The sequence below is a fragment of the Anas platyrhynchos genome, chromosome 1, assembly GCF_047663525.1.
Source record: "Anas platyrhynchos isolate ZD024472 breed Pekin duck chromosome 1, IASCAAS_PekinDuck_T2T, whole genome shotgun sequence".
Classification (NCBI taxonomy): Eukaryota; Metazoa; Chordata; class Aves; order Anseriformes; family Anatidae; genus Anas; species Anas platyrhynchos.
Window position 1 is genome coordinate 152,277,872 of NC_092587.1, and position 121,966 is coordinate 152,399,837.

General features: G+C 42.5%; 3 protein-coding genes and 1 long non-coding RNA gene across 4 annotated transcripts; 3 read left to right on the forward strand and 1 right to left on the reverse strand.

Annotated features, from left to right (window-relative positions):
• Positions 1 to 392: 392 nt before the first annotated feature.
• Positions 393 to 86,926, reverse strand: UBAC2 (UBA domain containing 2). The gene is made up of 9 exons (XM_027443585.3): positions 86,757 to 86,926; positions 81,760 to 81,887; positions 78,026 to 78,145; positions 77,497 to 77,603; positions 31,842 to 31,965; positions 29,974 to 30,021; positions 18,147 to 18,392; positions 4,181 to 4,303; positions 393 to 1,117 (listed from the first exon to the last, which is right to left on the reverse strand). Exons 1-9 carry the CDS (start codon positions 86,785 to 86,787, stop codon positions 1,010 to 1,012), a joined length of 1,035 nt encoding a protein of 344 aa, XP_027299386.1. The 5' UTR covers positions 86,788 to 86,926; the 3' UTR covers positions 393 to 1,009.
• Positions 7,977 to 9,879, forward strand: LOC106017311 (uncharacterized). Its single transcript, XR_001190701.5, has 2 exons — positions 7,977 to 8,143; positions 8,285 to 9,879. It is a non-coding gene; the product is annotated as an uncharacterized lncRNA (long non-coding RNA).
• LOC101805205 (G-protein coupled receptor 183) lies at positions 41,202 to 53,031 on the forward strand. The gene is made up of 2 exons (XM_005020236.6): positions 41,202 to 41,385; positions 50,152 to 53,031. Coding segments are annotated over exons 1-2 (1,107 nt in total). The 5' UTR covers positions 41,202 to 41,383; the 3' UTR covers positions 51,257 to 53,031.
• Positions 71,866 to 76,212, forward strand: GPR18 (G protein-coupled receptor 18). Its single transcript, XM_038173445.2, has 2 exons — positions 71,866 to 72,053; positions 74,896 to 76,212. The coding sequence occupies exon 2, from the start codon at positions 74,940 to 74,942 to the stop codon at positions 75,903 to 75,905; it is 966 nt and encodes a 321-aa protein (XP_038029373.1). The 5' UTR covers positions 71,866 to 72,053; positions 74,896 to 74,939; the 3' UTR covers positions 75,906 to 76,212.
• Positions 86,927 to 121,966: the final 35,040 nt, after the last annotated feature.

Below are 121,966 nucleotides of genomic sequence, written 5' to 3' on the forward strand. Positions count from 1 at the left end.
TTCGTCTCTGTGACCAACAGTAGCTGCTCGAGAGAGCAAGGATTCACCCACATCTCCAAAAGTAGAAAACTAGAACTATATAGAAAAGATAGTTTTTTATATTTTCCCTTTGAGACAGCAGGTAGCCAGCTCAAAACATGAAACCAGCACAGAGGAGACTGAGCACACATCCATCGTTACAGAAGTTGGTCTGAATTAGATGTAGAAGCCATTCAAATCATTCCAGTTCTGACCTCGTTGTACTACTCGATCCACTTTTATTGCTTCCAGTGAGTGTCCTCATGCCCTGTGTCTGAACAGCAACTTTCTTGGTTTGTAAAATTTCAATTTACAGTGGTCGCTGACCACAGCTTGCAATACGCACACGAACGTCCTCATATCCTACCTGCGCATCATGTGCTGAATGACAACTTTTATTTAAAAAGGAATTCAGGAAATAAAATATTACAGGCGTTAATAAACCTTCCTGAAGAATGACAAATAGTCCCAAAACCCCTTCCTGAACTGAAAACAAAGTGATCTTCAAACATCTTATTATTGTAGTCAAAAAACAGGTACTGTAAAATAACATGTAAGCTAGAGAAATTAGGCTGGTAAATGAAGAAAATACAATTTTTCTTGACAGGTAGTAAATCTAGTTGTGGTGGTTGCTGGAGCCTCTTTCCCTAGTCATTAAGTCTGACAACATGTCTAACAATGATTTACAAGAGAAAAAAAAAACACCTACTCCATTTAAAAAATAAATTTAGGTGATATCCAGTAATAAGGAGAAACTAAAGTTATTTTGAAAAGGATAACCAGGACAGAAACCACCAATTGATTTGAAGGCTTGGGAACATTTCACATCATTCATGAACATTGCTTTCAACCACCGGTCACGCAGAGCCAGCCTCTTCTTCCTGACGCTGCTTGCAGGGACGACCTTCGTCAGTCTGTCCAGCAGGTGGCTTTGATCCTCTTTCAGACGCGTACAAACCCCACGAGGAGAGTTCCTTCGCACAGAAACCCATCAGTGCTGCAGTAGAAAATTAGTGGCTACATTTAAGTCATTGTTTGAAGCCCTCAAAGCTTCCAGAGCATCTCCCCTGGAAAAGCCCATTTCCATAAGTCGTGCGACCTGTAAGAGAAATAACATCAAACCACTGAAAAAACAGAGTTTTGTTCATACTGCGTGTGCATTAGCTTTGTGACAGGGTCAGGGATCACCTTTTCCCACTAATCAGTCTGTTCCCACAGAATAAGCAAGCACAGGTACACGACACCACAAAGACACATCTGGGACAGCACGCTTGAAGATACTGTCAGAGAAAGAGATGGCTGCTTTGTGATAGCTTATTAAAAAAACAACCTTTTGCTGAAAATGTATTTTCCTAGCTGGTCTAGTTTTGAGAGAAGGGTGAAATGGAAAGGAAGCTTTGTTGCCTGGCTGGCATTGCTTGTATTTTGGTACCATCTCAGGGCTCACTGCTCTGGAGAAGCACAGGCCCTCGAGAACCCAACGCTGACCAAAATGTGGGATTTTGCAGCACCTGGGAAAACCTGTCTGTACATACTTTGCTGTACTTTCCTTGAAAAAAACCCCCACTTCTCCAAAGGTCATAAAAAACAATGCATAAAAACCAACAGCACATTCACTCTAGGTGGTTTGTACAATGAACCTGAAAGCTGCCCCTACAGCAGAGGCAATGCAATACTTAAATTGGTTTGGTAAAATTCATGGAAGGATTCTAAATATTTTAAAAACGGCACACATCAATGACATCTGATGGAAGAATTACCTGGACATGGGCATATTAAGAGAGTGATTTGGGTAATCAGGAACCAGTTGATCAACCTTTTCTGCAGTATCACGAACAGACACCTAACATTTTTGGTTTGTGCTAAGGGATACTCAAATTATTAAATGGGAAAAAAAACATGCATGTAATCAAATTTAATCTAGGATTAAGTTCCAATTTAAACTGCATTAAAAACCTACAATTCTCCACTAGGTATAACCAAAAGTCACTATGTAACTAATTCCTTTTTATACTTAATCACCCATAGAGGGGAAAAAGAGGCTGGGGTGCAGCGTGCAGAGCTAACCACGGCCGCTGGCAGCACGAAGCAGCCTCCCTCCTGCCCTGTTATCACGCTGGCCTGCGAGCAGACACCGCAGCTCCCGAAAGTGGAAGCTGCGGGCTGTGAGCTGCTCCTCCACGGGCAGGCTTGCACGGAGGGAGCGGGAGCACGGCCGAGGCCCTTCGTGTCTTGGGAGGAGCCTTCCTGGGGCACACCAGCACTTCATGCAACAGAGGAAAGGTGCAACTGAAGGCAACCTTCCCGTCCTCCAAGACACCCCCAGAACATTCAGTATTTTTCATCTTTTCTGCCTTGGTGGCTTGTCGAGTTGCTAGGAAATGTTTGAAAACTGTTACCTTGGCTGTCAAAATATCAAACATGGTGCCTGTTTGGTGCGTTTCACCCCTTCTCCCCTTCACTCCCCAGCGTCAGTTTCTCACCTTCTTGCAGAGAGAGACACAAGCTGTTACTTTCGACTTCTCTGCGATACCAAACTGGATTTCAGAGCCGCTACCTTGCTAACGCTTCCTATCTCACATGTTTCACCTAAGGCCATGGGCTTTATGAGAACGAGGCCAAGCGATGGAAATAAAAGCTAACCACAGAAATACACTTCAGAAAGAAAAAAAAAAAAAAAAAGCTAGTGGCCACGAATTCTAACTTTAACTTTCAATAAGTGGCGGATGGAGTCGCAACGTTCCCATTTACAGAAATATCCAGCGAGCACGACGAGGGATAAATTTTAACAACAAAAAGCTGTTTTTGTCTGAGCGTATTTTAATCACAGGAACTGAATCCAGCTCCAGGAAGCTGAGCTGCACACTGGTAACGGTAATTTAAGGTACTAAAAAACCCACAAGACAGGCAGAGATTTTTTGTACCAAAAGTGTTGCCTACGCTTGCAAATTTGAACCTGGGGAACAGACACCAACCTTGCACTCCTGCCACTCACTCTGAGACAATTAATTTACGGAGCAATCCTGAGAAACCAAAGGTGCCTGGACTTCTTTTTGCCTTGCAGGGCACAGCGCTTCGGATGACAGCAGCCAGGTGATCTCTCTGACTTCAATGTGTTAGAAAATGCAAGCGTATATTGAAGTGCTTTCATGAATCTGATCCTGGGTCAGTTTTGGGGTCAGAAGCCCCAAAACTTTTTTTTTGTTGTGTTGGCTGGTTCTTTTTTTTTTTTTTTTCCTCCTTTTCTGATGTAGTCATCGATGAAGTTAACTTTGAACATAACCCAGCACTGAACCAAAACTGGAACTGGATCATAGTAATGACTTCTCTTTGGAGCAACCTCATTCTAAAATAACTAGAAACAACAGCATGGCACTAGCAAGTGTTGATTTACCTCCTTAAAATGGGAAAAAGGGAAAGAAAAATTCACTCTTGAAACCTAGTCTTGTTCAGGAACAGCGGAGATGTTAGACTATGAAAAGGCCAATGCTGTTAACCGCAGATGGGCTAAAAACTGGAGAAGTTGATCACACACAGTAAATCCTGAACAGAAAAACAAGCCTAATGTTCAGTTCTTCAGCTTCCTAGTAAATCATCCTCTCTTCTGAGAAAACAAAACTGAGCCAATCCAAACCACACACCAAACCAAACCAAACCTATTGACAAAAGCCTAAATTTCCACTAGGCAGAACACACACACAACTCCTCTCTCAACCAGATCGTGTACGGAAACATCAAAGTTTTACACCAAGCGTGTGCTGCAGTCCACAGGTGGCATAACCTTTTTTATTTCCAAACAGCTCCATGACTGAATTGGAAAATTAAGCTGGAGACCTCAGTGAAGGAAAAAGCTGTATGCCTACAGGGAAAATGGTGAAATCTATTTGTCATTCTTCCTTTTTTTTGGAACACATATTTTATCAGATTTGGGTAGTCCCCACTAGTGAAACTGTCTAATCTTTAAATACAAAAGACAGAAAGATGCTCATAAAAGCAGAAATTCCCAAGTTGATTTGAAACTCTAGTTTGTACCGTGACTGTTACCTTATATTCTGGTTTGTGCTGCTGTGGAGAATGATTCAGAAATTGTGTCAACAGACAATACATAATCAGAGATGATCCCTGACCGTTTCTTAATAAAATAATATATATAAAAAATTACCTGCTCTTCAGAAACCTCGGTAGGTGGAGGTGTGTCTTGATCAGACGGACGATGATCTTGATAATTCGCATTCTGTCTGTGACGTAGAGGAGGAAACAGTCTATTCCAGTTAATCATCCCACCCTGAAACCAGACACTGCCGTCAGTCTCTTTGCAAAGAACTAGGCACTTTTAAAGAAGAAGATCACACGCCTCATGTAATTCAAAAGGCAAACATTTGCATAAAATGCTTATTTCAAACAACAAGGGCTGCTGTAGTCTGTCGTGAAGCCAACATTGGGCTGGTTACTGCTTTACTAGCTGCTGGAAGTAGTCACCGTAAACTCAGGAAGAGTGCTAATAAAAGGAGGAAAGGATTGTCTGATTTCTTGCTCATAATTCATGTTTCCCATCCATCATGAACAATTTGGTGTACTACAGCAATGGGTTTCTGAGGCCGCAGACCCTGCTCTCTCTGCCAAGAGGGATTTGCCTGGCAAGAGATGCATCAGAGGGTCCTGCGAGTGCCTCGCATGGGGAAAGGAGTGAAAGAAGGAAGCAGGGGGAAAGCAAAAATGCGTTTCATTGCTTCCACAAAACCACGTCAGGAAACTCAGAACACATGCTGCTGATCACACGCCCAGCTCGCAGGCTACCTGTGACAGACTTTGCATGCCAGGGATGATTTCTGTGACATCAATACTACTGCTAGAGACTCTCGGTCTTCCCTAACTTCAGTGTATCAAACCCCACTGCAAAATCTGGCCGTACTGCAGCGCTCAAACATTTTGTAACCACACGGTACTCCCACAGATGCACAGCAGTAGTGTAAGTACGGCGTAAATCACAGAACCGAAACTTTCTTTTATCGGCCAAGCTTAAAGCCCTGTAACAGCAAGACGTTTAGAACACGAAGCACAAGCGTTAGCAGTGCCCAGGAGTATTCCACCTTCCATTCATGACCTTAAACAAACACCTCTGAAGGGATTTCCTATCACAGCAGGACCTGCGAGTGGGGAAGAGCAGCCAACCCCATCCCTCGCTGTTCTCTGCGATGCAGCTGGTGTTGTGCTCTCCCTCCTCGCCGGCTCCCTCTGTTACTATGGAGAAGATCCCCCTCCCTTTCTGTATATATAGGACACGGGCTTCCTTCCTCTAGTTGCTCTATTTTAGTTCTGTACTGTCGTTTCTCAGAAGACCTTCCTCTTAAGAGAGTTTTTTTTCTTTTCTCCTCTCAGTTAGGGCTCTTCCTGCCTTTATGTACTCCTAGAGCATTAAATGCTCTCTGCTCCACCAGATCATCATTGGCAGCAGCAAAACCTGATCCCAGACAAAAAAAAAAAAAAAAAAAAATCATTTATTTAGGGTTCCCGCCCTTTCCTTTGCTTTCTTCCGTTCTCTCCCAAGGAGACCCAGCCAGCCCAGACACCACAGGGGGCAGTGCAATAGCACGCTTGACGAAGCATCTGGGGACTCATTAGATCTGACCCACTCGCTTGCAAAATGTTCCAGTCCCTCACGTTATAGCACTTTTTTCCCTGTGAAGATGCGAGATAGCTAGGAGTCATAACCAGTCTTCAATCCAGTTTCCACTCCTAGTGATTTGGAGATTAAAAAAATTGTTACCCACCTACATTTCTACTTTGTACACCGTGTACCACATCTGCTTAACCATCACGAGCTTTTACCTTGAAGGATTTCACGCCTTGCGTTAGCCAAGCAGCCACAGTAAAAAGGAGAATTATTTTGTAGTTTAAGCCCGGAGAGGGATCTCAGACTTACTACTGAGACTGATGCACTGCTTCTCCGTGGTATTGGAAAATCACATGTCCTGTACTTCCCCATCTATAATTTCCCCTAGCTCAGAGTTATGTTGTGTTTTAATTCATTAATTCTGAATTTCTGGAAGCCCACTAAGCTCTACAGTTAAGCAAGAACAATGAACTTAGGCTGCTTTGCCTGTGTTTCTTCTTTTTTGAAAGACCAGAGGGGGAGAAAATAATGTTTCCAGGGGTGATTCAAGCAAAACTGCTGAATTGAAAAAAGCCAGCAGGACCATGGCATTTTTAATTTTTTTTTGTAGCACCAGAATTCACAGAGAATAATGCATATGAAATGTAAAATCTACAGTAAATGTATTAATTTATCAGTATGTTGGTGTATCTGAAGACTGAAATAAATGTACCTTTCCAGCTGTGCTCTCAGCTGCCTGTTCCAGTTGGGTTTTGCACCCGCCCTGCCCCGTGCTGCTGACACGTAACAAAGAGGCCTGGCTGTCTCCTTCTCCTAAACTTACATTTTAAATCAGCGTGCACGACATGCACTGCCTGCAGTACAAAGCCCAGACTCCCTAATAAGGTAAAAGCTTAGTTTTGTAGGTTTATAATGGAAAACTTGATAAGCTGCAGATATGGGCTGACGCACTAAGAATGGTTCCGCGCAAAGCCTGCGATCCCTTTCCCAGAGATCGCAGACAGACAGACAGACCAACACGGCTGTGGAAACATCCTTTCCAGCTGTCCTCGGAATATTTCAATTACCTTTGGAAATGGTGACGAATGTAACCCACCAGCTCTTGCCTATACTAACGACTTGAGAATACCCAAAATGCAAGTAGTGAAGGCTGAAAGTCTTAATGTTTTGTGACCACCGATGTTCAGGATTAATTCCAGCTTACTCTGGATGGTCTACTTCTCAACTGAGTATTCACAAAGGGCATCTAAGCCATGCGCATTAAGATTCTTGATCCTTAACTGCAGGGAAATTGTTTCCCTTCATAGGCTTGCTTCTGATTAAATGACAGGCTTGTACAATGTAAAAGAGCAGAGATCCGGGGAACTGCAGCAGGAGTTGGTACCATGGCCAAGAGTAAAGAGAAGAAGACCTTAGGAAGCACTGCTAGTGTCTCAGATCCACAGAAAGTAGAGACCAAGGCTGTGGATTTCCAGTGTGGATGGTGACTTTCAGGTAAGCTTAACTATCACAACAGAAAGACAGTAAGAACTGTGATTTTTAATTTGACCCAAAGTGAGCATCCAAAAATGCCTTAAATTAACTAAAGCTCTCAAATTCCAGTTAAAAATATGCAGATTTCCAGACCAGTACTCTACCTTGCCTTACAGAAGTTACTCTTCAGCCCTCCCCTTCACAATTTTGTGATGAGTTCTGCACTCTGTGACCACACTAAGCCACTTATTCTGAGAACCGTCAGGAAGATTTCACACGGCGATAACCAATGTGATAAATTCATTTGAGCAATGCTTCTAAATCACCTGAGAGTCCCTGCTGGAGATCAGCAAACTTGAAAAAAGCAGGAAAGGGGCTAATAATTAAGCAGTGAGGGTGATCGAGGGCCCAGGATGTCAGCTCCTTTCCTGAGCAGCACCTTCATGACAAATGTCTGTCAGTCTGATCCATTTAAGGAAAGGCAGGCAGTTCTGTGATTCTGGTTTGTCTGTTTACTATGAGAATAATTAGGTTTAATACTAAATAGTTGAGTGTTTAGTATTCAGCCCAGGTGACAACACACTAGCAGAGAGGCCACGCCAGACGAGCAGCGCAGGCCCAGTGACAGCAGCCATGGTCAGCCAGGAGTCTGGCCTGCCATGAGGCAGGTCTAAGATCAATCCTATAAGTCCCACCAGTGGGGTCAGGACCCGTCGGGGGTAGATGTGGCTTGGCACAGGCGTATCCACGCAGCAGCTCAGCAAAGGCCAAGGGGAAGGCCCTGCCTTCAGAGGCAACTCCCAGCCGAGGTGGGCGAGGCCCCAACAAGGCTTCTCACGGACGTTTCCAACCACAGCTCTTTCTCACAAGTCTGCCCCAGGGTTAGGAGCTGTCCCGTGTCAGAGCTGGCCCTCAGCCCGGGCAGATGCAACCCCCTGGAGAGCCTGTTGGCGTGCTCGGGGTCACGATGTGACGATACGCCACCTCCTTCCCCCATCCAGGCTGACAGGAACCGCTCGTCACACTACCCACACGTAGGTAAGGTTTCTTCTTGTGGTCTGCTTTCCTAGTCCAAATCTTCTACATCTGATTTTGTCAGACTCACTATAGCAAAATTTATTTATTTATTTATTTATTTATTGCGTATTTAATTTTTCCTTTGTCTCATCTGTTCTGCAGGATGAGAGGCTCGAGGAGGCCTCTTCTCTTCTCCCAGCGTTGAAGCAGCACCAAGCTTACCGCCATCACGAGGCTCCCATCAGCTTGCACACACGCTGCAGGCCCTGCAGTGGGATGCTGTGAAGAATTTCTAGTCTTGTTGTCAATCATCAAGCTCAGTTTCACAACATTAATCAGAAACTGCGTTTCAGATGTCCTGACGTCTGCTCCTCTACTAGAGAGAGACAACCACTGAAAAAATCACTCCACAAACCATCATTCATACAAGTATGTTGTACGAGGTGGTGACTGGGCCCTCATTTCTGCCTGCAACAAAATCTTCCTTGCATCATCAGGAAAAACTCTTGACAAAAAGATGCTCCAACAATTAGCTGAAGAGAAGGAAGTTGGACACATTTAAGGAAAATCCTACAAGCTTTTCTCGCACCCTTCCTCCTAAGGTTTTATTTTTTAACTAAAGAAAATTGCAGCTTCTTTTGATGTTAGCAGTACAAAGAATGAGTGAATTGGTTGATGGCAAATTCGTTGTTACTGTCTGACTGGAGACAAACGCACCGAGGAGCCCATTTTATCAATTTCTGATAAATCCCTACTAGAAGGAGATGAGGAAAACACTGGGAATGTTGGGACTTCTGCTACAGGAAAGCGACAAATCAGTCATGAGCTTCAGATGACCAAAGGATGAGATTTAGGAAAGGATTCAATTAAGGGAATGCAAAAACGGCAGCTCTCCCCCCCAGAAAATGTTATAAGGAAATACCATATCGATGAATTACTCTTGGATAGCCGCCACTGCTTTACGTATTGACGTTATGCCTTGTTAGGTCACATCCTTGATTTTTTTTTTAGTGGTGCCTGGGACAATGCTGTTTACAAGAAAGGAGGATACTCCTTTCCTTGTAAAGGAAAATATATTCATACCACCCTACGAACTAGCAAATGTCTTTGATTGTACAGCTTGCTGAAAGCCGAGTTGCACCATTTTTTTCACGTGATCTCCTTTCTCTCTTAGGAGAGGCAGCTCTCCCCGTTTCCCATATACGTACCTGCCATGGTATACTCTGTAAAATACTTCCTAGCCAAACTTGACAAATAAAAATGTATTGTGGACAACTAACAAGCATCCACTGAAGTAGCTACCATGTGCATCTACTTCAATTAGATTTATTTTACCAGAATTGAAAGAAAATGCTTTATAAAAGTCCTCTTGAAAGTGATGCATGTGGTTAAGATATTTTGATAATGTTATCTCATGTATATGGTTAATGCCAACTCGCCATCTGTTTGCACAAACAGGAAACACCTCCTGATATCTGTCCTGTTCACCTTTTCTTAACACAACAACCACAGCGAAAGAAAAAAAAAAAAAAAAGGAAATTGCTTTGCATTTCATCTTTTAAAGTAACATTTTTAGAGTTTGCTGCTCTGCATAGGCGCCATTACTTAGCATTTGGTATAAATGTTGTCTTCTTACATACAAAATTTCATTAAAAATATACGTATAATGTACTGAAAACAAAAAAACCTCTCATTTGCTTTTCAGATGACTCCGAAGTATGCGTACCGATAAAATAAAGAAAAAGTGTGGTTGTGAATGACACGCTGAGATCTGCTGCCTCAGTATCTGGACGTTGTGTAAGACAGATTGGTGACAAAAGTGACATTTCCAGTGGGCTTTGCCTAGCCCATCTCTTTTTCTGAGGTCAACACTCTTCTGGGGGATTATTTCATCTGCAACTTCTTTTTTTTTGAAGCTTTAATAACTTCCTTTTTAGAAAGGGGGTAGAAATGTAACCGTGTGAGTGTTGTGAGCATCACCCATAACGATGGGATGAATTTTTCACCAAGGAAAGTAGTCTAGCAGTTTCTAAACATATTTCACTTTTCTCTGGGAATCTATGCTACAGACAAGTCTCTTTAGCCAAGAGGCTCTGTCTCCAGCTCTTATTTGCTGCATCCTGAACTTTGATGTCTGCATTCTCCCACAGGAGCTCATGTGTCACAGAAGTTCACAAATCCACATGTGGGCTTTTCTGAAGCCTGATCAGCTATTTCCTTTGAAATCTAGGAGGAACACCTTAATCTGGCCCCTGAAGCTGCCTGAGAAACAATGGCAGGGACTTCAGCACAGGCACCACGTGCTGTAGCTGTAGTAGCAGAAGCCAGAAACGCCAAGTAGCAGCCACATCTGCAGCTTGGGCAGCAAGGTGGGAAGGGCTGCTGCTGCATTCAGGGGAGGTGTAAGAGAGTTTTTAATGCTTCCTAGTGTGCTCATGCACGCACAGGCACTTGGTCTTGCAGACTGCTTGCCCTACACGACAGGAAGGGGTACCGTTATATGACTCACACACAACTGGCTGGCAGCAAGTGAAAAGTTGCGGAGGTGCTCCCAAAACCCGCTGGGTAGCGCAAAACACTGAAAGGGGCAAGACTGCTCTGTGGTCAGCCCATAACAGGGAGGTTAAATACCTGCTCGGCACCAAGCTGTGCATCACCGCAGCATTCACTTTTCAGTACTGCTGTGGTGCGGCAGGTCAGCTGCAAAGTGTTGGATCACTGCGGCAAGAAGAAAGAAAGAAACTTCATATCCACCAGAAACTGAAAGCTGGCGTTTCTGAGACCTGATGGTACTCATTCATCCAGCATCAGGGAAGTGTTGAGCTGGATTCTCAGACTTTGTCTGCACTAAGAAATGGGAATTTAGATCTTTTCTAGGCAGGAGAGACGAGGCTTCAGCCACCGTTTCAAAGCACTTCCATTTGCAGACTCTCTGGCTTCACTCTTGCTTGCTTGTGTCAGCTGCTCTTCATACAAACTGGTCACGGCTACACCAGCTGTCAGTCATCATCACCACCCGAATTTTACAGGGATGGAAGGAATTGGAGCTGCTCTTACGTTGAGCATTCAATACCTGCTGAGTGAGGTCACCAAGGTGTATGGGTTCAGTGTGCCACACAAATGCTGAAGGTGGGTCCACCAGCACGAACACCACGTCTGGACTTAGGGAAACAAGCTGTTACTCCATTTCAGACACTTCACACAAAGCAGAGGCAGTTCTAATCCTTCCTACAAGGCCCTCTGGATGCTCACTGGTGACATGTGAAGCATGATGATTAGATAGAAAATCTCTCATACACTTCCTTTTCACAAGCCTTTTCAAACATGAATAAGTAGAGGTCAAAACAAAAGTGAGAAATCAAAGTTTCAAAATTGTTTTGATTTGAGAAGCTGAGCTAACAAACGCTGGGCACAAAGAAAACTCAAAACCAAATTCTCCAATATACTTAGCAGAAGCAAATACTTGAGTGCATAATGGGCCAGTCTGTGATTGTGCAGGGGAAAAAAAAATAAATTATCATCCCTTTTTGGGGATCGAAGATTGAGGTTCTGTCTTAGGCTACAAATAGGATGGGCTTCCATTTGTTGACAACACAAAATCAACGTTCAAGGTGGCACATTGGCAGTACTGCTTGGCAAAACCTACACGTTTACTGTGCCTCTGAGGCTTCAGCAAACAGTCGGAAACACGGGCCTGCAGTTTCTACATGCTGCTATCAGAGTTCCCATCAGAAAACCTGAACACTGACAAGGGTCACGTACTAGCTGAAAGACATGCCTCTTCTCTATTACATGAGATGAAAACTGACACTAGGAAGAAGAAATGGTTTCCAAACAAGACTCTCAGTGCAGATGAAGGATAACAGAAAAAGCTTTAGAATCTCAGCCCCCAAACTGGACGCCTTGTGACCCATGTTTGAAAATACAGATGAAAGTAACAACTAAAAAGAAACTTGCCTTCTGTGAACAGGCATAGATCAGACAGCAGAGAATTATATGCTCTTGAAATGCTTGGGGAGATTCGGATGCCAGGAGCTTTTTTAAAGGGACTACCTCAAATAAATTGTCAAGAGTACGAGTATAGAACAACAAATGGGAGAAGAAACATAATCTATTTCTCAGAAATTATTTGCTTTGAAGTAAGACACTGTTTTTCCTTAGGAAGTTGTCCAGCCATTGCTTCTGTAGGGAAATCGATTACAAATATTGTATCAAATTTAGCCAGTATCTAAAGGCTACAGCTCAAATGATGAGTCAGACAGAAAGAGAATTGTATAATTCCAGACCAAGAAAAAATGATAGTTCAGTGTGTGAGCAGGTGGGCTACTGAGGACTAGGAGTTTCAGACAGTGACATAGCCTTGTGACTGTGACAGCTGGCTGTTACTGACATATATTCAGATTATTCTAGAAGAACTATAGTTGCTGATTTCCATGAAGAAGATAGAAAAAGAAAGTGGGTCTGTAGAGGAAGTAGTCATAAACTCGTTACCTGGATAAGCACCTGTGAAATTCAACATTTTTAATGATTTCACATCCAGAATCCATGAACAAGTTACCCATAAATAAAAAAAGGCTATTTAGAAATACCCAAATAGTAGTGGGTTATAACTGCTGCAACAGTGTTACTCAATAATGAGTTAAATGCTCAGTTAAATTTAGCCACGCTGATTATTGCTGCAGCATACACGCTTCATTCATGGGCTGGAATAAACCCATAAATCACCAACTAGTTAAGAAAATTCCTTAAAACATGATGTCAATTCTGTAGGCACATATCTCTGGGATCTGAACTCAAGTAACATTTTTATCCTATGAGTACCCTACCTATAGTTGTCTTTGAAGTTTATGACAACACTGTAAAAGACAGTTTCTGTTGAATTATGTCACAAAATCCCAGAGGAGTTACAGGTAACACAGAGTAGTTGGAACAAAAACCTAATTAGAGAAAGACTTTGCATACCACTGGGCTGAAAATCTCACCCATTTATTCAGGTAAACTGGTGTGGTAGATTCCTTCCTGAGAGTGATACTTACATCTGTGGTCAGTATGAGCAAGCTCTTTCCATCCAAAGTTTCGGCTGTGAGAGTGAGAATTTACAGGGACTTACCTGGCAGTGTGCAAAAGGTCACAGAATGTCTCATGAGGTTTCTTGAAACATTTTGGTACTCAGACTTCTGAAGTTATTCGAGAAGACTTGGCCATAATGATATTTCTCAGCACCAGTGTGAAAACTAAAGGATATGGCCAGATCTGGTTCTTAGACTTCTCTGAGAAGGCAGAAATGGACTGTCTGTGAGCATATTTACTGAGGGATTGGTTTCTAGCATTCTGAACAAGGACAACATCCTGAGGACTAATTCTCGTCCTACGACAATTTGCTCCATTTTCTCCATTAAATTCTGTTTTCCAAGGATGGAAGCTGACCACTTAAAATAACCAGGAGGTAAATCAGCAGTACAGCCTCACAGTCCTTAGTTCACAGACTAAGAAAGTGGCACGTTTCTCAGGATACGTAACAATAAAGACACTCAATGCATCTCCCCACAGATCATCCCTCCCGTGTCCCAGGAGGAAGACATCTAGAGAAGGAACAATTAGGGGAAGCCACATTGTTAGAGAAGAAGTCTGGTCTTTGCAAGCAGAAGAAGCTCACATAGAGATGCCTTGTGATATGCATCAAAGGGCTCTCTGGTCTCACTGGAAAGTAACAGCAGTTGGAACTGAGAAACAAAAAGGAGGAAAAAGAACAAAAATAAAGCTTAAAAGTGAAGGAAGGGGCAGAAAAGATTTTCATATATGGCTGTAGGCTTATCACACAGCCTGGAGCACCCTGGGGAAGCTCTTTTTTTGAGCCAAGAAAGTTAAGAGAAACCAAGAAGCAGGCAACGCAGCGTGTTTAACATGCTCAGCATGAACGAAGGAACAAACGTCCTATGGATACAGAGAGCATTTTTTCAAGGTGAAGGGGCTGGGGTTCATTCCTCCCACCCTCCCCACACGCAGAATGGGCGCAGGGGTGAGCACTCAAAGAAGTGGCACGTAATTGCCAGCAGAAGGTGCTGAGCACTTTGTATCCCATACATATCCACCTGCCTTTAGCCCCAGCAGTGCTGCCAGTAGCACCTAGGCACGGGCTCCTCCCTCATCTATTTGCAGCCTGGTTATCTGCCAGCCTCCCCCCGAGGTTCTCAGTGGGAAGTGAAAGTCAAGTTGACTCCCTGCAAGCACAGATGCAGCAATTTCTTCCCCTTTCCCACCAGGCCTTTCATCTGGCTTACAGAAAGATAAACTTCAGAAAAATGCTGGGAAATGAAACGGATGAAGAAATAGAAAAGTCGGGAGACTTACAGGATTGTCTGACGCTTGCTTGTGTCTTGTGAAGCAGTTCGGACATACGAAACTATGGAAAACACCTAATACCTGCTGTTTATTACATTATAGTTCAAATCCTTATTACAGTATTGGAAGGATAAAATAGTGCCAAAGACTTTGACTACATCCTGGCCTGAGCGAGGGAAAGGTGAGTGGCTTCTACCCCTTCAAGATACACCTGATGCATCTTCTACCCCTTCAAGATGCAAATGATGAGCGATGGGTACGACATGATGGGTGAAAATTTCATCCACAGCAAAGAAGAGTGTTGCAAAGGGGCAAACACGAAGTATGGGAAATGATGGGGACAAACGGGAAGAGACGAAAACGCGGGAGGAACATGACATAGAGGGAAATGAAAACGTGAAAATGATAGGAAGGAAGGATATCAGGTTCACAGGAAAAAAAGGAAAACGAGGATAAATTATTTAAACAAGAAAACAGAACTGACAAAAGAGTGGGAAAGCAAAGAATTAAGAAACTAAAGTTTAAGAAGTAGTTACAAAATAGCAAGCTGGTATTTTTAAGGGTATCAATACACATGGCACGCGTTTTATTTCACTGCCTCAAAAAGTGGATGGAGGCAACATTCAGTAATTCTCCGTTTGTGACAAACTCATCATCTCTCAGGATTATCCATGGAAAGAAAAAAAAAGAACAGAAAGTTTTCAACCTGCTCAAGCCCATCTGGGTGAGGACTGTATCCATAGCAACTAGAAAGCAAGAGAAAAATCAGTCATCGTGTAACCACACTCCCCTGAGAAACTAGCAACGTAAGATAAATTTTCAGTTTCTAACAACAGACACAGCACCGCTGCACACTTCTGGGCTAAACTAAATGAGGGACATCAAGCAATGAAGCCCGTGGTTTATGGTCAGGTCCTGTCACTCAACCTGCTCCTCGAAGTGAAGAGGGCTGGCAGCCCAGCAGTCACACACACATCTCTGCTTCAGACTCCTCCAGACCACAACTTTTCTGCAAGAGAAAGACTAGGGAAGGTAAAGCTCAAAGAATTTGAGCTCTAAGAATTTTTTTATTTTTTTTTTTCCCCTGGTAGAAAACATCCAAAGTAAATTCTGGCTTGGATAAAAGAGCCCAGAGAACAGTAGAAGAAAAAGAATTATTTACATTTTAATATCTTAGAGCTATAGGAAAAACAATTTGTGAGAAAGTTTTTTTTTTTCCCCATTGTTTTCTTTGCCTTTTTTATTTTTAAGCTTTTCCTCTTTTTGTCTTGACTTGTCAGGCTCACGTTCTTCAGAACTTCTTCTAAAGACCTGCAGAGTAAGCTTCGGACAAAAAGTGTCTATTTAAGGGCCCTCTTTAAGACCAGAAGAGAGTTTGCCACGCTCTGCAGGTCAACACAGCACTGCTAAAACCGCACATCATGTTCTTGTGTTCTTCCACGTGCTATTGATATGCAGGGAAGCTGATTTCTCTCTTCTCAAACACATAAACAGAAAGAGTAAAGGAAAGGGAGGAATGTGCAGTGGAAAGTTTAAGTCCTTTTCTTTTGCCAAACAACATGGAAAGCAGGAGAGAAAATGTTAATTTATCTCACCTATGCGATACTACCCATGGACAGCATATTGAAATGCCAAAATACGCACAACACTGTCCTAAAATATAATCCAAAGCTGCATTTGATAACCTGACCAATATACTTTACAGCTTGCATTATTTAACTCCCGAAGAAACTGATCTGCATTCTTTGCCAGCCTCACTCCCATGGGTAAAATTATCCTTTAAATCTCATCTGTACTGGGATCTGCTCAACTCCACTGCCTTCAAATTACACCTTCCCAAGCCTCTAAAGACAAAAGAAGTGCGCAAGTACAACTATCTGGAAAATTATTCTCAAGTTTTCAACTGTTTTCGTTTTTTTGAATATTATTTTGAGGCTGAAGTTAACCCGTTTTTCATTTTTTACCACTACAGTTCAACAGTTGAGAATGACACTTTTAATGATTTAGTTGATATCCAGTAAATTCTATGAGTCATAAGCCTGGTAAAAGCTTTCCTAATACATTTTTTTTTCTGATGAACCTTTTTGAAGTGTTCACGCATTGAATCCATTGCTTTCTGCTCACCAGTTTCACCGTCTAGCACTACTGGAAAACTGAAAGCTATGCTAAAGTTAAAGGCCAGTCATGAAAGTAACTTGAAAGAGTTTCAGCAGATTGTTAAGCTGAAGCAAGTCACTGCTGTTCAAACATTTTTCATTTATTCTACTTAAACCCCTCCACCTTTTGAAAAAACTCTGAAGTCAAGTCTGAGAAGACATTTTGCTACCTTTGCTGTTCATAACCCAAGGAAACGTGAAGGAAATGTTATCGACTCAAAAAACATTTACCATTTTGATCTTATCTACTAGTTTTCGCAATTAAATTGTATTACAAAGGCTGTCTTTAACAACTGGTAATTTCTTCCTCTTCTTATTTGAAGAAGCTTAGCTGCCATCGTCACAACAGCTTGTGGCCCAACAGACACTTTCAGTGCGTTTCCTAATACAAGAGTGATATTCAAGAATTGAATAATTTCTAGCTCGGTTCTTCTGTTAAAACTGATTCATGTTCTAGTGTGAACAGAGAGAAGTAGATGAGAATCTTTCCACCTCAGAAACAATTTGACCACATTTAGGCGTTAAGAAATTAAAGAAAACAGAATTCCCGGGACTGGAAACAAAGATTCATACTCCAGTTGTTGGCCAAAGATAAAGCTTTATGCCGACACGTCTCTAATTCTGTCAATGTATTAATGGTAACATGGCTGTACCTACTGGCACTACGTTACCACAAACATAATGAGGACTTTTGTATGAGTATAGAGCTGCATTTTGGGCAGAAGAAATTAAATTAAGACCTCAAAGTGTTAGGCTGTAACAAAATTAGGAGCAACGTATGCTCACAATAGAGCAATGCAAGGTGCACGTTGTCTGCTAGGCTTGATAAGAGTAGTAATGTAAACTTCTAAGGTATAGGAAAAAGTGAACTGAGACACTCTCAGCTCTGTCTTGCTGCCCTACAACACAAAGTATGTGAACATCTGTGTTTTTTGCCTTGACTAAAACAGAAAATAAAAAGGCTCCGCTATTCCATTAAGTAAGGAAATAAAACGAGAGCATTAACTGCTGCAAAGAGAAAGTCCCTGTGGTTGACCTCTGTAAGACAGCTAGAGAATTGAATTTCTGAACTTTCTTACAGACGCAGGCTTTATCCCAAGTACACTTGCAATTAAAGAAGCTATGTAGACAATTTTCAATCCCTCTGAACAGGATGCTAACAATACAAACACTCAGAACAGTCAGAAGTGTTATGATTTCCTAGCTTTCAACAATGGCTCTTCCTAAAGACCACAGAAGAGCAAGCACTTTACCATTCAGCATCATTGTTCATTTCAGCATTGCAGAATGCCAGAAGTACTGATATCCTGACAGGACTCCCTGACGTTTGCTTCCATCTTGTGAAGCAGTTTTAACATACAAAACTATGTAAGCACCCAAATGACCATCAGCAGTAGGACAGAGTATGAAAGACCAATTGAGAAGAATATATCGAAAAGGAATCAACAAAATGTAAGACCTGAAAATGAACGTTTCCCGTTATGTAAACTTAAAATAACCCTTACAGAGTGTGTGTGTAACAATACCTGCTGCTGCCTTTGCCGCCTCATTTGGGCAACCTGAGACATCATGATCTGCCGATCCAGTAGCTCCATCCTCTGCTGCCTCTGGATGTCGACTGTGGCTCCCATTCCCACTCGAATCTCACTCGTTGGTTCCGCAGATGAGAAGATTGGTTCAAGAGTCCAGGAAAATAGCTTTGCTACCCAGCTGGGTACACAAAGAATTCGATGAACCTTTAATATACTGCTATTGTAGCAAATCCCAGAAATCTAGAAGCAAAAATTGAAAGTTAAAAAACAAAGCCTTTAAACACAGCAAGTTTTCTTTGAATTTAGCTGCAGAGATAGCAGATGGTCCTTCTATTTTTTAAAGAACATTTTATTGTATTCACCCAGAGATCTCAGTCTAGAGTCAAGAACAGGGGATTTCTTTCCCTCCAACTTCCTCACCACTACAGACTATATTACCTTCTAAAATCTGTGCACTGCATTGCCTGTGACTCAGAAAGTTGGTTGGGGTTTTTTGTTTGTTTCAGAATTGGAACCATAACTAACCGACCATTTCAAAAAATTTCAAATAAAATTTTGATTTCTAGTAAAGGCAGTGGTCAGGATGTGCTGCATGCTGACTTGAGTAGATTAAGATTGCCCTCAAGGAGGCTGAAGCATTGCAAATGTTCCTTAGCAAAAATCACCCTTCCTTATGGCTTTTGTTCCCACCCCCAAGTTTCACCTTCTAACAGAGACAAAAGCAAAACAGCTGATTTAAAGCTAAATCCAAGAGTATACACAGACACGTGCCAACCTAACTTCTAGGAGAAAAAAAAAAAAAGAACAGTTAATTAAAAAATGACATTGAAGAAAGATAGTCTTTGTGGTGCTCTCTTCCTGCCTGTACGAAAAAAAAAAAAAAAACACATTCCCTGTGTTCATACTTATGTGTGCCTTGGGACTTGATTTCATTCCATATTCAGAAGGAGCAACCGAAATCCATGTGCCCCAGGCTGATCTACAGGCATCACCTGAGCAGCATTTTTAACCCCATCATGAAGCTCCTGAGCTGGAAGTGGTGCAGCAGCAAGGCCAAACTTCTTGTGCAAACTGTCACTCTGCTTTATGCCACGTTTCAGTATTTGTGACTATTTATCAGCTGCTACGCCACAAGAATTATGCTATGACAGCAGAGTGAAATGAACAGGAAGAGATACAAACCCGAAAAAATGCGTAAATGAGACAGACCCAATTAATGCAATTACTTTAAAAGCAATGTAGAACCTCTAAATCTGGGTTATTCTTTTTTTTTTTTGAGGATATGTACTTTTATCTCACTGATATTTGTATAAGCATACAGAAGCATTTCATTGCTGCGTATACAAATGGTGATGGTTTAGGAAAAGGTAATATTCTTTGAGATGGGAATATTTTTCAGATTACTTACAAGGTTATTGCTAATTATCCACTGAGATGATAACTTTTAGAGCAATACATTAGAGCTCTGCTTTGGGAAACGCTCGCTTTCTTTTTATTCTATCATCTTTTATGACTGGTCTTGGGGTTGGATATAGCACCAAAACCAAGCTACAGTTCTAAAATGGGAAAGAACAAGCTTAGGCTATCCTTAACCCCTTATCTTCTTGTGTGGAAGGAGGTAAATGGGATGGGATAAGAGGAAGGACACCGCCTCCGGCATCTCAGTGAAGGTTGCCTTTAACAAAAATGTTCTGTATTTGAAGAAATGTCCTGACAGGACTTCAGGAATGACAGGGCACTGGAACAAAAGCTTCTTGATGACCTCAATATTTCTTTCCTCAGCTCTAGTGAAAACGTTCCAGAGGACTGTAAGCCCATGACCAAATCTTGTGCATGTCAACTGGAAACTGAGACAGACGTATACTCACCAAAGAGTAAGTAAATGGAGCAGTATTTGTATCATTTCTGTCATTTAGCTACTCTTGGCATGTCGTACTTCATGTACCTACCCAGCAAGCAGGTCCCTCAGAAGCTAACCACATGGTCCCAAGAGAGGTAGCACATAGCGGCTCCTCACTTGAGAAAACCCAGATTGTATGGCTACCAGGAAAGTTGCTTTTTGGGGAGTAAGAATTACTGAACCTGGCTGCAAATACTGTGTATAATTTCATCTCAGAGAAAGAGAGCTGCCACGCAAAATACTTTGTCCAACGTCACACCAGCATTCCCCCACCTCTGCCAGATGTCCCTCCCAGCTACTGATCTCTGCCCACTCTTATCACCTCCAGCCCTTAGCTAAGGCCTGATGTTTTCAGGGCACAGTAAATCTTCAAAGAGTTCAGCAAGTCAAGAACAAAACAAAGCAAGTGGTGATAGGAAAATCTGTATCTCCCTGAAGGTATGACAAATCTTGACACGTGTCTGAACACGTTAACCACAAAGAGAATTATTCTCGTATCAAACTCAAAACAGCAAATAGGATAGCAGCAGCAGTGCCAGTATTTCGGGACTTGTTTGTCTCAGAAAGGGAAATGTACTGCAAACAGCAGCCAGCAGTGGTACCAGTAAAAGCCTTCTTGTATTTCTCTAAGCAGAGTCATCCGAGAGCATTTAATCAGAAGAAAAGGCTTTAAAGGGCTGAAGTTTTGGGGCACCTCTAAAATGGAGAAAGGCCAAACGGCAGCATTAAGCCTGCAAGCCACGCACGCATCCTTTCCCAGCTTTACTGAGCTCACGGGAGCAGTGTGGCTGATCTCCAGCCCATGCACCTGCTGCAGAGGGCTGTCCTCTCGCCCTTTGCTGCTCCCCAGCAGCACGCTAACCTCTTGGCCCCTCCTTGAACTTTGAAACTCGTTGTGTAACCCAAACGTGAACTTAGAAAGTCAACAAGTCCGACAATATAGTGTTCAGGGTAAAATCTGAGATAAAAAGCACCTGGTGGAGGAACGAGGCTAATCTGCTTATCTGCGTATCTGCTACAAATAGCTGCCAAGAAACGTACTGCGGGCCAATACTTCTGCAGAGCAATCACGTGAGCCTGCAGTTCTTCGTAAGTATAAACAGAAGGACGGGCTCAGCTGTGAGAAGCACTACGTGAATGCTGTCAAAATCTACCACATTACCTTCGGACTTGCTGTGATTTCAATGTCACTCCCTTCCTCTCTCCCTGGACTCACTATTCCAGTTGTAAAGGTATCAGGCAGCAGTATGAGAAACTTCAAACTCTGTGCTCGGTGTTAACAGATTTTCAAGAAGCTTCATCTAGTGAGGAAGAGCTGTCTATTTGCATATTTCCAATAAACCTAAAGAGGAGACTCTTATAGTTAAAATGGTCTTATGATTCAGTCTGGTTTAGTGTCATATACCCATCTTAATGTCAAATATTTCCAAAGAACTTCCTCTTTAGCTGGTTCACATGCAGAACTTGTTATGTGTCACTTAAAAAAAAAAGAAGTTTTGACGAAGTACACTTTTTACGCCATTTTTTTGGTCACGGATGCAGTGAGCTTCTAGTGTTTAAGGCCTAGATAAGCCAACTTTGTTTATTCAGTGAAGATAAGAAGACCTTATTATATGCTAACTTGAACGCTGTAAATAAGGTGAAAGGGCTACTTCCCACAAATAGGTGAGATTCGGAGTGTTTTAGGCTCTAAAAACTCACCAAGGAAAGATACTGCAGTTAACTTCACATTGTTAAAATGGATAATTTTTGGCTGGCAACATGAATCGCATCTAAATTGTTTTCTGGTAGTCCTACCATCATAACCTACAATCTCATCCACCATATATCAAGCAAAATCTAAGCAGAGGAAATGGACAAACTGGAATATATCTGGTGCGCTGCAGAAAAAAAAAAAGAGTGCTTACATTTTTTGTTTCTTAACATCATGGCTTACTACTGGTCCTTCACACAAAATTTCCTAACCTCTTCCCACCCCTGTCAGAAAAGCCAACTTCCCCTCCCCTTCCCTCATGTCACTCCAAAGTTGTACACTTTGAAGAAAAAGGAAGTAGCCGTGGTTTCTCCTTTTTGTTAGGTAGACCAGATACAGAAGCTCTCCAATACATGCTCCACTACTCACTGAGATATTTTACATCTTTTATTTGATTAACACTAAAAAAGAAAATCAAAGAAACAGCAGGCAGACCGATGTCAAAAGTTATGTTGAAAATTATTTTGCCTAATGGCGAGAGCTTGACAGAACCTAATGTCAGCAAATGCTAAATTACTTTGGTCTGAGAAATTTAAATAAATTCATTATATGTATTCAAGATTTTTTTTTTCCAGGTAACAACAAAAAAAGGCAAATAACAGTATTCTCATGGTGAAGTGACATTTTCACACCTATTTTATCTGCTTTATCCTTAGGATGTTCCTAATTCTATCCAGCTAGAATAAAACAAGGAGTTAAAGTTTGTGCGGAGATTCTGTATTTACCTTGGTCAGAGAAACACATCATTTATCAAACCAAGACAGAGCGTGTGAAAACTGCCCAGCAATAAAACCACTGCATGTGTATTTTCAGCTTGCAGTTATAACCTGCAATATAACTGTAATGTGGTGGATTATTTTGTTTGAGCTTTCTTTGGGGAAGTAGTCATTAAGAGTATAAACAACTCTTTGTGATAGCTTGACAGAAAAAAAGCTCTAATACTATACTCTTTTTCATAGAATCACATTTCCTTCCCAGTTGACTCGGGGCTTATATATTTCCTAAAGACCTCGATTTTTTTTTTCTTCATTGTCCATCAACACTATCTTCACTGACCAAGTGATGAGATCTCAATCGTCGTGATGAGACCTCAGTCATTCTTTGTGTGTGTGCAGGCGTAGATGTACTGGCATTTCAGCACAGTATATCTATCCTGAGCTTGCATTTGTGACCTATAGGTAGGCTCCATTGGGTCACTGGTAGAGTTCTACAGGCAATAGTCATCACCGTGTTAACCAAACCTCTTTACCTACAAGATCACAATTGGATTTATCTGCCTCAGTGTAGACATCTACAGTTTAAAAGCCTACATATGAGCTAGTAGTTTAGAGTTGGTTTCATAGTCAACAAAGAGCACTAGGCATTGCTGAGATGTGACTCATTCTACGGCAGAAGTCTTCAAGCTACACACAGCTGAATTACTCTCACGGATTCCCTCTCTGATCAATGAACCAGTAGATGCTTCTAGGACACATCTCATCGTAAGCTAACTGCAGCACTGTAGTCATAACGACGTAAATGGACAGGCTAAGAAAGGTTGGTAGAGGTTGCCTCTTACTGAACCAGCTGGCAAAACTGACAAAGCAGGCAAGATTTTGGACACACTAACTTTTCTTCAGATCTGAGAGAGAAATTGAAAACTTCGAAGTGAAATACAAACCAAAAACTAAAACACATGTTTCTACAGGATCTCAGAAGTCACAAGTATGAAAGGCACAGCATCTTATGAGAGATATCATTACCTTCTCCTCTCCTTTGTTGCTATTTTCTCCTTTCTTCCAGAACTGGAAATATCTGCATCCCCCTCTTCCACAAACAAATATGACCGCACTTCCACAATAAGATCCCCTGTATGCCAGATTAATCAATTATTTTTCTTCTCAGATGCTTAAACCGACACAGGAGTAAATGTTTTCAGCCAGGTCTTTAAATGCAGCTGTCCAGACACGAGCAAGGTGTCTAAGCTCCCATGACAAAGGAGCTAAGTCAATACAGTGAACAGATTGTGGAGACATGCATCTCAAGGCCAGCCACCTACAGTCACCCAGCTGAACATTGACTGACCACTGCTCACATGCAGACATCTCATGTTAGTTTTGTGTGGGATTCAGCACATCTCCGAGCTTAGATATGGATATTTGTACCTGTCTTAAATTTACATGATATAAATATTCAAAACAGTAATGGATCATTTAGCTATTTCTTAACATTGCTTCACATTTCATACTTCTAATATGCTTTGCCCTCACCATAGCCTTTCATAATTCAAAACTTAGAAGAATGAATTAAAGCCGTGATTTCATTTATGATAAATATTTAACTTTTATCTACCCTGAACTCAAATTCAAATATTGTTTGAATATAAATCAATAGCATAAAAACAATTACACACAGAATTTTCTAGGTTGGAAGAGACCTCAAGATCATCGAGTCCAACCTCTGACCTAACGCTAACAGTCCCCACTAAACCATATCCCTAAGCTCTACATCTAAACATCTTTTAAAGACTTCCAGGGATGGTGACTCCACCACTTCCCTGGGCAGCCTGTTCCAATGTCTAACAACCCTTTCGGTAAAGAAGTTCTTCCTAACATCCAACCTAAAACTCCCCTGGCACAACTTAAGCCCATTCCCCTTCGTCCTGTCACCAGGCACGTGGGAGAACAGGCCAACCCCCACCTCTCTACAGCCTCCTTTAAGGTATCTGTAGAGAGCAATAAGGTCGCCCCTGAGCCTCCTCTTCTCTAGGCTGAACAAGCCCAGCTCCCTCAGCCGCTCCTCGTAGGACTTGTTCTCCAGGCCCCTCACCAGCTTCGTCGCCCTTCTTTGGACCCGCTCAAGCACCTCGATGTCCTTCTTGTAGCGAGGGGCCCAAAACTGAACACAGTACTCGAGGTGCGGCCTCACCAGAGCCGAGTATAGGGGGACGATCACCTCCCTAGCCCTGCTGGTCACGCTGTTTCTGATACAAGCCAGGATGCTGTTGGCCTTCTTGGCCACCTGAGCACACTGCTGGCTCATATTCAGCCGACTATTAGTGCATGGCTTTCATATTTTTACAATTATCCAAGCTCAATACTATTAGATTGACTCTTTTTTGTTACCAAAGCACTACTGCAAGCCATGTTATTAGATAACATGCTCTCTGGCCTCTCGTCCTGCAGTCTGTACATATTCCCAGGGCTGCCCCATTCCAGGTGTGGCATCTGGCACTTGCTCTTGTTAACTCCATTCAGTTGGTGGTGCCCAGCTCTCCAATTTCTCAAGACCTCTCTGCAAGGCCTCTCTACCCTTGGGGGACTCAACAGCTCCTCTTAATTTAGTGTTGTCTGCAAACTTAGTTTATAGATTCCTGCATCCTGATCATTTATGAAAGCATTAAAGAGAACTGGCCCTAAAATGGAGCCCTACAGAATACCACTAGTAAGTGGCTGCCACCCCGATGTAACCCCATTTAGTATAATCCTTTGTGTCTGTTTGTTCAGGCTCAAATTTTTCACCCGTCATGTTATGTATTTGCCTAGCTCTATGCTGGACATCATCCAGAAGGATACTGTGAGAAACAGTGTCAAAAGCTTTGCTGAAATCCAAAAACACTGTATAAACTGCCTTCCTTGGTCAACTAGATGAGTAACCCTGTCATAAAAGGAAATCAAGTTCCTTAAAAAGGACTTGGAACAGGATGCCCAGGGAAGTAGCTGAGTCAATATCCTTGGAGGTATTCAAAAGACGTGTAGATGTGGTGCTTGGAGACATGGTCTAGACATAGACTTGGCACTGCTAGGTTGAAGGTTGGCCTTGAGGACTTTTTCAACCTAAATGATTCTATGACTTTCCCCTCATGAACCCATGTTGGCTATGACCAACAACTGTGTTGTCTTTCGAGTGTTTTTCACAAACTCCCACAATAATCTTCTCCATGACTTTACCAGGCACTGCAGTGAGACTGACAGGCCTGGAATTACCAGGATCTTCTTTCTTACCATTCTTGAAAACTGGTACAAATTTTTGCCAGCTTCCAGTCGAGTGGGACCTCTCCAGATTCCCAAGAGTGTTGAGGCAGATTTATCTTAATCACCATTTATAATTAGGTAGTTACAAGGAATTCAAGGAAGACCATACTCTGACGTACTTTCACACCGATTACAGATCTATGTGAGACTATATGTGAAATACTTGACTGGAGGGTGTAGAAGGTTATATGGCAAGATACGAATTTTGGAGGTAACTGCTCACTACATCATCAGACTGTTCAAAGATGCTGTTCAAGAAATTTGGTTTATATTTAACACTAGTTTTAAGTATGTAGAAAGGATGGTATTTTAAGTGCGAATACTACACTGAGGGGCAATAGAAAACTTTCTGAAATCCCTTCTAAACATTTTTTAAAACAATAAACAGTTCAGTGAGGCTTGTTCAAAACTACTTAAAAATGTGGAAGAGGAGGAGGAGGAAGAAGAAAATCAATGATTCTTAGGTCTGGTCAGATATTAATTGCATAATATTACTTTTAAGGCAAAGACTAAAAAAATCAAAGTCCAGCTTAAAAGTTTGCCCAGTCCAATCACGTCTTATCCTACAAAGGCCAATCTATCATTGACAGGAATTCACTATAGAAAAACGCCCAAGCTGAACGACTAACAAACAGAAAGGATGAATAAAGTTTGTAACAACCAGAATTGAGAACGATCCCAAGTGCACTCCTGAGCATTTAACAACGGATATCTGTAGTCTGTGTAAAACCAGGTTAGCAAATTCTAAACTTACACCTAAAACATCCAATAATCAGAACTAAAGTTAAAACTAAACATTCAACAATATCTGAAATATTAATTCTCTACAGTTTTCCGATATCTAAAGTATGAAAAAGCTTTTCATACAGCCTGAGAAAAGTAAATGAGAGTGTGGTACAGAAACAATTCAGAAGGCTGTTCTATCTGGCTTAGTAAAATCTGCAAAGATTTTTTTTTTTAGAAACTTCAGAATTTGTGAGGTTAACACTACTTGAATTTCTGAAGCTCTGAGCTGAACTCTACATAAATTCAAAGCAGCTCCCAAAAGACCAAGGGGGTATTCCACATTTTGAACTTTATGCAGTGCACATTACCTTACAAACAAATAAACAAATGACTGTAGGTAAGAAGAAAGAGGCAATAACAGTACAATTACAGAACTGGCCTGGAAGCTCTTTTTCCCTATGAAATACAGCCCTACCAACACAGTTAGCTGAAACCTTGGCATGTGATCTGTACGGTGACAATGTTATGTGAATGGCTGTAGGGAACTACGTGCCCCAGTGGTCGTATCTCATAAGATGGTAGCAGCCTGAATTTCCTTCTTGAAGCAGAAATACTGTAGGCTATAATTGAGTGAACCTTGACATGCCCCTCAAAGTTCACTCCTGCAAGAGTATTTCAATGAGAAGTCTAAGATAAGAACCCAAGAGCTTTTTTTTTAAAGGATAAAAGAGGGAGTCAAAGTTGGTGACCTACAGAGATAGATCTTATGGCAGACAGACACACCACAGCTTTTGTATTCTGGTAAGAGAACACATGATGTTTAAAATTCCCTGTCTCCAGACACATTACATCAGTGCCTACCCATACAGTCATACATATGTGCAAACACAAACGCATACAGAAACGTTTTTGTACGTGATGAATCCCTCAAAACCACCAAAAACATGAACTCATGGAGTTCCTTTATACCCTGAGATTTACGCAGAAGTCTAAAAGCATTAACAAGGATGAATACAGAAATTCCTCTCAAGTGCCTCGTCCTGTAACTGAAAAGCCAGGTCTCATTTAGTCTAAGAGTGTTCATTGTGTGTTAACACACGCCATGTGATGATTTCAATAGACCTACAATGGGGACATCCTGAAGAGAAAGTGGGAAACTGAAAACAATACAGAAATTGTGCCGTCCATTTTAATACTCCAGATAAGCAGAAGTGCAGCAAAAGCTGAATTGCAGAACAGCATTGCGTACAGTCATATGAGTGGCTAAGTGATCTCTAAATCTAAAAATACAGTGAAGCCTACAATAGGCATTGAACTAGTGATACGCATCACACCTAGCCAACGTGGTACTCATATATTTGCTAAACGTGTGCTACAAATGCATGAAAATTTGATTCAACAAAGATATAGGACGTTAGACAATGAAAACAGCAGTAACAATTAACAAAGTATGTAGTTTGTCGGAATGACTTAACATTGACTTGGCAACCCATGCAGTTCTGTAATTGTACACATACATACGTTATCAAGTATCTACACCTGGAGTGTTAAGAGGTGGCCCTATAATTTTTCATAATTTTCTTCAGACTATTTAATGTACTGTGAAACTTTACTCCTTTTTCCGTTTTCTCAGAAGACACCAAACTGTCATTTCTAACAGAGGAGAAAATGAGACTGCCTATTCACAGAAGCATGATAGATACGCTGTGCAAAAATGGCTGAAATTCATGTTGGACTTGATGATCTTGAATGTCTTTTCCAACCAAAACGATTCTATGAATCTATGAACTATTTTGCAAATTGTAGCATGCATTACAAGAATGGCAGAATGCAGATATCTGTTCATTGCAGGAAAAAAAAAAAAAAAGAGAGAGACGGAAAAAAGCCTGAGGATGACTTAATTCATCCTGACTGAAGCAATGCGAAACATTAAATATCTTTTTTAAGCTTTCCTGTGACATACGGAAAGCTCAGTTTATTCCCATGGACTTATACCTATGCAAAACAGACTGTTAACCTGCAATTAAAAAACAATCATTTATGAAGAAGAAGGAAGCTGCATTATACACCTGAATAAAACTGTACATTAAAAGGGAATTAAAATAAGAACTGACATGAAAAATAATACTAGAACATTTTTTTCAAAGACTGCATAACCAAGTAAACATACAGTTCCTACCACCAGGAAAAGGGGGGGGTTAAAATGCCTTTCCTTTCCTTTTCCTTTCATTTCCTTTCCTTTCCTTCCCTCCCCGATGAACACCTGTTCAAAAGGAAGGGCTATTAAAAGAGCCAGAAGAGTAACAGGAAGGCTAGAGCGTTTGGAGGAAGTCACAGATCCTTAGTTAGGTTCAGAGGCTTGGGATGGTCTCCAGGAAAGAAATCCTGGTTTGTTAAATAGTCTGTTTTCATCTATATTTATGGTAAGACCAAACTGCTGAGCAGACTTCACTGTTTACTGCTCTGTCACTTGTGTTATTTTTCCTGCCAGCTCACGGTATATTTGGAACATCCAGTGGAAATGGTAAGAGACCAACACACTGAATTATAGCAGCAATATGTAATGTATCCACAGGCATTTCACTCCAAGTTTGCCTAAATTCAGATTAGCAGGTTCTAATAGCAAGGACAGAATTTAAGTTTTTCATGAGATAGTCTCAATATAACAATGAGCTAATTTGGAAGAGGCAGCACTTTCACTGTTTGAAAAGCAGACAGTATTTTGAGCCAATAAATCACAGTTAGAGCTCTTAATTTCTAAGTCTGCAAAAACTTTTAAAGCAGTTTATCAGTATCTAACAATCTGGGAGAGGTAGTACAATCCTTTTTAGCACTACATACCCTAGCACTGAGAACAGCGTCAGCAAGAAAGAAAACAGACCACACTGACGTTATCTAAATGATACGAAGAAAGTGATTTCACAACTTTGCTGTCCCTATCACAGTGTGAAACAGCTATCCTACACGTGTCCTAGGAGAACAGCAAAACATGAAATCCTCAGCAAAAAGTTAGAAGCTGCGTTCTGGAATAAACGCTTGAGGCTTGCTAAAAAAGGATGAACAACTGGGTAAATAGAGTATATAATAAAAGCAAACGGTATTGCGGTTGGTATTTTTACAATTTCCACAATAGCTTCATTTATAGCTGTAGCGTCAAAGCTATGTCCATGGCAGTAAATTTAATTTTAGGGGTCATATAACTTTGGGAACCAGTAAATATTACCCAGCTCATTTTTCTGTACGTCAGTGTACCACCAGCCAGTTAGGGCTTTACACCTTTGGAAGTTAAAAGACAAAAACTTTCTACTTGCTGTTACAATGAAAAACATTACTCAGTAATTTCAGCTCTTCGAGTCCAGAGATGCTGCACTGATTGTATACGTAACAAAGTGTTTTAAGCAACACAAATTTTAAAACAGGAAGACTTACCAATCCACTTAAGGCTAAAATCCAGATGTAGGAACCAGAGGTTAAGAGCTGGAAGGTAAGAGCAGCAATTTAAAATTTACATGGCTGTTGTCTGAGCTCATATGTAGCAACATTGCATAGGCTATATACTTATCGTGACAACAGAAAAAATCACAAATTTATTTCTGTGAAAATTCGGTTTAAATGAACAAATATACATTCCAGAAGTATAAGAAGTGGGAAAAAAAACACGGGGATCCAACAATTTTGCTTCTTCTACAGAACAATACATTTTATTTTCATATAGCATACTAAGTATAACAGGATGTCAGTTATAGGCTCCACAGAAAAACAAGTCTGAAAGACAGACAGAAGCAAAGGAAATGACTCAGCAGCAGCAGGAGAAGAGTTCCAAGTGGGGCAGTGCAAGTGAAGCTCTTAGACATGTAGCCACAGAGAGACTAAGCACGAGCATTGAAATGAAAGAAATGAAGTTCTCAGCGAGTGGCATATTTGCAGACATGAAATCAAAGAAACCAGTTGGAGTGATTTTGTTTTAAGAAATCTAGATACACCAACAGGGTTTCCCATCTCTTCTAGTATGTGACTCATCACCTGGAGAAGGTTATTATTAGCTGGGAAAATGGGCTAAAAATTAGGCTGATATGGGTTACTAAAATAGCTCCGTGAGATGCAGCCTGAATGATGAAAACACCTTCACTCTAGGCTCTGATTATGGAAAGACTGACTTGAGATAAGGGTAGAGTTTACAAATGAGGGAAAGGCAAATGAATTACCCTCAGCCTCTGTGTGACGGCAGCGCCTGTTCTGCACGCAGGAGGGAAAGACCCCGTGAGATGCAGTGATTATTAACAGCAGCGATCTGTATCTGATCTTGCACGTATGAAAGCAAGAGGCAAGGGACACGAAGGAAAAGAGCTCAGACAGTAATCACCGGTTTCACTAGGACTAGAACAATAATTGGTATTGATGATTTAGGGAGAGAGGAAATAGGGTTGCTGAAGGATCAGGAAAAAAGGGTGCTGGAGCAGAAATCGAAGGAATCCAAATGCTGAACAGCAACACGAATGAATGAAATGTTCAAGAGGAGCAGGAGCCACTGTTCTGAAACTGACCACTCATTCTAAAATACTCTGTACCACATCGCATAATGAGGGTGCTTTCCACTGCTAGTTTTAGAGCTATATTTGAGTCTCTGGAATATATAAAAATGAGTACAATTTCTCATAAGCTCACACGTCTCCTGTCATTTCTAGGCTGTCGTGTTTTTTCTTAAAAAAAGAAAACTGTTTCTGTACCAGTTACCTCTGTTTTTCCATTCACAGTTAACATAATACTACTTGAGAGTGCTGTGCTCTACATTACATTATTTTAAGTAACCTGTCACATTGATAGAAATTAACAGATTTATATAAAAGTGCAATTCAGCCAAATCCTTGGTTATTTACTGACAGTCTTACCACAGAAAAATACTGCATTCTATAGCTTTGTCAGAGCTCTAACAGACAAGTGGAAAAGAAACAAAAACAAGAATACAAGCAAATTAGAAAGGTAAAAGCTACATATGTATTTGCAACAGGTCCTGGCTCATTTTTTTAAGCACCCCCCAAATTTACAGTGTTTTTATTTTATATTGTCCTACGCATGACATTCAAGAAAGAAGACAATGGAAGAAAAGATAACATGCTCAACTCTTCATCATGTAGAAAGGCATACTAGAAACACATTTTTCAATATTTTAGTTCATGGGGAAGTCACTAGCTAAACATATGTGGAATCAGACATGCAGAAGCAACAAAATCATGCAAAAATACTAACTGCTACAGTATTAAGTCACTAAAAGATGAACAAGCAAGTACATACCATACCTGTAAACCCAGTATATAGACCAATGTCTTGTTTGTGATAGAAAAGTGTCCTAGTACTTGTGTCACCTGCACTCTTGGAATGGAGCAATAAAACGGGACAAACAGAGCAAACACGGGACCCAAGCTGCAAAAAGAAAGATACAGATGGTTAATAAGAATGATACTAGTAATATCAGTATATAACAATAAAAGGTTATTAATCCTGTCTATGTAGTCAAAACATAATATTGCCTTGCAAAAAAAAAAGGTCTTCCTAGCAAATCAAATTTGATGACTTCTGGCATTCAGGATAATAGATTTAATAGATTCACTAGCAAATATTCAACTACACCTGGTGAATATCCTTGCTAAGAAGAAACAGGTGACAGAAAGTATCTTATTTCCAAGTGTTTAGGATCGGAGGCAGCAGAGAAGGCAACGTATTTACTCTAACAGCCAATGGTTTCTATAAAATACAGCCCACAAAAAGAACTCTTCCGCACCAGAACAAAACACCTTTTATCCAGACAGAAAGATTATCCATCTCCCCAAAGGTCATGGAAATAACTTCACTTACGAAGCTACGCTCCTATTATTCACCCAGGTTTAAGGTGTGACAGGATGAGACTGTAGTATTTAACCTTTTTTCACCAGGAGAGACCCCAGTAGAACCAACTTCCAAAGGCATGGCTTGGGAGTGATTCTCGAAGAAAACACTTTCTAGGGTGGAGATGGGGGGAAAAAGGCCACTTCAGACAGACAGGATAGGAAGATGCTTTCAGATTCCAGTGAGGGGACTGGTACATCTGTACATAAGCCATTATCACCACAGAGCTTAGCCCTCTGCTGTACTCCGACCCCTCTCCAGCCCAAAGCGCTGTTGGCACAGATTTCCCAGTGAACTGCCCTGCTAACTACTCAGCCACTCCTGAAGAAAAAAATCACATCAAGTCGAGTTCCTCCAACTCCCTTGCCACTTGAGCAACCCTGGCAATGTGAAAATGATAATTTCTGCACCTGGTGCATCTTGCCAGTGCGTGGCAGGGGCCACGGCCGCAGGTAGCACCCAGCCACCAAGCTTCGGCCCACGGCTGGGGTGAGGATGTCTGCGAAGCGCGCACCCGCCCCAGCTGGCTCCTCACTTCTTCTTCTGACAGACGTGGGATGTTCCAAAGGATAATTTTACACCACTTACCAGCTTATCGAAAGTTTCAAGACTTACGGTTTCCGCAGGCCTTTATGGGAAAGGGATCTTATCATTCGCAATGCGATTTCTGCACACGGCATAAACCAGGACCTAACTAACTCGAAGCGCTCACTCAGAAATACCTTTCCCTTCTAGAGCAGCTACTGATAGAGGTAATGCTACGTGAAACAGTGGTCTGAATATTAAAATTTTCATTTCCTGAATAACTGCCAAATACAACACCCACAGCTATGAAGACAACCTGATGATTAAGTACACAGTTCACATATTTCTACTCTTAATGGACAGTGGCTTATGACGCTTCATTATCATGTTGACTGTTACATTTGACGTTCAGCATGCTGAAAACCTCCCTCTCTGAGGGCTTAAATATTGCTTAGTTGAAGGACATGAAAACCTTTTTAGTATCCTCTGCTTCAGACAGGGTCAGGTGCATGTAAATGCACAGAGAACAACTCAGGAACTAGTGCAAAATGTTCAATTTCACACACGATCTCCCCTACATAAACAGAGAACACCTGTATAACACAGCACGTTCTTAAAATAAACTCAAATTATTGAAGTTGTAGGAGTAGATAAGCACAGCTACGCGACTGCCACACACAAAAATAATTCTTCATCAGACTTGCTTCCACTGTAAACAATATTCACTGATGCAAACCAGGTTTTATAAGCGAAGAGAGAAGGAAAACAAAGAAAAGAGACTGATCTTTTTCCCCTCTTGGAAAAGTTATTATAAATGATTTCTGTCTACAGAATGTGATTCTTTCTATCCATACCAAGTGACCTGAGGGAGTACCACAACTGCGGCAAGCTTTTCAGGTTTTATTCCTCCTGTGATAAGTAGTGACTCAGACACAGAGATTTTGCATGCAAGAGTGCACTCAATCATAGGTTGGGAAATTACAAAAAGGAACTTCCCATGACTTTAAGCGTGTTTTACAAAGAGATTACAGCATGTTAAAAGGTGCCCTCTGTGTTAATATTCACCATTAACATCAAGAGAAAACACAGAAGGCACCATCCCAGATCGGGGTAGGGATCCGCGTAATTTTATGTCCAGTGTCTGGCACTGCTCAGAACCTGACAACCTAGAGGAGCTTGAGGAAATGTAGCAATAGATTTTGTTCCTAAAACTTTCAGTTAGTGGACACCACAGACAGACTTATGTCTCCAAAGACATAAAATGTTATCTTTATGGAAAAAGCTCACATCTACTATAAATAGGTATTGGACAAATACCCATTCAGGTATCACACAGGGTACAGAGAGAGATGTCCAATGTTGCAGTTAGGTTGTTCTCGTTATCACTGAAATGGCACGGTGGTCACAGCGGGTTCCTGATAACTGGAAAAATGCAAATGCCACCACCCTCTTCAAGGAGGGCAAGAAGATAATTCAGGTAGCCTCCCCTCAGTCTCTCGTAAAGCTAAAGAACAAATCTCTTAGAAGCCAATTCCAGGCCTATAAAGGGCAAGGTGACTGCTAAGCCAGTATTGGTTTACCAAGGACAATCCATCTCTGGTCAATCTGATTGCTTTCTGTTGTGAGGTTGACAGGTTGGAGAAACAGGCTGACAAGAACCTTATGGAGTTCAAGAGAAACAACTGTGAAGTCTTCCACCAGGGTTGGAATAACCCTCTGCAACAGTATAACCTGGCTAGAAAACAGATTTGCAGAAAAGAAGCTGGAGAATACTTCTTAGTCAGCAGTTCCCCCTTTGCAGGGATGGCCTTTGGTTGTATTAGCAAGCATGTAGTCACCAGACCAAGATAAGTTCAGTACTTTTGAGCCTGAACCTGAACCACTGTGTCCACTGTTGGGCTCTGTGTCCACTTTTCGGGCACTACAAGAAAGGCATTGATATACTGGAACAATCCAGCTGAGGAAAACAATCGTCCAGTACTGCACCACGTTGCCCAGAGCTATCATCTCCATCCACAGAGATAGTCAAGACTCAACTGGACACAGCTCTTTGTAACCTGTTCTAGTTAGACATGTTTTGACCATGGGTTTGAACTAAATGGCTCCCAGAGGTCCAGCCAAGCCTAAACAACTCCATTATCCTGAAAATAACCAAAGTGTTGTTCCTGAAACACTTAAGCACTAGACAGATTTCTGTTTGTGCATTTGACTGGACAGATATAAACATCTGTTCATGATATATTTGGTTTACATGGCAAGATTTTGGAACATAGGGGCTGCAGGGATGGCTTTTGTGAAAAGAGATCAAGAGTTGCCCCCATGTAAGAAAGAGCCAGTTCCAGTCAGCTCCAAAACAGACCTTTTTCTGGAAAGCTGAGCCAATGACCTACAATGGTTGCACCTCTGTGATAATACATTTTTAAAAGGCTAAAAACCACCTTGCAGTAGCTGTGAGTCAGACGGGAGAAAATATGAGAGAAGCAGCCCTGCAGCCCCCAGGTGAGCGCAGCAGGAGGGCAGGAGGTGCTCCAGGCATGCAGCAGCAGTTCCCCTGCGGCCTGTGGAGAGGCCCCTGGTGGAGCAGGCTGTCCCCCTGCAGCCCATGGGTCCCACATGGAGCAGATCTCCACGCTGCAGCCCCCCCATGGGTGGAGGAGCCCCCGGTGGAGCAGGTGGATGTGGCCTGGAGGAGGCTGCGGCCCATGGAGAGCCCCCGCAGGAGCAGGCCCCGGGCCGGAGCTGCAGCCCGTGGAGAGGAGCCCACGCAGGAGCAGGGGGCTGGGGGGAGCTGCCGCCCACCCATGGGGGACCTGTGCTGGAGCAGTTTGCTCCTGGGGGATGGATGGACCCCATGGGATGGAGCCGTGTGGGAGCAGTGCTTGGAGAGCTGCTGCCTGTGGGCAGCCCCAGGGCTGAGAGGGACCATGAAGAAGTGGCGGAGACGAAGCGTCAGGGACTGACCGCAGACCCCATTCCTTGTTCCCCTGTGCTGCTCGGGGGAAGGAGGTGGAAGAGTCAGGAGTGATGTTGAGAGTGGGAAGAAAGGGATTGAGGGGAAGGTACTTTTAGTTTTGCTTTTATTTCTCAGTATCCTAGAATCATTTTATTCTGTAATAATTTAATCTTTCCCAAGATGAGTCCGTTTCACCTGTGATGGTAAATGGTGAGCAATCTCCCTGTCCTCATCTCAATCTGCAACATTTTCCATTTTATTTTCCCCACTGTCCTGCTGAAGAACTGGGGAGAGAGAGAAAGAGCAGCGTGGTGGGCACCTGGTGACCAGCCAAGGTTGACTCACCGCACACGTGCTGTAAATTGAAGGACTAGTTTTATTGAGGGACTACTTCAATCCTCTTTGTTTCATCACTTTCTTTTCCTCCTCTCCTTACTTTTCTCTTCATGCCTCAGCCCTCTGTTCCTTATGCTGACAGGACCATCAGGAATAAGGTGGTGCATACCCTGCCAAGTGCCGTGACTGGCTCCTGCCAGGCACTTGAGATGCTCACGTGCAAAGAAGGGACACAGACACATATGCTGACTAAACTCAGTTTATGCCTGCCTCATGTTTAGGAAGTGAATTTTAGTCATGGTGGTGAGAAAACAACATTTTCAAACAAAACAAAAAACTCTGAAACCCGAAAGATTAAATTCTGGAGTCTGAACACTTTATATGGCCACCACGTCCACCTCAAAGGCCTGCTGTAACAGCAGGCCCTAGGACGACTATGGTCTCGTTTTGAACAGCACGCTAGATTTCAACAGTTTGGTAGAGAAACAATCTCTAACAAACTTTGTGTTCTGAAACTTAGGAAGAGACGGGCAGTTAACTAAACGTTACTTCTGCAAAAATATCTGCTGCTGTCAATGGAAGTTCTGTGGGATTAAAATTTGCAGAAATACCCGGTTATTTTATTCAGAATGACTCACTACATTTGCTAACTGCGGTGCTGTTATTTTTCTTTACTTCACATCATTTAAGCTCCTTGTAAAAACATCAGCCCGACAAATTCACCACCATGTATTTTTGTGGGGCTGCAAATATCAGTTATAAAAGTGTGCTTTATCAGTAACTCAAGTTATCATGTTTATTCAGCACTCTGCATTTCTACAGGCTGTCCAGATACTGCCAAATGATGCGTAAGGTGGCAGCCTTTATTCTGAAAATGTTAAGCAGCCTCAAAAAACATTCCTTAAAAGCAGGTGACTCCCTGAAATATGACAGCCCTTGACAGCTGTGATCCTCTAACTGATGGAAGCCAGGACTACAAGCAACCATCTGTTGTACCCAACCTTTCTGCTAGACGTGAGTAGGACGCCCCAGTGCCTGAAGCTTCTTCACACCAGCAGAAACAGTAGGGTATGTTACCCAGTACTCCTGTATGTAAAAAAGATGAATATAAAAAAAAAAGAAAAAAAAGAAAAAAAAGAAAACAACTAACAAGACAACCAAGTCACAACCCTTGGCGAATGTACATCTTGAGGAGAAAAGAAAGTTTCCTCCTTTCCACGGACATGTTAACAGATAAACTACAACTTTGGGTTCACTAAAACATGTGACCAACCAACAGATCAGTTTACAGTCCCTTTGTGAAGATAAAAGTCAGACATCTTCTGCTCCTACAAAAAAGCTTTAATTTTTAATGCCAAGACTATCTAACGATTTATTCCATAAACTGCTCAGTTCTATTTTAGACCAGCGTCACTTTCTTTTCCCTCCCTTCCCATCAGCAAGATAACCCAGAACCTTCCTTTTCTGCAGGCTAGAAGCTTTCTTCCAATTTTGCTTGCAATTTGTTTACCGCTAACAAGATGCTAACATTGTTCTTTAGCTCCTTCTACAAAGATCAGTTCATCATCATCGCCTCTCAACCTTTGCTTTGCAAAGCTGAAGATAACATCTGCTACTCTTTCACAGAAATGTTCTCTGTTGTCCTGTTCAGCTATCTGCTGGCTGACCTAGGGTACGTGATCACTTCCATACCAGCAGCCTGCTACAATACGCAACATAAAGCTTCTTCAGTGAGGTATTCTCAATAGACAGCCTTCGTGAAAGCCATTTTTGCAGACTACCAAAGACTTATACAGCTTATAGCACCACAAGAATAAATAAAAAAAAAAGTCACGATCCTTGTCTATTCTTTAATACGTGGGTAGCACGCTGCCATTCCTGTGAAGGCCCAAACCAAGCATTTTGAGGGTGATACTGATGAAACAGATAGGTATAGCCATGGCTCACCAAACCCTGCACCCTAATCAAGAAAAACATCACAGCAACAACCACTGTCTTTAATAACGTCAAAGATGTGTTACCCAGCTCGGTACCTGTGCTTACCCGCTGACAGCAGCAGCTTTGCATCAGCTATTTGCAGCAAGCGGTCCAAGTGACTGATGGTGACAGCTTACCAGGTAGCTCTGTTTTTGTGACTGAAAGCATTACCCAAAGTCGGAGTGCAGCAAGGAAGAGGAGCTTGCACCTTTCTAAAAGGCAGGGTCTCCCTGAGAATCTCACCTTGGACTAAGTCTGGGACAGAGCTTGAAGGGAGGCAGAAGGCACGTGGAGGCATGAGAATACACTGAAGGGGTTCGGATGGGTATTTTGCTGAGGAAGAATGGTTGGACAGCTATATTGAAAATTTTAAGTGTCACAAGTTCATCTGGCTTGGGTGCCCAGCAACATCTCATTTCTCCAGTTTAACCTAACACAATTTATTTGGCCTCTGGAGAGCAGACAGTAAGACCGTGACTCACTGAGGAGTCATCACTTGCTGTTCCTCAAATTCAAGTCACTTGAAAAATAACATTTGTCCACAAAAGGGCTGGGTTCAGCCAGACATTAGTTCAAGACACCTGAGCTCTCTCCCAGACTTAAAAAAAAAAAAAAAAAAAAAAGAGTTAGTTTTGGAAGGAAGGGCAGTTTTGCAGATAAGAAACTGAACTGGGACTCGGGCTGTCTGGATTCATTTTCTGGTCGATCCATAAAAACACTGCATAAATTTCAGAAGTCACTTCTTACCTGGCGTAGTAGCTCTCTACATCTAGAATTGTAAGGCTAAATTCGGTCCCTTTTATGAGCTGCTCAAATAGAGTAGGGACTAAGCAAGCAGACAGAAAAATAAGTTATCATTGGCATCATAACACGGTGGTCAAAATATTAACTGCACTGCTTTGATGTAACCATCTCTGAAAGTCACAAATTAGTTTACTAATTTACATGTTACGCTCCTGGCATGCTAAAAGCAAACCAGCAGAATTCTGCATCCCAAAGGTAAACACAAACAAATCACCCTTTTTGACACATGCCACATTTTTGGGTTTAACTCTTCAAGTTCTGGGATGGGCAGATGCTGGAGAAACAGCAGCAGTGTGAGACAACAACCAAACATCTAGAAAGAGAAACGGTGGAGAAGAATGCAATCTGTATCATTCAGATCAAGCAGTTAACATCCTGTGAGGCTGGGCTGGATGGGTGGCTGACGTACAAGTGTAGCTCCAAGGGTACAACCTAGTAGTGTATATTAGTCAAAGAAAAGTAGTATTTTATCAGATCGGAGCAGGAAAAGCATTTTGGTATTATTTTCATAACGCTACAGCTATTCTGAAATGATCATTTCCTTTAATATGAAGTTGTGATATTAATGTCAGCCCCTGAGCCCAGACTACAACTGCCTTTGTATCTAGAAATTTCTCATTTCGACCACATATTTTTGCTGCTGGACACGGAACCACATTGCAGTATGACTCTGTGTACAGATGAAGCAAGTTCCCTCTGTAATTTCCCTTTGAAAAGTAAAGTCTCATTGCTTCATTTAAAGAGATTTTATTCTCTGATGAAGCTAAATAGTTTTAAAATAATTTGAAAACAATTGAGAAAAGCTTTACAATAAGCCAAGTATGTTTTCTCACAGACTTTCTGAGCGTGGTGTTGGAGGATAAATGCCCACAACAACTGCGGAGCAGGAAATTTTACACCAGGCACTTCAGCTCCCTGGCACCTGAGGAGAACCATGCTGTGCCCACAGAAAATCACGGTGTGGTGCCCCCTACGAGCTCCAAGCAAGCAAGGGAGTAACCGGCAAGGCTCCGTTTCATTCCTCTACAGCAAGGACGTTTCCTGTGAGATGAGATATGTTCAGTGAAGCTGAACTGTCACAAACCCTGCATTTACTTCAGGCTTCCTGACGAGGCAGACGAGGTCCTGCGTGGCAGTGTCACCAGCTCGCCCTGTGAGCAGCGCCCGAGCTGTCCCAAAAAGCATCCCACCTCCGCATACGTTGGACCCGCCAAGACTGGCACGGTCACGCCTACTTGCTCATTTTTGAGAATCAGGCCACTAAAATGAGGCCACTTGCAAGATAAACTGCCTTTCGCAGGCATGAACGATCAGTATGAATTTGTGGGGAAAATCCCACGTACCGCTCAGCCACCGCCTCTGACAGCAAATGGCAGGGCTTTCCAGCTATCTCTGATCTCCATAACCTTTGCAGCAAACACGGTTTCACTGTCAGATCACGGCTCCTTACCCAGAAACAAGGTTCCTGCAGGTGCCTACAGCTTACCCCACGATCTGACATCCCATCCCTTTCCCATTCCCACCTATACCTACCGATATCATTTTAGCAGAATCCAACGTTTGTTTTAAGAGCTGTGTATTCATTTTAACGTGCATGCCTCGTGTGTGTATTACTACCACTAGCACCCTTGCTCAAAATGCAATATGCTTACCAAGTCACACATCCCCACTGCTCTCTAGCACCAGCCGGGCTCCTCAACTCCCTCACAAACTTTCACAGGGCGTTTCTGCAAAGCCTCATCATTACGGTCCTACAACACTGCTGGGAAGGCACAGGGGCTGTGGAGATGGCTGTTTTTACACAGCGTATCAGCGTGCCCCACGCCTGAGGTTTTCTCGTGCTGTCTCAGATCTGATCAGTAAGAAGTGATTTTAAAGCCTGTACCCATCATACGACTCTTTGCTCCGAACTAAGCTTTAGTGTTGTGGGTTATTGATTTTCCTTTTATTATTTTTTTTTAAATGCAGATGTAATATAAACAACGTTCTTCACTCAGGGTTTTTTGGTTCGTCAACAATTCGTCAAGAAAACCTCTGGGTAAAGTCCCTCTACGAAAGTCAAAGTCAGTAAGGCGTTGCTTGTGGCGGGGGGGAGGCGTTTTCTAATTACTCTCTTTGAACAGACTAATTGCAAAAGAATTAAAAATAGATGCTTTCACATCCCATAAAACTGTAGGCAGCAAATCAGGACCAGCATACAAACAAGGTTTTTTTTTAAGCACATGAAAAAAAAAGATCTACCCCTCCCACTAAAGAGACTCACGTAATCAGTCTTGAAAACAATGTGCAAGGGTAAACTTTCACAGTCAAGCCATCCTGCTAATGCCCTTAGCTGCTCAGAGGATCTAAGAAGCCACGGATATGTAAGTACAGACAAGAAATAACTTTTTTCTTTTTCACTGAACAGCAAACAACTCCAGAAAGATGATTTCTTTATTGCCTTATGATGAATATGTTCATGTAGTAGGAGAGACAAGGCTTGTAGAATAAATTCTGTAACATTTTACACTGCCATATTAATATGCTACTTGTTATTTCTTATGTAAATGCCAGATGATCCACAACATCAGCAAGTTATTTCAAATGTTTCTTATAAAACTGATTTCTTATAATAACATTTCTAATAATTTTGACAATCAGAAAATGTTTGATACTGCATTATTTTAGCTTTTTTCAGTCATTCACAAAGTAATTTAAATGATACTAATGCAAAATAACTACTGTTCAAGTATTAAGTGAGACACTGCAGTCCTTTAGTCATTCACTGAACCTTGCAAAATACTTTAATACTAGGAGAAAGCCTTAAAACAAATCTGTCCTATGGCAGTGAATGCACAGCCTGCTCATTCATACGCGCTACTTGTCTTTATTCTCTGCTCAAGAGCTCTCAGTCACTCTTCTCCTGTCTGAATAGTGCAGCAGAATATTTTAGAAATCCTAAATTTTACGAGCTAATTCCTCTCTCACCTTCTGACACATTTCTTTCCAAGTTTTTAGAAGGCATTCTTTTCCTGAACTGCAATCACCAACTAGATTTCTCCCTATTACTGATCTTCATGCCACAAAGACAAAGGAATATTACAAGTGATCCAATTTTTATACACCTTCCTATTAAACAGGATATATTTTTATGTAATATTGGCAAAACAAGATGGACTGCTCAACAGGCAGCGACTCAACTATCATTTATAATAAAACACAGAGGTGGCATGCATGCCCCTAAGCACAGCATGTCAGAGGTCTGCCTAGCATTTCCATGGCTCCTCCTGAACAGAGACAAGGGGACTGAAGACTTAGCAGGCAATTAGTCTTTAACAGCTCAAATCTCATCTCTTTCTCTTCAGAGATTGAGGAGTATGTACACACGCAACAAATAATAAATTTAAACTAAAGTCATGAAGTTTTAATCCCTAAAATTAATTAAGACCATACCTGCACAGGTTCCATATCATCTGGACAGAAAAAAAAAAGTGTGCACTTTTTCTAGTTATTGAGATACAAATTCCTTATTTGTGTTTTTGTTTTTGTTTTTTTTTCATCTTTCTTTCCTTCTACTTGCAGGAATGTAGTTGTGGCTCAGGTTTTTCTCTTGCTTATTTGCTATTTTTTAGGCTCTCTCTTTTTTACATCAAATAGACTTAAGCAAGTAAACTGAAGGGAGGTTAATTTTCTCAGCATGAGCTCTTCACATTAACACGCATCTTTGGAAAATATGATTTAGGTTGGATAATTCTCACACTTTCATAGCAGGGATCACATTGGGAAAGACAGATCCAACAGATAAGAGCTAGAGACATACACATCTTCCACTTTTCCTTTAACTAATCATGCAGCATTTCAACCCAACTTTATTTCCACTTCACTTACTTTACCGTAACTTTTATTATTTTGGGACACAACAAGTAATTATCATGCAACTTTGTGAAAGAGTAGTAGATAAAAACCGGACCATAAAGACCCCATACAGTCTGCATCTGCAAATTCTGTTAGAGACGTTTAAAGAATATTTTAATTCTTCATAGCCATCATTAAGAGAATTTAATTGGTGCAATGCACACTTTGGATTCTCAAATTTGGGTTTATACTATGAAAGAATAAAAGCACTAGACTGGAAACTATCTCACCAAAATTAGCCATAGGTGGTGACCTATGTGGATTCAATCATCAGGCTTACTCGTTGCAATTTTGGACACAAAACCGAACAGCTCTGAAAACTGTAAATTAACGTAATGCACTACAAGAACGTGAGGGTTACAGCATTAGAAAGAAACAGGAAGCTTCAGGACACGCCTGTCTCTTGCCTCAGCTTTTATTAACCACGTGTAGTTCCCAAGCTGGTAATGCATGTCTAGGTATGTGCAGCTTTCTTAGTTATATCAACTTTCCCATTTTAACAAAGCTTTCTACAATGCAACTTAGCAGGCACGCTTTTTAACGAACGTAACTTAGCTGAAGCAAACCCTTTTCTCAAGGGTTTGCTTCACAAAACTGACACTACAGTGAAGACCACGTGTATGTTAAGTTAGAGTTTCAGCCAGTAAATATTACTGGTCAAAAGTAATACATTAGGTTACAATATGCAGTTAAAGCATTTTATATATTCTCTCTCTTGCTAAAAACAAAAACAAACAAAAACCAGATGGTGTTCCTATACCAAAAGTAGGAGATGATAACAGGAGGAAAACTCACTTAGTTTAGAGAGAGACAGCTTTGTAGCACTGCTTGCACATCATTTCACAGAATGGCTGAGGTTGGCAGGGACCTCTGCAGAACCCCCCTGCCAAGCAGGATCACCTAGAGCACATTGCACAGGATGGCATCCAGGAGGGTTCTGAGTATCTCCAGGGAAGGAGACCCCACAACCTCTCTGGGCAGCCTGTGCCAGTGCTCTGTCAGCCTCACCGTGCAGTAGTGCCCTCTCATAATGAGAATGAACCTCCTGTGCTTCAGTCTGTGCCCGCTGCCTCTCGTCCTCTCGCTGGGCGCAGCTGAAAAGAGACCGGCTCCATCTTCTTAACACCCTCCCCTTAGATATTCATATACAAGTCCATAATTTCAATTTACAATTTAAAGCACGTAATCTAAGTTTTTAATGCTACAGTTGCCGGCTCATAGCTTAGGTTTATGCCCTTTAATAGTTGAATACATGCAACACTGGTACCCTACGTGTAAAGGCCATCGTACAGACACAGCTCAGAAAACCCGGGCTTTGGATGACGTACATCCAGACTCGAGCCATTTCCATTCATCAAACAGCCTTCACTGTGGGAAGTCTACCCTGAGCTGGGCTCTTGTGTACTGTGCTACAGATGTAAAACAAATAACTAATGCCAGTCAAACGTTTTCACAGAAAACCGATCGCCTAAAAGAACTTAATTTCCTTCTCCGGTTGACAAAGGCACCTGCACAGATTTAACACACTCTAGATTTTATAAGCAGCTTGACCTGGTACTGTGATTTTTTTCTGAGTAGATATTATGGCTGTAAAACATCAAGCAACCACAGAGAACGGATTAAAAGCCAGCTAGCTAACAAATCTCATCAAGTAATTGGCCATAGAAAAAAACATTGCGTGGTGGGTCTATGTCAACATATTTCATCGATGACCAGAAAGCAAATACAAGGCTAAAAAACTTGGAAGTGGCAAGTGACAGAACAGTAAGGCACAAGGCACACCGGTTGTAAGCCTGGGCATAGTATTAATGTGAAACTCTCCCAGGTAGAGGCAGAGGACCACGGCCATACCCACAGACTGGAGTTACCCTAGGACAGACATAATGAATTGGGGAAGGACTCCCCAGTTCTAATCCACAGGGCAGAAAAAGCAGGGGCACAGTGCTGAGGACACCTGGAACCCCATCTCCTGTAGCAGATTGAACTGGAGTTGGAGCAGTAGTCACAGATTATTTTGCCTTACTGTGAGACATCTGAGAGGCTCACCTTGAATTGCCAAAACACCGAGGCTGTATAAACACCTCCGTGGGCGGACAGGGGCTATTTGCTCAAGCAGGCTTTATTCTAAGAGGAAAGGCTCAACAAAAACAGCATCTGCAAATTGATTTGGGAGTAAAATAAGAGACACCCGCATTTTTGACAGGGAGGTTGACTAAACAATGCTCCAATACAAAGGGCTAATTCTCCCTCTCTAGATCCCCAAGTCAAGACCAAATACCCTTGTGGAAAATATGCTGTGAATCAGGACAGCAGAATCCATACACAAACAGCTAAAACACTAACATGACCTGGATTACATGGGAGGTCACATTAAATGAGTAAGTGGTCTCTCTGCACTAGAGCTTTATCAGTGCCATCGAGGACTGCATGTCTGCAGACTCAGAAAAAAGTAAAAACCTACATAACCTTCTTTACAATATCATAAAAAGACAGGAATGTTAAAAACTTTATGCCTTAAATTTTCTTACGTACCTCTGCCAAAAACTGTGGCAATATTTTCTAAAATTATTAAATTGGTAAAGTAAATTACCAATTTTTTTTTCCCTCCAAATATATACTTCAAAAATAATATCATAAATAAACCCCGTAAGCCACTGGAGAGGGGTGTTTAATCTGTCAACAGAGAAGAGCAAATGCTCTGGCAGTGACTCCAAAGGTGAGCTTCAGTGGTGTGTCTCCATTCGTGATAGTGCACAGCCATGTCCTCGTAAGGTTGTAGGGCACACAGCTCACTAAAATCAGTAAGAAGTCACTGCCCTGCTCAGCTGGTCCGAGGTTTGCAGCAGTAGGGAGGTAATGTTCTCCACTTTTGCTCTAGGAATGCAAAAAATGCAGTAAGTACCCAAGTTAGGGCTGTTGTTTTTTTCAGATACAATTTGTGGAGTGTGGCGTGTGCAAGGAATACAACTCAAAAACTATCTTGTTTTACTTAATAGTCTAGACACCTTTCAGGAAGAAATTACTATTTTAAAAGCAGCCTGGTTCAAGATTGACAAGAAAAGCTGAAATGCCTGCTGAGGTGAAATGGAGTTCATCCAACGAGAGCTCGGGTGTACCAAGAAGTTACCATAGGTCAGCTGATGTACATTAAATTGTGATATGGCAGCGACTTTATCATCTGTTTGAGCCCCAAGACAGATAGAGTATCTCAACTGTTCTTAAAAATATGAACTATACTCAGGAAATGTAGCAGCTAGACATCACAGTGACTGCTTGAAAATGCCCCCACGTTAACTATATACAAACTGAACACCAGTACTCATCTCCAGTATTGCAAAACGTGCGCCCTACTTCAGCAGGCAAAATATTTTGGGGATAGTAGAGGATCAGAGGGAATCCCTGCCCAGGGCTGACTCCCACAGCAAGCCGAGGAGCCTGCTGACATCCTCTGCCAAGGAGCAATGACGTGCATGCTGACCTGGAAGTGCACCAGCCGTGGTTCTCTGGCTTTCTTCTCATCTGTTTGTGGCCAGTCTGTCTCACCGTGCGACTAGGGAACTTCCTTAGGAACCAGGAACGTACCTGAGCTTGCCTTGTGTTGAGTGGGGAAGGATGGGAAAAGGGGAAGAGCTGCTCGAGTGAGCCACCCCCTACGTATGGCTGTGCTAGCACCATGGATAGGCACCAGCTCTCTCCTGGCTGGACTCCTTTTCAGTATAATATTTCAATATTATTTATGAACAACAACTATCACATTACAGCAAACAGGAAATAAAACTATGCCATGAATATGCTATAGGTAGTCACTGCTGTAGAGTTGTTTATCATAAATCTTAGATAATTTTTCTTTGCTATGTTTAAGAAATGATTTTACCTAGATTTCAAGGAAGACATGGGTAGAAGACAGATGTCATGCTGGGAGTCTGAACGAGTAATCAGAAACACACAAATAAGAGAGACAGAACAAACCACACGACATTCTCTGCAAAAAGCAGCCTGTTACACTTAAGTAAAATGAACCATGCTACATGCTTCTACATGGAAGACACACTCTGAGACATCCCAGACATTCCTAAATCTGTACAACAGTTACAGAGCTGATTTCTACCAATTCAATTCCTGTATTCAAGCCACAGTGCTCCCAGATCAGATTTAACTCCCAACCCCAAATGCAGCGTTCACATCTCTTGACACATGCTACGTGCTTCCCTGGTATCTTAAGAATCAGAACACTGCACATTTATCAGTCGGAAATCACTCACCTGTTTTTTCCAACAGCCTCTACAAGACTTGATAAAGCTAGTGTATAGACTTGGTATAGTATTTGGATGCTGAATTTCTTCCTTAATCACATGTAATATAACTTACTCGTGTATCTTAACACATGGAGTCTACAGTTACGTAAAAATCAGGAATTTGAGATCCATCATCCATTATCTGCAGCTTTAGTGTTTACAGGGAACCTTACACATCCCTGCTAACCTAGGCAGAAGTCTGATCAAACTGGGTTATAATACATGCTGCAGATAAATTAACTGTGAACAACCTGAAATAAATCTCATCAAAACATGAAAGAAGATACTAACCTTCCAGTGCCTCCACAAGTAAATAAAAAGGCAATTAATACTTTATAAAAGGTATAGCTTAAAACATGTTAAAAGGAGAAGTGTTTTCTCGAAAGACTTCTTTAAGGTACAGCAGGTTGTAGTTGTTTGCAAATATTGTGCATTGAAAGGCAGATCCTCAGAAATAACCTAGATGCTTTAATTAAAGATATCAGATGGATGTAAAAATCAGTTTACAACAGCTTTTATCTCCAGATATTCTGCATTACAGCAGAAGCAATCTTGTTTTGACTGCTACTTTAATCCATATAAGTGCAGACACACAGGCTGACAGTTTGTATGAGTCATCCAGATGGCAAAGATGTCTGATAACAAAACTGGTGCTAATATTTAATATCTGCAGAAATACCGACACGTTACAGTCATACAGACACAAGCGGTCTGAAGATTTTCAAAAGGACCAATTAGAGTCATTGCTGAGAGCATCCAAGACTGTACATAAGATTATTTTATATATATATATATATATATATATATAACTGCACAAATAGAACATTGTATAATTCTGAAGTGATGGTGCTTGCAGCAGTGATGTTGAAAGACTTTCGCAAGAATATTCTCCTGGTGATCACCTTCTTACATCAGCGTGTGAACACACACACAGTGTGCCTGGTTGGCTATTGGAAGCTTTCCTACAGGTCTTCTGGAGGGCGCAGGGAATAAAATCACCTCACTTCTTTTCACATGCAGTCTCTCCAGCAAGGACTGATAGATACAACCACACTTCACAGTCAAAAGAGTGGGAAGCGTGTGGTGTTTTTACTCAGCCAGGCAGCTGAGCTCTACCACAACTGCTCTCCCACTCCCCCTCCTCAAAGGGAAAGGAGGAGAAAAGATGATGAAAAGCGCTCAAGGGGTGAGATAAGAACAGGGAGATCACTCAGCAATTATCGTCATGGACAAAACACACTCAGCATAGGGAGATTAATGTAATTTTTGACCTATTACTAACAAGCTAGAGCGAGGAGAAACAAAAAAGCAAAACTACAAACACCTTCCTCCCTAACCACCCTCTCCTGCCTCCTCCCCCCAGACAGTGCAGGGGAGTGGGGACTGTGGTCAGTCCCTGACGCTTCATCTCTGCTGCTCCTTCATGGTCCCTCTCTGCCCCTGGGCTGCCCACAGGCAGCAGCTCTTCAAGAACTGCTCCAGATATGGGCCTGCACCATGGGGTCCATCCATCCCCCAGGAGCAAACTGCTCCAGCACGGGTCCCCCATGGGCGGCAGCTCCCCGCAGACCCCCTGCTCCTGCGTGGGCTCCTCTCCACGGGGGGGCTGCAGCTCCGGCCCGGGGCCTGCGCCTGCGGGGGCTCTCCATGGGCCGCAGCCTCCTCCAGGCCACATCCACCTGCTCCTAGCCATCAGTGTTTCCCTTTGGAGCCGGCTGGAGCTGGCTCTGACCTGCCATGGGGCAGCTGCTGGGCTCTGCTCACAGAGGCCACCCTGCAGCCCCTCTGCTACCAACACCTTGCCACATAAACCCAACGCAACATGCCTTTTATATATGAACTCACAGTGATCAGATACCCAAGCAATGGTTTCAGTGAGGAACAGCTAAGAAGGAAAACCATAAACATGACAGATACTTTAAGGATGGTACTAATCAACAATAAAGTTCTCCCTGTGATTTGTGAGCTAAATTCTTCAGACTTTAGGTAATGCTTTGCAGAACAGCTGCTGAAGGAGTAACATTAGATGCCCCATCCTTTCTGCCATTTATGCTTACACTGTGCAACTGTGAGGTATAACAACACAACCGAAAATATTCTGCACCGGAGGCAACACAAACAGGACAGAATCCTTTCTGTTTCTAAATTCTGCTAACTCATTTTTTTTATTGGAAGTCCCCCAAGTCACTGCCACTTTGCATTTCTTCCGTGCCATTTTCGACCGTTCAGGTTAAACAATTTCCAAAATCCACTAAATCATGACACGTGAAATACTTTACCTGCGATTTATCTCTTTTGCAGCATGATTAGTAAGTGACTGAAGTAGTAGCCTTATCCACTGATGTATATAAACAATATTTGAATTAGACTGCAAAAGCAAATTCTTTGAACTAGCATTAAACAGGCTAAATTATTATGCCAGTATGATAAGCAGGAATGCTGAAAAAAAATATTTTCTCCATACAAGTTAAACCATCACAAAGTGAATTCTTAGAAATAAAAACTACCTAAAAATTAACAGCGACACATTTCAAAAATTTTGTCTCCTTGACTGACCCTTGGGGACTTCATATGCTCTTTTATCACGTGGTGTCTTCAGGCTCCCTTTTCCTCTCAGATTGCTGTGAACAGCCACCCACCTCCTGCCCATCTGCCTGTAAGCTTCGCTTTCTAAGTATATGGCATCCCTGGTTCATTACTTTGCCCGTTGTCTCATTTTTTTTCAGGAGAGAAGGCATGGGGATGGAAATAGAAAAGCCAGACAGAGCCATCTGTTTGTTTGTTTGTTTTTGGAAAGAGGCTTGAAAGTCTTTCACCACAATGAAGTTTCATTTCAGTTTTTTAGTATCTTGCTTTTTGCAATGCGGGTTGACCGTTGTTTTGCAGAAGGAGTTTATCTACACATATTACAAAATGTCCCCTTGTGTTTTTTCACGTTAGGTCTACTGAGCTTCCTGCAAAAACAGCGGTTGCAGAAATGGACACTTCCACCACTTCTCAGACCCACAATTCTACCTGTGACTTATACGAACACAAAGATACAGCCAGGATACTCCTGTCCGTCTTCTACAGCCTCATCTTGATTTTCGGAGTGCTTGGAAACACAATCGCCCTCACGGTCATTTTCAAAAACAGAAAGAAGATCAATTCTACTACTCTCTACTCAACAAACCTCGTCTTGTCAGACCTGCTGTTTTGTATCGCCTTGCCCACGAGGATAGCCTACTACGCCCTGGGTTTCCACTGGCCTTTTGGAGAAGCTTTATGTCGAATAACTGCTCTCTTGTTTTACATCAACACTTACGCAGGTGTAAACTTCATGACGTTTCTGAGCATCGACAGGTTTTTTGCTGTCGTCCACCCCTTCCGATACAAGATCAGAAGGATTAAATATGCCAAGGGTATTTGTGTGTTTATCTGGTTTCTTGTATTCAGCCAGACTTTCCCGTTACTTATACAATCCATGACACATACAGAAAATGGAAAGACTACATGCATGGAATACCCAAACTTTGAAAAAATAACCCATCTACCATTTATACTTCTCGCTGCCTGTTTAGTAGGGTACCTTATTCCCCTTGGAATTATACTCTTTTGTTACTCTCAAATTAGCTGCAAGCTTTTTCAAACAGCCAAGGAAAATCCACTGACTGAAAAATCAGGGATAAACAAAAAAGCCATCAACACCATCGTATTCGTAATTATAGTGTTCGTCATCTGCTTTACCCCTTACCACGTTGCAATCATACAGCACATGATTAAGAAGCTTCAGCACGATCCCGACTGCAGTGAAAAGCAAATTTTCCAGAAGTCGCTCCATTATACTGTGTTTCTGATGAATTTTAACTGCTGCCTAGACCCGTTCATCTATTTCTTTGCCTGCAAAGGATACAAAAGAACTGTACTGAAAATACTGAGGCGACAAGTGAGCGTATCGATTTCGAGCGCCGTCAGGTCCCACCACGAAGAAAGCTCACGAGATGTGGGAGAAACACAAATGATGGTACTTGCAAAATCCGCCAATGGGAAGTTACCTGAAAAATAAAGTCTGGAGTGCACTGTGGTGAAGCAGGCTTACAATCCCTGGGTTCACATCAAAATCTCTGTGTTCCCTGTACAGCAGCTTAAGGAATACTCCGTTTCTCAGACCGTCAGGAAATCAAGGAATGGTGTTAGACTGAGAAAGAATGACCATAGGACAGCAGGAAAACTCGAAGCTACGATTTCCTAGCTCCTGATCTCATTACTTTTTCCAGGAAACGCACACCATTGTGAATGTCCAAATTCCACACTGCACATACGTACTCCTGGATGTTATTAAATCGAGCAAAGACTTGAGTCAGCTTAACTGTATGTCTGAGAAAGGATCAAGCCAAAAATAGATCAAACCGTTTAGAGTGACTACAACTAGCACGTCTGAAAATTGCAAGGCTCCTAGCTGAGCTCCAATTACAGCAATGGTTTTGTTATCTCCGCCACACAAGCAAAGGAATCAAACTTCCAGATAAAACAGACAACTTCTGTACAGTCTGACTATCTCTAGTGCTTAGTTAATAGTCCTTTGGAGGTAAAACTGTTATTTTGTAGTACCTGGAGCATGTATGTCTTAATGGAAAATCCACAGAGATACTATTGTCAAATATAATAGATGAAAAATTAATGAACTCTTTGGTTCTTCCCAATATTAAATATCTCCCATATGTTAAATCCCTCATCTTTTCAAGGTGTATTATCTCTCAAACCCTTTTCCTGAAGGAAAGCTTTTCTTTCCGGTGTGTATTACAGAGTTTCAAAGTTGTATATTAATTATTTATAAGCACACAGAAAATAAGTTGATGTTAGAGACTAAAATATGAAAACTACAGTGGTTTGGTTAAAAGAACGTTGCTACATGGTTCTTCAAAACTTCTGCTGAAGCCAGATATGGACACAAGACAACCTGTTAACCTGAGCTCAATAAATGGTAACAGCAGGAAGGGCTGGGAAAGGACGAGCTTTCCCACTAAGCCCTCACAGAGCACGTCCGGAATCCATTTGGGCACACTGAAATGGTGCCAGAGGAAAGACCAAATGAGTTAAACACGTCCTCCTGGAGTTGGCTGAATACCAAGATACATCCAGGATGCAGGTTTTGGGTTCCTGCTGTCGTGCCCTTCCGTAACGGGACAGTTTCCTTCCCTGCTTTATTCCTGGCCCACACGTCTTTTCTTTTGTCTGCTGCCTTATTAATACACCAACACAACCTGGTAATTGCGCCATGTGATGAAAAAGGAAAGCTAAAAAATGCCCAATAATTACCGGTAAAAGCTATGCCAGATGTCAGAATAAATGATATTTATTGCAGCTGTATCTCTCCAGCATTGAGATTGGACTGGAAAGTCATCAGAGCATGTTACGATTGTCATCCCTGAAATTCCTTCCTTAGGTGCTGACCTCCACCTACCTGCAAACATGGAAGGGTCAAATCTGAACAGCAGCATGGAAACGTTATTAGTAATTACTTTATAATGGGAGAGAAAGTGCAAAAGACCCTGTATTTCAGGCCACTTACACTGTCAAAATTGAGTTTCTAGTTACAAAAGACACTATGCAGCCACAGGAAAGTGGAGCAAGAAAATTTGTTTTCAGCAGAAGTTCTGCTTAATTCTGTATGCTCTAGCAGCTCTGTTCTTGTCGGCTTTTTTAATGAACTATTGGAAAATATTATTTAAGAATTTGTTGCTATAGGAGCAAATAAATGATAACCTGATAAAACCACAGGAAGACCGCTCATGGTTGCCTAGAAGTTGTAGAAATAAAATATGTGTACTATTAACATCACACCATTACAAACTCTTTTCAGTCTATTAATGTTTTGTCTTTTGTTGTTTGTTTTTTTTTGTTGTTGTTTTTTTTTTTTTTTTTTTACTTTTGGTCTGCATTTCACCTGTGATTATAAAACTTTAAAGGCAAGAAGTTATTTTTTTAATATTTGTACGTAAAATGTAACTCAAATATGTATCACAGCACCCCATAATGCAAGTATTTATTCACTTTTACATGGAAATGAAGGTCTCTGCTGAAAATCTTGAGCTACCCTGTCCCTGTTTTCTCATGTTAGTCATTGTGTTATTTTCAAGTCTAGACTTGGGGAATGTTGATGTGAATTTGAAAACAAACAGCTAACTTCAAATCAAAATACTGCTTTTGCTGAAGTGCTTTGGTCCGGTTAGCTACCAGTTTGAAAAAAAAAAAAAAGCTTTTTTCTCCTTATTTTACTATTTCTCAGATACTGAATAAAACAATAAAATAAAGATCTTTAAAAGCCATGATAAGCTCAGCTTCCTGAGCAGTCGTGAAGACAAAGACAGTGACGATTTATGGCTGGGGCAGCTGATGCCACTGCTTCCCCTCGCTGCTTGCCAGCACTCGCAGCTCGTGCAAGCTCCTATCAGCGAGGAGACTCTTTCAAGAGTGCTTATCTGAAACTGCCAAAAGTGGTGGTGGTTTCAGCTGGCCTGGGACACGACTTTAAAATAGCTTAGAGAGCATCTGTCTTAGCTCTTCTCCCAGTTGTGCTGTGGGGCTGGTAGCCATCACCAGGGAGGTGGTAACAAGCTGCTGCATGGGAGCAAGGGAGGCCGGTAATACTGGAAACCTAGAGCTCTTCCCAAATCAGTTTTCTTCAATATGCTCTGTTGTCTTCATGATGACCCATCGTTGTTAAAAACTTGTGATGACCTTTTCCATGTGACAGGCTGGGCTGTACAGATCTGGATCTCGCTCACCCTTTTCAGAGATAAAGCAGGCAGCTGACAAGTAGGTTGGTGTGGCTTACTCGTTATGAGGACCTGAATGGAGTTCTACAGACAAAGAGGGGCTGGTCTCTATTTGGAGGGTGACGTCCAGTCAGGATATTAAAAACTGCTCATGGCAAAATGATAGTATACCTTTCATCTCAAGACTGAGGAGTCCATGGCTAGGGCTGCTGCTGAGAAGACTTCGATGAGACCATGTGAAAGGCCACATTTCCTTAATTCCAGTAGATAAGCAAGGGTAAATAGAGGAGCTCATGATGGGGAAAACAACTTGAAAGAAATCACCATTTCACAAGCCTCTTCACTAAGTTAGACCAGGCGGACTCCTCTTTGCTGTTTCTTACTGGAAAGACATGATTACCTGGGACATCTAAAATTCAGGCAGCAAATGGAAAACATTTTAGATCCAGGTGAAGATCAGCAGTCCTAACAGAAAGCAGGGGAGCATTCTGGGTTTCCAAACAGAGAGATTCATTAAGTTGTGAAACCAAACCCACCAAAGCCAAGCCAAGCCTTTATTTTTGGAGTATTCAAAGCTCCTGGAAAGCTGACAGAAGAGACATAGATATCTTCAAATGGGTACTGCTTCCTGGTAGGACTGGGACGATCTCACATTATACAGTTTGTTGATACACAACACGGTAATAGTATGGTCTGTAAATATCTAGGACCATATTGAAAAAGTAGGGGAAAAAAGGGGCAGGGTGTTTTCCTTTCCACCGTGTCCACTGCTCAGGGGCTGGCTGGATATCAGTCTGCTCGGAAGAGGTGGTGAGCAACTGCTTGTGCATTGCACGTTGTTTTTTTTTCTCACATGTTAAACTGTCTTCATCTCCACCCATGAGTTTTCTTGCTTTTACTCTTCCTATTCTCTCCTCCATCCAACCGGGGAGGAAGGAGTGAGCAAGCAGAAGCGTGGGTGTTGAGCTGCTGGCTACTATCAGTCCATCGCATAGGTCTACCTGGAAGCTTTGCTCCAAGACATTAATCTATAAACCATACTCTGTGTCCAGAGGCTAGTTCACGTGCTCACTAACCAAGCAGGGACACAGCTGAAGTTATCCTCTACATTCACACTCCTTTCAATCACCCTTTGTACCAACTCATTGATTTGGTCATGAATCTGGGGAAAAACTGCCTCAAGCAAAAAGAGTCATGAATTGAGACAGAGTTTAACAGATGAAGGGGAGGGAGGGGGGGAAGTGAAAAAGTGATTCAAAACTGGTAGCTCACCATCACCTGCCCAGAATTAACATCTGGTTTGTGAATAAAATGGAGCTAAACCTGCAAACCCCTCACCCTGAGTCTGGCCGAAGAGGTGCACGCTGCCATCTGCACAGTGCAAAGCAGGAGCCTCTTCACGGGTAGGCGATGACCGACTTCCACGTATGCAAAAAGCTTAATGGGAGCACGGCTGTGGTGCTGAGAGAAAAGGCCTCTGGCTGCTGGAGAGCCTGTGTGAGTTTCAGGCACTGAGTGGGGACCATTTATGTACATACTCACCTTAAAGCCTGACGAAATCAGGACTCTCTCAGGTGGGAAGGCCTGCACACTTAGCTCCATGCCTACTGTCATGAAGGGCTTTTTTTGTTGTTGTTTGGAGTGGGAAGGACTTACAGGAGCGTAGCTGGGCCTGCATGAAACTGCAGAGGGTCCAAGTGTTTCTCCTACTGTAAGAGTAGTCTAGGACACAGGTAATAGAAACTGGCCCTGAATTGTTTAAAAGGGTTGAAAATTTCATCTGTAGGGCTGCCAGTGACACCCTGTCATAAGGGGAGATCCCTGGGAGGTGGGCCTGAGGTATCTCCACTGCTGAAACCTCTCTCATGTTTTATTTGGTAGGGAATGTGACAGAGCACATAGAAATAAAAACGATGAATGACGGTGGGGGTCGAAGGGCACACCTTAACTGCCTCTGCCTAAGCCTGACAAAGCTGTACAGACATCGACTCTTGCACACTGAAGAAGCACACATGGCCAAGTGAAGGTCCATCACATGAAAAACCATGCAACAGACATGCATGTTCAGCACAAGAACATTAACTTTGTTAAATTACCTTTCCTTTAGCTAAGAAGGCAAAGCTAAGGACTACTTCTGCAAATGCTCAGACAGGTTCTCCCAGCCACCCTGGGCTAGAGGATATAGAAGCCTAAGTGGAAGTCTGGAGATAACGAACACAACCTCCTGTGGCTTTCAGCCCCAGCAGAAGAGAACAGGTATTGCCCGAGGTGCAACTGCTTCTCTCTCCAACCTCCATGCCTGTGGTACAGAGCAGAACCCAAGACAAAGCTCAACAGTTTGCGTCTTAGCAGTGTATTTCTGTGCTGTTTTGATACACAGGAGGTGAATGGATGCCAAATCACCTGATTCTTGGTATCCTCTTGGTGATACAGTAGCCTGAAGGCTGAGGCTATGCTACAAAGTGAACAGAAGTCAAGACGCAACCGCTCTCTGAAGAAAAAACGAGGAATTGCTGTTTGTGTAGTAAATGCTCACAGTTCCTCTTTCTCCTCCCCGCACCCAAACCCTTCCCCCCCAGCCCAAATACTGTCTTGGCTTCCTGCAAGGTCTGACTTTGGCCTTCCTGAAGTAGATGCCTGATCTTTGCATACAACAATCCACAGTCCATCAGTGCGTCTGGTCCCCTTTTCAACTCAGACAAAATGTTAATTAACACCTGTAGCCCCTTGCAGCAAGAGGCTCCACAATTTAACTCCACCTGGTGTCTCGAGCCATTTCCTTTCGTTTGTGACACCTGCCAGTTTCATTTGAAGTCCCCTGCTTGCTGTGCTGGAAATGATTGAACATGTTGCCTCCTGATTTACCCTGTCCACATCGCACACCATTTCACAGACATGCATCAAATCCCCTTCCTTCATGTCATCTAAGCTCTTCTCCTGTGAGCAGGCAGCTCAAAGCTGTTGGTTGTGACATCCGAATTACAAAGAGAAGGAAAAAAAGGCAAGCACACAGAAAGAAGGTAAACTCAGCTGTGTCAGGGCTGGGTGGCAGAAGGGAGCAGGGTCTCTATGTAGGCACAGGGAGATCAGCAGTGTGCTGACCCACTTTACCTAACGCAGCAGCACGCAGGTGAGTTTCAGTACCGGGATCCTGTCTCATGACTGCCAAGTTAGGATCACGTTGCTTAAAGGCATTAAATGAAGAAAAATAAGTGGAAAAATAAAGAAAAATCACCTGGCTTGACACAGTCCTGACTAAATTTCTACTCCCAAGGTTGGACAAGACGATCTCCTGAGAGCCCTTCCAATCTGCATCCTTCTGTGGCTGTAACAGATTTGGTCAAAACTTTGATTAAGTCAGAGAAGATTTGATTAAGTCATAGAAAAAAGCAGCATGAAGCTCACTGGCCTTGTGGTAAAACTAGCAAACAATGTAACTTAAAAATTTGTCTACTATTGTACTCTAAGCTTTTATGCTGTTTCTGGCATTCTTTTGTAATACAAAAAGGTCAAGATGCCATTGGCCTAGATTTCTTTCCCAAAAGCTACATTCATTTTTTTTTCTCAGTGCAAAAATAAGAGTTTCTCCTCTTCCTCTTTTCTTTTCCTCAGTTGTGACAGATGTTGTGGAAAGGGCTAAATTAAAAAAGCAAGCTTTGCACCTGTTCTGAAGGCAGCAACATTTGTGGTTATCCCATCCTCTCCAGAAAAACATACAGACCCTTATAGCATGCACAGGGAGAATTATGTTCCTCCCTCTAATAAAGCTAGACGTAGCAGTTTCATCCTTCCTGTGGCATGTAACTTTCGAGGGAAGTTGTGGTTAGTAAGCAGAAGGCACTCTAATGCAGCCTACTTTAAATATAGAGATGCTGAAAATTGATTATTCTCAACGTGCCAGCCTACAAATCAGCCAGATAATGCTTTAGCAGCAGCTGCTGCTACTAAGCAGTTAAGAACCCAGTGAAACCTCCACACTGCGATTTCTAACTATGGGAAGCTAGAATAATTCTGCCTAGATGTGACAATAACAGATCGCCGTGTCCAGTTGGACAGGAAGAGATGAGGCAGACTGGCCAGCTGCACGCACGAGGCATTTTTAACAGAAAGAGATGGAAATGAAAACTCCTGACAATTTTTCTGACTGCAGAGGCAACTGTAGGACACGTTTTTTTGTTAGTGCTGTTGTTTTGTCTCAAAAAAAAAAAAAAAAGAAAAAAAAAAGTACAGTGGAAGCTATTTGAAATAACCAAAATGCTCATCAAATCTTACGCCTTCACTCAGCTGAGCATAATCCAATTATTTTAAGTGTGTCCGGGCTACCTAATAAGAGAAATACATAGCAGTGTTAGTTATGCTAAAAGAGGGATAGAGGGCAAAGTTTCAGGTTCATAATAATCTAGATAAACTACAGGGTGTTGCCATTATCTGTTTTTTTCTGCTGTATTAAGACACTATCACTCTAACTCCACGAGAGCGTTAAGTTGTAAATCCACTTAAAGCCTGAAGTGATACATTTGTTTTAGCAATATTTTCTGGTAAAACAAAGAGAAAGCCTACTTTCTGCCTTTCCATCTATAATCATTTTTATAAGCCTTTGGGTTTTGTTCTTATAAATCTATGTTTTTTTTTAAAGTGCTTCTCTGTTGTTATGTTTGCACACCAAGGAGATGGTGCTTCGGGCCATGGTTAAGTGGTGGACGTGGTAGTTAGGTGGTGGATGGTGGACTTGAAGATCTTAAGGATCTTTTCCAACCTAAATGACTGTGTTTCTGTATCTCTGATACCTGACATCTCATGATCTCTCCTCGTGGCTTTGTTCTAGAGAAAAAACAACGTGAATTATCAGACAGGATATCTAGCAAGAGATCCATAAGAACACAATACATTGTATGTCAGTAACAAACACACGGCCTAGAAGAAAGCATCTCAGTTCTGTGGAGAAAAACAACAACAAGCCATCTGAGTGTGCTGGTATAATTGATGATGTTAGCATTAATTGCATTAAATGAAGGATCTTTCATCTCTAACTCCTCCTCAACCCACAAGCTAGAGAGGAAGCTTCGATACTGCCGCTGGCAAGCTGAACTTGTGACCACAAACGCCAGGAATGGCTGCAAAGTGAGCAGCTTTCAATTCTGGGCACAGCCAGGCCACCTCTTCACCCTCCTGCCTTGCTTTTCTGCTGCAGTGTTGCGGCCATGCAGCTGGTACCCTCATCACGGCCTTGGCCGTGAGCAGTCTCTGCTACAAGAACACCACAAGAGCTGCCCATATGCAAACCTTCGCTGCTAGACAGACCAAGACACAGACAACCACAGACGGAAAGCCTGAGGTCAGGGAAATGTCTCCTGGTGTCCAGACTGATTTTACTGCCTCAATAAAAGGCCTCTGTGCACTGTCTCCTGTCTTCTGCTGCATGCCTAAGCTGATTTTGGAAAAACTGATTCCCCTGGCTACATCCTAGTGAAGTGGTTGCTGCTGAGGAGGAGGCACTTACCGTGCAGCTCTGCATCTCCACTCGAACAGCCTAGCACCACCACCACCATCGTATATTCCTTTGCAATGCTGCTGCTTGCAAATTGCTACTGAAATTAAATGACTAATGATTACAACATTTTTGGAACAAGTATCAATAAAGAGTTAGCACCATCGTGTATTTTGCACTGGCGCAGGCTGCCCAGAGAAGCTGTGGGTGCCCCATCCCTGGAGGTGCTCAAGGCCAGGCTGGATGGGGCTTTGGGCAGCCTGGGCTGGGGGGAGGTGTCCCTGCACATGGCAAGGGGTGGGACTGGGTCATCTGTAAGGTCCCTTCCAACCCAAATTGTTTTGTGATCCTGTGATTTTAAATATAGATGAAGCCTCTTCACCACGTAGCCTACGTTATATATACAAGGGGAATTTATATTTAAAATTTTAATCAGTCTTCCAAGACAGAGCAACTCTTACTAGCTACTTTATATCCTCTGTCAAAATAGGTATGATTAGCAGGGCAAAATGATGGACTTGAGCCCTAAAGTTACTTCTCAGAAATCTGATTGTAATGCTCTTTCACAAGGTGTCACTTTCTAGTGACAAACAAAAAACAGGAAACAAGCGTGCCTCAATGGCCACAGACACGCTCGGTAGAAGAAGTTTTTGCCACTGTCTCTTCACAGTTTTGTCCAACTTCGTCAGTATCTCAAAAAAAAAAAAGAAAAAGGTCTACGTAAATAAGAACTATGATTTATGCTCCATCCAACCCAACTGCTCAGAACAGGACCACCCCACGCAGAGGACGATGACAGCAAGGAGGGGGTGGGGAGAAATACCGGGATGTATCAGCAAGATGCACCCAAAAAGTACAAGTTCAGGTCTTAAGTGACCTTTGCTTAGAACAGCAGCGCTTCTCTGATCTGTAAGGTACCAGAAAATGAGCCTTAAATCAAATTGCAAAAGTAACTTTTATAAATAATTAGTGTTTTATAAAGAATTAGTGAACCACACAACCACTCACCTCTGTCTGCCTCACACAGATAACCACGACTTAATCTAGGAGTACCCAATTAATAGTGTAATCAATCAATGTATGTGTACTGAATGCATATTTAGTCAATGTATGTGTAGTCGATGAATATTTAATCCTAAATATAGTGTATAATCGTAAGCGTACTGTCCCATCACATGAAACACCATACCCCATTTGTTCTAGGGCCGTAGCTTTATCAATGAGGTAAGAATAACAGAGCACTTTGTCCAAGGGAGTGTGACAAGGCAAGCCCTCACTCAAGGCTTCACTGCTGTCGCTGACGGATGAATCTGTGCCGTGAGAAAGACCCCGTGGAAATGTTTTGAGCTGAGAGCTGGTGAAACTCACCACAGACAGGATCTGCGCCACGTGCTGTGCCCTCACAGGTCAGCCTCAGGCTCTATCAGCTCGAGGTTCCCAGCATCAGAAGAGACGTCAGCTCGCTATCAGCTTTTCTGGGCTAGTAGTAAATAGTTATCTGCCTTCTTAGTGTCTGTGCCTTTCTTATAGGCCTCTCCTTGGTGCACAACCACCCTGTACTGCGTTTATTGCTTTTCTAACTGCAACACCAGGAGGACAAGAGGCGAGTTGCAAAGTGGAACTTGGTAGAATCAAAGTGGACAGGGGAGGTTCAGGTTGGCAATGAGGAGACATTTCTGCTCAGAAAAAGCAGTCAGGCACTGGGACGGGTTGCCCAGGGAGGTGGTGGAGTCACCGTCCCTGGGGGTGTTCAAGGAGAGGTTGGACGTGGTGCCTGGGGACATGGTCAGTGGGTGACACTGGTGGTAGGGGATGGTTGGACCAGGTGATCTTGGAGGGCTTTCCCAACCCTAATGGTTCTGTGATTCTGATTCTACAATAAGGCTTTGCAGAGGGGAACACAGAAAAAAACACAAGCAAATTAGTGGTCATGGAGAACGTATCAGTGAGCTATCCAAAAATTTGTAACAAAGATTCAAGCAGTGCTACCTCTGAGAGAAACTGAGAGAAAGCAGTGCTTGTAAGAAAACACAAAAAAAATAAAAACAGGCAGGAGTGAGGGTTATCAACCGAGTGCTCAAAATCCTATCAAAAAGCACAAGTTTTGCACTCTTGCTATCTACCCCCCTTCTAGAGAAGCTGGCTACGTGGAGAAACAATTTCTGACTGAATTTTTAAATTAATGTAGTGTTTAAAAAGTATACAGTTGCAGACTGAAATAGTGTGTTTTTAATTCACTAAGTTTTATATAGTAGATGATAATCATCAATTTATCTTTCCTCTTCTCTCAGTCTCACTTTAAAAAGTTGGAGGTGTTGGTACGAAGCAACCCTCTGCAGCTGCAGCCTTTCCCAAGAGGCAAAATAAAACTAAACCAAACTGTTTTACCATTCCTGTTTCCTCACACATCAGAAGAATGAAGGGAATTGCTGCACCAAACCACATTCCTCCCTGATCTGCTCCCCCGATGGTGGCAGACAGGTGCTAAACCGCTGGGAGATGCGAGCAGCCTCCCAACAACCTGCCTGGCGCACAGGTCCCTTCGTCACAGACGCTGGCTCTTCTCTGAAGCCACCCAGTTCAGAAAGCTGTGTATTTCCTCACATTCCCAGCTGCAGCTCGGAGATAGGTCCAACATCTCAGCTGGCACAGCTTTGTGTAGGGCAGAGATTTGGGCTGATAAGGGCTTTTTGGTCTCTTCTCACAGTTCTTGAACACAGGGCCTGTTGGATAGGTTGTAGTGTTCTGCCACCCTCCTCCGGCTGAGGTTACAGCCTCTACAGCACCCATGCTTTAACCACAAGCATCCTAGCAGTCACCCCTGAACCCTGGGGTACAGTCATGGAGGGAGAAATCCCTCTACTGCCTTCCAACCGCAGGTTCCCATTGCTATCCATGCCCTGGTGCTGCCATTCAGCCACCCAGAAGTGGGAAGGCTCAAAAAATTCAGCCTGTGCAAAAGGATCCCTACAAAAATTGAGAAATATACATTTTTCTGTGCATTTCTTTTAACATTATCTCCCTATAACCGCTGCCTGTAGGAAGTCAGATGACTTGTGCTGCAAGTGGTAGATAGGAGAGCACAGGCTGAGGCTACGGGCTTGCTCCCTGAGCGGCGGCGTACACGTGAAGCAGCTCCCCCGTGCATGAAAACTGCACCTTCAGCAGGTGCAGCAAAGCCACAAGTGTTTTCTTGCCCATTCCTTCAGAAGGCTCCGGTAGAGGGGTGGAGAATACAGACAGGGAAATGGTATTTTGAACACACACCACTTTTTCCATTAGGCAAACACAAGTCACAGCGCTCGGTTCAAAGTCTGGGTGGCTCAAGCTCCCTTACACTGATAACCTATCGCTTTGCATTTATAACATATATATTTTAAACCATTACTCTGTCCCTTCTGCCCCATGCATTAAGGTCTTCACAGTTCTCCCAACACTCTAAATACACTAGGTCTCATTTTCTGATCCTGTCCCCTGACCTCAATTTCTTTTCACTATTACTACTTATTATTTACTGAGCAGAAATTACTTTGGTGGAGGTGATTGGTACAGATTGCAGACCCAAAATCACTGCTGTGCTGTGCGGGTGTGGGAGCCCTGGCACAGGCTGCCCTGAGAGGCTGTGGGGTCTCCTCCTTGGAGAGCTTCAGAAGCCACCTGGACATGGTCCTGGGCAGCCTGCTCTGGGTGGCCCTGCTGGAGCAGGGGTTGGATGGGATGGCCCCCAGAGGTGCCTTCCAGTCTCAGCCTGAGTGGACAACTTTTCATTTATGATGGACAGCTACTTCAAGAGGCCCTCGAGCAGCATATAACCTTAAAAGTGCAACCTTATACTGGGAACAGTCCGACTGGTAATGGGGATTGGCTTTTATCTCTGCATCTAATGTATACATTTTTGACATACATTAATAGGATAGGACATCTTTCACACCTTGTGTTGATCCCTGGCTTTAGCTCATCTTTGCTTTTTTGCCCCAACAACAACTCTGTAAATATTCTAAGGCCCACGGCAGGAAACCATTTAGCTTGTTCATGACAAAACAGAAACGAAATAGAAAAGCTGCAGCAAAGAAGTGATTTCTTTGCAAAAATACTTCCCCATTAAGACCACCAAGCAACCTTTTTTCCCTTTTTTTTTTTCCAACTACAGGCCAAGGTGACTGCAGCAAAGTGATGACTAAACAGAACGGGTACATTCAGTAAGCATAAAATAAAAGCTAAGAGGAAACTTTAAAACAAAGCCATACCAAAACTGTTATTTATACATAGTCTGCAAAGTCCTTCAACTCTGAAAAAAAAAAGCACATTCTAATTTCTTAATACTGTAGTGAAGCAATCACAGTAGTTTTCTTAATGTAGCTATATGCACTGTCTTGTCTCTATTTGTTTGTAAAGACTCGACCACGTACCTGTGCCTTCTCAGAAAACCACTGAACTCACTGAATCAACTTTTGTCCACTTCCTTGGCAAACCATTGAGATTTTCTTTCAAGTATTTGTGACTGCAAGGCCTCCTTTGTGAAGTTACTCAATCTCCTTCGCTGTCCTAAGACAAGGATCTTATACTCAATTTTACAAGAACACCCAACAGACACGGTATCTCCTCATACGAATAACAACTCCAGCTGAGTATTTATCCTTCCTTCTTCCTTTTTTCCCCCTACCCCAATCAAAAACCAATTATCCTACAGATCTGAGGAGAGGGAAGAAGATTCATGGACCACCATTAGCACGATGGCAGTTCATTCCTTGATGGTGAGGGATATTCTGCCTGCTTTATTACAGGATACCACATCCCTAAAAAAACAGCTTCAGAAATCAATCCATGCTCGCAGCAGAACTTCTATGAATATCATACAACCGATATTTTTAGGATGTATTGACTGCTTCAAGACTGTTTTCCTTCAGATCAAGTAACCTGGGGCACTACCATTAGTGAGTCGTGTCACAAACAATAGCCCAAATCATCATTTGTTCAGAACTGTTTGGCACAGACGTCTACAATTAGCTGCAGGATTTCCTTCTGAATCCCAGGGGGTCTGCCACTTTCCTGTCTTCCTTTGCTGGGGTTGAACATGAGGAACAAACAAGGTGCTGCAACTTCCTGAAAGAGGAAGGGGTAAAAAAAAAAAAAAAAAAAATAGACCCACCCCCCAAAAAACAAACCAACCAATAAAAATAAGAAAAGAAAATATCCATTCCAGAAAGGACAGAAAGAAGAGATGATTTTCTTAGAGCTGACCATCCCCAGGCAGACTATAAATAACCTTCAAGGGTCAACTATCCGGCTAGAAAGGAGGCTTTCTACTCCCACCAGCAAGAAAGAAGGAATCATTCATTTTCATGAAATAATTTAAACTTTCAGAACACAAACACCCACTCCTCCAGAACAACAGAAGCGCTGCAGTAAGAAAGTTGTTGCTGTTGCATCCAATTTTGGTAGAGACACAGCAGACAAACAAAATAAATCAAATCCAGGGGGTTGATGGCTTTAAAAGAATGAGATTGTTTCATTTTTTAATATTTATCCTTATGTTAGATCGTATCTCGAGAATAATGTCAGATATGGTTCAATTTCTTCTTCCTCCACTAGGTGTCTTCTGATTCTCCACTTCTCCAGGGTAACTTCAGACAACGCCCAGTAAGGACATACTCACCAATTCATTCTCAGAATTGCATTTTATTGTCCAAAAAAATAAAGGCAAGGAGACCTGTTGCAGGATGTGAAACGTAACTCTTCAAACATCATCCGAATTTGCAGTTCCAGAGCTACAGGAATGATCTAAGCTGACATACCACAAAGTAATTCCCTTCCACGGGAGGGTCAAAATGGTTTTCAATCTTTATAACTGGTGTTCCTGTACAATTGGCAGAGTACTGGGGGTGGATAAAAGAATTACTTATACCTGTTTTTTGGCTGTTCTACAGATCTGCTGCTACACGAGCTGAAGATCCATAGATGGCAGCATTGATGCAGTAATTAAACTTCACCACACCATCGGCCAAAATGCATTTCACATAGCTGTTTCTCACTGGAGGCTAAACCCCATTTCCAAACGCCAGAGATCTCAGCACCTGGCAGTGTAAGAATCAGGCCATGAGCCGCCTGGCAGGAAAGAAAAGCCAGGTTTGAGATCACTACCAGAAGGTAGCGTGCCAAGTGCTCACACAGTAATTATGAAGCTTTAAACCCTTTCATCTTGGAAATAAACTCCATCATCAGACAGCAATGAGCACCGTGAGCTATGGGCAGCTGCTGTATTTCTTATGGTTACCTACACAGGCTGTCAAAGCAGAAAGAAGGTGGCACACGGAGTTGTCCCCTGCCCCTCTGCCTTAACTGCCCTTCCTTCCTCCACTGCACCTCATCCAGAGCAGGTTGCCCAGTGCCATGTCCAGGTGGCTTCTGAAGCTCTCCAAGGAGGAGACCCCACAGCCTCTCAGGGCAGCCTGTGCCAGGGCTCCCACACCCGCACAGCACAGCAGTGCTGCCTGGGGCTCAGAGGGAGCCTCCTGGGGTCCAGTTTGTGCCCACTGCCTCTTGTCCTGGCACTGGGCTCCCTTGAGCTCACAACTGGGCACAACTCAGGATCTCCTGCTTAACAATTTACCAGATGTTCTAGGACTAAAATAAAATGCATCACTCCCAGTATGATTTGGACGTATAGGATTAAAGTATTCAGAAAATGTTAGCTACACAAGTCCAGGCTTAGCTTTACTGGCTCTTCCTCTCGTAATGCCATCTGTAACAACGCAGAAACTGAATGCTTGCATTACTGAATTTCAAACCCATGTCCTGCCTTATTCTGCTAGGCTTCTTGTTGGGATAAATCTCGTTAGTTCCAGAGCCTTACCGAGAGAGATTTGTAGTTGTAGAGTTAGTAAGCAAGTACCGAGTCCTCTGACAGGATCTGGCTCTGAACATACCTGGGATATGACAGATGTTGTCCAAGCCTAAAGCTTAAACACATTTAAACGAGCAGCAAAGAATGGCACACTGGTAATCAGCCCTCACCATGTATTTGTGTAGCACACCTGCACTGGCATTTTTCACACAGTATTAACACGCAAACAAACCAATATGACAGAAGGGCAGGTCTGCAAGCCAGGTGCAAAGTCAGTCATTTCTTGGACATCACCTGCTAGCAGCCAGCTCTGCTGGCCTCCTTTGCCAGCTCCCAGCATCAGTTGGATGTGTCCCAGCGCTCAGGTCCTGCTCTGAGCATGTTCACACTCACTTCTCCCTCTGTTTCCCTCCAAGAACAGCGCTGCACAACCCTGCTTCGTGCAGCCCCACTGCTACATGGCAGGAATTGGGCTGCTTTGCCCTGTCTGGGCCATCAGCACCAGCCCCTTCACCCTCTGCAACACCTCTCACCTCAGCTCCAGCCCACCCACAGAAGCACGCCAAGCTCCACAACCTCGATGCGTTACCGTGCTCCTTAATCTGTGCCAGAGACAGGTGGCATTGACGGAGGAAGACAGAAGTGCCGGCAGACTGTCACTTCACGACAGCGAGCTACCTGCCAGGGCTGGGCAATGCCTTACGGAGCGAGGTGTCCTTGCACTGAAAGGACAGGGCTCACCCTAATTCAAAAAACTCATGCAGCTCACTCTGACTTCAGGTACTTTGGGTTAAATGCTTCACTGACATGCTAAACCATATAAATCATTCAATTTATGATGGTACATACCCAGGGTAGGAACTGAGCAGAGGCTGTCCGAGCTCCTGAACTCTGGAGGAGTCAAAATGGTTTTCCCTGCTTCTGCACCAGCCTCCATAAAAAATCCGAGCACAAGCAGCTCTCCACAAAGAAATTTCTCTTGAAGCATTAACTCTATGCCTGGGAGGCATAGCAAGTCTCAAAACAGGATTCCTACGCACCTGAGACTTTTAAGAGCAGTTTAAGAGTAAAAACATCACACCCCATATACTTAATCCGGAAAGAAAAATTGAAAATGGTCTTTGAAACAGTGCTGAACTAGCCTACTGCAGAGCTCCTGACAATACACACAGATTTTCTGAAAAGCTGAATATTCAGGCAGATTTTAAATAACTACAAAATATTTGTCATGAGAAATCTGCAAAATTTGGAAAGGAAAAAAAATGGTTACTACTGCAACAGAAAATTAGTGGAAAGCAGAACACAAAGACAACATTTTAAGAAACTTGCCAACAGCAATGTGAATTCATGGACAAGCTTGGAGATGCTTTGGTATTTGCCATGAGGTAATGTGTGACTACATACGTGGTGAGACTGCTGCTGTGTAACAAACCGCTGTCTCTAGTCTGCTACTCCACTGTCAGACATCTAAGAGATGCAACTTTCATTTCAGTAGGTTTTGGAAGCACTGCTTCTTTCACAGGTTGGCACTGCTGAACAAAGGGACTGCAGGTCTGATGCACTGTGTGCTTTTAGGGTGTTTAGAGACAGGGGATGTGTCCTGGTTCTTTGAGAAAAGGAGAAGAAAAAAAATCAAAAACCTTAGGAGAAATATGGAGAGACAATTTCATTATTGATTTTTTAAAGGAAAAATCAGAAACTCCTTCCTCAAGTCACACCAAATTCCAGCCAAATACAGATGAAAAAGCAATATCTGACAGTGACCAGATGATGTCAGGCAGAGCTAACCAGGCTGCAGCCCTCTTCAGCTCTGTTTCCCATCCCATCAGCAACGCTGCACGCAGTATTTACTCACTCACAAGTTGCTGAATGAAGGAGGAGGGATAGCTACACCACGAACCAGCCTCAAAGTCACATGTATATGGCAAATCTGGAAACAATTGCAACACATACACGCATTTAGCACCACTACAACTTTTAAGCAGTAGTCTATTCCTAACCTTCACCATACTACACAATATGGGAATTAAAAGCGAGGCACAACTTCATCAAGGTAGAGAGCAGCAACCCAAAATTGCATTTGTGAGCTCACCCAAAACGTCAAGCTGGGAAGTGAACAAACTGGCACATGGGACAGAGTTTCTTCCTGTACCACTGGCTGTGCAAGAAGCTTCAGTTCTTGCTTTTCTGTGGGTCCAAAGGGTGCAAAGTTCAGAAGGAATAGGTGAACAGAAGCTTAAGCCCGCTCTTCAGACCGAGCTGAAAAAGAGAGGATTTTTTCTGCTCCTTCAGGTGCAGAACTTTACTGTATCAGACGGATAAAACTTACATTACTTGGGAAGTGGACAGGCAACACACACACACTGCTATACCACGAGTAAAGCACCAAGAAAGATAAAGCAAGCACTACACCGCTCCTGTAAAAGCAACAGCATGAAGACAACGCCTGCAGCGTTGCACTTGCACATATTTGCAAGTGATGAAACTGATTTCTTTTAATGTTTATAACCTGTTGGTGAAGTCAGGGTAGCAGACCACATGTGCACCCCGCCTTACCCTCAGACATGAAGCACGTTGGCTTGGCTTTGAAATACTCAGAAGTAGCTTTAAGACAAAATAATGCAACGAAAACCACCTTTTCTCCCCAAACTTCAGAACAAAACAAAACAAACAAACAAAAAAACAATCCTGGATGGAACTGAGCGTTCAGTTCAGTAAAAAGAGGAGCAGTGGAAGTACTCACCCTGCTGAGGGAAACCAGTGCCAGACACTCATCTCTAGCTGACAAACGAGCACAGAATGAGCAGAAAACACAAACAGCAGCAGGTGCTTCCTACAACAGCCACCAAGGCAGCAGGGGAACGTAACGCAGCAGAGGGGCCAGCTACCTCTCTCAAACCACAGTCAGTGCAACTCTTCACTCGGGTGTTCCTGTCCCAGTGCTTACTCCTTTGCAGCTGCAGCCACCCTGAGCCAGGTGGCTGTGCCTGCTGCTCCTCTGCAGGCTGTGAAAAGCCCGAGTGGAAAGCTCAGGGAAGCTCACATGCTATGGGCCATCAGCCAGATGGCTGAGGTGCCACTGAACTCAAGGTGGCTATTGTATGGAAACTGCCAAGTTACATCCAGGTGCCTTCACAAGGCACTGCCTTCACTGCAAGGAGCTCAGAAGTCAGAATTCAGCCACGTTCTTCAGACAAAATTAGACACAGCTATAAAATGTCCTTTCAACCCTCCCTCAAGAAAAGAGGGACTTCACTGCACACAGTTTTTCCAATCCCAGCCTCAACATCTGGCTAGTTCGATCCAAACCTGGAATTAATTTGGTACTCCCTCTTTAGCTCTGGGGGCTGCTGTCTCGCCATTTGCTCCTTCGGGTACACTCCCGGTGCAGCTCAGCTTGAAAGGACATCAGGAGTTTTGTAGATTAGTTATCAAAAAAATCAAATGCTCTCATCTGCAAGAGTTTAAAAGCCTCGTTATTTTATTTCAGAAGCTACACTCTCTTTTTTAAACCTTTTAAAAATATCCGTGTCACTGAATTTCAATGAACTTTCACTAAACCTGCAAACAGTATGAGTGACTCATCCTTCTGGAGCATGCTCCACAGTTGTTATGCTAACGGTAAAGCCACTTAACAGTTTTCAACACTGGTTAGACTTCAGATGTTCTCTGTAAAATACAGCTTTTTAAGATACTCCTTAAGCCTAAAATATCAAGCAATGCTGAACTATTTCTATTTCTATAGGATGGACTGGGCAGGATTGCCCAGCCAAACACTCATTGACAGGTCTTTGAAATGAACAAATGAACACAAAAATAAAGTTTGGTACAGAATCATAAAATCATAAGGGTTGGGAGAGACCTCCAAGATCACCTGCTCCAACCATCCCCCTACCACCAGTGTCACCCACTAAGCCATGTCCCTAAGCACCACGTCCAGCCTCTCCTTGAACACCCCCAGGGACGGTGACTCCACCACCTCCCTGGGCAACCCGTCTCAGTGCCTGCCTGCTCTTTCTGAGCAGAAATGGCTCCTCATTGCCAACCTGAACCTCCCCTGGTGCAACTTGAGGCCATTCCCTCTAGTTCTATCACTAGTTATCTGTGAGAAGAGGCCGACCCCCAGCTCCCCACAGCTTCCTTTCAGGTAGCTGCAGAGAGCAATGAGGTTTCCCCTGAGCCTCCTCTTCTCCAGACTAAACACCCCCAGTTCCCTCAGCCGCTCCTCACAGGCCTTGTGCTCCAGGCCCTTCACCAGCTCCGTAGCCCTGCTCTGGACACACTCCAGGGCCTCAGTGTCCTTCTTGAACTGAGGGGCCCAAAGCTGAACACAGTACTCGAGGTGCGGCCTCACCCGAGTTCACATGAAAAGTAAAGTATCAGTTCACCTGAAAAGTAAAGTCCAAATGTTTAAAGATATCACCCATCTACACACTGAGAACTACACCAAAACCCATCCTGTGGCTAGTTCAGCTGTCACAATGATCTGTGCACTACCACAAACCCATCCAACAGAGATAAGTTATGTGACTCCAGGACAGAAGGTATTTCTCCCAAAAGTTACTTTTAGCACTGGGTGAGGATCATCTCCCTACATCCCTCTTACAGTCAGCGAAGATGACAGCCCCACAAACAAACCTGACTCTGGCTACCACTGAGCTGCTGGACTTGGTTACTTCTGGCACCACGTGCACGTGCTAGAAAATTCTTGACTGCACGTCAGGGGGAAACTGAAACATCGCTGCCCCCTTTCTCAACACACATCTCTTTTCACTTCATCTGCGGGGGAAAACGGAGGCAGCCAGAGGTAACAAGCTCAGCACAGCGTGCTGCCATGTCCTCAAGACTAACAGAGACTTGCTGCTGCTGAGCGCTCTACAGAAACCCTGGAGTATCTCCTTCTCTGAATGTTTTTTTTGAAAGGTTGGGTCTTTTTTTGAGCGGACAGAGAGAAAATACAGGGAATCAGCCCTCCTTAGCTATTAGCCATTGTGAATATTCCCATCCCATCTCGAATGTCTATTGTAGTGACACAGTTTAATGATCTTACTCCATTTTAGTAACAACTAAAAAACCTCTTCGTATGTCATTTTTCTGCAAAGCTGTTAAATAAGCATGTTCATAATTCAGAGAGCAAATAAAATACAGAAACACTGCTGTTATGTTGGTAACACGTGGTCAGTACAGATACAAACCAAGCTACATATTCAAGTGAATCAAACTTCTCATTTCAACAGCAGGGAGTTGCTGTCACTTTCAGGCTGACTGCTGTTCAAGGCAATATAAATAAAATGGGGATTTCCACAAAGCAGACTGCAGTCTGCAGAGAATACTTTAGCGCTGTGCTTATTCGAAATTTTTACATAACCAAGATGTATATTCTTGCAGTTGCCTTTGTGTACAAGCATCAACCCCCAAAATGCTTGCATTATACCACAAATAATTCAAAATTTTAAAAGAATATATAGTACAAAAGTCTAACCTGACTACACTGGAAATGTTATAAAAGGCACCAGAACTATTAGTTCACACATACTGCAAGTTCATACATATGTATGTGAAATATTCACAAGCAACATTTATGCATGACCAATAAAAAAGCTCTGAACTGGCTGGACTGCGTCACTGCTTCCTGCCTGCAAAGAGCTATTTTAGCATAGTGAAGCTGAGCACAGAAGAGGAAGTCCAAACCTTCTACAGATTCGGGGCTATGAGACGAGCATCGCTGAAGAAACTCTGTAGTGCACAAAAGGTAAGTAACGAACCATTATGTAGTACCAGCAAAGTGACTCGGATGTTAGTATGGTGCTAAGGTAGACTCCTTTCTTCAGAGGCTGAACACAGGCTAATATTGTAGGACTAATGAATAGAAATGTAAGTTGTTAATGCACTTAACACCTCTGAATTATCAGCAGCTTTCTATAAATAACATTTAAAGCAAAATGAATGCATTTGCAGAAACAGTCCCATAAGCGCTGTTGTTCAGGATTTTTACAATAGATTTAAAAATCTTTAATGAAAACAAATATTTGTATTTACTGGTAATATACTTATTTATGCTTTTAGTTATTAAACATAGTCATTTATTAATCTATAATCTTGTTGCTTGATCTCTCTGTGATTCCCTGGAGGCCATATCCTCCTCATGGAAATGTGTGAAAGTGTAAGGGATACGCAGAGAAAATAAAAGGGGATGGGAGGTTTGGACAAAGAGGTACACAGACGATCCTTTAAACAGAATCACTGTTCCCTCACTCGTAGTAAAAATCTAGAGGAAAAGAATTAATTCTGATTTTGTCCTGAAAGTTTGTGTTCTTGTATGTAGCACCCATACGGGCTTTACGATTCATGTTAGTCGTTAAGGACCTCAGCCATAACTGAGAAACTAGAGCAGGTTGAGAAATTGAGAAACTGTATGGACAAACATCAGGTCAGTCACTCAAAACTACACCAGACACCTGTACACCAGCAATTCCAAGGAATTCGGCGAGTGCTTTTATCTATAGAAGTGTTCCCATTATGAAATCTAACATCTAGAGCAGAACTGTCCAACCGCAGGCACCTGAGGATCTGCTTGGGCATTATGACAATGCTGATACGCATTTAAACCCACAATGTTTGGAAACACCGACTTCAACAACTAAACCAAGTTGTAAGACCTTGCTGTTAGAACATGTCCATTCTTTGATGCATCTCAAAATTGGCACAACCTTGAAATAACCTGCAAATAAGCCACAGGTTTTCCGGTTACAAGCTTGAGTCAGATTCAGCTTCCCCTCTTCCCATCAACATCAACCTGCAGGTCATTTCAGGAGCAGGACCTGACTAAAAACTACTACAGTCACTGCAGGTCCAAAAGGGAGAAGAGCAAAAGCAAAACCCACGTTACTTATTAACACTCATCTATAAAGAGTAAATTCTTCTACCTGTCCTAATATTAGTGCTCAGTTTACCTGCTAAGTCCGTCAGGATCTTGGTATGGGTAGTAATCACAAGAGAAATCACAAGGAGAAGAAGAGGATTCTGAGGATTTGCTGTTGTTGTTGTTTTTAAGTTTATGAGGACTTTAACTATACACATATTTAAGATTTTTTCGCATTAAACATTAGCACATGTTTATTATATGCCTCACACAGCCTTGCTGAAATAGCTGGGGCCATGCTGTTTTGAAAGGAGGTTTCTCAAGCATTTCCAATGGTGCCAAACTCTTAAAATGCATTTTTAAGAGTTTAAATGGTTTTTTTTCTAGCAATATGTGGACAATTTTAAGTAACAGTAATAAAAGTGGGACAGTATGATCAATAATATTTCAACAGAGCTACAAGCATGTGCTATACCCCAAGCAGATGCTGGTTCAAACCATTATAGAAGTTCCTATAGCACTGTGTAAAATACCTGGTAGGCACTGCAATGAAAGCACAGAATATAGGAGGTGTAACAGTGAGCTTCTGTTTAATGCATTCTCCACTCTGGGGTGTAAAGCTCACAGGAACCATGCATCATTCTTCTCTTGAGAAAGCTGTGGTGCCTACATGCTGCTGTAGGAGTTACGTAGCTGTTTGTCACAGGTAGGAAGGTCGGACAAACAACAAACTCACTCTTTCCTTCTCCTCTTCACAAAGTTGCCACAGGGTTGGGTAAAGGGTCAAACAGGACAAACCCTCCCATGCAAATTCACAGAATGGTGATAAAACCGAGAGACAGGAAAGTGGAGGAAGGGTGGGTTAACAAAAAGCACCCATGCAACCACCAAGTACGTTCTGGCATCCTCAAATAGCTCCAGAGCAAACCAGGGGACAAGCTCTTTCTGCCCTCAGAAGCTGAGCTTGCACAATGCCATTTCAGATTTCAAACTCCTAGCTGAAGGAAGCAACGCTGCTGCCTCTGGGGCAGCTGGCAAATACCTACCTCAGCAACCAACTCTTCCCAAAAAGTGCTGTTCACACAGGCGCTGGTTGGAGTTTGTGCTGCTTCCCATCTTTTCATTTTGTTTTAAATGGGAAGGCTATAAACCTATTCATCTCGTCCGTATGTCAGATGGCTCACTCTGAAGCCCTGGGATTAAATACTTTATTCGAACCTACAGAGCTATTGAGATAGCTTTCTAATGGCTTTTATGAGCAACAGCATGCACCTATTCTTTTGGGATCTAAGTAGTTCCCACACAAATAAAATGCAAAGCAAATACTTCATTTTGCATATCCAAATGTCACTACATGCCGCGCTCCCTTATTTCTTTTCGTAACTACTCATTAATTTTTCAACAGGGGCAACTTGAAAAAAAACAGTCTCTTTAGAAAATAGCTCTCTTACTTCAGTCACAGCTGTTTCTATCTAATTATCAGCTACTGAAGCACATTCAAAATAGTTGGGCAATCCTGACTTTCTCATTCCTCTGAAGGAATTCAGCATATTTCATTAAAACCAGCTTATCCATACTATTCCTCACAAGCCTGGCAGTACACAAACTTTCTTCATGGCATGGTATGGATCTGTAGTCATTGTTAAACCCCATCCTACGAAAATCCCCCTTTGTTTTTAAAGACAGTTTCTGCTTGTCTGAGAATAATTTTTCCTACTTGATCTATTTTCAGGGTTCTTATGGGGTGCAACAACTGTTCCTGAATTCAGTTACAACATGATGCCTGGAAATCACCACCCTGAAGAATACAGGATTGCATCACTGGTCTTCTACAGCTTTATATTCACAGTGGGATTGTTAGTGAACGCCACCGCACTATGGGTTTTCAGCTGCACTACCAAGAAGCGAACGACGATAACTGTATATATGATCAACGTGGCGCTGCTTGACATGATTTTTATATTTTCCTTGCCTTTTCGGATAGTCTACCACGGGAAAGAAACATGGCCTTTTGGAGACACATTCTGTCGGCTCATCAGCGCTTTGACTGTATTTTACCCAGCCATTGCTCTGTGGTTGCTTGCTTTTATAAGCGTAGACAGATTTATGGCTATTGTCCAGCCCAAGCACGTCAAGGAACTGAAAAACACAAAAAAAGCTCTGCTGGCTTGCACTGGCATCTGGATAATGACCCTTGCAACAACTTCCCCACTGCTGTTTCTACATTCTGATCCAGACAAAGCCTCGAATTCGACCACCTGCCTGAAAATGCTCGATATCATCCATTTGAGGGAAATAAATATGTTGAACTTTTCCCGATTGATATTTTTCTTTCTGATTCCCTTGGTTATCATGATGGGGTGTTACCTCGTCATTATTTACAATTTTATCCGTGGCAAGACTTCCAAACTGAAGCCTAAGGCCAAGGAGAGATCCATAAGAATCATAGTTACTCTGATTGCTCAAGTACTCGTCTGCTTTGTGCCCTTCCACATTTGCTTCGCCTTCATGATGCTGCAGAACGAAGACACAACTTACAATCCCTGGGCAGCCTTCACCACCTTCCTCATGAATCTCAGTACCTGCTTGGACGTTATACTGTACTATATTGTTTCCAAACAGTTCCAGGCTAGAGTCATCAGTGTGATCCTGTATCGCAACTACCTTCGAAGTGTGCGCAGGAAGAGTTTTCGAACTGCAAGTGTAAGGTCACTCAGTAATGTGAACAGCGAAATGATATAAAGAGAGGAAAACTGGGGGAGTTTTGTAGCGTAAACAAGTGATTCTTTTCTCAAATTCTAGCATTTTGGCTACACTGAAAAATGTTCTGTAGCCAGAAATAAGAGACGTTTGTTGCACTGTATGAGAGACGTAGAATTATAATGCCACCTCTTCATATTTGCTCAACAGCTTCTGTAAATCTGAAATGAATTAAATCCTAGTAGCTGTGTGAAACTGTCCACCACTTCTGTCATCTCAGAAAACTGTGAATATTGCCAGACAACAAAAAGTGACTATTAATGTAATAAAACACAGACAACACTGAAAACCTGTGATGCAATGTATCATACATTGTTACATTTACACAGCCTAACAATCACAGAACAGTTGCATATCCCACACTCCTAAAATCAGCTTCATTCTGTCAAGATCAATACGTCAATATGATTAAAAGAGGATGAACACGGAGGAAACATTTCTTTCACCTAAAATTTTCTTTGACACAGATTTCTGCTAACTGACAGCAGCTCTGGCAGTCACAGATAAAAGCACGGTAGTTGAACTGTTCATTAGTTCCCTGTGGGTGTGATGTGCACATTAATTACACTCTGCTCTTGTACAATGTATCTTTTTACACGGATTAAAACATTGAGTTTGTCTAGACATACTAGTAGCTTACATCCCAGCTAAAAACCATCAAAGTAGCAAACATGGTGAGTAACTGCAGCACTAGTCAAGCTTTAGACTCCCTTTGAATACTCACATACTACAAGAAATGTATTTTTCTAACATCAAACATACGCTTTTTCTTCCTCGTTAAATCAGCCTTTAGCTACTGTCAAGAGTCACACCAAAAAAGTAAAGATCAGAAAACCTGGTATAGTGTTTGGTATTAAAAATCTTGCTCCATGAGCTTTTATTGCTACCTCAGAGCATGCAACACATGGGAACTCAAGTCTTATGAGGCAGGCTCATCTTGCTTATCAGAAACGTAACCACAAAGGCTCTGCAAGCTCTACGGTTCTACCATAGCACATACACCTCCTATTATTAACTGCAGAAATGTCAAATATAGGTTACACAAAACTCAACCGCTAAGCACCTTAAAGCTTTAAGAACTTCACATGCAAACAGTAAATGAAATCATGCGCTCCAGCACTCAGGTTTTTCAAAGACACATATGAAATACCTGTATGAAGTGCATATAATTGTGTATGCAGTTAAAAATTAACATAAATATATGAATTAGAGTTATCTTTTTATTTAAGAAAGAAATCAGCACTAAACTGATTTCAGTTTTCAGGTTTCCTGAACAGAACGAAAATAACTATGGCAATAATTTGTGCGTTGTAAGCCACTTTCCGATCATGCTGACAGTAGATCTGGGCCTAACACAATGGATACATCATCAAGTGTTTTGAACAAGTTAACCCCAGATCACAACTGCAAAACAAATGTTGGAAAATGTACTAGTTATACCACAAACATTTAAACCGTAGTTCAAAAGAGGACTACATTTAGGTTACACAAAGAAAGTTTTTTAATTAAAATGTGCACCCAATATTCCCTTAAAACCATGCCTCAAATAACCAGTTCATTAGGAGTTACTTACAAACCAGAAGGCAAGCTGCTGATGGTGATGCCAAATACATACTGAGCAATTTCTACCAGGAGAAGATCAAACAAAGCTGAGAGCATCCAAGCACCCAGTAAAAAGGACTGGAAAAAAAAGTTTGAATTGAATTAATTCAACGGTTTAAAAATAAGAATTTAATATATCTCTTAATACATAAGAAAAGCACTATAGTAGTTCTACCAATACAAACAATTTTTAGCACAGCGTATATTCAGATCTAAATGTTTAGGTACTGAAGAATAAAAAAGAGTTTGGTTCCAAAATCAAATTCTATGGGTCTGATAACTTTCAACTGATACAAACTTAGAACGAACCACTGATCATAACACGTTACAAATATAAATTTTTACTTCAGGAAACCCAATTCACTTTAAAACCTCTTAGCATATATTTCCATACAAAATATTACTAATAAAAATTGTAATATTAATCCAATACGACAAGATTCTGAACAGCGCAGAAAACAATTTCTGTTAAAACAAAACAAAACAAAACTGGAACTTACCGAAAATTTTCTGCTGCCGTATCTTCTTTCAAAAATTCTAAAGTTGTAAATGAGCAGACTGCTGCAGAATGTGTCTTTCAGATCAAGACATATTGCTCTCCCACATACAAGTCTCCAAATCTAGAAGGTTAAACATTGCCATGTTAAGTCTCTCTGTCCTCACAGAATTCTTTAGAGAGTTTGTGCTCCGAGTGAATATACATGTAATACTGAAGTCAAAATAACAGAAATGTAGTGCAGCACGTAAGAAGGAAAATAAGGGACTTGAACATTAAAGAGTTCAGGAAGTCTGTTCAAAAACAAAATGTTTTCAAGGAAGAGGTCCACCTGCTAAAACAAACCTGCAATTTTAATCAACTCAAATTTTCATGTCCCTACTTCACATTTGCAAATAAAAAAGAAAATAACACGCAAATTGCAGAGTTATAGAAAAAAATATTTTTGAAGTGAGCTCCAGAGACCATCTAATCCAGTGTTCTGCCCTCAGTAGGTCTAAGTAGATCAGCTTGCTTGAGGCCACATCCAGTCAAGTCCTGAACATCTTCAAAGATGGAGGTTCCTCAACCTCTCTTGGCAACTTGTAGTTCTTGGTCATCCCCATGGTTAAGAAAAAAAATAAACCAAATCCTTTTATCTAGGCAAAATTTCCCATGTTCAACTTGTGTCTGTTACCTCTTGCTCTACAGCAGTGCACCTCCAAGTCGAATCCAGCTCCAGCTTCTCAAGCAGCTACTTGTAAGACAGCAATAAGGTGTCTCCTCTCTGCCTTCTTTTCTCAAGATCTGGGCACAGCCAGTTCTCTCAGTCTCTCCTTCTATGTCACATACTCCAGCGCTGTCTTGGTGGACACACTCCAGTTTCATAGAAACACAGAGCAGCAGAGGTGGGAAAGGACGTCCCTGTAAGTCAAGTGCTGTAGCCTCCTACTGTATTAGTGGCCTTCCAGTAGACTCTTCCCAGCATAATACTCAGTTCTACCTCATGCTCACAAGCCCAAAACAAAGGACAGCACTCCAGATATGGTCTCACCAGGGCTGAGTAGAAGGGAAAGATGGCTCCACTTGACCTCCTTGTGATGGCCTTCCTACGGCAGCCCACGATGCTGTCAGCCCTTCTAGCCACAGTGCTGCATTTGCTGTCTCGTGTTCATCTTGTTCTCCACTGAGACTCTCAGGGACTTTTCTGTAAAACTGCTTTCCAGCTGGTCAACTTTGCAGCTTGTTCTTTGTGTGCCTGAAAATGATTTCTAAGAAGATTTGCTTCATCACGTTCCCACGGAATTTGGTAGTTCCTTTGGTAGGTTACAGGTAGAACCTGTAGTTCCCCAAATTTATTTTCTTGCCTTTCCTGAAGACAGGAATAACACCTGCTTTCCTTCAGCCCCCAGGAACCTTCCCTGATCACAATGACCTGTCAAAGATAATCCAGAGTAGCCTCACAATGACATGAGCCAAGTCCTCCAAAACTTGTGGATGTACTACACCAGGTCCCATGGACTTGCATATGTGCAATTAGTTTAAATGTTCCCTAGCCTGATCCTCCTCCAGTGAGTTTTACTCTTTTTTGCTGTAGACTTTCACACTGGTCTCAGAGGCTTGGAATTGGTCAGGTGAATCCCACCTCTTCCAAGTAAACCTCAGAGACAGTGCCATGGGCACAAAACCCAGCCCCCTTTTGCTGACACCAGCTGTACACTCAACCGTTGACCCACAGCATCTGTTCTCTCCACCTGGAGATCTTCCTCCTCATCAGCTGGATCGAGGAAAACAGCACACTGACCTCCACGTCCTTGGCCATCATCCTCAGAGCCATACAGCCATGCTGAGAGTCACTGATGCCCATGTAGAAGAGCAGCAGACAACAGCAGTCTGAAAGCCTGACAAGCCTCAGCAGTCTCTTCACAATGTCCCACATGTGAACCCCAAAGAAACAGCTCCCAAGAAGATTTGCTCCTCAACCTTCCCAGGGACCAAGGTAAGGACAAATGGCCTGATGTTACCTGGATTTTTCTGGATGCAGATGTGCATCCAGAAACCATCCTTGTTGAGCTTCATCTTCCTTGCTGGTTTCCAGCTCAGGTTTGGCTCTCCTAGCTCCCGTTCCTAAGTCACAGCCTGCTAGGCATTCTCCACTCAAGGCCTTTACGCCTCAACCAATACTTCTGTTCCTAATTTCCCTAGTATAGTAAAAGACTGAACAAGAAGAAAGAGGTGGGACCTCACAGTTCCAGTCATCCCATATCAAGACGGCCAGCATTAAAACCTAGCCAGAAGCTCTCCTAAACACCAAACTGGCAGGGCTGTATCCCTCCAGCTGAACATTTCAGGACACACTAACTGAATTGCCCTCTCACGGACCTCCAGGCTTCTACATCTAATTCCTCTTTACTTCAGCTAGCCTAAAAAATACCTCACCCTAACGTAACTTCATTTCACACACAGCTTCTTCACTGCTCTGGAGGGTCTCCGTTATGGAGATAAAGATCTTCTAGTTTTCAACAGTACATCATGCTTTGCCTTCCAAACCAAAAGCGCTCGCAAACTGCAGGCTTTACTTCCTATGCTCTGCACCAGCTTTATCAGGTGTTAATATCTGATACGCTGAATTATGAATATTAGCAGCAGGTAGGAGCTTAGTGGTATTTTCAGGTAGGAGCTTAGTGGTATATTCTCCCTGATCTTGAGGATATGCAGACACAATTACACATCAGATAGCTTACTATGACAATAAATGAAACAGTTATTTTGGGAAAGAAAAGACAACACCCTATAAATTCCCCAAAGCATCACAATAAAAGTCGTAGCTTTATAGAAGATACTCACAAAAGTTTACCCTTTAAGACACAATAAAGATGGTTTCTTTGAATAAGACACAGCTACTGATCTTCTTCAGCAGCTCAGACAAATGGAAAGAGAAGACTTCTAAAGACAAACGTCAAAGAACAAACTCCAAACCACAAAATTTCCTTTTAAAACACTTTATCTAGTCACTTCTATATGCTACAACTGGCATAATATCAATTAAGGATTCCAGTTAAGGTATCAAAGATCCCTTAATTAAGCTCAGAACAAAGTCTTACAAGGTGTAATGCCCAAAAGATAAGGTTTCCCAGTTTGAACTGGGAATAAGCTACAAACACCTAGTAAGACAGTTAACCAGATCAGCCGGTTACTTTGGAGCGTGACAAATACTCCGACTTGGGATTCCCGAATGAGAAGCAGCAGTTCTCCTCAACAGGAAAATTTTAGTTTCCCATAACTTACTGTAGCAGAAGTTACAGTGTGAAAGTTATGGCCTCTGATGTTAAAATAAATGGTGTATTATCCAGAGCAGCTGAATACAATATCCTCAAAAACTAAGCAGAAGAAGATATTGTCATTCATACCAAAACTCTTATATTACTACAGAGGTTAAGTCACGCTTGGTTCACAGCAAGCTTCCCAACTGGCAGTGGCTGGAAGGAGAGACGACAGAAAAACAAGCATTTCGCAGACAAAAGCGAGAAGTGAAAGGCCATGTTGATGGTTTCAGATCAGTTTTTCTCACTTCAACCAAAAGTAGGTAATGGCCTGTTACACACAGTGGCCTACTGGGGTGACATAATAAAAGCTAAGAGCCAGCTGCTCTGCAACAGTAAACAAAGGTAAAGAACCAGAGGAGAAATAGACTGGGGAAAATGGCACAGAAGAGAGTATTTTGCAGTCTCTTTCCACACAAAATTAACTGACCCTTACCTGAAAATCCTCTTTTATAGCTTGTAGGTTGTATGCAAAGAACTTCTGGTAATGTTGGAAGAGCAGAGTCAACAGGATCGAGATGGCACTTGGGACTAATAACAGGCTCTTTGACAAAGGTGCTTTATCTTAAAGACAGAAAACAAACAAAAAGGAGCCATTTTAGAGAAAAACCTCTGACATTTGGACAAGTGATTGGAAAACAGTAGTGCATTGCTTCATTTTTTATCTGATCAACTTCCCTTGTAAATAGATATTCAGCCATTCATCCTCAGCTGTTGGCGTAGTGGCTGCAACAAAACAGCAAGGAAGATGGTAAGAGCCACCAAAGCCAAGATTTTAATCATGGCACAGTCCTGCTGCCACCAAAAATAGGGTGATTGCTATGTAATGTAAGCATGATCCTCATCCAAGCACTACCTGATGACTTCAGGAACTGCCACAGGTGTCATATCGGGAGGGCAGCAAGCCCGGCTGATTTTCTGTAATGCAAGAAAATTATCCATCCTTCTATTTAGTCTCTTTCTTTGCATTTTCTTGCTCTCAGAAATAAGGTCTATAGTCATTAGATGTCCTTTATTATTATTTTTTTAAATTATTCATTTGTCTGATTTAGTTTAATGCTTAAAAAAAAGTGCGAAGCCATCAGAGTACTGAAAACACCACAGGGAAACAAGCTGGAGCTGCCTCCAGCTGTGAAAGTTACTGTGCACACAACACATTCACTTGAAAACCAATGCTCTGTTGGTTAACTTAACTTAGTTAATACTTCTTCATGTGAAAAGGTCAGCTTTTTAACCTGGATACAACAGGTATTTGAAAGCAACCCCTTTAGAAAACAGTGGTAGACATTCCTGAACCAAAGTTTCATCAAACTTGGTGTTTTACTATTAAATATATTTACATGAGTTCATGAGTTTAAGTATTGTTTACAACAATTCATTAATCCTATCAAAATTTTCACAAAATGATCACGTTACAAAAAAAACAAACCCACACATTAGGCAAATCATAGGATTTCCTTCCAGGACTTAATATTTCTGTATAGCTTTTATGCTTGCATTTAGATTTCATTCCGATTTCCATATCATTTGATCACTGTTACACTGCAGTTAATACACATTACAATACTTTATCACATCAAATTCATTCCCAGTTTAATTCTGTTCAAACACCACCACCAGAACCCAACCCCAAAGCTCAAACACATTTCGGATACAATCCTCCTTTTAGCTGCCAGCTCAGACACTTTAAACCTTGTTATAGCAGAGAGGTATTTATTTTTTTAAGCACGTCACCAAGTGAAAAGCCACAGAAGCAACCGAGCCATTAATGTGACAGTCACCCACAGGGAACATCACATGGGTAACGGAAACTTCTACTCTCAGGCTTCTCAAAATGTCAGCGTGGTTGACGAGTTTATTCTTGTCCATTGACATGAAGAACTATAAACACTCTCGGATACACGGCGCAGCTCCTGAAATGTTTTGTTTCCAGGTGGTTCAGGGTAGGAGGCAGTGGTTTGCTTTGCCACTCAGGAGCACGCAGATCCCTATGCTAATACAAGTGCACGCAAACAGAAAAAACAACAGTGCCTCCATGCCATGGAAAGGATGCACAACAAAAGGATAAACTCATTTTGACCCCAAAGAGTTAAAATGCATCAAGTGTTATCTTCAAAGACCTTGGAATACGTTTCCAGTCCCAAAGCACCTCTTCAGTGACGATTTGCCCAAGCAACAGGCAACCACAGCACTGCTGCTGCAACACGAGTCCTGAGATTTTGTCTAAGGGAACGACCTAGAAAAGCACCCTTCTGTATTGTTGGTTTTCCTCCATTCATCTGTCACGTAGATATTCATCGATAGTACTACAAGATCTGGCCAAGAAGCTCCGGGGGGTTCACTTGCCTGAAGAGACACTTAAAAATGGTTGGAGTTTTCAAGGACTCTTGCCTGTTTCTTTTCCCTCCAGATGCAAGCTTGCTAGCACATCAAAACAGAAATACCATTAAGAGCAGAAACACTTCCTTTGAATGCACGGAAACCTTGCTCAGCCTTTATTGTAATGGTTGCTGAAACCCACCATCAGCTACTCATATCTGAAAATAACTTTTCTCAGTCTTTCCTAGACACCGTGTGCTTTCGTGAGAGTGGAGCAATCGTACCAGATCAGAGGAGCAAAGTTTGTCTTTACTGTAACCACACACTGGGGGCAAATCAGAGCATGCTATGGAGGGAGGACAAGAAGAGACACTAATACGTGTAATACTGTTTGAGGAATGTGGGAGGTGCCATAAGAGTGCACAGCAGCTGTAAGGATAGGACTTCACCACGTGATGAGTTCTCAGAGTTTGGTTGATCCCCTTTTTTTCCAGTTCTTCATCCTTTGGGGAAAAAAAAGCAATACCAGAGGACCCTGCAAAAATCCTGGAGTTACTGCTGCCTGGAAGTATTACATGACTGAATGAAACACTTTTCTGGGTCAGGAGAGCAACTCTTGTGCCTGGTCTAGACCCAGAGCACAGACACAGGAAGGGGATGCTGTGTTCAGCCTGTCGCTTCACACCGTGCTCTGGTGGCTCATCATTGTGGTGCCTGCAAGCCAGCACAGCAAGAAGTGTGGCTGCAGGGATGACTTCTCATCCAAAGCTTATAAACTTAATGCAGAGGTTGTGGGGTGAGTCATGTTAGTACATACACTTAAGAGGACAAGAGAAAACTAGCCTATACTCTTGGTCAAGGCATAAAAGTCCCCAAGACCAAAGGATTTCAGTCTTGCAGAGGAAGTGCATTTGGCAGGAAGAAAGTCCGTAAAGAAACCAACTGTGATCGTGTTGAAACCTATTACGACAAATCTATTATGACAAGATGCAGGTAAGCCTGTAATCAAACCAGTTACCTACACATCTGCTGCTTAAGTAGCTGCTGGCTGTATCCTAGGTCACAAACTACAGCAGCTAAGAAAAGAAAAGAAAAAAAAAAAAAGAAAACCGTGTTTTTTAAAAGGAACGTTTGAAAAAAATAGAAAGTGAAACAGGTTGAAGTTAACCAAAACATTCATCTAGCCGAGCAGCCTCCTCTTCCTCCCACCCGCAGCGCCGATTACCATACTACTATTAGCACACGCTGTCGGAAACGTCAGGTATGGCTGCACCACAAGGCTGCGGAGATCCCCAGGCGAGCCTGACATGAGCTGGCTGTGCAGCAGCAGCACCACAGCCACATCTTTGCGGCATGCAGCGGCTGGCTCGCTGATCTCGTGTGGCTGCACTGTTCCCAGGGCTGGAGCCAGCGTTTCGAACCACGGCACGCTGTAGCAGGCTGATGTCCAAGCCCATTTGTTTTCCCAGATGGTATTGTACTGCCTAATGTTGTCGTGCACACGAGCCTGATACGTTCAACAGGTAGGCTGCCCTGGGAAGTGGTGGAGTCGCCATCCCTGGAGGTCTTTAAAAGATGTTTAGATGTAGAGCTTAGTGATGTGGTTTAGTGGAGGACTATTAGTGTTAGGTCAGAGGTTGGGCTCGATGATCTTGGAGGTCTCTTCCAACCTGGATGATGCTGCGACAAATCCTTCCTTCAGCCGTACCACAGAGCACCAGCTGCTGTCCCGCATTATTTCCCTGATGCCTGCTCACAGCACCCTTCAGTCCTGCAGGTTACGCAAGCAGAGGAGCAGCTCGTGCCTCGGGGACACTCAGCACACTGCCAGCATTGCGCCACGAGGGTCAGAGAGGTAAAAGCACACGCTGAGATATTTTCTTCCCAGGGCGTGCCAGTTCCTTCAGTATTTCAGACAGCCAGAGCAGCTTCCTCTACCGAGGGCAAAGAGTCCTTGTCCCTTTAAATGGTGCTCTCTCGTTTCCCAATTTCCACCTCTCATAGCTGTAGCACGCACCAGTTCTGTCTATTTTTACAACTCCTCAACCAAAATCGTGTGTGTGGGTGTCAGCGGCTCCCAGCACAGTCATCTGCTGTACCTGGTACTGCCTGTTAGCAATTCGGCAAAGCAGCCCCAGTAAGGACCTACTCGTCTGAGCTGGCCCACCTGCGTGCAGGAAGGGTTTACTTTTATAGGTCTCCTGTGGCATTTTTCAAGAACCCCTCTATTTACACACGTGACTTTAAAGGGCACTGAAAGGATCTCAAACACTAGAGAGACACTTTAAAAAAGAACTCATCGTAACCACACTGCTCCAAATCACGAGACGTTTCCTTAGAAAGCGCATGGACGGGGTCAAGGGCTTCGCCACGCAGCTCCAGTTGCTCAAGCGTTGTTATGAGAAAGTCTCATTTCGTCACAAGTGGTCAAGCTTGAAAGTGAATCCGAATCTGTGACGAAGCACTCGCATGCTCCAAATGCTCTCTGGGTGCTGATGCCATCATTCACCTCCCTGAACTCTGGAGCCAGGACGTGAATTGCTAGAATTGAACTAGAACGCTAGAATTGCTCTGTCCATTGACAGACTGTTAATACTGACTTATTGTTAGGTCAATAGTCGTCTGTTCAGGCCCCCTTATGATACAAAATCAAGGAGCATTCAGATGAAGTGAGCCTGGCAGCATTGGTCTAGAAATCTGGGAATGCAGCTTCCTGGTAGTCTGCACATGCAGATACAAAGCTGAATTCCTTTTACTGATGGAATCAAAATACTGAAAATCCTCCAGTTTCTGATTCACTCACTAGCACTCAAGGTCTTGTCCATGCATGCAGCCAAAGATTTGCACCCAGAAATGTTAAAAAGTGATAAAAGGGAGCTCCGCTGCCTTCCTCATCCGTTTCCTACAATCAGCCCACCGCTCAGCAGCATCAGTCCACCAAAGTTCAGCCATCCCTTCCAACACATTTTGTCACATAACAAAAGCCAGAACCATCTATAAGACGATTCCACACCCCACCCGACCCCATGTCCCCTCCCCTGCAAGAAACGCCGTGCAGCCCGGCCCCAGCCCGGCCGCAGCCCGGCCCGGCCCCCCGGCGGTGCCGGTACTCACACAGCCCGTTGGAGCCGGTGCTGGAGAACATGGCGGCGGCTCGGCTCTGCCCGGCACTGCCCGGCACAGCCCGGCCCGGCCCGGCCCCGCGGCGCCCCGCAGGCCGGGCAGAGCCCCCGGAGCCGCGGCCGGCCCCGGGACTCGCGGCTAAGGCGGCCGCCAGGGGACAAACGCCGCCGACACACAGCGGCCGGCGCCCCCTGTCGGGACCGCCGGGAGGGAGACGAGGAGGAGGAGGATTTGGGGGGGGGGGGGAGCAGCGTGTGGGCAGCGTGTGCATGGCCGGAGGAGGGCGCTGGGGTGGGTTTGGGGTGCCCGGGTTTGGGGTGCCCCTCATGGCAGGGACACCTCCCACCAGCCCAGGCTGCCCACAGCCCCATCCAGCCTGGCCGTGAGCACCTCCAGGGATGGGGCACCCACAGCTTCTCTGGGCAGCCTGTGCCTCACCGCCCTCACAGCCAAATCACAGGATCGTTAGGGTTGGGAAAGCCCTCCAAGATCACCTGGTCCAACCATCCCCTACCACCAGTGTCACCCACTAAGCCATGTCCCCAAGCACCACATCCAGCCTTTCCTTGAACGCCCCCAGGGACGCTGACTCCACCACCTCCCTGGGCAACCCGTCCCAGTGCCTGCCTGCTCTTTCTGAGCAGAAATGTCTTCTCATTGTCAGCCTGAACCTCCCCTGGAGCAACTTGAGGCCATTCCCTCTGGTCCTGTCACTAATTACTGAGAGCAATGAGGTCTCCCCTGAGCCTCCTCCAGACCAAACACCCCCAGTTCCCTCAGCCGCTCCTCACAGGCCTTGTGCTCCAGGCCCTTCACCAGCTTCGTAGCCCTTCTCTGGACACACTCCAGGGCCTCAGTGTCCTTGGACCCAGTTAAAAGAAGTTTAAAGAATTTTCTCCTTATATTTAATCTAAATCTCCCCTCTTTTAGTTTTAAGCCATTCCTCCTTGTCCTATTCCTACACTCCCTGACAAAGAGTCCCTCCCCAGCTTTCTGGTAGCCCCCTGTAGGTACTGGGAGGCCTCTATAAGGTCTCCACAGAGCCTTCTCCAGGCTGAACAATCTCAACTCCCTCCATCTGTCTTTGTAGGAGAGATGCTCCAGCCCTCTGAGCACCCTCGTGGTCCTCCTGTGGACTTGCTCCAACAAGCCCATGTCCTTCCTGTGCTGCCAGCCCCAGAGCCTCACCCCCTTTATATCTCTTCCATTTTGTGAAAGGAGAACGTACAGTAACCAAACCAGGCCAAATACATTATTGTAATCAAGCTGCGGCACAGAAGCAGACTAATTCACAAGGCGTGTGTGTAGGGCAGACCACAAGGTGCATCTCGGCATGCCTCGAGGCCGCAGAAGAAGGCCACCCTGTTTGCATGGGGTTTGAGGGGCAGCTACTCTTCACTGGTCTCGTCAGAGTGCACAGCCAGCACTCAGGCATTGCAGGTAGAGCTATACAGATGTGAAACATGTTAGTCCAGGTATATAGTATGTAATTACTGTCATCTTTCTAAAGACGATTTAAAATTGAAATCTGTAATTACTTGGAGAACGCCTGACTCCTTACGCTTCAGAAAATTTTGAGACCTGAGGGGAGACCTGGCTCACCCCATCTTTGGGAGTCCACAAGGTAAGAGTCTACACAGGAGCCATGCGTACATGCTCATTAGAGCTAATGGAGGTGTAGTCTGTACATTCAGTGGAGACCAGAGAGCTTTTCAGATGAGGTCTATTTTGGGATGAAAATAATTGCTCCCTAGAGTCCAGCAACTCGTGAACAGATGGCCTCTGGCTGTACCGGTATGTTAGAAACCTAGCTCATACATAGATATCAACAAGATAGGGTGAGCCAAAATCCACCTCTGATTTCATTCAGATTTGGTATAATATGGCTGAAATTATCAGGGCACTAAATTTCACTGACATTTTCAAGTCCATGTAGAAGTCAGAGTTTACTGAAATAAATCATACTAGGCACTCGAGAGGTGATGATGCTCTGCTCTGCTTGAGTCACAGATGTGAGTGTCGGGAAGAAACAGGATGAAGTTTGTGCACTCAGCAGAACTGAGAGCCTGAAAGTCCCATCTAGCACACTCAGCCGTGAGCCTCAGCTTCGAAGATTTCCCGTGATTTATGTTCCCACAAGGTAATCATATTTGAAAGATTCTTCTCTGCAACGTTCAGCACTAGTATGAGATGGAAGTCAGAACCACTGAGCATCCAAGAGACTCAAGCACGTATTTTGCTGAGTAAGGATGCATTTGGGCAAATCCTTAATTGCTATTTTGAAAGCAGCTCTTTGGACTTGTTATCCTTGACAGATACAACAAAACTGAATGAGTGGCAGTAGCTGGCAAGCTTCTCCAAACAACATACTAAAATACGTATATGCAGATTTGTCGATACTGCTGGGATATTGGAAGCTGGCTCTGGATTTATTTGCCACTATTTTATGTAAGCCTGCAAACATATTACTGAATCTATGAAATATCCAAAGGTCTAATATCTAATATCCCTGTTTCAAAGAAGATTTATTAAGTGAGTTTGTCTCAGATTAGATCAGATGAGATACGCTGTGTGTTTTTGAGAAAACTGCATACCCAGAGCTAATAATTAGACTTTCACATTCTGATTGAACAGTAAAGGAAATGTAGTTTTTGCCTTCAGACACAGCGGCAACCAGAGACTTCATTAAAGGAGAGAGCAATTTACATCAGCAGTGCCAGCTGATAGCTTGTCATAAGAATTATGAAAAATATTTGCATTATTTAAACATAAAGTGTTGTCCACTCTGGAGTTAAATGAAATCGTCCGTCTTCATGTTTGCCTTGGAACATATCCCAGAATAGGAAAGCTAGCACTTATCTGCTAATCTACTTAGAACAAGCTTAGAAGGCTTTGACACTGCTCAAATGTCAGCTTAAATATCTGCATTTGTTTATTACATCTAGTCAGTGGGGTCAGTTAGGTGTGTTCAAAAGAAACTTATTTAAATTTCCTACTCAAAGGAAAAAAAATCCCAACAGACTGGAATTTATATATCTAACTGTTTTCTAATGTGATTAGCTTGCCATTTTTTTTTTTTTTTTTTTTTTTTCCCTCTGAACTTGCAGTGTTTTTGAACCAACTCTTAATTACTAATTAATCTCTGAGAGTCAGATGCTCCCCTGCCATAAAGAATGAAGGATAGCGGCAGGGCAGAACAGGATGGAAATGTAACACCTCACTCAGGAATTTGCTGTCTTGACTTAGTGCTATCAGGACTCTGCGGGTTCACAGGTGATGGTCCGTGTGTCTCCTTGATGTCTGGGGTTTTCTGTGGCATTCATAGTAGCACATGCAGCTATTACAACTACCAGCAATATTAGCAGATACCTGGAAATAAACAAGTGTTAACCTTAATGATTTCCATAACTTCTTACAGTTTCCAACCCTTGTCTTCAGCCGCAGAAGAATGTAAAGAAGAAGGCTGTGCACCATCCATCCCCTGTAAGGGAGACGTGTGTGGCAGCACAGCTTGCTGATAGCAGCTTGCATGAGAATAGGAGGAAAGGCAGAAGGTAGAGAGATTCACTGGGCTGAAATCAGACTGATTGGTCCTGTGCCTTTCCAGGATTAGAGAATTTCTCTCCCTCAGAAGTGAATAAGGCTTTGTAGCGCAGCAGATATGCTGTTCTCTTAAACTGTACAGGGTTCATCATATTACACTGTTGTTTGTTTGTTTGTTTGTTTTATGATAGGTAGAAGATACAGAACATTTTCTAGATGAGTTCTTTCCATGTACAGCTGGTAGGCTTAGAATTAGCGTGAGGAGACTGAGAGTGGCTAGTGAAGGAACTTTTAGGTATCTCTTGAGGGGTGTGCAAAGTAAAGGAAAGAAAGCCAGTGGAAAAAAATGGCAAGAATATTATTTTTTCTCTGATATTGTCAATTGATTTTGCATCACATTATTACAAAAATTTAGAGTGCTCAAACATTTTCTACTTTCCATGGACTTAGCTATTTCAGTGAGATGATTTGCAAAACTCCAAACACAGGGTTAAAACTGAGCTCCATATCAGTGTCTAGTTATAGTAATATGTGTGTAACTGTTGCTTCAATAACTCAAACACAATTCAAACATCACCATCTTGTTTTTCAGCCAGAACCCCAGAATGGGAGGCAGTCACAGTACAGAGCATTTATGGGACTGGCTTACTTGGAGCAGAGACAAGTCACCAGCTGGTGGCCACCAGCAGCCACAGCTTCCTGCTCCTTGCATTGCTCACCTCCATCTGCAGCCAGGGCCTTTTCATGTCTCCTTCATTGCTAGGTCCCGCTCAGCCTTAACCACCTTAACCACCAATTATCCCAATTTAGTCCCAGCAAATGGCCAGGAATGTGCTGCATCTGCTCCTTTCTAGATTTACGCCATGCCCTCTGAACGTGGGTGAGACAACAGTGGTGCAGTGCATCCTGCAGGGATGCATGCTGCAAGCACAGGAAAAATAGTTTGAGAACAAGTGCTTAATTGGACTTGTGGATGCAGCCTTGCTTTCTTCCTCACGTTTTATCTTTGTGGGCTGAACATAACACACAGGCAGTTTTACACCAACTCTTAACCATCACTTTTAGTTTAGTAGCTGGTCATGCAATTCCTAAGCACTGAAACATCACACACACAGATATTGGCATCTCTGCGTTAAGGGGCAGCACCAAGCATCTGATCAGAGAGCTTTGTCTTTGAACACCAGTCAAACACTCCCTCAAATATGTCATCCTTACAGCCTCTGTCACAGGAACCAGGCTTCTTATTTCAAAGAAGACTGTGAAAAAAAAAAACAAGAGCATATGGTAGCATAACCAGGAAACAGATCTTAATGCAAACATCTTAGGAAAAAAAAAATAGACAAATTGATTTTGGTGTTTCTTAATTTTTGACTTAGATCGCAGCTTTTCTTTAATATTCCATGTTAGTGTTTTACTTGACTTAGGTGAGACTTAATTCTTGCAAGTATGGCAAATACACTCGTCCAACTGCCCTTGGCTGAGCAGCTGCCACTGGATTTTAGCTCATTCAGCTGAAGGGCATTAATTTACCACGCGGAAAACTGGGAAAGATCAGTAAGCATCAATGAAATGATGAGATTTAAGCATAGTGCAGAGGAGACCCAATTAAGGAATTTATTAGAAGAGCAAAATATTACATACAGCACTCTATAGCATAAATCAAATTATGTATAGCAACCTGTACCCTTTCATGCACACTAGAGACCACGCACTAGTCATCTTTTTCAGATTGAATTTATGTCAAATATTAGCTTTGTGATGCGGAGTACATGCTAAATTACCCAAGACAACTAACTCTCGGGGATAGCAAAAAATAGCCTTTAAAATGCAGAAAACAGCTTACATTGCTGCCTGCTGGTGTGGCTGTGTTGAAATTGACTGTTAGGAAAATTAGATTAAAAAAAAATACCAGGCTATTTAATGGATCTTTTTTTTCCTCCCTGATACCTATCAATATTTCCCAGACACCTTCCTCCTCTTGCTCCACATCCACATGCACTTATCACGTTCTGTGTATCTCCCCACGGTGTAAAGGTTATTAAACTCCCACATTTACGCTCAGAGCCAAATCTGTGTTTGAGGGAATATGTGGCCACCCACATCACGATGTTATCGGGCTGGTAGCATAACCCTACTAATGGATTCAAAGGGACAATAAAGCCTTAAGAAATTCTCCCCAGTATCATTACTTTGTCTGTATTTATTTCAACTGGCACATGAGGTCTTTTTTCCCCCAGCTGCAATTACCCATAGCAAAGGATGTTTGTGTTCATGTAATTTTACTGACATACAATGATCCCTTAGAAGAGCTCGTTCAAAGTTAAAGGATGTTCACCCCAGAAATGTACTTGCATGATACTTACAGTAGAAGTCAGTATGCCTCCAGGAAACAGACATTCCTGAGTTTCTTTTTTTTCTCTAAAAATGTTAACAATGGACAAGTTTGATGGAAAAGAAAAATCTGTGTCGTATGAAAGTATAAAATTTTGCCCAGCTAGAGCCTTTAAATTGCAATCAGTCAGAAAATAATAATAATAATAATAATAATAATAATAATAATAATAATAATAATAATAATAATAATAATAATAATAATAAACTTCTTGAAAGATGAACTGTTGTAAGAAAAATCAGTGTATTGATGAATCCAATTTAAATTCAGCAAAATTATTAGAACCACAAGAAATATGGCTTATTACAATTATTCTTGCTGCTGTGTTATATACTTGTTCCAACATGGGCTGTTTTCTGCCTCCTGCTAGTAACCCCATCGTGCCAGTGAGATGTCTAACACAGGATTACCTCTGCTCTAACCCCAAATATAGGAGCAATTGAAAGCAAAATCCAGACCAAGCTGGGGTGTCACCACAGAGCTCTGTTCGTGAGGCCGCTTGCAGCAGACATCACCAGCTGGGGCCAAGCAATCTTTCCTGGCGTGACGGTGATTTCCTTGGCCTGCATTCAGCTACGCTGCCATTTTGGGCTTTTTCTCTTCCAGCTGAGGCCTCTCCCCACACCACGAGGGGGAGATGATGCTATTTTCCAGTTACCAGGCGCGCACGCACACAAAAATTCAAGGCGGTTTTACACTAAGCCACCAGGAAAGAATTCAGCGGGATGTTAAACCGGAGAAACAAGTGCTGAAATTTCAAGCCGTCATAATCTTGGAAGTAAAACCCCAAACGTCTGGGTAATGAAGCTTCCCAGACGTGTTTGTGTGTTCCCTGAAGCCTTGCCCGAAGAGCCTTGATTTCACGTCTCGGCTCCCGGACGGGGCCCAGAGGAGTGACTCAGAGATGCTCGCTCGTCAGCACCAAAAGGAAACGAGACGACGGTCGGAAATTGATAGGGGGAGGAGGAATTAAAAGGCCTTGCCTGAAAGGGAGCACAAAACCCAACATTCATCTTCTCTGCGATGACACACATCTGTTGTGGATCTTGCAGCAGGAGGGACAGCAGCCTGAGGAAGAGGGACTGAGCCTGAGCGAGGGCTCACCTGCTGGGACACTGATCCGACAGCTGCTCGACTGCTTGCACTAGTGCATTTTTTGCACCATAATCAAGCTAGGAAGTCATCATCGGATACAAAATCAGCTCATATCAACACTCAAGTTTATTGTCTTGCTTTGTTGCTGCTGTAAACGTTGATAGCAAGCTTCTCGTGTAGAAGAAAAATAAAAGTGTGAAGGCAATAAACTCATTCGTATATATACAATATGCATTTGCTGCAACATTTATTCAGTCAGAAGATGTCTGGCCCATGATTATATATATCAGTTAGTATATATTTACAAATCATATCATATAGGTAACAATATATATACATATTAGTACAAATACTGGTTTAATTCAAGAATGCCAGACAAGACGCTTAATTGATTAATTTTATATGTGAGAGCATATTGAAAGGTAAGTGCTTTCAGTCCTTTTCCTATGTCTTTGATTCCAAACTTCAACGCAGCTTAGTCCTTCCACAATCGCATGGTTGGGGCTCAATAACTAATGATTTGAACCCATTATCCAGTCAGTGTGAGTGAGCACCTGTGTGTGTATGCAGGAGAAGCAGCTTGTGGGCTCAACTCAGCATCAGTGCTCTCGCTGGCAACATGTAGATCTGTGGGCAAAAATTAAGCCTTGGCTTCCTAGGCTGTACTTTGATGTCATGCAAAACCCAGTGCTTACTTGTAGGTAAACTGCTTTCACCTCTGAGGGTCACAATGTAAAAAGATAAACAGTATGTCCAGAAAAAGCACCAATTTGGAGCAATTCCCCTGGGAATTTGGGGCTTAATACTCAAGAACCTGCATTTTATGCAACACTTAGGATGTGTCAGTAAATTACACTGTAAAGTGGGGGAAAAAATGCAGCAAAAAACGTATCTGGTACATTTTATAGCCTGAGTCAAAGAATTCAACAGAGAGGGTGCCATTGGTCCCAGTGGAGTTTGGAGATGAATGGTGCACTTTGAACTTTAAAACTGCAGCGAGTGCAAGGCTGAGCTGAGGCAGATGGAAAGTGCTTGTTATAGCTGGGATGATTCACGGCACAGATGGGCTCTGCAGCATTTCGGGTTTGTTTTGAAACAGGAGCGGGAGGATGCATAGTTAACATGAAGTGGGAGGCTGTGTTTGTTGTGCGTGTGGGGTAATGGCACGGAAGAAGATATTAAATGGAGAGGGGAAAAAAAAAAAAAAGAGAGAGAGAGAAGGGAGTGGTCATAAGAGAAGGCTGAGTGGAATGCGAGGAATTAGCACGGGGTGGAGCAAGAGATGAGGGGAAAAACAGAGGCACAGTTGGAGTTACACAACTTGTCAGGTCTTAAATGTGCTACTGACGGAGGAAGAGCCCATAAAAAGCTCCGGGGACGAGACACGGCAAAGGTGGTTGGCAAAAATGATAACAGCAGTGGGCTCGAGCCCAGGTGGTGTGTGCACAGTGGAACGATGGCTAAAAGAAAAAAAAAATTTAAAAATAGAGGAAATTAGGTTAAAAAAAATAGTGAAAGAAGAGCTGGTGAATTATCCTGAAGAACTCCAGATTCCTGGTATCTTTAGACTCTTCTTCTGTAAGTTCAGGCAAGTTTTTTTCTGATCTCTATTACCTAGCCAGGCTGTCCTGTGTCACGAGTACCTGTGTGCTCCACAAAGGTTATGAAGGTGTACCTCTGAAAATCCTGGTGTTACAGGACCTGCCGAGTTTGTGTGTGTGTGTGTGGGCAACACGTGCCTGAACCCTCCAATTATATGCAGCTAAGCAGCTTTTCTTGGGACGTGTTTGTCAATAAATATGGTGTGTGTGCACGTACATCACTGCAACCCTCCCAGCCCGTGTTTGGTGACTCACAGTCCCTGAGCTAAACCAAGGAGGTGTTTGGAGGTCATGGCACTGCTCTGGCAACAAGAAAAAAAAGAGTTTTAGGAAATAAATTTGTCTATTATTGGTGCTTGCGTTGTAACAAGTGCTTAGTGGACATCTGGACTGATCATCAAGCGGCTGTTCCGTCGGAGTCAGAAGTAATGACATGTGCAGAAAAGGCACATCAGCAGCTTCAGCCTGATGGGATGAGCCCCTACCTGACACCAGCAGCAAATGGGAAGAGATCTAATTGTGCTGCTAGAACAAATTCTAATATCATTCAAAACTCATTTGTGTAGGCTTTGAACTGGAACTTGATGACTCATCAGTGTTTTGGCGATTGCTAACAGCAACGCGAGAGAAGTAGCAGAGTTCTTTGCAAATAAAGGCTAATGCTTTCTAAACACTCAGAGGATACAACCTCTCTCCTGCCTTCTCTGAAAGAAGCTCCAGGAAGAAAATCGATAAGTGGATCGTTTGATACAAATGAAATCGTGCAACCACCTCGGGTAAGAATTTAGGGTGAGGCCTGAGAAACTCCTTACCGAGATGGAAAATCATCAAGCAGCGTCTTTCATCACATATTGTATTTCCTCATTTTGCCTTGCTGATATAGTAACAGCCAAGATGATCTTCTCAGCCACAGGCATAATTAATAAGGCATTGGCCTGGGTTCAAGATAAGAGTGTTTTAGTCCTTTCAGAAGAGAACTGAGATCCAAACGGATAGCAGATCACTCGCTGCTGAATGAAGACCTTCAAGAATTTAATTAGAGTGTGGGAAAATCTGAAAGCTTTTTGCGGTGGACAGAGATAAAGGTGGAAGTGTAGTATCCTTTCAAACCCAGCAGGAAAATCAGTGTGTGAGAAACCAGCTGACAATGCTACTGAAATCCAGGTACTGACATTGCCTTGGCAGCAATGATGGCCCCTCTGTCAGCATCCTCTCTGATTTCCCATGGACCCTAGAAATTAAGGACATTTGAATATATTTACAAATAACAATTTAATTGACAAAAAAATATGTTTTTCCAAAAAATAAATGAAAGGGACTCTAGATTTTGACCTATTTGAGGGGATGACTCAACACCAGCTGTTCTTGTCTCCTACAAAGGTTTATTGACAACTGACCCTTTTCCCTTAAATCACAGTGTACAAATGAGCACTCAGACTTTTATTCATGGTATGACAAAAATACGAAGTAGTTTATCTGTTAAATCATTTCTATGCCCAGGAACACTTGCTGACAGATGAACTGCTTTCACAACCAAAGTGTTTTCTGACCCAGCAGGGATTATTTTATCTCTTCCTTGCTATGACAGTGCTCATGATTCAGTTGATTCCTCCTGCATATTCCTGCTTCCCAGGCACGAGGGACCTGCCTGTTGCGATGGATCTGCCACAATTTCTTTGCACAAATATTTAGTCTTTCAATCAGTCACACTGCTTTATGGCAAGAGAGGAGCCTAATTAAATGATGTGGATTCACGAGGCTGTAAATGGAGGTGTGGCCTCCTATGCTGTGTGACAAAAGCGCCAGGGGCAAATGCCTCATCCGTCCTCCTTCTATGTCAAGTGGCCTTTCCTCAGGCTCAGCTCTGTGGAGAAACCCTTGTGCAATAGGAATGAGGCACAATTAGAGTTTAATAACAGTTCTATACCTGCCCTCTGCATGGACTTTCCTATTTTGCAAGAAAAGCTGCCTGGAGGTTTAGCATAATCTAACACGGAATAATTTTTGCACACAAAACATCAGCAAGAGTGTCCACACTATCATTTGGTGAGCAGCAACTTTAATCAGTGGTTAGTTCAGGCTTTTCCTTCATGAAAACATGTTTGGTGAAATTCTTCATAATTCATTTTTCATCAGCCAGCGATGTTTAGATCTTTCAGACACTTAACGTCAACCCTAATTATAATTATAATGGATGCTGGAAACAGTGGATGACCAGTTTCAGAGGAATTATAATCTCAATAGACCACTCATAAAAAGAGAAGGATTTACACAAGGGAAGCAGTATGCTCAAGAGTGACTGAATCAGGACTCTGTCTTGCTTGCAATGTCTGCTTTAGGAAGGATTTTGAGGTGTTGGCATTTACAGGAGTTATGTAAAGAAGAAAAGCTGAGGAGTCTGAAGACACGGATGCTAGCAAGCCACAAGTGACAAAAAGAAACCAAAGGGCACCTGGGTATCTCTGCTTGGATCCCAAGATCATGCTCAGAACAAGCTTTACAGGCAATGGCAGTAAAAAGAGTGCAAATGAGAATCAAATTCTCTCTCTCTCTCTCTCTCTCTCTCTCTCTCTCTCTCTCTCTCTCTCTCGCTGGGAACCCGTCCAGGTGACTAAGGGGGCTAAAGCGCTTTCTCACCAGCATGCCCTTAGGCAGCATCAGCTCCGCGCCTCTCTCTGAGATGCCATGAGGCTCATCCACTTCATCCCATTCACATGCAGACCCAAACAACACCCGACCTGCAGAAGGCAGAGCTCAGAACATGCTACTTCTGTGCATCGGGTCAACAGTTCAGGTGCCTACCAGAATTTCCCCTTGCCTGTAAACCACACAGCCAGGTTATGTGCTGACTCGGCTTCTTTTCTTTTCAGTTTCAGCTTTGTGTAGAGAGGCACTTTGAAATTATGCAAATGTACAGGTTTGATTCTCCTTTCACATTCATGTTTCACATTCATGTGAACTCCAATTCAGATTCAAATTTACATTATAAATATATATATATATACACACACACACACGTATTTTGCTCATCATGACTTAGAGCCCTGGAGCGTGGAATTACGTGTCTGCAGTACATGTGCAAACAGGCTGGCAGCAGGGGTTGTTTCAGCACCCACCTTTGCTTATTCTGCCTCGGCACTGGAGAGGCTGCAAGATGAAATATTAGCCTAGTTGTACTGCAGTGTCCTGTAATTTTATTATGAGACTGAATATCTTTTGTGGTCTCCTTTTAAACCTAAGGACTGAAATACTGAGATTTCCTGAGACTCTCTGCTTTGATTTTTTCCCCAAAGAAAAGTTTTGAGGCCGTGACACTGCGAAGAAGATGTGAGAAGTGTGATGCAAGTTTGCCGCAGAGATTCAGAAAGAAAACACCAAAAATCATAAAAGGTACTTCAGGAATGTCCATAAGCCAGTCCTATTATCTGGGGAGGCTGACTCACATGTTTTCAGAACTGGAATTAGCCGTGTTGTGCAGGGCCACCCTCTGCCCTACTTCACCTATGCAACCACCCGTACCAATAAAACAATTATACAGCATTACTATTCTTATTTAGTAGTGTGCTCTGCCCACTGGTCCAGACCAGCAACACAAACGATAGAGCAGTGATCCTACTGTGTTTTCTTGAACTTGTTGCCCAGGCCTCCTGGCGATCTTAAAACACAGCTGTTCTTTGTGGAGATCAGAAGAGGTCAGAGGCAGCAGATGAAAAAGTGATTAATTTGAAAAATGCCTTGTACACTTTCACAGTAGTCGAAACCATACAGAAACTCTGCGTTCAGCCTTCATGTGCACATCTTTAGATAATCTGAGGAATATTAGCTAGCCATTGTCTTGGTGCACACAGCTGACATCCCTACTGCTATCTGCCCCTTTTCCAATAGAGGCAGAGAGACAACATCTCTTCAGAAACATGGGCAATTTGGGTTGGACAAATGTCAAAAGGATGAGGCATTTTAAAAAAATATAATAATAATAATTAAAAAAAAAAAAGAAAAAGAAAAATCAACCCAAATAATGAAATATTGCATGACTAGCATGGAGGGTAGAATTGCAAAATGACACAGAAATGAAATAGTGAAACAAATCTAAGTTTCACAGTTATAATAATATTTCATACAGATCTTTAGATGGATTAAGTCGACCTAGCTTCATCCATTCATTCCCTTGAACCAAAATGAAGTTTTTGCAGTTGAGGATCTGGCTTCTTCTTCCTCCACAGCCGGGCACAGATACAGCTTCCTCTTAACACTTTATGCAGAGGCATCTCATTTACAAATTGTGAGAGCTTATGTCAATGTGTTGAAGTTCATTTTGTTTAAGCATGCAGTTCTCTTGCCTGAACACAAACAATATATGCAGCAGCTATAATTTTCTTGTGACTAATTTGACCTCATAGTTGTGGGCGATCAAATGCTTTGCCATTTTTGGTCTGCAAAGAGCTACTCCTTTAATTATATTATAACTGAGATAACTGAGCTTTTTTTTTTTTTTTTTTTTTTTGGTCTAGCCTTGTGAAAGGGTTGGTTAACACCTTTCTTGGAGTAGACTTCATGAACATGTAAAGGAAAAAATTCTCAGATTTTTATTTTTTTTTGTAAAGCAAAGCTAATTAATGCACGAAGTACAGCAGAGTTAAGTAGTAGAATCACAGCTTGTAAATAAAGATAAGAAAATTATAAGAGGTGTGACTGATATATATGTAATTACCTGCTTAGGTGGCAGGAGGTGGCCTGATCTGGAAGAACCAGAACGGATTTGGGAGGCAGGAAATCCTGTGTTGTAATCCTCATTCCACCCATGAGTTGTGTTACTGCAGGCAAATTACCCTACCTCTTCTTCACTCAATGAGAGTCACGTAAGGATTTATTAGTGGAATTGACAAATTACCTGAAACACTTAAAGTGTGATTTAGGCACTTATGAATATTACAAGGAACAGGTATTGAATCACAGAATCATAGAATCATCAAGGTTGGAAAAGACCTTCAAGACCATCAAGTCCAACCATCACCTTGACCTACCGAGTCCCACCACTAAACCACGTCCCTTAGTGCTGCATCCACACGTCTCTTAAATACCTCCAGGGATGGGAACTCCACCATCTCCCCGGGCAGCCTGTTCCAATGCCTAACCACTCTCTCTGTGAAGAAATTCATGCTAATATCCAACCTAATCCTCCCCTGGCGCAACTTGAGGCTCCAAGGGACAAGTGACAGGAACTTCACGTCCTGTCACTTGTCACCTGAGGAAAGAGACTGAGTCTGAAATTAAAATTTTGTTACAGCATTTTCCATATTCTGTTCATAAGTGAGTGGCACAGATGAGGAAACAGGGACTCATGACTGTTCTTTGAAAGTTAAAGGAATCTGATTTTTGTTTCTTTGGAGTAATGGATTGCAAAACAGATTGCAAGAAGGGAATTATCACAGTAAGATGCACGACCATGAAGAGAGTGCTGCCAAAGGGCTGCTGATAGCATAGAATCAGGACTTTATGTATCTTCCAGATAGGAATAAGAGAACCAGTGTCAATTCTCAAGACAAACAAACAAACAAAAAAATCTCAGTATATATATATCAACAATTAATAATCAATTAATCTGATGTTAATCCAGAATTTTACTCAAAAGCAATATTTATAAAAGAATCTCAATTCCTGCTTGTAACATTTCATTTCTGCTATATACAGAGAAAAAAAAAAATGTGAAAGATGGGGAAATCCAAGAGGAAGCAAACAGGAGGCTGAGTCATCACTGAAACCGTGCAGTCAGAGGGTAGATGTAAAATCCTGAAAAGCACACATCATCAGCTTTATCGAGCTTTGCTTCAACCAGATTCATTTAGATGGCAGAGGACGATTCCAGTAAATCCCCCCAGCGTTCCTCAGTGCTCAGACCTCTGTGTGTGAGGTGCATGACAAGCACAGCTGGAACATCTGTGTGTTTCCCAGGTGTTACATGATGACTGACTGCTTGATATTGTCTCATTTGATAACATACAAGCTATACATCTGGAGCTATTTACCCACCTGGAGTATGAACAAATCACCTTTCTAACCTGCCACAGGTTAGCAGGGGTCTGGTGAGAGGATTCCTGCACGAGATCCTTCCAGGCTATGGCCACCGATGCACTGGCTTTTAGGGTACAGAAAGAGGGGCAAACCCTTTCCAGGTTGCTCCTCGGACTGCCTGAAAATCCTTTATCTTTTCAGTGCATTTAGTTCAAAGAAGAGTCTTACCTCAACTAAATTAAACTAATTAATTTAAGTCAAGCCACCTCACATGCATGCTAGCCCAAGTCTCTGCATCTTTTATAACCTCTATACCTCCATAGCATCCATCCACAAAGAAGTCTTGAATTTCCTGTTGGGGTGGATAACTGCACCCTTTCAAGGATGAGGACCTGAAATAGGTTGACCTCTTTCATACATTTCTGTTCTGAGTCACTGCTGAGCAAACAAACACTGTCATGAACAGAAACTGAAAAACACAAAAAGAAACTATGGAAATGGCAGGACATAAGGAAAGAGCAGGACAGTGGAGAAGTATTTTGCTCCTCTAACGCTAAAAATCCCTGGAAACACAGAAAAGTTCTCAACATTTGGCTGTGAAAAGAAATCAGAGAGGTTCCACTGAAAAAGACAAGCCACTAAAAGGTATTTTGCTAGTTACAAAATTAATTTTGCCTGGGTAGTTGGAACATAATGACTACAACAATACTACAACTACAGCAAAATGGAAAACAGCCAGGTCGTAGTTTTGTTTCTGGCACGGAGCCGAAGCATTTAATACCTTTGATATTGTTTCATGAAACCAGGCAGATGAATTATGGAAGAGTTTTACAAAATGTGAAAAGGTAAAAGTAAATTGAAACATATAAGAAAGAAATTTTCATTAGGAGGTAGATAAAGAGCATGAAATGCTGGAGAAGGTTGACTGATGTGGGGCTGAGTAGCCAGTTTTATGGGTTTTAGCAATTGACTTGAAAGAGCCAAGCCTGTTTGGATCCAGAACATAAGATTCAGAGCTGGAAAGCTGGAGGACTTGGGTTAAATGTTAAGAAAACAACCAGAATTTGTGAAACAAAGGAAGTTACCTAGCCCAGCTGGAAGTGAAGTAGGAAGGACAATAGTCTAGCTCAGGGGCCAAGGCAGAGATTTCAGAGCTCTCCAATAGAAAAGCCCAGAAGCAGAAAGACAAGCGTGGATCAAATTTCAAATCCTTTTAAAAACAAAAAATTAAGGAGCGATACACAGGGTAACAAACAACAGGAGCCGACACAATGTCTGGCATCTGAATGGTGGTGTAAGATCTGAAAAGGATTACATCACTCGGGCCGGGTTTGCCAGCAGTAGCAGGTTGTGCACAGCAGGCTGGGAGGGAATGACAGCAGCCCCACCAGCTCTGAGGAATTCTTTGTAAGAGAACAGGCTCCAGCACAACGGGGGAATGAATGACCCAGGGAAACAATGAGGGAAAGAAGGAAGCATTGTTCTGAGAACACGCTGAGTGCCTGCTCTCAGGTGTGCATGCCAACGCGATGCCACAGGCGATGAATGGCACTGGTACGCGCTCAGGAAAATCTGCAGCAGTAAAAGGTTGGCAAAAGGAAAACCTGTTCTCACTCTGGCTTGGCTGATTGCCAGCAAAGGAGGTGAATTTCCTCAAGGCCTCATGTGGCAGAGGATGAGGCAGGACCAGGGGAGGGCTGGAGGGAAGCTGTGCAAGGAGGGCCGCAAACACTGCAAGGTGTCAGGCAGGAGCGTGTCTTCTGATTTTCGCCCTTCACCCTACCTCCAGGTGAACTGTCAGTCCAGCTAGGTGAAGGGAAATGTTGGGTCACTCCAGTAAGACTCTGGTCACAGATTCCTAGAGAGAAATATCTAACACTACCAGCTGCATCGGCCTTGGCGAGTTAACACATCCGCAAAGCTGGGGGTGGGCGAGAGGACTGGCATCTCGGGGCTGAATCCAAAAATAGTAACGCTACAGGATTACTTCTGGAGAGGGGAATGCAGAAAAACCTGCCATCAGAAAGGTGCCTTGCTAAAGGATTGTGAGGCTGCAGAAACAGCAACCTCAGTTTGAGAACAACCAGCCAGGGCTGAGGCCACGGTATGCTTTTTTTTGTATGCACCTCTGGCACTGCTCTACACAAGATGTGGAGTTCCCTGATATTTCCCTGGCAGCTGGCTAATTTCGGGGACTGTCAGTAAGCAACCTCTGGACCTAAATGTATAAACTGTATGCAAGCCATACCTCCAACACTACATTCACCCCGACCCATACATTCACCGCAGCCTGATGACTGTGGTCACACAGGATGGCTCTCCACCCCACAGCACTCACTGACTCGATCCCAATGAGTGTTGTGTAAACTATCTAAATTTGCAACAAAGGAGAGCAGAAACCCTCACTGCACTGCCTCGAGCCTCCAAAATCTTTATGACATTCTTGAGTATAACGCTTGGCTCACAGTATATTCACAGGGGTGAAAATTAAGAGGTGTTCATCCCATTTTGGAGCTTTCAGTTTCTAGTGGAAGCCAAGGTTTGTCCTTTGGAAAGCATCTGGGGGGCTGTGAACATAAAACAGATGCCACTCAGGCCAGACCTATGCAACATGTTTCCTTTGCCTCGTTTTGGACTTTTCTTTCTGGGCCAGAGGTATGTTACTAGAGAAGTCAGCTCTTAAGTTCAACGTCTTTCTGGTAACCTTCACATCCCCTTGGAGGATAAAGAAGATTTAGGGTCTCATGGGAGGTTTTGAGTACGCAGCATTTCATGGAGACAGTCCTGCATGGAACTTCAGCTGCCATGAAGTTCCATGAAAAATCCATCCCTTCCACATTTTGTCTTACTTTCCCAAACTTTGGTTCACCCCAGAAAAGGAAGACTTCAAATAAATGCTCTTCGCTTTGGTCTTCAGCTGAGGCAAAAAAAAAATCATCCAAGGATATGCCAGTACTATTCCGATAATAAGAGAAGGGGAAACTTTTGGAGGTTATCCATGATAACCCACCCACTTATCAGGCATTACTCCTCAGCACAGCCTTTCATGTCAGAAGGCAGCTTTTGGGAACATTTTGCAGGCATGATGTAGGCTATCTGTTGCTCAGCTATAAGCCATCAGATAGATCGTGCGCTACCACTGGGAACAGAAGGTTTCTGAAAATGTTTCTTAACGGAGGAAAAAGTAATGGTAGCGTTTTGAGAAGCGACACCCACACAAGTCGCCAGTCCTCGTTTCTTTCCTCATGCCATATGTTCCTGCAGGTATGGGATCCTTCACTAGGTGATGGTTCAGCCTGCTCTGTGTACTCCTATGTTCAGGGGGGGAGTGAGAGCCTCAGCTGACAACACCTCAGCTGTTACCTGCAACAAAACAGCTTGTCCCACAAAGCCCTGGCTAAACTCATGCTCTTTCAAGTACGATAGCAAAGAATTTCAAACACGGTTATTTTCATTTCTGTGACGTGTCCTTGGGCTCTGTTGGATCGGCTGCTGACAGAGTCAAGGACCTGACAGGAGCCTGGAGGTGGGCTTTCTGGCTTTTTTTTTCCTTCTCTTTTTACTATTTTAGTCACCTAATGGTGTCTGAGCTGCAAACCAAAGCAGATGTGATTATCTCAGCTGTCACCGGGACGGAAGTGGCGTTGTAAATAGATAGGATCCAGAGCACATAGTACTTTAAAGATCCAATTGCAACACTTTGATATACAAACAGTGACAAATAGGAAACCACTGCAGTCTTTCAAGCATCAATGCAAAGCTTTCACAGGGACTATTGCCATTGTCAGCTATTTCATTCATACCTCTGAGTACCACCGAGAGCCTGCTGCAAAAGCTCCTTCTGAAAGCTGCGTGCTCAGCTTTAATGAGAAAAGAAAATGGTAGGCAGAAAATAAAGTAATTGAACTGCCACGGTTATGGCAACCCTGACATTCGATGGCAGCCCTAACAGCCGCTGAGTCAATGAGAACTGAGAAGTATATTATGGGTGCTGCAGGCTTTAAAAGGGAGAATGTTATTGAGAAGGGCAAGGTTAGAAAAACAATGCTTAAACTGGAATTAGAGGGATAAGCAAAGACTCAGCTTGAAAGAAATTATGTTCACACAATTAAGCATGTACTTAACTGGAATTTTTACATGACTTGGCTTACACTTAAACAGTTTTCCAATACCAGCACTAGTTATTCTCATCACAGCAGGTGTTCTCTCAAATTCTGTGTTAACTACAGCATCCACTGTAGTTAAACCAATCTTTCCACAGAAAACAGCTCCTTTTACAAAATCCATTTATAAAATCAAGAACAACAACAACAAAAAACACATATTTTTGCCTGTTATGTGTTTCTAGGTGACTGATACCTACAGCACATAATCTGTAGGTAAAATACTACTTGAACGGTTAATTAATTTTACATTTCCAGATATATTTATTGTTAAGTCAACCCTGATTCTGCTAGTAATTCCAATAACCTAACTTTTTATCTTTTTTACAATTATTACTGCATTTTCCAATACATTTTACTATATTTACTGTACTTTTATCTCAAGAGGACTTTTCAGGGAGCAAGGTACTCCCTGACAACATATAAGAACTGACAACACTTTTAAGGTAGACTTTAATAGCAATCAAATCACTGAATTTCCTAGATTTCTTTGTATATTGTATGATGATTGTATGATGTTTGATTTATTCATGTAATAATGTTTAGCAGGTTATTTTTATACATGATGCCCCACGCTGTAGGCTTAACTCCTGCTAAGTCTTTGATGTATTTACTAGAAATAGAGATAAATCATTTTATTACAATTCCATTGAGAGCTAATCTGCAACAATATTGAGCTGTATTATATAAACACCTAAGTTTCATTTTAAAAGTTGAAAAATTTAAATGTGTAATATACTTCGGAGCGTAACATTACTTAACTAACTGTGTAAAATGTGTTAAAAATCCCCAGAATTCTATTAATGCAAATACTAAAATATTATTATAGGTAATTTTCCTTTTTTTTTTTATTTATTTTATTTATTTTATTTTTTTAAGTAAATGAAACATGGACAGCTGATCTAGGGAATCCCAAACAAAGACTACAATGGAGATGGTGGTTTGTTCATGTGTACTTCTGGGTACGAAACAGAAAAAGGTCTATTTTATTCTGCATCTCTGAATTAAAAGTATAATGAAAGATATCGGGGAACTACAGGCCTGTCAACCTGACCTCAGTGCCAGGAAAGGTGATGGAAGAGGTCATCCTGAAGTCCTGCCTGACCAACCTCATCTTCTTTTATGACTGGGTGACCGACCTGGTGGATGAGGGAAAGGCTGTTGACGTAATCTACCTAGACTTCAGCAAGGCCTATGACACAGTCTCCCACAGGAGAACTGTAAGGAGGCTCAGGGGAGACCTTATTGCTCTCTACAGCTACCTGAAAGGAAGCTGTGGGGAGCTGGGGGTCGGCCTCTTCTCACAGGTAACTAGTGATAGGACTGGAGGGAATGGCCTCAAGTTCTGCCAGGGGAGGTTCAGGTTGGCAATGAGGAGACATTTCTGCTCAGAAAGAGCAGTCAGGCACTGGGACGGGTTGCCCAGGGAGGTGGTGGAGTCACCGTCTCTGGGGGTGTTCAAGGAAAGGCTGGACGTGGTGCTTGGGGACATGGTTTGGTGGGTGACACTGGTGGTAGGAGGATGGTTGGACCAGGTGATCTTGGAGGTCTCTTCTAACCTTAATTATTCTATGATTCTATATCCCAAAGTGCCGAAGGAAATTACTAATTGAGGAAAGTTCAAGTCAGAATCCTGTTTGTCTTGCAAGAGTCATGGATTGCATACGTTGCAGTGACCTGATTGACATGGCTGTACTGGCTATAAGAGGACAGCTTCACCTCCATGACCAACTAAACTTCAACCTTTTGGCAATAGCTTAGAAAACTGCAAAATGAAACACATATTCTTTTGCATTGTGGAGACACAAGTGTTGAAAACTCACTGAAAGATTAAAAGCCACATTGATTTTGAAGATTTCTAAGATTAATTTTGATTGTGTGGTGCAAACACATCCGATCAGTATCCTTGCTGAAGTTCCAGGGCTATACTTTTACCCTTCCTCAATCTGCAACTTGAGAGAGAAGCAGGACAAAGGCAGAGAGGAAAGTTGGGTATCTAAAATACAGATACCTGTATCTACTGGCTGCACTGTGCTTCCTTTAGTGCTGATGGTCATTAAGAGACCCCTCCAGGAAGCAATCACCTCATGCTAAGGCTGAAGTACACCAAATGATCTGCCCTCTCGTTGCTCTAGTTGCTGCCCCTTGTCCCTGGGGGTACAACTTGGTAGGGGTACACCTTGGGGTACATGTGGCAGTCCCATACAACACCCAAGGCTACTGGAAACTTGTGGCCTGCCCAGGCTGCAGAGATACATCTCCAGGACTCAGCGTAAACAAACAACTGGATGCGTCATCTAACATAGCACCACCCAGCTACTGCCGAAGCCAAAATGGTCTCTGACTGTACTGACGTCGTACGGTGTTTGAAGGGGCATGCAGTGGCCATGGAGGCTGGCAACGGCATGCCAGCACTGTAGCTTGCATGGAGAGCTGGTGGGTATGACACGTGTTATAGGGTAGCACCAGCAGCGGTGCCTACCCCTGTCTTGAGGGAGCCGACTGCTATGTTTCAGCAAGTCCTCTGGCTGGTGGAACAAAGTATTATTAAATACTCCTTTTTTTTTTTTTTTTTTTTTTTTTTTTTTTTTTACTGCTTGATTAATTTGCTCCTTTTTAAGCTCACGTTTCCAAGTACTATGACCATTTACTTCACTTCACTGTAGCTCTATAAAACCCAGTGTAATGCGCTTTTTAAAAATGGACTAAATTCAGATTTTAAGTTCACTTTAGCAGCAAGTAGAATGTTTGGCTTGCAAAGCTTGCCTTTCAGTAGGCTGAATGTGTTTCCGTGCTAGGAGTTTCCAGGAAACTATTAGGTTACAATTACAAGAAGTCAAAACTGCTGCAGCAGAATTGTTAACTGGAAGTCAGAATTTCCTTTGCACCATTCCTTTTATGCTTAGTCCTAACTGGCTATCACTTAGTGGGCTGGCTTAAATACTGTTTCTTTTCTTTTTTTTTCATACATTGTTTTGGCATGTATGTGATTTTTTTTTTCTTCCTGATCCTAAACTCCAGTTTTTTGTTCTCTGGGCTGTTTCTTTTACCTAATGCTGGATTATCTACTTAGAGCAGCGTTCCCTAAATCCTTCCAGGTTATCAGGCTCTCTTCTTTACATTTATTAGTGATATGCCCAATCTTTAAAACAGGTTACAGACAGTTTTGTATATTAATTTCCGGCTGGCTAATTACGTGGTCAATAATCCAAGAAGGAAAGGCTATAATAAGTACAATAAAAACAGTGTTTGCTCTAAGGAACAAAATTGAAGCAGACTTTACAAACTAAAGGAAGAGAGGGAAAGAACATGATGGGTGGATTCAATTGGAAGAAATACATGTTGTTGTTTTTTTTTCTTTTATATTTTTTCCCCTAAAATAATAATGTAGACAATGAGAAACTATGAATGAAGATAACTAGAGCACAATGCAAAATCTGAAGAAAGAAATGGAAGCATGATTTAAGAAGGCTCGGAAAATAACGACTATAGGAATGATACTGCACAACATATGGCATCCCAAACAGATCTGTACTGCATAAACTCAGATGACCCCTGTTCTTAAAAATTAGGATGCAAGCAGATGACCCTGAGAAAGTGAGAAAGTGAGAAAGCACACAACTGGAATGCTGGCTGAGCCAGCAACAGAGACAGCGGACAGTTTGTTTGATCCTATCTGGCAGTTATTTGAACATAGATCTGAAAGCTGATAAGGACCAAAGACCTATTTGTCACCACCCTACATGTTACAAAGTTCTTTGCAAAATAAATGCAAGGTTTGTTTAAAGCCAGAGCATTTGCATTTAGTGGGATTTTACTCCCTGTTATCATAGGATTGAGCAATTGCACTGGGAAATGGAAGCGAAACTTGCATCACAAGAAATGACACAGAAAGCTTTATATGTTTGCTTATACATATTTTATATGTACAATACAAAAATGATGTACATGTTTACACAGTTGTTTGTATAACAAACATAAGGTTTGCAGACAATTTGTCACTGCTATAACCCCTGGAATGCGTCAGTAAATCTGTGGCCCCGAATCTCCTTACAGCTGCTTGTATATTTGGAGTATAAGCCATGGTAGCTTCTGGAGGATTTATCAGTTTAGCAGACAGCTGTGACTGTGTTTAGGAGAGAACCTAAGGACAAAGTTCTCTAAAATAAAACCGTGCTTGGCTGTTCCGTCTTCCGACAGATGAGATTTTTCTACGAAGAGCAAAGACTTTAAGTGGAAGAGACAGGACCTCCTGGAATTATCACCCCCACCCCATACCATTTCATGTCCCACAGGATGTGAGGGCTTCTTTCTTTGAATTTTTCTGGTCTAATGTAAAAAAAAAAAAATACAATGGATGGATGAATGGATAGAATACATATTATTAGAAAAAATTCAAAACATTTCAGCGAACACACTTTTTTTCCATGAGAAAAGAACCATGTTAGTCACATTGTTGAGCAAGCTTCTCGAAGGCTCTTGGATGTTACGGTTGCTACAGATAACTCAATGCAAGGTGTAGCTTTCCAGCTATAGCTTGTAGACAGACAAAAACTTCCTTTTTTTTTTTTTTTTTCCTTTTTTTTTTTTTTTTTTTTTAACGGCTTATTTTGTTTGCAGATGCAATTAAAATTGCGTTTGTTAAATGTAAGTAAGGACTGTTTGGTAGGCTTTGGAAGAGACAAGAATGAAATCTAAGAGATATAAATACTCTAGCAAGTAAGAACAGGTCTGAATGCAAGCTTCATTTCCTTTTGTGAATGTATATATATATTTAAAACAATATAAATACACACTAAACAGCACATCTGGAAAACCTAGGAAATCAAGTCTAAAATTACATTTTTCCTTTGGCTATGCAAAGGATGTTTGACAAATGCTCATGGACTTCCATTTGTCGTGTTGCATAGGAAAAACAAGCGACAGACAGTAGGCATCTTGAGCTGGTCTGCATCAATTCATGTACAGGGCTCCTCTGACAAGACCACTGTGCTTGCAGCTGAGCAAATTCTAACTGCGCTTCTATGAAATGTGTGTTTTGTCATAACACTCACTGGTCACATTTGAGAGGTTTTAAATAATCATGTGAATAAACATTTTGATTAGGAGATGTTGGCTTTACGTAGTGTTGCGTCCAGTTATAAATGCAAAAGCCTGCTGTATAGTCCAGGACTGGTCATGAAATGTTTACTTTATTTCTTGGAAACTTGTCTGACTTTAGTTCTGTATTATTCATAATAACTTCAGCATTCTGTTTTACAGTTTTCTTATTTACACCACATCCACAAATTCACTCTTGCAGCTGTTCCTCATGTGATTATTTCTAGTAGTTTCATTGTGGTAACCCATGTGAATGAGGCTTATTGTTGTGGTATACCATCATAGTCTGCAAATATGCAAAAATTACAAAGGGACAGGAAACTTTCAAACTCTTTAAAAGATTTCTTTTGTTTCTGGGTATGTATTCTTTTTTGGTTTTGCATTTTGTTGGTTTTTATTTTTTAGATTATCCTGCAGCTATTTAAGAAGAGCTTAAAAAACTTTAAAAACTGCTTCCACTGAATTGCCTTAAGTCAACTGAAGGGCAGCAAGCAGTTCAGATAACTGTCAGAGCTTTAGCCTGTATAAATTAGATTTTATGCAGCTAAGAAAAATAAAAAAATATATATATTGTATAGATTGTTTTATCATTGTTTCATTTATGACAGTACAACTGTTATGATTATTTTACATGACAGCCAGATGAATTGGCAAGGAAGAAAGCATAGCTGCCATTGCAAGTCTATTATTTTGCCGTATATTTATACCAGGGTAACAAGTTCCTAAATACAGTACCACAATAGATAATGGACAAGTATGAGCTATATAAAAAAATCTGTTCTCCTTCTCTTGTTCTTGTGAACAGCACATAGTGAAAACTGTTCCCTTTTGCCAGCAAAGATCTCTGCTGCATCAGTTATTCTGCCATGGAGATAAGAGCTGTGAGCTTTTGGATTCGTATACGCTATAAACAATCACTGCTTGAACATTTCAGCTGAATACAGCTCACTTCATATTACTTATTTCTCAGCTCTTGCCTCGGAATTGCATATAAACTGGCCTTGAAACAAGGAACATTTATTCAAATTATAAGTGTATCAAGAAGTTACCTACTCAGCGTGAAAGAAATGGAAGCTATGCCAAATTAAGTGAATGGACAGCCAAGTCTATAATGGAGGATTTGTAGTCATAAAGACTATGAGTTACAGCGCCTGCAGGAGACCTTGTCAGTACCTTCATGCGGTAGGTGGATACCAGCCATCTTCTCACACTGTTCTTAAAGTGGGTGAAGACTCACCAATATTAGCACTGCAAGAAATACATTACTGGTTTGTGTAGTAAGGAGGTAATCTTGCAATAATGGATATTGTACTTGAATCCTGAAAAGGTAGCAGATTTTTTCTGCTGTTTCAATGGAAACATCTTTGACAACATCAAAAAAGACTCCTCTGAGTAGGGAGAGATGGGGCGCAGGCGCTGAGCTCCGCTCTCTGGGGACAGCGACAGGATCCGAGGGAACGGCATGGAGCTGGGACAGGGGAGGGTCAGGCTGGGGGTTAGGGAAAGGGTCTGCACCCAGAGGGTGCTCGGGCCCTGGGACAGGCTCCCCAGGGCAGTGGTCATGGCACCGAGCCTGCTGGAGTTCAAGAAGCATTTGGACAATGCTCTCAGATCCATGGGCTGATTTTTGGGTGGCCCTGTGCACAGCCAGGAGCTGGACTCAATGATCCTGTTAGGTTCCTACCAACTTGCAATATTAGATGATTCTATGACTGTAGACAAGAAATCAAGGAATTGGCATTTAGTCTGTTTTAACTGGAAATCTCCAGCACTACTGAGCAGGAATCATCTTCTAAAGGCTACAACAACGCTTACGCTTGTAATAACAGAAAGATGTGTCCCTTGGTATCCACTTAAGCTGCTGGTGGTGGTCAGGATGTGATGTGAGGCCTCACTTAAAAGTGTGCAGTAGTTCAGACAGCATTTCAGTGAAAGCTATGAAAATAAATTAAAAATGAAAATTGCACAAGTTAAACTCTAAGTCCTTTAAAAACCTGGGTAAAATAAATTGATACAAAACCCATTGCATCCATTTTTTACTTTTGTAAAATGTAGCCTCCATTACCTCAGTTTAACCCAAACCATTTAAATCAGTTCAGAGAAATGTATGCAATCTAAAACAAATTCAGAGTACCTCCTTGGAAGTGCATCCATTTCTTACAGGTTTACAATCACGTTTGTTGTACACAGTCCTAAATAGATGAAAAATAAGTGGAATTCTACTTCTTTTACATGACTAACTCCCCAGAAGATGTTAGTAACATTCATTGGTAAGATCTTACTTTCCGATTATCCCCGAAGCCTGAATTAAACTGATTACTGAAAGAAGAGTCATAATTTTCTTATGAGTCAGTGGAAAAAAAAAAAAAAAAAAAGGAAATAAATGATTCTGTATCCTACTGAACTTGCCCAGGAGTTTATTTACACAGAACTATAATTACCCCAGTTGGAAGTTAGCCAGGGCATGAGAGTTAGCACCACTTCTGGTTGAGTTCGTGATCTCGAGGAACATGGGTCTGGCAAAGAGCTGGGTCAGGACCCTGACCCTCAGAAGAGCGAACTTCCAGCTGTTTGAAAACCTAGTGGATGAGATCCCCTGGGACACTCCTTAGGGACAGAGGAACTGATCAGAGCTGGCGACTCTTTAAGGACATTTTTCTTAGAGTGCAAGGGCTCCCCATCCCCGTGTGTGGAGAATGGGATGGCTGAGCAAGGACCTGCTGGTCAAACTGGGGCGCAAGAAGGAAATGCACAGGCAGTGGCAGCAGGGACACGTGGCCTAGGAAGAGCACAGGGATGCAGTCCGGATGTGCAGGGACAGGATCAGGAAAGTCAAGGCACAGCTGGAACTGAGCTTGGCAAGGGGTGCAAAGAATAACAGGAAGGGATTGTATAGGTACAATGGCCTGAAGAGAAAGGCCAAGGTGGGTGAATCCCCTCTGATGGATGAGAAGGGTGAACTGGTAAGGACAGACATGGAGAAGGCTGAGGTACTCAGCAACTTCTTTGCCTCCTTCTTCACTGACACATTTGAAAAGTCCTGGCAGTCAGGCAAAGTCCCTGGTGACTGCAAAAAGGGAAACATCACTCCCCTTTTTTTTAAAAAAATGGTCTTCTTTTTTAATGGTCTTTCTTTTTCTTTTCTACCCTTTTTAGGGTAGAAAAGAAGACCATTGGAGCTCTAGACTGGTGAGCCTCACCTCTGTGCCTGGCAAGATTACAGAAAAGATCCTCCTGGAAGCAATGCCAAGGCACATGCAGGACAAAGAGGTGATCTGAGACAGCCAGCATGGCTTCACCAATGGCAAATTGTGCCTGACCAATCTGGTGGCCTATGATGGAGTGACTGCATCAGTTGACAAGATAAGACTGACTGATATAATCTACCTGGACTTCTGTAAGACCTTTGACATGGTCCCACATGACATCCTGATCTCCAAATGGGAGAGAGATGGGTTTGAAGGGTGGACCATACAGTGGATAAGGAGTTGGCTTGAAGGTCTCACCCAGAGAGAGGTGGTCAATGGCTCCATGTTCAGGTGGAGGCCAGTGATGAGTGGTGTCCCTCAGGGGTCTGTCCTGGGACTGGTGCTCTTTATCAATGACATAGGCAGTGGGATCGAGGGCACCCTCAGCAAGTTTGCAGATGACACCAAGCTGAGTGGTACAGTCTATACAGCAGAAGGAAGGGATGCCATCCAATGGGATGCGGACAAGCTTGAAAAGTGGTCCCATGTGAACTTAGTGAGGTTCAGTGCAAGGTCCTGCACCCGGGTTGGGGCAATCCCTGAGCTGAGCACAGCCTGGGACCTGACTGGGAGCAGCCCTGCAGGGAAGGACGTGGGGGTGCTGGTGGCCAAACAGCTCGCCACAAGCAGCAGTGTGTGCCTGCAGCCCAGCAGGCCGACTGCGTCCTGGGCTGCACCCCCAGAGGGGTGGCCAGCAGGGAGGGAGGGGATTGTGCCCCTCTGCTCTGCTCTGCTCTGCTCTGCCCTGGGGAGGCCACACCTGGAGGGCTGCATCCAGGCCTGGGGGCACAGCACAAGGAGGGCGTGGGGCTGTCAGAGCAGGGCCAGGGGAGGGCCATGAAGGTGGTCAGAGGGCTGAAGCACCTCTCCTGTGGAGACAGGCTGAGAGAGCTGGAGATGTTCAGCCTGGAGATAAGAAGACTGGGGAGAGTTTACTGCAGCCTTTTAGTACTTCACAAGGCTTACAGAAAAGATGGAGAGCAACTTTTTAGTCAGGCAGATAATGATAGAGGTTAATGGAAACACAACTAAAAGTGGGAAGATTTAGATTAGATGTTAGGAGGAAATTCTTTACTCTGAAGGTGGTGAGGGACTGGAACAGGTTGCCCCATCCCTGTAGGGGTTCAAGGCCAGGCTGGATGGTGCTTTGGGCAACCTAGTCTGGTGGGAGGTGTCCCTGCCCACAGCTGGGGAGTTGGAACTGAGTGATCTTTAAGGTCCCTTCCAACCCAAACCATTCTGTGACTGATGCTATGATTCTGCTTTTAAGAAAAAGAGGCTATATTTATGCAGTGAATCAATGCAGAGAAAGATGTAGTTGTTTATATTAATCCTTCAATACTGCCACTGAACATTAAAAATATAATTGGAAAAATGAGATTTTAAAACTGCATCTGAATGGGTTGAAACCCTGCAATGCATTTACTTCATTCTTCCTCAAGTTCCTATTGGCAGGACTGCAATAATTTAGTTTAAAACACCAATTTCTATTGAAATGGATAGCATCATTCCATGAAGCAGGTCATTCATATCATTTTAGGAACAGAAACATGCTGCCAACACATCACTGAGAAACTTCCATTAATTCTTCCTGGCCTTCACGGCATGGTATACCCAGTTTTCCCAGTAAGGGATAACAGAATATTTTTGCTTTTCTGTATATGAGCAACAGAGGCATCTCCCCCACATACGTGCTCTTTCTTGCTAATATAATCAAAGGAAACAACATCAAAGGCCGTTACAATGCATCTGCTCAGTGGAAACACAAATTTCCTCTTACCCTAAACAGCTGGTTTCAGGTATTTGAAATTAAGATGAATTAAAGACTTTGTAGACCTGGGGACACCATCTGATTAAAAAATGATGCATTCTTAAGAGTGGCTATTTTGGGTTTCATGGGGTATATCAGTACTGCATAATCAAAGTAATTTCTAAATGGATGTGTTTGTACATTTCTGTATACAAACTTCAGTATGCTGCTATATTCAGCTAAAAAAAAAAAAAAAAAAAAAAAGAACTAAAAGTTGTTATTCAGAACTATTTGTATGAGCTGCTTGCATAGCATTTGGGAAGGACGGATTAGCTGTATCTGGAAGAAAGTCAGTCTTAGCCAGATGCAGAAAAACCACTCCATTATGCCTTTGGGCACTGGGAGAATATTAAAAAGAAGCTCAAATGAACCTACTTCAGCACATCGTTGAATGGGTTACTATGTTTGAAGATGCTAAGAAAGCCATCCATCAGCAGTATTGTTTCACTTTAATTTTACGAGTATACAGAACTAGTAGCTCATTTTAAATCAAAATGCTGAAAAACACTATCAAAGTGTAGCTTTTCATGCTTCTGCCTTTTAGAGCACAGAAAGGAATGCATTTTAAGAGCCAGCTTTTAGTTGCTGATTATCTGTAAAACGCCCAGAGTGTCTGTGTATCTAATGTTTAGTGAGTACTCCCTTACCTCCTCTATTCTTTTTGCACTTTGCCCACATCATTTGTTATGATTTTGTGGCCATTAGCTTGTCAGCTCTTTTCTTTTCTTAATTGAATGGATTTGAAGACCAGAAAGGCCATTATGATCATCTAGCACGACCTCCATGGCAGTATAAGCCAAGAAATTTTATAAAGAGAACTTTGCTTTGAGTCCATAATTTGAGGAATGACTAAGAGCCCAGGATTTAGAAAAGATGCTGAATCTTAATTTAGAATTTGGGAGACAGAGTGGGGTGAGTCTTTAGTGATATTATACCAAACAACTCTTCTTGCAGCTAAAAGAAAAAGGATCTTACACTTATGCCAAATTAGTATAATTTCACCTGCCAGTTACTGGTTCTCACTGTCATTTCATCTGACAGATTAAAAAGCCTTTTAATATTCAAAAATCTTCTTGCCTTGCAAATCCTAGCACACTATGATCTAGCTTTTGTGTCAGCTAAACAGATGCTTCTTCAGTCTCTCACTGCCAGGCAGATTTTCTTGGCTTTTCCAATTTGTCAATTATTTGTGCTGGAATGTGGTACTAGTTCAAAAATAGCTCAATGAATGCCATATATAACAGCGTTACTACTGTTTCATCATATTCCTCTGCTTCTATACTTCCAGATTTGTACCATAAGCACAAATCTTTTTGAGCTGTTCATAACCACACTACGATATCTTTATAATTTGACCTAAAATATTCTTTGTACTTAGATGCCTTTCCACTCATTTGCATTAAAATAAACAGTTTAATAAGACCATTTTCCCTCAAAAAAGCAGGCTGTGCTTCAAAAGTAACATCTCCCAATACATATTTGCTGCTCTATCCATGTTATTATATTTACAAATATCTAGTAGGGATTATTTTAAGTTTTCTTTAAATAAGCTAATGTTGACTGATTGATTCATTACAACCAATGAATGATTGGAATGAGGACTGTAACAAAATCAAAGCCTTTCCATATTTCGTTAAACTGGTCTCCATACAATGATGATTTTCAAGATATAATTACTTTTGGGATCTACTGGCTATTTTTTTTTTAATTCAGATGAATAATTGTTGCAGATTTTTTATTTTTAATACTTCTATAATTTTATAATGTCTTCATGACCTTTCAAAATCTATACAGTTACTTTGCTAGGCAAAATGCTGACCCCAGTAAGCAATAGGCCTAAGTTCAAATAAATCCAGCTCAACAATTAAACACTCAACAATTCTTTAATTCTTACATGTGATTCCTATGCTTGACTTTCCATGATTTTGCCAAAGATTCCCATCATGTGACTTTAGCTCTAATAACCTCTTGCTGTACATTTAGTCTTTAGCGGCAAAACCGGTTGCTCTCTGGATACCCAGTACCCAGAACTGGTGGAAGGGGACGGGGAGCAGGATGTGGCCCTCACCATCCACGAAGAACTGGTTGGTGACCTGCTACGGCACTTGGATGTGCACAAATCGATGGGGCCGGAAGGGATCCACCCAAGGGTACTGAGAGAACTGGCAGAGGAGCTGGCCAAGCCCCTATCCATCATTTATCAGCAGTCCTGGCTATCGGGGGAGGTCCCAGCTGACTGGCGGCTAGCAAATGTGACGCCCATCTACAAGAAGGACCGGAGGGCAGACCCGGGGAACTACAGGCCGGTCAGTTTGACCTCAGTACCAGGGAAGCTCATGGAGCAGATCCTCTTGGGAGTCATCATGCGGCACTTGAAGGGCAAGCAGGCGATCAGGCCCAGCCAGCATGGGTTTATGGAAGGCAGGTCCTGCTTGACGAACCTGATCTCCTTCTACGACAAAGTGACGCTCTGGGTGGACGAGGGAAAGGCTGTGGATGTGGTCTACCTTGACTTCAGCAAGGCTTTTGACACCGTCTCCCACAGCATTCTCCTCAAGAAACCGGCTGCTCTTGGCTTGGACTGGCGCACGCTTCGTTGGGTTAGAAACTGGCTGGATAGCCGGGCCCAAAGAGTCGTGGTAAATGGAGCCAAGTCCAGTTGGAGGCCAGTCACTAGTGGCGTCCCCCAGGGCTCGGTGCTGGGGCCGGTCCTCTTTAACATCTTCATCAATGATCTGGATGATGGCATTGAGTGCACCCTCAGTAAGTTTGCAGATGACACCAAGCTAGGTGCGTGTGTCGATCTGCTCGAGGGTAGGAAGGCTCTGCAGGAGGATCTGGATAGGCTGCACCGATGGGCTGAGGTCAACTGTATGAAGTTCAACAAGGCCAAGTGCCGGGTCCTGCACCTGGGGCGCAATAACCCCAAGCAGAACTACAGGCTGGGAGAGGAATGGTTGGAGAGCTGCCAGGCAGAGAAGGACCTGGGAGTGATGGTGGACAGTCGGCTGAATATGAGCCAGCAGTGTGCTCAGGTGGCCAAGAAGGCCAACGGCATCCTGGCTTGTATCAGAAACACTGTGACCAGCAGGGCTAGGGAGGTGATCGTCCCCCTGTACTCGGCTCTGGTGAGGCCGCACCTCGAGTACTGTGTTCAGTTTTGGGCCCCTCGCTACAAGAAGGACATCGAGGTGCTTGAGCGGGTCCAGAGAAGGGCGACGAAGCTGGTGAGGGGCCTGGAGAGCAAGTCCTATGAGGAGCGGCTGAAGGAGCTGGGCTTGTTCAGCCTAGAGAAGAGGAGGCTCAGGGGTGACCTTATTGCTCTGTATAAGTACATTAAAGGAGGCTGTAGCGAGGTGGGGGTTGGCCTGTTCTCCCATGTGCCTGGTGACAGGACGAGGGGGAATGGGCTAAAGTTACGCCAGGGGAGTTTTAGGTTAGATGTTAGGAAGAATTTCTTTACTGAAAGGGTTGTTAGGCACTGGAACGGGCTGCCCAGGGAGGTGGTGGAGTCACCATCCCTGGAAGTCTTCAAAAGACGTTTAGATGTAGAGCTTAGGGATATGGTTTAGTGGGGACTGTTAGTGTTAGGTTAGAGGTTGGACTCGATGATCTTGAGGTCTCTTCCAACCTAGAAATTCTGTGATTCTGTGATTCTGTGATTTCTATTGGGCACAAAATCAGTTTCTTGCTTCCTTTTCTGGACCTAAGAGATATGTTGATTTTCAGTTTGAATGACTCAGAATCCTGGAGCCAATACTTGTAAAATTATTGCACATGACTTAATTGGTCCTGAAAGTTTAATTTTTTTTTACCTTTATCTGTTGCTATTTAGCATTCTTCCTAGGTAATGATTGAATAAGAGATGTGCAATTAGATCTATAAAGCATTACTACATTACCCAGCTTTCTATTAAGCAAAGAAAATAAATGCTTTTGTAAATTAGCATTGCTACTGAAAATTGTAATATTTCAAAGCAGTAGGGAAAGTATGCCACTGTTAGGATTTTTTCTTTCTGACACTTAACAAAAATATTTCCTTTGTCCATTTGGCAATGAACCAAGACTTCATTCATGTATTTAGCTTCTAATATTCACTCTCATTGCTTCCCAAATGCTAACTTATAACTTCTCTTTGTGAGTTTCACATCTTTCTGTGTGCTTTATACATATTTTAATTGTTGCTTTCATTTTCTTTATACATATTTTAATCGTTGCTTTCATTTTCTATCTTCAACTAAATGCATTCAGCTGAAAAAAAAAAAAAAAACAAGCAAAAAAAACAAACACACACAATTTTGATGACTGTGGTAATGTCATATTTTGGGTATCCTGTGTGGTGTTCCTAAATAATCTACCCATATTTGATTTATTTTTCCCATCTATCTCCACTTATATGGGTATCAGTCAGAGTTTTCTTCAGATTTGGAACATTGCCCCTTTTCTAGCAAAGCTACACAACATATATAGGAAATATACATTAAAAAATAGTGGTTGAATTGTGCCATTTTATATCTAAGCAGCCATGAATTCAGTAGATGAGTCATCTTTCTTGTCAGAATTGGGGCTAACATAAGAGTGCTTTGACAATAACATATTTTATTTTAGAAAATGGTCATCTATTATTTAGACAAAATCTCAGGCATGTTTACTTGTGGAACTTTGAAATCTAGACATATCCCAGAGATTGAGGCAAAAAATAAAACCCGACGATCCTAAGATAGCTCATTCTAGTTACTCCAGCTAAATGTTTACATAGCTGCTCATCCAGTTCTGCGTTCAGATAATCTGTCTCAGCAGTATCCAATTTTCTGATTTATCAGCTTAAACATTGACTCATAAACCTAACAGGTCTTGGATTTGTGCAGTCAGGCACTCGAAGACAATTAAGAAGATATCTTTAATGTGCCTGACTAGTCTCCTTCTGTGTGCTTTGTGTGTTAAAGGTGTAAACATTATTAGGGACACTTGAGTTGAGGCAGACACCCTACTAAAAAATCAGAGCTCATGCATTTGAATAAATGAGTCTTAGATACAGGTCTGCAAAGAAACCATGGAAAGACCCTTCACTGACAAAAACTCCCTCTGTGTAAGTTGTGTGGTTGTGTACTTGGACTTGTTATCCTTCATCTTTCTGAAGGAATTGCCTCAGTTGTTTGAAGCCTTATTATCATTGTGGACGTATCTGTGAAGCATCCAGAGGAGCAGGCCCTTTCTGCAGCAGCCATTTCTTCAGCACGTAGCATTGGGTTGCCCAGGGAGGTGGTGGGGTCACCATCCCTGGGGGTGTTCAAGGAGAGGTTGGACGTGGTGCTTGGGGACATGGTTAGTGGGTGACACTGGTGGTAGGGGGATGGTTGGACCAGATGGTCTTGTAGGGCTTTTCCAACCCTAAAGGTTGGGTGATTGGATACAACCACGCCATTAGTTTTTTTTTTGCCACCTGAAGTCCTCCCCTACCTCATCTACTCCATTCACTCTTGTTTTTTCTGTTAGTAGTAGGCTGTATTTAGTTCAACCTAGAAATGAATTGTACATTATATTAAAATATAACAATATAAGGGCGTGCTGGGCTCAGTGGCATCCAACCCTCCCTGCACTGAAACATTTTATTGGGGCGCTTGGTGCATGCTCTGGCCAGCCTCTCATGAGGGACCCAGCAGTTTAGAAGGGCTTTTTTTAAAGAGTTTTTCGAAGTTTTTAATTTCTTTATTTATTGTAGGTGTTTTTATTTATTTATTTATTTATTTTTGTTAGTTTTTTTTTTCCAAATGTGTTTTTTTTTTTTTTTATTATTATTGTTATTGTTATTTTTGGTGGGGTTTTTCCCATTCTTTTTTTTTTTGTGGTAGGGTTTTTTTTCGATTTTTTTTAATTATTATTATTACTGTTATTTTTGGTAGGGTTTTTCCCATTATTTTTTTTGGGGGGGTAGGGTTTTTTTTCAAAGTTTTATTTTTTTGCAGGGTTTTTTTCGAAGGGTATTTCCCAGCTCTGAGCAGCTAAGTGGGGCAGCTTATAAGTGGGATATATATATATATATATATATATGGTTTAGTGTTAGGTCAGAGGTTGGGCTGGGAGATCTTGGAGGTCTCTTGCAAGCTAGATGATTCTGTGACACACACACAGATATATATATGATGTATATGTGTATATAGATGATGTATATGTATATATATGGTGTATATGTGCACTTTTTGGGATAACGCAGCGGGGCAGGGCAGTACCAGGCGGC

What these genes read in the sequence shown, in the direction of transcription:
- GPR18 (XM_038173445.2), top strand. Translation starts at nt 74,940, where the DNA reads ATGATGCCTGGAAATCACCACCCTGAAGAATACAGGATTGCATCACTG.
- UBAC2 (XM_027443585.3), bottom strand. Translation starts at nt 86,787, where the DNA reads ATGTTCTCCAGCACCGGCTCCAACGGGCTGT. An exon ending in AGCAGCTTGCCTTCTGGTTT is followed by an intron (nt 31,966 to 77,496) that starts GTAAGTAACTCC and finishes TTCTTTTTGCAG; the next exon opens with CTTGGGTCCCGTGTTTGCTC. An exon ending in TTTTAGCCTTAAGTGGATTG is followed by an intron (nt 18,393 to 29,973) that starts GTAAGTCTTCCT and finishes TTTTGCTTCTAG; the next exon opens with ATTTCTGGGATTTGCTACAA.